The sequence below is a fragment of the Malania oleifera genome, chromosome 11 (assembly GCF_029873635.1).
Source record: "Malania oleifera isolate guangnan ecotype guangnan chromosome 11, ASM2987363v1, whole genome shotgun sequence".
Classification (NCBI taxonomy): Eukaryota; Viridiplantae; Streptophyta; class Magnoliopsida; order Santalales; family Ximeniaceae; genus Malania; species Malania oleifera.
In genome coordinates, this window is record NC_080427.1 from 52,834,684 (window position 1) to 52,978,862 (window position 144,179).

The 144,179-nt window shown below is 36.1% G+C and overlaps 2 protein-coding genes and 1 long non-coding RNA gene across 4 annotated transcripts; all 3 read left to right on the forward strand.

The window, feature by feature from the left end:
• The first annotated feature begins 16,627 nt into the window (after positions 1 to 16,627).
• Positions 16,628 to 103,577, forward strand: LOC131143518 (protein RST1). Of its 2 annotated transcripts, none has more exons than XM_058091878.1 (26): positions 16,628 to 17,136; positions 17,235 to 17,522; positions 17,650 to 17,736; positions 17,915 to 18,194; positions 31,140 to 31,387; positions 38,503 to 38,686; positions 38,830 to 39,017; positions 39,158 to 39,258; positions 54,649 to 54,724; positions 56,034 to 56,165; positions 56,354 to 56,435; positions 67,081 to 67,153; positions 82,950 to 83,118; positions 83,293 to 83,423; positions 83,527 to 83,618; positions 84,059 to 84,150; positions 84,223 to 84,438; positions 84,543 to 84,620; positions 90,240 to 90,422; positions 97,176 to 98,069; positions 98,168 to 98,458; positions 100,040 to 100,702; positions 101,416 to 101,557; positions 101,709 to 101,827; positions 102,551 to 102,951; positions 103,161 to 103,577. In XM_058091878.1, the coding sequence occupies exons 1-25, from the start codon at positions 16,744 to 16,746 to the stop codon at positions 102,911 to 102,913; spliced, it is 5,565 nt and encodes a 1,854-aa protein (XP_057947861.1). In that variant the 5' UTR covers positions 16,628 to 16,743; the 3' UTR covers positions 102,914 to 102,951; positions 103,161 to 103,577. The 2 variants fall into 2 exon arrangements, with proteins under 2 accessions (XP_057947861.1, XP_057947860.1); XM_058091877.1 differs by having other exon boundaries at positions 84,059 to 84,126.
• Positions 103,578 to 112,600: 9,023 nt separating this feature from the next.
• LOC131143521 (uncharacterized) lies at positions 112,601 to 127,610 on the forward strand. Its single transcript, XR_009133520.1, has 3 exons — positions 112,601 to 112,665; positions 115,458 to 115,501; positions 127,279 to 127,610. It is a non-coding gene; the product is annotated as an uncharacterized LOC131143521 (long non-coding RNA).
• Positions 112,633 to 115,194, forward strand: LOC131143520 (pentatricopeptide repeat-containing protein At5g40400). The gene has a single exon (XM_058091879.1). The coding sequence runs from the start codon at positions 112,703 to 112,705 to the stop codon at positions 114,641 to 114,643; it is 1,941 nt and encodes a 646-aa protein (XP_057947862.1). The 5' UTR covers positions 112,633 to 112,702; the 3' UTR covers positions 114,644 to 115,194.
• Positions 127,611 to 144,179: the final 16,569 nt, after the last annotated feature.

The following is a 144,179-nucleotide window of genomic DNA, read 5'->3' on the forward strand; positions in this document are numbered from 1 at the left end:
TTTCAAAATCTTAGTTAAAGGTACTCCAATTCATTGTTACAATACTAGTACCATCAACATCTCAAAAAACATGTGCCTACACTCTAGAACCAAATATATTGAGATAAGGCATCATTTTATTCGAGATCATGTCAAAAAATGAGATGTTGAGTTAGTTTACGTTCCTATTGAAAATCAACTAGCTGGCATCTTGACTAAGCCTCTCAATGAAGAAAGATTTAATAAGATTCGGCATGCCCTGGGCATGTGTACTCCCTTAGATCTATCTTAGAATCTTCTTATTGTCTCCTCCTTCATTCTAAAGCTGAACACAAGTAAAACTCTGTTTTTCTTCTTGCCCTCGTCAACGAACATAGGATATCTATCGCCGAGGAATCCATCATATTCGTCGATGAACACAGGGGCTTCGTCACCAAATTTTCCTTAATTTCATTGACGAACACAGGGTCCTCATCAATGAAATCTGTCGGGATACCTCATATTCTCGCTCACACACCTCGCTCATTTTCAAATCCTAACCCTCACACCTCGACTCCTCTCCTTCCTCTCCACCCTCTGAAGCTATCTTACCTACTTCCCTTGTCCCACATTCTCTTGTGCACCTCAAAACCCTTTCACCCTCCAAGCTTCCTTCCCTCATCTTACCCGAACATCCTCCAAGCTTCCTTTCCTCATCCTACCCGAACATCCTCCAAGCTTCCTTCCCTCTCTCCCAACCGCACGCACCCTCCAAGCTCCTGAAGCTTGCCCCTCTGCTGGTGGCTGCGACTGCAATCGCCAACCCCCCATCTCCTCTCTACCTTCCCACTCACACGCTTGCCTCCAACCATTAATGGCTCCTCGACCTAAGCGACGGATCCTTCAAATTGAGGCCGACGAGGGATCGTCTCATCGTCCTACCACTGCTCCACCTCAGCCGACCCCCACCGACTCTGATCCCTACTTCGTCTCCGCAGAAGCTTCTTATCGATATCACAACGATATCATAAAACGGCACATTGTTCACAGGATGATTATGCCATCCGACTTTTTCTAGCTCCATTTTCCCACATTGCTCTCTAAGATCAAGGCAGTCAGGTGGGATGCTCTCTTCGACCTAGGAGAGCTTGTATATGAGGACCTTGTTCGAGAATTCTATGCCAACTTTGCTCCATCGCATCGCGGCATTGCCGCCTACTCCACGGTCCATGGCCCCATCATTTGTCTCTCCAAGGATACCTTCTCTGCGGTGCTCGGATGCAGCCTCTATCTGATCCAAGGCCTCTTGGCCCATGTGCTTCGAGTGGTTCAACTCTCACACGGCGCTCAAGTTGATCATTGGTAACCCTCGTATCCCTTCCATCGCCCGCGCTAAATCCAAGGACCTCACGGTTGAATTTCGGGTCCTCCACCATATGATTACTTATAATCTTTGCCCTCGGACTGGTGGACGGGATTGGGTGACTCTGGGTGACATCTTCAATATGTACTGTCTCTGGGTTGGGCATGGTATATTCTTTCCCTCTATGATAGTTCAAAACATGGAAGAAAGCCTAAAACGGCAGTGGGGTTGCCTTCCCTATGGTCATCTCCTCACGACCTTTTTTTATCATTTCGAGCTTATCCATGCAGGGATGCCCTGCATTTGACCTATGCCTTAGGACGCGTACACCAAAGCCACCCTTCGTCACATGCATTTTGAGAAGGACGATGACACCAACACGTGGGTCAAAGCCCCCGAGCAAGGTCAGGCCCCAGTTGATGAAGTCGAGGCCACCATGGAGGAGGATGAAGACGCTGAGGATCCCTCCACTAACCATATAGTGGAGTGCCTCGACGGCATCCAACATGCTATGACGCAGAATGATATGCGTAAACGTGCTCGCTTTGACTTTATCGATGCAGCACTTGCACTTCAGGAAAATAATAATCGTGCTCGCTTCGACTCTCTTGACGCTTCCTTATCTGCTCTTTTCGACAGACTCGGTTGCCCGCGGGAGTAATTCACCATAGCTTTTTTCCCCCCAATTTTGATAATGGCAAAGGGGGAGAAATAGATAGATATAGATATAGGCCTTCAGATGTAATTGGTTTGAATTTTTTTTGTATAACAGTACTGTTAGATATAGGCCTTCAAATGTTATAGTTTCAGATGTAGTAGTTTATCTATAAGATAATAGTAGTCCTAGTGATAACTCTGCATGTACTTGCGATTAATGTACTGATTACTTTGCATGTATTTTGATTGATGAACATGATTGAGGAACATGAATGAACTGATGTTGACTGCAAAGTATTGATATGCTTGAATACTGAAATGTTAATATACTGAACTGTTAAGAATAAGTTTCATGCAGGATTGAAAAAACATGGAAAATGTCTTATTTATAGACGGCATGCTACCGAAAATTTAAATAAAATATCCATTCAAATAATGCATACATTAAGGGGGAGGAAATGTTAAAATTGCAAACATTTACATATAGTAAGGGAGAGCATATTTTCAAAAAGAACACTAATGGATTGTCATCATAAAAAAAGGGGAGAATGTTAGACCAAGTGGTTAAGGGTCTTTCATTTAAACTGAAATTTGATAACAACAACCCATTAGCAGTTCTTTAAGGTTACTAACCTTTTTCTCTAGTCCAACTCAGTTGCCCAGAATGGCTCTAAAGCAAGCAAGTTTCAAACCCGCCAAAAGCAACATGTGACATGACCAGAACTCGGCCACTCCACCCAAAGCACTCATAGGCTCTACATAGAAAGCACATGTTCTAAGTTGAGTGTGAGAGTTAGAGAGAATGTTTCTGTAATCCTTTGTGTATGGTGTGACTCAAAATAACAAGCAAGAAAGAGGCATATCATATACATATCACTAGAACACAGGCATAGTCCCACACACATACAACTAGTCAAATAAAATTGCATAAGATGTCTAAAAACCCTCAAACATGTTTTGTTTAACCTAAGACATCTTAAAGTAGATCAGAGATCACTTCTCAAAATAAGGACCTTTTTACTTCAAACATAAACCTAGTTAAAGTATATTTTCTAAAATAGTGAAAGGGGCCTCGTCGATGAACACAGGGCTTCGTCGACAAGAACAACACAGCCCCTCATCGATGTACATAGGGTACTCATCGACGAGAATATACCGAGAGTACCTAAAAAGTTTAGAGCACCTTCATCGACGAATACAGGGGATTCTATAACATCCTCAAAAATCCTTATCATTTTTTTTTATATATCCATATCCATACCTAAGCAGCGGAACACAAATCAAATGACCATATATACATGTAAATACTATATAATGCTAGAAACCAGTGTATATTAACCATAGGCATACAAAACTAACCCCTTCAGCATCTTCTACCCAAAAATATACATAACTCTATCAAAAACTCACCCTGTAACCCAGGTAATCAAAATACTCTCTATCCGCGAGCCTGATCTGCTCGCCTAACTGGCTCATCTCAAAAATGTTAAAGTAATGGGGTGAGTCGACGCTCAGTAAGTGGAAATATGCTATTACTAGTGTGTAGCAACTAAGTTAAGAATACTTAAAAATAGCAATTGAACTATAATGTAATAAATAATCTGTAAAACATATCTTTCTTTTCAAAATTTAAAATATAACTGTATCATTTGTATTTTCTACTTTTCATACTGCTAATATCATACTATACTCATCATATACCATAAAACTATATGCATATACATAACTGTGCTTATCCTTGGGACTCTGTATTGATTTGACCCCTCATAACAGGGTTGTGCGGCCCGTAGGCGGGACTTCATCTGGTCGGTCCTCCAGATAAGTCAATATACTCTACACTACCTTAGCCCAACCAAACTGCATCCACTCCTAGGCTCGGGACTGGCAACTACCTTGTCAAATCAGTCCCCTCCACCCAGTGAACTAGGGAGCTGCAAACTCTCTGAGCACGGCTGACGGTACCCACACACTATCTGAGATATGTGGTTGCATTTTATCTGTATATAGCAACGGTACCGTGCTCTGTAATCTATACCTGTATTGTATCTGTCTGTAATCTTTCCACAGGGATCTGATACTATATATATACAGATATACTATTTTACTGTTTTCATCATGTTTCCAAAATTACCACAACTCTATCTTTCTGTACTGTAAATTCTGTAATCTCTGTATACTGTATCTGTAGCATCTTGATGCTACCTCTGTATATCTGTTTGTATACTCTGTCTATATACTTTGTCTGTATGCTCTGTATGGTATGGTAATAGGAAACATGGCATGCTATAACATTATACATACTGTTCTGTATAAAGCTGTAATATATATATATATATATATATATACTAATCTGAATAAAACTATATATATATGTATCTGTTTTATGAAACTATTCGTATAAAAGCTGTATATATATGTATATTTCTCTGTATAATCTCTATAAATATATATTTATGTCTGTATATTCTGTATAACTCCATATACTGGGAAAAACTATATAAACTGTATATACTGTCTTTATCTGTGTATTCAGTATAGTATGATATATGATAAAAGCTGTATAAATTCTTCATCACATGAAAATCTACTCAGGCCACACAAGCATTTAAACTCATATTCTATAAAAACTGTATAATAAACTAGTATAAATATGTGTCTATGAAATCTCTGTTAACATTATTAAAACTCCTAACATAGCATATTTCCCTTACCTTATTCTGAAAAGCCCCTACAAAATTCTAGCTTTATACCCGCAGAGTTCTCTACTCAACACCCTGAAAATTAAATCCCTCAGAACAAAACATCAGTATTTCTTCATGTATTGTATTTCTTATAACTGAGGGAAAGACAAATACTGAATAAAAGACCTTACCCTGAGATTGGGACGAGATCTAAGCCAACTCCACCAACAATCAGCTCCAGTAGACTTGCAGAGAACTTTGCCAGGAGCATCGTGGTGGCTTCAGATCATCGATTCGACATAAAACGGGCCCGAAATCAAAGAAAGTAGGGGAGGGAGTCGTAAGAGAGAGAGAGAAAGGAGAGTTCTGTGCTGAGTTTTCCATCAAAATCCAGGTTTTGACAATTTATAGCCCTGGGTTCATCGATGAGACACGTCATCTCGTCGATGAGTCTTTAAGGATTTCACCGACGAACTTCCTCCCTCGTCGATGAATTTTAGGTTGCCCCAAAACATCTCTCGGTATTTTCTTGTCGATGAAGACGGAACCTCGTCGATGAGGCCTAGGGAAATTTCTTGAAAATTTTACCTCCTAAATGCAATGTCGTCGACGAAGTCGGCTGCCTCCTTCTGTTATTGATTCCATTTCTCTCCCTCTTATTATTTAAATACTATTATTTTTCGGGTCATCACAAATTTAGTGACGAAGTTTGTGCATATTTCGTCGACGTACACAGGGTATTCGTCGACGAAAAGAAACCAAAACCTACCTAAATTCAGAACCAGTAATTCGTTGACGAACACAGAACTTCATCGACGAATTAACTGAAAAGCTCGTCGACAAAGGCGCCTCGTCTACAAATGTCGGGCTGTAGACCTCATTTAATGTGCCAGAACGACTAGTTCTCACCTTGTCTCATGTCAATAAATGCCCAACGGCTTTCCAGCGCTCAACTTGCCCCTTTGGTGTTTAAAATAGGTCTTTTGCATTCATTAGTGGTTGAAATCATTCATTGTGCATTTACTTTAGGGTTTCATTATGCAACCACTTGCCCACTTGCTCTTGCTTTTGTTTATACTCCATTGAAAAAGAGGATATAGTGTGAGGATTACATTGTGATATTCAGATCAAGAGAAGCATTCAAGATTCTATCTACCTCTCTTCAACTACTTGTATTGTGAGGCTCTTTGTGAGCTATTGTAAGGTGCCTCTAGGAGAGTATCATTGTAAAAGCTCTTTGTGAGCAGCTGTTTGTATAGGCTTCTCTGCTGAAAGGAGGATTGTATAGTGGATTTAGGGAATCCTTGAGTTGGTCTCAAGGCGTGGACATAGGCGGGGTGCCGAACCATGTCAACATCGCTGTGTTAAGCTTCTCTTCTCTTTTCTGTTTTGTGTTGCTCATCCATTGCCATTTGTTTTATTTTTATACTGTGATATAATACTCTTGTTCTTGGCAAGATTTTTTGTGTTTGTAGAAAATTTGCATATCCGCGAAAAACATCTATTCACCCCCCATTTTGATGCTTATCCGGGCCAATAGTACCCAGTACCAATATCGCGTTTGTAACTCATGGCTACCCTGAGGTTCTATTTTCCACACCATGCTTTCCCCTATGGTCAGGGTTGTGCAACCCGAAGGCTGGATCTAACTGCGATTGGCTGACCTAGTTAGATCAAAATATCATATCACAAATCACACGTCTGTAGTACGATTGGCCGACCTATAGCCCTGATCCAAACTTAGGGGGATCAACAAGTCTACTAAACAGCTAAGTCGACTGCCACGCCACGCACTCCAAGAGTTTGTGTGGTTGCACTATCACCACTAGCAACGGTATCGTGCTCAATATTGCAACTCATCATTAGGGTTTCCATAAGCATCTATCAGGGTTATCATTACCACATACCTGCAATCATTATGTAGTATTGGTATTTCATCAATCACATTTCAATATTAATATTTCAATATACAAATTTTAGAATTTCACATTTCAATTCTCACAATTCAATATTCATATTGCAAAATTTTACATTGCAATATTTCCCATTTCCGTATTCACAATTCAGAACTCATTGTTCAGTATTCCCCTTTCATTGTTCTCATTTCAACATTCATTTCATTCTCATGCTAGCATATAACTCATTTCACGTTTTTCAGTACTTCTCAACATGATCAAATCAGTATTCATACTTTTCCGTTTTCATAGAAATCATTCTTCTCATATATATACATCACATTTTATCATTTCTTAGTACACATACCAATACTTTCATATTTCATCATTTCTCAAAAAAATACACAACATCATATAATACATTTCAATATTTGTCATATGCCACACAATTTCATCAGTTACTCATAGCATACTAGTTTTTAGGGGAAAATACCATAACTTCAATTTTCACATAATTATTCAATCAATAATCACAAATTATTGCTATAATTTATTTCCCTTACCTGACTTACGGAGATGTTGCTAAAATACCTAAATTCTACACCCCGTGGCGTTCGACGCTCAAAACCCTAAAATTCACATTTGTCATAGACCAATCAATTCAACTCCCCAGAATAATAATTATTTTAATATTTCTTAAGCCCACACACTTCCAATACTAATTAATCTTTAAAAATAATTAACGAACCTATTTCCACTATCCTACCCTAGTTTTGGAGTGGTGCCTAGGAAATCCAAATTAAAAATATGCTCCAGCTAACATGATGTGGATCAAACCTGGACCCTGTGGTGGTGTTCGATTGTCGATTTGGATGGAGGTTTAAGGAAAAATTAAGGAAAGAGAGTGAGTATACCTTACCCCAAGAGTGGTGCCTACGTCGTTCCTATGACAAATCCACTATGATGAAAATATTGGTGGCAAAGATAGAATCCCAGTGGTATTTTCTATTTTTCGATCGGTGCCCGTTTGGCCTAGATAATCAAGGAGAGAGGGAGAGAGAACAAAGAGAGAGAGATGCTGAATGGGGGGCATTCTGGCTCCCTTCTCAGTTTCAATTTCTTCCTGATTTTTCAGGAAGGAAATTATATTATATTAATATATTATTATATTATATTATTTAATTAATAATAATAATTTAATAAATAAATAAATTTTATTTATTTATTTATTGAAATCACTTCATCCTCTTGTAATAATTATTTTTGGGGCGTTATAGATCAGCTCAAAACAAAGTCAAAATATCCCTTTGCAAGTCCGTCCACAGGCGTCCTGTAACAACCTGCCTAATTTACTACATAATCAACCATATTAATTAACATTAACTCAAAACATAACAAAGTCAACCTGAACCCGTGGGTAACAGGGACATACCTGTCAGACATAGCAAAAACCTAAAGAGCAGTAAATTTAAATTTCATTCACCTAACCATAAAACACAATATACCATAGTTATCTACATTCCACCATATATTGTATAAATATACAATCCTCAAATCATCCAAAAGATGGAACTAGGATCTAATACCAAAAACCAGCTGATCCTAGCTCAAAACTTACCCTCCTAGCGGGGTAGTAAAAACTGCCTCAACGGCGGGCTCGGTCCGCCTATCTTTATGGAGTCCTTGAAATGGTTTAAGCTGGGGTGAGAGACCTCTCAGTAAGGGAAATAAATTAAATACAATTGTGTGGTAACATGAATATTTGCGTGCTATAATAAATATACAGTACATGTCACATGTTCGAAAACATTGACAATAACATAATTGAGTAAACATACAATTTCATGGTATTACTGAAACATACTATATTTCACTGTTCATTAAATTATCTGATATAACTAGTAATTTTGAAATTTACCCAGATGAATAGCTAGCTGATGTCATGTATTACCCCTTATGATGGGTTGTGCATCTCGAAGGCGGGACCCGACAATGGATGGCCGATCACTGCTGAGTAAAAAATGTCTGTAGGGACGATGGGGCCGCCACACACTGGTCCGGACTGCCAAGCGGACGTCTACAACTCTACATTAAAAGCCACATTGACTATCCATCTCCCACCCCCTTTACTGGTAGGGGCAGTTAACACAAGTCTAAACTGAACTGAACTGAATTGTATAGTTACGGTACCGTGCTCCTCATAACTGTTATAAACTATCATCCGGGTTATGATAACATATAGTAACTGATAATATAATGTTTTAACATAATAGATTGATAACATTTTCTAAATTCTATAATAACATAAATAATTACGACCTTTACGAATACATTCATACGACAACCTTGCGCCGAAAACATGCATAACTGCGGCCTTGCGCCGACTATCAATCACGGCCTTGCACCGAACATATCATACATACTGATCTAAATAAATGTACTAACTATTTATCATGTATTCTGAAATCATAGTTTATTGTATTGTCATGTTATTTCCGAAAATAACTGAAACATGCTTTTTTGTAAAATTGACTTAACATAATACAATATGCGTAAAATAATATTCATGTCACACAATACTGAATAAAATCATGAATTCTATTCTAAAATCATGTTTCGTGACATTTCATACTAAAAATTCATATTCCTGTATGACAACAGTATTTCCCCAAATATACATTTTCACAAACATGCTTATATATTATACATGCTTTATGAACATAAACCTACTATTAAATAATAATAATTTTCATGAAAAATTACTACTTTAGTTTACTCCCTTACCTGACTACTGAAAAGCCCCTACAGTATCTAGTCCTATACCCGCAGGGTTCCCTGTTCAACACTCTGAAAACAATATCTCCCTGAACAAAACTTCAGTATTTCTTCGAGTACTACATTTCCTACAACTGTAGGAACCTACAACTGTAGGAAAGTCAAATACTAAATAAAAAGTCTTACCCTGAATTTGGGATGGAGTTCAAGTTAGTCCCACCAACGATCCACTCCAGCAGACTTGAAGAGAACTTTCCCAGGAGTGTCGTGGCGGCCTCGAATCGTCAAACCAGTAAGAAACTGGCCCAAAATCTTAAAGAGAAGGGAGAGGGGGCGAACAGGAGAGAGAGAGAGAGAGAGAGAGAGAGAGAGAGAGAGAGAGAGAGAGAGAGAGAGATAGGGAGGTTTTCGCGTGATTTCTGCAGATAAAATTAAGTTTAGGCTATTTATACACCAGCATTTGTCGACGAGTCACATCACTTCGTCAATAAGGCTACGAAGAAAGTTCGTCGACGAGTGCTTATTCCTCGTTGACGAAATTCAGAGCTGAAAATAGTCTCTCGGAAACTTCTTGTCGGCAAGACACGTGTCCCCGTCGATGATCTTAGCAAGTATGTTCGTCGACGAACGTGCTATGTTCGTCGACGAGACCCTGTTTAAATTCCAAATTCAATTTCCTTTTCTCTCCTCCTTCTACTATTTAATAATTCACTGGGTCTCTACACATCCACAACCAAGTTGTAGGCCTGATGCCCTTATTTCATCCTCACGCAGGCTATCGGCTAAGACCACTCTACACTTCTATCTAGAATAGTGTGGGCGCACATGGTCTAATAATCAATCACTAGCAACAATACCGTGCTTACAAAACAACTGGTCCTTAGGGTTCCTAAAGTATATCATACAATTTAACTAATTAAAAGTTGTAGTTCAAATCATTTCATATCAAACTGACTGCTATTAAATAAAAACCCGGCTCACAGCCGTCAAATATAACCTGGCCCCCGACCATCATATAAAACTTGGCTCACAACCATCATATCAAATCCCTAAATTATTCACAAGCAGTTCTAGTATGTTTCACAAACAGTTCCAATATATTTCACAATCATTCCCAAATTCGGTTTCACGATAAACCATAAAATCATTCACCTATCACACATTTCTAGTATTTGAATACACTCTAAGAGATAACCAAAGATGCATAGTATTTTTAGTTAATTGACTCACTCGAAAAATGAGCAGCTCGGCTGCTATCCCAAGTATAGGAGTTCAGTCGTGTAATAATTAGTTCAAGGGTCAGATCATCTCCTCAAGTAATGTAGTTTAGTTCCAAAATTTGTGTAATTTCAAAAGAAATTAAGAAAAAACAAATTACTGAATACGGTTCAAATTCAGTTCCTAAAATTTTTGAGATTTTTGCAATGAAACTTAAAACAACGTAAATCCTAACTAAAAATTTATCATGCATAAAAATAAGTAAATAAATGGAAGATTCAATACCAGAATAATGAAAGAAACAAACCCTACAATCATTCTATTAAATAAAAATACTAACTTTAAACATAAACCCAAATAAAAAAAATCTTTAACTAAATAAAAACACTAACTTTAATGTAAAAATACCAAAAAAAATATTTAAATGCTAACAAAGACTCCAAATAAGAGAAACAAACAAAATAATGACCTAAACAAATATTAAAGATTCAACAAGAGACTTTAAAAAAAATATATATATAAACTAAATAATTCAAATTAAAATAAAATTTCCACCACAACTTTTTATTCAACAAATAAACTAAAGAAAGGGAGTAGAAGAGAGAGAAAGATTCAATCTAAAACTAATTAACATTATTTAAATAACAAGAAAATCAAACTAACTTTTTAATAATAAAAATAGATCCAGCAAGTCCTAGCCTACTCTCCTAAAGAAATAATAAATTAAAGAGCCCCCTTTGTTGACTTTTCAAAAGCCATCAAAAGCCTTTTTTTTTTTTCTTGAAATTTCGGCTGCCCGCACACACACCTTACATGGCCGGGTCACATCAGCCATGGGCCTCTAAGTTTTTTTTTCTTTTGCTAACACATGACCAGTTCTTCACTTTCAAGTCCGATTTTGACCTTCCTACAGCCTGTAACTCTCAAAACTCAAAACACAGAAGTTGTAGAGTATTTCTTGACTTTCCACAGCATTTTGAATCATCTCGATCGAAACTCGTATGAGAGAGTTATGCCCAGATTACAAAATAATGTCAGCTTTAATGTCCATAAATTACCCTTCAATAATAAAATACAAAAAATTCATAAATTATTGAATAAAAATCCAAATATTATAAATTGAGCGTAATGTTAAAATACTGAAGATAATTAGGCATTTAATTAAAATTATAATATTTAATGCATGAATTTAAACGCCTAATTACGCAACTTTGACGTGTAATCACATAAAATAAATCAGATTTTCCATTGTTCATGTTATTCAAAATACTGTATCATATATCTTAGATTTGTAAAGTCCCAGTTGGACGGTTGGTTTTCAAAATAATCTTTGAACTCATAATAAATAAATATAACAGTTTAATCAGTTCATATTTGATAAAAATCTTGACTTAACTTAATCCTCTTACCTGTTTACTGAGAGACTTCCTACAACGCTCCTAAGGCCCACCCTATGGCGATATGGAGTCCAAAACCCTAAAAACACATTTCTCCAAAATAATAACTATTAAGCATCCCTAGACCCATACACCCCATTTAATCAATTAAATGCTAGACAAATAGTTCATTTCTACCATTACTTCAATTTTGGGGTGATGCTTGGAAGACCCCATTCAAAAATTCACTCCGCTAGACTTGTAGAGAAACTCCCCTAGATCCTTGTGGTAACTTTCGATCGTTGATACAGGCAACGAACGACGAGATATCGTAGAGAGAGAGAGAGAGAAATTTTAGTTTCTTACTAAAAAAGTAAAGTTCAAACCTATTTATAGACCATTGACCCGGTCATCTTTGTCGACGAAACGGTGACTTCATCGACGAATTGCACAAGGACGTTCGTCGACGAAAGGAAAGGTTCGTCGACGAACCTTAAGTCTGAAATTCCTGTCATTCGGGATCTCTTCGTCAACGACGCCCGAACTTCGTCAATGAACCACAAAAGGACATTCGTCGATGAAAGCAAGGATTCATCGACAAACCCTATTGCTTTGCCCTTTTTAAATTTCCTTTCTTCGTTTCTTATTTATTTATTTTATTTTCTGAGTTCAAGTTTTAACTAGAGATGAGATAAAAGTTTACGTGGTTTGGCTATGCCTGCTCCATAGGCGGATGGGATAAAAATTCACTATCATAGGCAAAATTACAAGGTGATTTGGAATCGACTTTGTACAAAATATCAAAATCGGCCTTGTACAAGATATCTCTCTTCTCTTTATCTCTTATCTTCTTTCTATATACCCTACTTACTTCAAACATGCAAAAGAGTATATAAGCATGCAATGTGTATACAAGCAAGCAAAGATGTGTGTTCTAAATGTGAGGGGTAGGGTGTCCTTTTACAGGGTAATATGGATAACAAGACATTTATTGGGGTGGAAAAATCGAAGTGGGGGAAGATGAGGTGGTGAAAGATGGGGTGACATATACATTTTTCATAACACTCCCCTGTGGATGTCACCAATATATTAACTTTTTCTGTTAAGATATTTAAGATGTATCATTTCGATGAGATAAATTAATTTCTTGAATATTGTAGTAGGCAAAGCTTTGGCGAACAAATCTGCTAGATTATCACTTGATCGGATTTGCTGAACATCTATATCACCATTCTTCTGGAGTTCATGTGTATAGAATAATTTTTTTGTTTATCACCCTTTATGTATCCTCCTCTCAGTTGAGCTATACATGTAACATTGTCTTCATATAAAATTGTTAGAATATTCTTGATTGATTGAATATCACAATTTACTTGAATATGAGAAATCAATTATCTGAGTCACACGCATTCTCTACTAGCTTCATGAATAGTTAGTATTTCATAATGATTAGATGATGTTGTTGTAATCATTTGCTTTTCTTATGTCGGGTCTTGTACAATTGGCCAGATACATTAGAAAGTCGATAGCACTTAAATATGGTACTTCAGGACCAAGTAATTCCTCCCCCTCATTATGAGGTTAAAATGGATCCTTTTTAACATCAAGTAATCACACCATTATTGGAGATCCCAAATGATGAACTTTGTCCATATAGAATTGCCTTAATACCGCCATTTACATGTTTAATATGTAGGCAAAGACAATATTTTATCTTTCCTAAATCTTTCATATAAAATTCCATGATTAAATAATTAGTAGCTTTAGTGAGCTCTTCAAGTGTAGAGACCTGGAAAATAGAAATGATAAGAAAAATAAAAGAAAATAGGAAAATGACTTGGTGAGGAGAAAATTTGTGACAATTTTTTGAAGTGTTAAGAAAATCGTCAACATTTATATAGTTTTATCTCAGTCGGGTAAAAGAACTCCTTTTATTAATATAAGTCTATTAAATGTAAAAGGTTAATATTATCTCCTTGATTATTTGATATGCTCAAAAGCACCGTTAAATCATATGCCAAGGCAGCAGTAAGGGATGACATGTTATCGATTGTCTTATCATATTTAGATAATCTACCTATTATGTTGCCAAGAAAGAAGCACATAGTAGCTGAGATGCTTGAATACATGTTTGATGTAGTCAAATGTCGACATAATTGAAGTTTTGGTCTTTGATAATATTTAAATATTGACAATATTTAACTATCATTGGTTTAGGCTAGCATAGGGGATGGTTAGCTCCATTGTATGTCAAATGCTCCAATGCATGTGAGATACACTCTTATGTGAGAAGTTGTCATTGTTGAGAGGAAATAGTGCATAACATGAAGGTTAGACATATTGTGCCATGTGCAGAGTCAATTTCCTTATCTCGTAGCCTCGAGCCCATTTGTCGACGAATAAGGTCAATTCGTCGACAATTAGAGTCCATTCGTCGGCGAATTAGGCCTATTCATCGACAACTTCTAAATGCCTGAATCTTATCTGCTTTCGGTATCTCTATTCGTTGATGAATGAGGTCTACTCGTTGACAAATACCTATTGCATTGTACCAATGACTTCACGTATATTTTTCTTCCTTTGTTTATACACTCCACCAAGTATAAGAACCACAAAAACACAACAGAAACAACATTCACCTCCCTCACTTTTATTTGGATTCTTGAATTACTACAAATACATGTAGCAAAGTTATTGAAGATTGCATCCAACTTAGCCTTGTCACTTTCATATAGGTCGTGAGTCTAGAGCTTTGAGAGAATAAACAATAAAACATTTATATTCCAAAACCAAATTGGAACAAAAAGAAATTTTGTTATAGGGGGACTTAAGGGACCTTAATGATTGGGCAGTATTACTTATCTATAAGAAATCAATTACAACACTTACATTGCTCACTGCATGTGGAGAAGACAAGCTGCCAATTTGAATTTGCATGAGAGAACTAGAAATCTGGTGGATACGATAGAGGATGCACAAACTTACAAACTAAGTGAAGCTATCTAGCAAGTTAAATTGGAAATAAAGAATAAAAAGCCTAAACCCCAATTGAACAAAACAACAAAATACAAAGTTTGCACAAAAATTCTCTGCATCTTGTAATGTGTTGACAATGTGGATGGATCCATGCATCAAGGTCACAGATGCATCACTAATTAAGTCTAATTTTGTTCATTGCGATCTCAAGGTATTGTAAGGGTAAGAGATTTTGGGATTTATTCCTAAGAAAAAAATTTCCAATGTTGTTATGTACCATCGCTTTAATTAATGGAAATTATGAAGAAGAAGAAAATGAAGAAGTTGTTTATTACTTGAACAATGAACCATTGCACTTCAAAAAATACAAATCATGAAAGGTTGCTTGAGTCGTTGTCGGTGGAGGCAGCTTTGTCACTAGAGAGTGGAGGCCATTGGTTTCAGAGCGTTGTGAGTGGCTGATGGTGCTGGGTGTGGGTGGTGGGCGGCTTAGCAAAGGCGAACAAAGCTCATGACTTGTGAGTTGGAAGTTTGGAACTCTAAAAATGTAAATCCCTAGCAATCTAGCATAGCAGCTTAGTTACGACCATACCCCTTCCTTTACCTTTATTTCCTTTTTTTTTCCTTTAAGTTAAAAATATAATGTATAATATATTAATATAATATTATTATTTTATCTATTTAAAGGCTCAATCAAGCTCGTGAACTCACGAGTTGAGCATATAAAGACTTGAATTGGACTCAACATTCAAGTTCGTTCGAACTCGAATCCCTAGATGAGTCAAGACAAGTTATATGGATCGAGCTGAGATCAAGTGGTTTGCGAGTAAGTTTGGCTCGCTTACACCTCGAGTCAAAGTATAGTGTAACAACCTTCACTAAATGTAGGTTGAAATATTACCTTTAATTGTTTTTGAATAAACTCATGAAGATCTAACAAAAGTCTTGTGAGAGGATGATTCTCGGAACATCTTGAACAAAATTAAATCTTACATTGAATAAAATTTTGAAAAAATAATTTGAAAAAGAAATTTACGTGAGAAAAGAAGATCTCTTTTTTCATCAGAGAAGATTTGAATAAATTTATGTTGGTTTTACTCGAATTTAAATGAAGTTCATTACTACAAAAAAATCACAAAATTTAATTATGAGAATATTTTATTAATTTATTTAAAATTATCTAAAAGATATTGAAATATAATAAATTACATTTCAAGTTGCTAGAGCTTTACTCAATTGCATTTTCCTCAAAAAATTTTAACTGTAAAACTTTATTTATATTTTTTTAAAATATTGATTTCAATTTCAATGAAATTTTGAATGTCCTACTTGAATCAACACAAACACAAAACTTAATAATTAAAATTTTTTAAAAATAAAATGGAAATTTGTAAAACATTGGAAACTTATAGCACAATATATCCATACGTATATTACTTAAAATTATAAATTTACAGTCATGCATAATTACATAATTTTGCCTATAATTATATTTTAAGACATTTTAAAAATAAAATAATATTAAAAAAGCAAAATATATAAATATTTTTCAAAATTTTAAATTTTCACAAATTTTTTGAGCTTTCATTTTCTAATTTTTTTTTATTTAAAAAAAAACAGACCTATTTCGTCTTTTACCCGCATAAATATGACATAATAATCGATAAAATTTTTTCTCAAATGCCAAAAAAATGAAACCTAAAAAAGTAACGTAATAAAAAATAAAATGTTGCAACGCAAAATTGTGATCGCCGAAGGCCATTTCTTCTCCTAGCTTTCGCCTGCGAGTTTTCCCTCCTCACAGCTTTGTCAGTTCTCTCTCTCTCTCTCTCTCTCTCTCTTCAATGGACTCCTACAGTTCCCTTCTCGACAGACTTCGAGTTCCTCAACCGTCACTTCAGAGGCTGGCAGTAATTTCAGTTTTCGAGAAGCTCAGGTCGTCTCCTTCCCACCTCAACGCCGACTCTAATCCCGGAGGAGAAGCCATCTCCCAGTGCCTTCTCTCCTCCTCTCCTTCCGTCGTCGACCAATCAGTTCGCGAGCTCTGTCGCCTCGTGACGGATTCTAAAATGGACATCTCCCGCGGGTTATTGGAGCTTCAATCTGCTCTCGAAGGCTCCGACTCGCGCTTTGTCCAGCTCTTCGTTAAAGCGCTTGGATTTCTCGTTCGCTTTGGCTTTCAAAACAACAATTCTGCATTTCGGTTCAATTCCACAGAAACTCATCCTTTCGTTAAGGTAACAGTTCTGAGTGGGTTCAAATTCAATTCCGCAATTCTCATTCTTCTACTGAGGAATTCGAAATTTTCATGCAATGTGGAATCTTGAGTGGCCAGGTTCTTGCGTGTCGGCCGGAGGTTCAGTCCGAGCTAGTACACCAAGTTTTGCTGTTTATTACGGAGAATAAGCGGTTCGGAATGACGGAAGTTTGTGAATATTTGAGGCCTTTTTTGAATTTTTCGATTTTAAGGATACCATTTTCTTCAGAGTCGTCATCTTCTTTTTTTGTGAGGACTTTAATAGCGTCAATGGCGTCGCTTTGCTGTTCTCTTACTTCGGACGCAATGCCCATCTTCAAGCTATTAATCGGATGCTCAAGATATTATCCATGCAGGAGTGCTGAGGTGAGTATCAACTTCGTTTTGCTTTTGCAATGTGATGGTCATGACTATTGTTGTTGTTGCTGAAATAAAACCCATTTCAGGGTGGGCAACTTCAGAACTAATTATTTCACTTTTAAAAAAATTTCAGGTTTTTAGGAATTTTATCTATCTGGAGGAAAATATGGTGGACTCATATATTGTAGTTTTGAGGCAAGTGGTAGTAAATGAACCTTCGGTAAGTATTTGAAACTTCTGTGGGCCTTGACCTTTGCCATAGGAGTACTTTTTGCTTGATTGGTGCCATCTCATAAGTGCTGTTATTGGAATTAATACTTCAAATATGCACACCCTTTATTAGTTTGATTTTTGTTGCCAGGAGTTGTTTATTGCATTTAATATTTCATCTGTGTTAGGAACTGATTAAGGAGGCTCAAAGATGTGGCATGGAACTGCTGGAGATTATTCTATCGCCATATACAGATCTTTGCAGGCAGACTGATGGGAGGGAGGCTGCTGTTGAACTATCAAAACGCTTATTGGTTGCTCAGAAAGATCTTGGCTTGCCATATTTGCCCAAAATGTTATCAGCTGTACAGTCCTTGTTTGTTACTGTCATTCAATCTGAGTTAGAACATGAACAACTTTCTATCATAAAACTTCTTATCTTTCTTTTGAAGTGGAAAACCGAAACTGGTATGTTTCTTGATGGTTCTATTCCTGACTTGCTTATGTTGGAATAATACTTTTTAGTATAGTAGAATTCATCATTTTGAAGTTTAAATCCCTACAGTCCCAATGTGCAAACAGTTGAGCTATTATGTGTTTTGCTTTATATGTCAATGTGAAGAATCTAGATTTTCTTGTGACTGTTGTTGGTTGGGAGATGTTCTAAGCTGATAAAGGTGCTTCTACCATAAAGAAGCCCTTAATTTAGCCCCGTTTCTTTCTTGTTAGTTTTTTTAGATAAGAAAAATGTATTAACAGCTGTCCAAATGGGTATAATAAGGGGAGGGAAAGAAGTCCCCCAAAATGATAAAAAAGAGAAAAGAAAAGAAAGGAGAACAAAGCAAAAATGAAAGATTACGTTAATGCTGTCTTCCAATTGCTAATCAAGTTGGGCAACGACATCCTTGAAAAAATACAAAGGAATGGGCCCAACAAGAGTCAAAGCACACCGTCCTATCCCACAACAAATAAAGAGAAGGAGTTTGACAGGAGGAAGATTCTTGCATTTCTTTCTAGTCATATAGTCCACGTAATAGCAAAAATCACGTTATGCCAAAGAACTCATCCCATCCTACTCTTGCTTGAACCGAATATCTCTCCAAAAGGAAATCATTCGCCTCGCAAAGACACCCAAGTTTCAACAAACCCAGAAAACAAAGCGTTCTAGAGATGAGAAGCCATCATGCAACAAAGGGAGGGGTGAGCATTTGTTTCATTGGATTCACGAAACATTGCGTATATGTCAAGATTGAGGATCGTGAAGGGTCCTTCTGTCTGTAACAAATCGTGTGTGCTAATCCTATTCAACGTCATTGGCTAGGTGAAAATCTGAACTAATCCTATTCAGCCTCATTGGCTAGGTGCAAGTCTGAACCTTGAAAGGAACTTAGCTTGCCAAATGATGTGGCTCCAAGGGGAAAGGCTTGGTGAAGGAGATTTCAAGAGATGAAGGAAGAAAGGTTTAATGGAAAACAGTCTTGAAGAATCACCCTCCCAAACCCTTTTATCTCCCTTGTTGATCGGAGAATTTGGAACAAAAGTGGTCTAAAGAGGTAAGTAAGTTGGAAAGCTCATTAACCTTTATTTCATTGAGGCTCTTGAGAAAATGGAATCAAGAAAGAAAGCCCTCCTCGAAAGAGAAAAGCATCGATGGATGCATTCTGAAGAGTGGCCTGTTTAGCTTCAAAGATTGCTTACTCACCCACACATCCTTCTGGAATCGAATCTTGCTGTCATTCCCCACTTTGAAATAGGTAAGGGAGAAGAAAAGATAAGAAACTTTGGACACAAACTTCTAGGAGTGAGAGAATCTCCTACCAAGGTCTCCTACTGGGTTGCAACCCCAATTTAGTAGCATTATGGGATCCTGTGATTGAGATGGTCGGTAGGAAGTTGAAGGGGCGGCCGGGGGGGGGGGGGGGGAGATGTATTTATCCTTTTGAGGGCATACAACGCTCATTAGTGTAGCCTTTTTCAATGCTTTTATTTACTTTCTATGCTTTCTAAAAGTGCCTATGTGTGTTGCTAGGACCCTTGTGAGTTAAGAGAATGTGCGTGACTTTCTTTGGGTTTGGCTCTAGGGAGAATAAGTTGGGAGGTAGTGAGTAGGACAAAGAGAGAAGGAGGCTGGGGCTAGGTAATGTGGCTTCCAAGAACATCACCTTGAGAGGAAAATGGTTGTGGAGGTTCCATTAGAGGTTAACTCTTTATGCCATAAAGTGATCAAAAGTAAGCAGAGGGCTCATCGAAATGTGCGGGACTGCTAGAAGCAACAATCTTTCTTTTTAGGTTTGACCTTCTTTTCTCTAATGACCAATGCCAATCTAATTGTATTGGTGTTGTTCCTTTTTATTTTGTGGGCAATAACTTTTTCTTTATTGATGACCATTTTTTTGACTGCTATGTACCGTCAATCAAGGAGTAACTATTCAATATTGATTTTTATTCCTTTTTGCACAAGGTAGAGCGGGGTATGTGAAATATATTGTGGATTTATCCTTTTCTAGTCCATACATATGGATGGAGACACCATGGACATTGTATGTCTTAGTTCTCTTTTGTTAAGTTGAGCGTGGCTGCGTTTGTGTGATTTTTCAGGTTAACATGAACATTGTTTGACAACCACTTTACCCAAAAGCATAAACTGTTAGGTTGTGGGCCAACAATGTATATCAAGCTTTAACAACCCCCCACACGTACAACTTGATAGTTCGTTGAAGATAGACACATGATAAATAATATCCATTATAGGGAGTGCAACAATTTTTTAAACGCCACATAATAAATGTGGGAAATAGGACTAGAACCCAGGATCACCTGGTAATTAGTTTTGATACCATATTAGACAACCACTTTACCTAAAAGCTTATGTTAGGTTGTGGGTCAACAATGTATATCAAACTTTAACAAACATTATTTTGATAGTAACAATTCCATTTGAGCCGAATTACTGTCACAACCAAAGTCTCTCAACTTTCCGGCAAAGAGCTAAGAAGCATTAGGGCCCGCAACTCATCATCAAAAACTATTTTCATAGTAGCAAGTTGATTGATAATATTTTTCATCTCATTCAAATGCTCAGTAATGAGACTACCATCTTTATATTTCAAGTTCACCAATTTTCAAAAAAGAAAAACTTTATTTGTAGCCGATTTTCTATCATAAAGACCCTCCAATTTTTTTCACAATTCATGTGCCGAAGTTTCGGTAGAAACATGATGAAAAACACTATCATCAATCCATTGACGGATGACACCAACGATTTTTCTATTAAGCCTATTCCACTCATCATCACTCGTGTTTTTAGGCTTTCGGCTATCACCCTCAATAGGTCCATCCAAATCTTTGCAAAAATAAAAGATCTTGCATTTTTGTTTTCCAAGTTACCCAATTGCTTCCATTGAAGCTAATCATACGATCAACATTACCATCCATGATTTACACAAACCTAATGAGTCCAAAGAACACGACTCTGAAACCACTTGTTGGGAAAAAATATGAATGATTCCCACAAATATATCAATGGTGTAATGCAAATAATAAATTAAATGAGACACAAGAAATTTAACGCGGTTCCCTTTGATATTGAGGTATGTCCATGGGACATGATGATATTTGAAAACTTCATTTAACAAGATGATATTTGAAAACCTCACCTGTGTACCCCCAAAGAAAAAATCTTCTTTGGAGACCCTCTAATCTCTTGGACACTGCACCTAGGGATAAGGAAAAAAGGCATGAAGTAAACCGGCAGATTGGACAGAGTACCTTTAATGACAGCAAGTCTGCCACCTTTTGACAAAAAAATCCCTTTCCAACTAACGAGTTTCTTTTCGAACATGTCAACAATGAGATCCCAAATACCCTTGTCCTTAAACTTTGCTCCCAAAGGCAGGCCAAGATAGGTGATAGGAAAGGCACCGACTTTATAACGAAGAATACCTGCAAGTAAAAGACCATGATTGCCAGGCCCCAATGGAATGACTTCATTTTTGCATTCACTTTTAAGCTTGGAACTGCTTCGAAACCAAGTAGGATGCATCTAAGATTAAGAATTTGCTCTGGTTCATCCTCACTAAAGATGATAGCGTTATCTGCAGAAATTGTTCCTTCCAATGTTAAGACCCTTTAGAAGGCCGCCTTCATTTGCATTTGTTATCATAAGACTCAGACTTCCATGGCCATGGTAAACAGAAGGGGAAAGGGGGTCACCCTTGCCTTGGACCAAGAGACGGTCTGAAGAAATCAGTAGGGCAGCCATTAAACAGAACCAAAAAAATGATGTTGAGATACACTGCTGGATCCATCTGCATCAATATTCCCCAAAACCCATTCTTCTAAGAATGTACAGCGGAAAACTCCAGTTGACGTGGTCAGAAGCCTTCTCCATATCCAGCTTACACATCGCTCACCTAACATCTTTATGGTGTGTTGGTTTTGGTTGCATTAAGGGAGTTAGTTTTCAAAGGTTCAGCGAGAATGGAGGAATCTTCTTCTCTGCATATTATTTTTATTTTTCTAGTTTTTTGTTTTATTAGTTTATTTTTTGGGATTAATCCAGAATTTTGCTGGGAGAAGTCTTTTACTTCTTTTTGTAAATTCTCCTCTTAATGGCTAGGGCTGCAAAAGGGGCCGATAAGGCTATGAAGTCTAAGCCTGTTCGCCTGGTACTCATCCTTGATTTGGGCCAGGTTTGTGAGAAAGGTTGTGCTTCTTTTTTATCAAAGTTGGGCCATTTAATAGAACAGGCCCAGTGTTTTGACAAGAATGCTGTGGGCCTTTCTCTGGATTCAAAAGAAGTCACTTATAAACGGGGGCTTTCATAGATTGGCCTCGTATCTAAAAAGGCCCAGGGCAAGGATACCGATGTTCAGGTCCCCCTTGCACTACCCTTTTCTGAACAAGCACATTTTCCTAGCCAAAATTTACATACAGGAGATGTGTGCATTCAGCAAGATGTTAACAAAACACAAGATATTTCTCCAGCTCTCCAAACTAAGCATAGAATGGATCAACATTCAGAGTGTAATCTGGATCATTTTAATTTGGTTCTGAAATCAGTCTGTGAGGGAAATGATGATAATAATTGAAGTGTCAGATTGGCAGTTGATTCTGGTTTTACCGGGGGAGTAGTGGCTGGTGTTGGCAGGATTAATAAAAAAGAAGCTTGATTGGATGGGAAAGCTGGCGTTTCAGGATTTAATTCTGACAAATCTAAGGGTCCCAAGGTGTATGCTCACAGGAAGGCTGCAATGATGGGTGCAGAAATGAAGTTTCAGGATTTAATTCTGAAACATCTAAGGGTCCTAAGGTGTATGCTCATAGGAAGTCTGCAAAGATGGGTGCAGAAGTGAAGAAACTAAATGAAGCAAAAAAAGAGCATTCTGGTTTGGTGAGATAAGGCCAAAGATCTTAAGGAGAGATTCTGAAGGATAGTTGAACATTGTGGAAGATACACTTGCTAAGATCAAGAATATAGTAAGTGATGAGTTAGCAAAGGAAAGGAGGCTAATAAATGGGGAGATTTTTTAAATAACGATAGTGATGAAATCAACGAGTTTGACTGTGATGGTGGTTTGCTGTTGGATGAGATCGTTGAGATTCGGGAACAATATGGATCTCTTTTTGATTCCTGTGATGTTCTTGGAGACCTATAATATGTACATGTTGTCTCGTTGGAAGGATTGGAGGTGGTTCCTATTTTTGAGAATGATGGGTTGGATAATAAGCTGCAGTGCAAAGATGGAATTTTGCCTAAGCTAGTGGAGGTGATTTCTAGGAAGGACTTAGAAACCCAATATATAATGGATAAATTGTATTTAAAAAAGTGCGATGCTGGTGGATTTGAAGTGAACTTTGATGTGGGGTAAGTACAAAGCAAAGAAGGGCTAGAGGGGGCTTGTGAATTTGAAGTTCTCGGTGAGTTATGATGGGAAGGAATTGAAAAGGTGTTTTCTTGTTTAAGAGTACTTTTTTGGTTTTTATTTTTATTTTTTATTTTTAATTTTCATCTTTATTATTATTATTATTATTATTATTTGTTTGTTTCTGTTTTTTATTTTTTCAGGTGGACCAGTTGTTCCATTAGGTTGTAACTTCTCTTTCTCAATCAAATATACCTTCTTTTATTATCTAAAAAAAAAGAAGAATATTTTTTTGTTATAAAAAAAAAATTCCTCGAGTGCTGCACATCAACAAATTAAAAGGTGAGATTTTTGGACAAAAAACTATCACCAAAAACTCAATAACATGCTTATAGAGGGTTCAGACAGTGCAGGAGCAACTCAGGCCAGAAGCAAGCCTGTAAGAAGCTTCATGTGTCGATGCATGGGTTTGGCTTTTGCCTTTAACCTGCATGTCAGAGCAGCTCTGGCGATGAGATTTCAGTTGTGGGAAGATCAGCAATGTCTGTGGGTGGCTATGGTGTTGTTTTGCCAAACCTAAAGGGGTTTATCTCCTTGACTTGGCAGTGTTGTCCAGGAAATTTTCGGTAGCTGCTTACACTGGAAAAGAGAAACATAAAAGTAGGGTGGGACTTATTGTAGAAAAAGAACTAAAAGATAATGTAGTAGATGTTGAAATAATAGTGGATAAGATCATTAAAATTAGGATAGCTCTAGGCCTGGACATAGTAAATGTCATTAGTGCATATGATCCCCAAATAAGCTTAGCAGAAAATCTTAAAAGACAAATTTGGGAAAATATGGATAGTATTTTACAAGGGATACCAATGTCTGAAAAGACATTCATAGGAGCTGATTTAAATGGACATATTGGAAAGGATAATATAGGCTATGAGAGGATACATGGAGGCCATGGAATATATGGAGATTAAAATGAGGCTGATGATACAATCTTAAGATTTTGCCATGTCTTATGATTTGGTTATCTTGAATATTTGCTTATAAAAAGAGAAGAACACTTAATAATTTTCAAGAGTGGGTTTGATAAAAGCCAAATAGATTTCTTCTTAACTAGGAAGGGGGATCATTTATCTTGTAAGGATTGTAAAGTTATCCCAAGTGAAAGTTTGACTATACAACATAGAGTCCTCATTTATATATACATACTAAAAAATAAGAAGAGAAAAAGTAACATAAAGCAGCACAAGAGTACTAGATGGTGGAGCTTGAAGGGAGATGATATAGTAAAATTCAAAGATAGAATAATCAATGAGTGATTGGACTGTAGGGGGTAAGGCTGATGCAAATATTGTTTGGAATAAAATGGGTAACTCAGTTGGAAGGATATCAAAAGAGATTTTAAGTGAATCCAAAGATAGATACTCATGTAGTAAAGAAAGTTAGTGATGGGATCAAGAAATCAAAAAAGTCGTTAAGACAAAAAGAAATTGGTATAAAATATGGAAAAATGGTAGAAATATAAAAAATATTGAAAAATATAAAGAGGCTAGAATAAATACAAAAAAGACTATTGGTGAACATAGAGCTTATGATACTTTCTATACTAGACTAGATACAAAAGAAGGCAAAAAAGACATTTATAAACTTGCTAGACTGAGAGAAAGAAAATGTAAAGATTTAGGTGATGTAAAATGTATAAAGGATGAGAATGATAATGTCTTAACTAGAAGAAGACATAAAGAGATGTTGCAAAGATACTTTGATAAGTTGTTTAATGAAAACCAAAATGAAAATTAAACTTGGAAGTGACAAATGAGGAGAAGACTAAAAATAGGAGATTTATTTGCAAAATTAGAGGCCTTAAAGTTAAGATGACATTAAAAAGATGAAAAGTGGGAAATCTATAAGACTAGATGAAATGCCAATTGAAGTTTGGAAATGTTTAGGAGAGAAAGGAAATATTTGTTTAATTAATCTATTAAACATTATTATAAAAACCGAGAAAATGCCACAAGATTGGAGGAAAAGTATGTTAATACCTTTATACAAAAAATAAAGGCAATATTCAAAACTGTAATAATTATTGTGGAATTAAGATTATGAGTCATGATAAAATTATGGGAAAGGGTAATTGAACAAAGAATAGGACTAGAAACAAGGATTTCAAAAAATTAATTTGGTTTTATGCCTTTGGGATCAACAACAGAAGCTATTTATCTTTTAAGAAGTTTAATGAAAAATTTTAGGGAAAAGAAAAGGGACCTGCATATGGTTTTTATTGACTTAGAGAAAGCATATGATAGAGTACCTAAGGTAGTTCTTTGAAAAGAATGGGTGATGTAGGACAAGAAGCAAGACCTTCAAAAGATCTTTGTTGGAGAATAATTAAGAAGAGAGTAGGGTTAAGGAATTGTTGGATTAAGTTAGTAGTTTATGATGTGTTTAGTTTAATTAGTATAATATTATGTGTAGTATTTATGTATTCTAGAGATATGGTTGTAATACAATATAGTTTTAGGGGTATGTGTGTAATTCTATGTGTTTAGAGGCTTTTTCAGGTTTTATTGCTGCATTTTGTGAATTTTAAGCGAATTTTTTTTCAATGCAGCACTAGAATCAATACTACATCTGAATAGAAGAAGGTTCTTGATCAATAAATTTGTGGTTTTGCATGATTAGATTGAGAACTAAGGGCACATTGTGTTAAAGTGCTGTTGGTGATATTAAGCTGCAGTATGTATATGTATAAATTCAGCATCATGGTGACAAATTATACTTTGGGCTCAATTTCAAGATTTTCAACACCTTTCTCAAATGTGGAGAAGAGGTTTGCAAAATCATCATTGATGGAAATGTCTAATGAATGCGGTTTGCATAAATGGACTTTGGGCTCACTTGAATGCGGCTTCATTCGGAATCTTATCCACAGCCTTACGTGGTATCTTGGGTTGATAACTTTACATATTTGCGAGAGAGGTTTGGTTCCTATCCAAATAGGTGAATATTTGACTAATGTTTGGTGTGATATCATATTTATGAAGATTTGCCATGTACCCCTTGGTTCTCCTTGGTGGATGATTCGGATGTGACTTAAGGACATGAGAACATATGTCTTCCACTATAATTGAAAGAAAATCATTTTGAAGCCTGCTTTACCAACCAACATGGACAAAGAATTTGAGATTATTGATCATGTCAATTTTACTCAAGACACTACAAGGACGACAATGAATGTGTTTGAAGACATCCAAAGTCCTTCAAACATTCCTATTGTAGAGTTTATAATCCCTGATGAGTTCATTGATGCTAATTCTCAAGTCAAGTCTATGATGCTGTCAATGGAACGTGGTTTCTTGTCTCATTCAAGCACTAGCTTTTGAAGAGTCCAAGTTTGCTTCTCCTTTTTGATCCTCCAAAATTTCAAAATTTGAAGCCAAATTTTTCCTTCTAGGGGAGAGTTGATGTAGGACAAGAAGCAAGACCTTGGGAAGATCCTTGTTGGATAATAATTAAGAAGAGTAGGTTAAGGAATTGTTGGGTTAAGTTAGTAGTTTATTATGTGTTTAGTTTAATTAGTAGAGTATTATGTGTATTTGGGGCTTGTTTTGTATTGTAATGCAATGTAGTTTTAGGGTTATGTGTGTAATTTCATGAGTTTAGAGGCTTTCTTATAAATAGCGTCTGAAAGCCATGATGTAGGTAGTTGTTGATGAATTTGAATTGAATTGAACGTGAATTTTCCCCCTGGTATCTCCTCTATCCTCCCTTCCCCTTCCTTCCTCCCTTCTAATTTCTCCATGGCTGCAGAACCTTGATGCTGCCCCTGCGTCAAGGGGGTATGCAATAGATATACCGACGTCATTAAGGATATGTATGATAAAGTAGTGACTAGTGTTAGGACTGTGGGGGGGGGGGGGGATCTAGGTATTCTCCAATCACAATAGGTGTATGTCAATGTTCTACTTTGGGTCCTTATCATTTTACTTTAGTGATTGATGAACTTACTAGGAATATCCAAAATGAGATCCCTTGGTGTATGTTGTTTGCAAATGATGTTTTATTGATTGATGATAGTAGGAGAGGAGCGAGGTGGAATCTAAAGCTAGAACTTTGGAAAAGCGCATTAGAGTCTAAAGGTTTTATGATAAGTATGAATAAAGACATAATATGTGAAATGTAATTTCAGTAATGTAAGGAGCAGTAATGAAGAAAAGATTATACTTGATAATCAAGAAATTAATAGCACTAATAGATTTAGATATCTTGGATCTATTATGCAAACAAAAGGGGAAGTTGAAGAAGATGTAGTACATAGAATTAAAACAAGTTGGGTAAAATGGAGGAGTGCGTCAAGTGTGTTGTGTGATCGTAGAATACCCTTAAAATTAAAAGGAAAGTTTTATATCACGACTATAAGGCTGGCTAAGCTTTATGGTTCAGAATGTTGGGCAACTAAGAAACATATACAAAAATTAAAAGTTGTTGAAATGTGAATGTTAAGGTGGATGAGTGGTGTAACATTAAAAGATAAAATAAGAAATGAGCATATACGTAATAATTTTGGCATAGCACTGGCCGAAGACAAGATAAGAGAGGGGCAGCTTAGATGGTTTGGGCATTTGAAATGCAGGCCTAGTAGAGCACTTGTGAGGAGGAGTGAGTTAGTTATCGTTTCTAGCATGAAAAAGGATAGGGGTAGGCCTAAAATAACTTGAAATAAGGTAGTGAGGAAGGATTTTATATCCCTTAATCTAATAGAAGAAAACATTCTTGATCGGGGGAATTGGCAAAAAGGGATTCATGTGGCCGACCCCACCTAGTGGGACTTAAGGCTTGTTATTGTTGTTGTTGCTGTGGCTTTCAGAAGCTGCTGGCTGTTTTTAAGGCCTATGGTGATGCTGGCAATTCTCTTAGGATGGTAAACATGTAGTGGATTTAGAGTTTTAGGGGTTGGTTTGACAGTGACTGCAATTAGGGTTTAGGTGTCAGAATTGGCTTTGATACCATGTTGAAGAACTGGGTAAAATGGAAGACCTAATCACAATGATGTGTCTGTCCCCTTCTTTATATTATGTGCCATGCACATAACTGTATTACATTTACTAACTCACCTTTACTAACATAGCTGTAACACAGCAGTAGCACTAAATAACCACAGTAACTAGTAACAAGATGCAAAAGTAGAGGGAGCAAATGATAATTCTCTAGGTCCTAGTAGGTTTGAAGCCTGAGTTTGAACCAGTCCAACCTAAGATTCTTGGTAGTGCAGAGTTGCCTCTTTTGCTGATGTTTACTCTCATGTACTTTGTGCCTCCTCTAGCACTCATTCCTGAATGGTGTCTTCTAGTTCAGAGAAGTTTGCTTGGTTCTGGAAATTGAGTAGTAGGAAGGTTCTTGGGGGATTTTGAGTAACTGTGGAGGAAGGGAGAGGCATAGTAGAATTACCTAACGCAAATGTACTTATTTGGACAGCTAGGAGAGGGGGGGGGGGTGTCTTGATTAAACAATGTTGTGACTTGTGAGCCCTTTGTGGTTTTTCATCTGCAAATGACATACAACATGAAACCTCAAATTGGGTACTCCTAGTAAATTTATCCATCACTAATGCAAAAGATAAGGGCTTAAAGTAGATCCTTGATGTACACCTACTACGAATGTTAGTTATTACTCTATCGTACATATCCTTACTAACATCTGTATACCTAAGGTGTACTCGTTTTTTTTCTAGAACCCTCCAATGAACTTCCCCACATGCCATATCCTAGGCTTTCTCTAAATTGATAAAAACCATGTGCAAGTTCATCTTCTTTTTTGTAAACTTTTCCATCAATCTTTGTTATATTACTACTTTAGCTAAAAGCTTAAGCTGATAGGTTGTGGGCCAACAATGTATATTAAGCTTTAACACTCCTCTGCACGTGTAGCCCAACAACATGTGGAGAGATAAACATACGATAGATAACACCCATTACAGGGAATGCAATCATTTTTTAAAATTTCCACACAATAAACTCGGGCAACAAGACTAGAACCCCTTGGTAACCAGCTTTAATAGCATGTTAAATTACCGCTTTATGTAAAAGCTTAAGCTGGTAGGTTGTGGGCCAACAGTGTATATCAAGCTTTAACAATCTTCTTAAAAGATATTTATGTTCTCTAGTCGATCTTGTAGGCATAAAACCAAACCTATTTTGTGAAACCCTCATTTCTAATCTCAGTTTTTGTTCAATTACTTTCCGAAGTTTCATTGTGTGACTTATAAGTTTAATTTTGTGATAGTTGTTACAATATTGAATATCTCCTTTTTGTATATAGGTGTTAAAGTGGCTTATCCTTGACCTTCCTAAAACCTCTAAAATAAATTGTACAGTGCTTATACAAAGAAGGAAGGCAAACCCAATTGTCACCAAAAACTCCAAACTATTTATTCCACATGTTTCTTTGAAAAAGGACAATGCAGGAACAGATGTAAACAAGTCTTTTCTCCCCTAAAACAGGAGGCATATACATTCGGTGATGGTACCTTATTTGATTTTCTCCTCTCAAGAAAGTCATTAGTATTGATTTCACTAAATTGAATATTATACGTGTAATTGTAAGTTTTGGAAAACATTTTGTATTCTATTGCCCTTTTATGGTTGATTTCTTTTGCAATAACGTTTTATCATGCAACACATGTGCATTTTGAGTTCTGTGTGCGCTCATGCGTGTATTTTTTTAATTATAAATTATCACTAAACTCACCATTGTTGTTGGCGGTAGTGCTGATGAACGTTTTGAAAGGCATTGGCGTAAGACAAGGTGTTTTCACCCTTAAGAGGTGGGCCATAAGCCTTAAGGTGTTGAGGCATAGGCCTTTTAAGAATTTTATATTGTAGATAAAAGTATGTAAATGAATGACATATATTTTAAAAATAAAGAAAATTAAAATAAATTGTTAAAAATATATGTAATTTGTAAATTACTTGTTGTCCATTCAAAAAATATATAAAAAGAAAACTTGAATTCATTAATTAAACTATGGCAAGAGATAGGTATGACATAACAAAGTTCAAATTATTTTCAATGTCTAGAAGCAACTCCTAATTATTTTTGGAAGGTTCAGGTAACTTCGATATAAACACGTGGTTCAAATATTCTAGCCAATTCTAACTTGAGATTTGGACACTCAAAATGCATATGCCTCAACTAAAAAAGCACACAAGGCATGCTTTTTGTACCCGTGTAAGTCTTACTGTGTCATGTATATGCCTTATTGGATTTGGTGTTTTAGATTGAGCCTCAAAGAGTTTTGGTTGAGCCTTTTAAAATATTGATTGTTGCTGTTGTTGGTGATAGAGATGGAAGAACCGCTTTTATGAAGTTAATAATGATTTGCTTCTATAGAAATGTGCACTGACAATGATCTTACTTGTCCTCTTGCTTGTTTTTATTGAGACTTTGTTTTCCATACTTATCTGAATGATTACTAATTTTTTACTTGATATTATTTTCTTTCCTTTCAGTGCTATCCTACTTAGAATATATAGTTTTGTATTTCCTTTTGCAGAATATGTTGTTAGAGATGGATGTGAACTGAATGAAGAGTTTTTACTTATTTTTCCTGTTATCAACCTTATGTCATCCCCTTCAAAATGTGTTAAAGGAGCAGCAACTGATTTGCTTTTTATATTGGAAAAGCTCTTGAGAAATTTGTTGATAACACCAAAAAAAGAGATGGCCCTGCAAGGGGGATTGTCAGCTATCAGCAGACCAGAGTCAATTGTGTTTCGTCTTTTGCAACATCTGTGGTTTCAGGTTCATTTTTTATAATCTCTCATAGGAACATTGTTTTCCTTCAAAATTTTCATGGCTATCTTGTATTCCTGGCATGATTAATAGATAATCTCATTATTTTAGTGATGGTGTTGAACAAGAAGGTTCATGTTGATTGTTGTCCATGAACAACTTGAAGTTGTTCTTTACGAGATTTGAAGTGCATAAAATGTGAAATATGGAAACTTGTTTTCTTGTAATGCTCAACTTTGACCCTATCCACCTCCAACCCCATCCCTTTTCTTTTTTGGCACAGGAATGTAGTGTGTAAAATGGCATTTTGAACTTGTGGAGTGCTTCATTTAATTGTAATAGATTATTAGCATTTGGCACATAACAACAAATAGCAGCAGCAGCAGCAAGCTTTAAGTCCCCCTATGTGGGGTTGACTTTATGAATTCCTTTGCCAATTCACACAATTGAGGGCATTTCCCTTGACTAACTTTAAGAGCTGTTAAATCCTTATTTACTACCTTATTTCAAGTTATTTTAGGTCTACCCCTACCTATTCTAGCACCATTAACACTAATTAGCTTGCTCCTCCTCATTGGTGCACTACTTGGCTTGCGTTTCAAATGCTCAAACCATCTAAGCCACCTCTCCCTTTTCTTATCTTGTATCAGTGCTATGCCTAGTCTATTACAAAAATGTTTATTCCTTAGTATATCCTTTAATGTTTTATATCACTCATTCACCTTAGCATTTCCATTTTTACAACTTTTACTTTATGAATATGTTATTTCTCAGTTGCCTAGAATTCTAATCCATATAGCATGGTTGGTTTTATGGCCATCCTAAAGAACTTTCCTTTTAATTTTAATGGTATTCTACTATCACACAACACATTGGAAGCATTACTCCATTTTATCTAACCTGCATTGACTCTTTGTGTTACATCCTCTTCAATTTCTCCTTCTACCTGCATTATAGATCCAAGATATCAAAATCTACTGCTGCTGTTGATTTCTTGATTATCAAGCTTAATATTATCTTTAATAGTCCTCCTTACATGGCCGAAATTACATTTCTTATATTATGTCTTATTTATACTTATCCTAAAACCTCTCAATAATTCTAACTTATGTTCTATCCTGCTCCTACTTTCATCAATTAAAACAATATCATCTGCAAGTAGTGTACACCATGGGATCTCGTTTTGTATGTTCTTAGAAAGTTCATCCATCACCGAAGTAAATAGATAGAGGCTCAAAGTAGAACCTTGATGAACACCTATTGTGAGTGGAAATTATATAGACTCTCCTCCTGTAGGCCTAATGCTGGTTACTCCCATACATATCCTTAATGATATAAGTATCCACTAGATAGTCCCTTCTTTTCTAAAACCCACTATAGAATTTCCCTAGGTACTTTATCATATGCTTCTCCAAGTTAATAAAAACTATATTCAAATCCCTCTTCTTTTCTCTGAACTTTTCCATTAATCTTCTTGTAAGATACATAGCTTCTATTGACCCTCTCCCATACATGAAACCAAATTGATTCTTTGAGATCCTCATTTCTGTTCTTATTCTTTGTTCAATTACCCATTCCTACAATTTCTTCGTATGACTCATAAATTTAATATCGTGATAGATATTGCAATTTTGAATATCACCTTTCTTTTTTTATGTAGATATTAACGTGCTCCTCCTCCATTCCTTAGTCATTTTCTTGGTTTTTGTGAATAGATTAGTTAACCATATACTTCCTTTATCTCTTAGGCATTTTTGGGCTTCATCTGGTATGTTATTTGTTCCTATAGGTTTCTCAATTTTAATATTTTCTAAAGCCATTTTAACTTTAGAGACTTTAATTTTGCAAATAAATCTCATATTTTTAGTCTTTTCCTCGTTTGTCACTTCTAGGTTTAAGCTTTCAATTTGGTTTTCATTAAACAACTTATTAATTTTTTTTTTATGTTTTCTTCTTTTGCCAAGACATTATTTTGCACATCCTTTGTATTTTTTTACATTACTTAAATCTTTGTACTCTCTCTAACTCTAGCTAGTTTGTATATGCCTCCTTCCCCTTCTTTTGTATCTAGTCTACCATATAAGTTATCTAACTCTCTATGTTTAGCTTTAGTAATGTCTTTTTTTTTGCCTCTTTATACTTTTCAAAGTTTTTTATATTTCTACAATTTTGCCATGATTTATACCAAATTATTTTTGTCTTTACAGCTTTTTGAACATCTTAATCTCACCACCAATTTTTTTTGTTGCCCAAAAATCTTCCCCTGGATTCACGTTAGACCTATTTTTCAATCTTTTAACAGAGCTAGCCTTTCTATTCCACGAAGTTTTTGCATCTACTTTATCCCCTATTGTCTACTCACCCTCTTTAATAATTTTATCTTCAAATTTTACTATATTTTTGCCCTTGTGACTCTACCACCTAGACCTCTTGCATTGATTTAAGTAATGTAAAATGTATAAAGGACGAGAATGTTAATGCCTTGACTAGAAAACAAGACATAATAGAGAGGTGGCGGAGATACTTTGATAAGCTGTTTAATGAAAATCAAAATGATAGATTGAACTTGGAAGTGACAAATGAGGAGAAGACGAAAAATAGGAGATTTATTCTCACAATTAGAGTCATTGAAGTTAAGATGGCTTTAAAAAGGATGAAAAGTGGGAAATATATAGGACTAGATAACACATCAATTGAAGTTTGGAACTGTTTAAGGGATAAAGGAAGTATATGGTTAAGTACTATTCATTATCCTAAAAACCAAGAAAATGATGGAGGAATGGAGGAAAAGCACACTAATACCTTTATACAAAAACAAATGTGATATTCAAGAAGAATAATGGAAAAGTTTAGGGAAAACAAAACAGACTTGCATAGTTGTATATGGCTATGACAGAGTACCTAAGGAAGTTCTTTGGTGGGTTTTAGAAAAGAAGGGGGTATGCAATAGATATACTGATATCATTAAGTATATGTATGATAGAGTAAAGACTAGTGCTACGGCTGTAGGAGGGGAATCTAGAGACTTTCCAATCACAATAAGTGTACATCAAGGTTCTATTTTGAGTCTTTATCCTTTTATTTTAGTAATTGTTGAACTAAATAGGAATATCAGGAACAAGATCTTTGGTGTATGTTGTTTGTAGTTGATATTGTCTTGATTGATGAAAGTAGGAGGGGAGCGGAATCTAAGTTAAAACTTTGGAGAACAACTTTAGAATCTAAAGATTTTAGGATAAGTAGGAATAATTCTAAATATACGAAATGTAATTTTAGTAACGTAAACAAGTATAGGAGAGAAGATTAAACTTGATGGTCAATAAATTAATAAAACTTATAGATTTTGATATCTTAGATCAATTATGGAAGTGGAAGGGGAAATTGAAGAGGATGTAATGTGTAGATAAAGAGGGTTGGATACAATGATGGAGTGCATTAGGCATTTTTTGCAACCGTAGAATACCCTTAAAATTAGAAGGGAAGTTCTAGAAATTGTCTATAAGGAGGTTCATAATGTTGGGCGACTAAGAAACAATAGGTACAAAATGTTACAGTTTCTGAAAGATGAGGAGGGGCTGCTTTGATGGTTTGGGCATTTGGAACGCAAACCTAGTAGCTCGCTTGTGAGAATAAGTAAGTTATTGTTCTGGCATGAAATGGAGTAGAGGTAAGTCAAAATAACTTGGAAGGTGGTAGTGAGTAAGAATTTAATAGTTCTTAGTCTAGTAGACAAAAATTCTCTCGATCAGGTGAATTGGCGGAAAAGGATTCATGTAGCCAACCCCAACTAGTGGGACTTAGGCTTCTTCTTGTTGTTTTCTCTTCTAGTTCTTTGTACAAATATCTAATACTATGACTTTACGTTGTCTAGTCAAGCTTGCCCCTGAGATAAATTTCCAGTCTTTACAAGATAAGCCATCTCCCCTTCTAGTTAAGGAAAAAATATATTTGACTTTTTTTTTTATTCACTCTTGAAGGTTATTAAGCGTTCTCTTTTCTTAAAGTAGGTATTCATCATAACATGATCGTATGACATGGTAAAATCTAAATTCATATCATTGGGCTCATTTTATCTCCATATCCATGGTCTCCATGTATCTTTTCATAACCTTTATTATCCTTTCCAATGTATTCATTCAAATTAGCTCCTATGAATGTTTTCTCAAATCCTTGTATCCCTTGTACAATACTATCCATATCTTTTCAAAATTGTCTTTTAAGGTTTTTTGTTAAGTCTAGTTGGGGAGCACACACACACTAATGACATTTATTATCTCTTGCCCTAAGTTATCTTGATTTTTATGATCCTATCCCGTATTCTTTTAACGTCTACCACATTATCTTTTAGGTCATTGTCTATAATAATTCTCACCCCATTTTTATGTTTTTCTTTTCCAGTGTACCAGAGTTTAAATCTTATTTTTCTAATTTCTCTAGCTTTCTTCCCTGCCCTCATTGGAGGTAGACTACATTAATTTTTCTCCTACTCATTGCATCAACTGACTCCATGCTTTTTCTTATAAGTGCCCCTATGTTCCAAGTTGCTAATCTAATCCTATTTATCTATACTACCTTCTTGACCCTCTCCTGTCTAGAATGGCCCGACCTAGCCCACCCTTTCCATTTTTCTCGAAAGTTGGGTGGTATAGGCGCAGCTTGTCGCTCATAGGGTACGCCCTTGTGAACATTTGGCAAGGATTCATATCATAAGATCTGACAAGTTTTATGCTGGTTGTTAGCTTCCTAACACAGCCCTCTTCCTTTATTTGGGCTTGGGATTGGCTGTGTGTAGGGATATTTAGGGCATGTAGGCATTTAGTGCTACACAGGAGGAGTTCAAGTATCTACCAAATAAAGGAGGATAAAATTTAGTAAATAAATGTTGTAGCCCTGTACTGAAAATTAGTCGCAAAGCTCATGCTTATACTTCTGTTTTCAGAAAGTCCAGGGCGTAAAAAAGGCGAGTGCATTAACTGAAAAACATAGTTCCTAAAAAGATAACTTTTGCTCTTATGTAGTCCCTAGAAAACAATGACAGTGATGGATTTTTAATTTTTAAAATTTTTGTTTGATTTGTGCCAAGGCATTGATTACACATTACTCATAAATGATATGATTTATCATAGGGGATGCAGTATGGTTTAGAATCTTAAGCAAAGACCAGCTGCTACTGTATTGTGATGGGGTTGCAAGCCAAGAAGTAGAGAAGGGGTTAGGGTTTGGAAGGTATAAAAAAGGAACTTTGATTTGATTTGCTCAGCTAGAAAAATGTACTCTGCCATCAATGTGTTTCCATGGAGAGAAGAAACCGCTAAGATGTATATCTTGCATGTTCTTGAAGACTATTGATGCATAGGAGTAATCCATAAAATTGTCTGCAACATCCATTTGTTAAATCTGGCCAGAGGTGTTGTGATCAACTCCAAAGACTTCAGGCTTATTAGTCAAATAGAAATCAATTCCATAGTATATAGGGAAAACCTTCCGGGAAACAGTATGCTGCAGTACACAATGGGCCTGTGGAAAAATGGTGGACAAAGTTGATCTGAGTTTTTTTTTTTTGTTGCGAATATGTATAAAAAAGAAGCTCAAATTGTGTGGCCTAATCTTGAAACTGGATAATCATGTCAACACTATTTTTCTTGATAGTGCATGTAAATTTTAACAAATGGAGCTTCATTTAATGAGGAGAATCTGATGAAAGGCTGCATTGCTGTGATCACCATTAGGACTGGGACCCACAAGCCTGCTCAAAATAAACTGCTTTTGGTTGGTCTTTGTGGAGACAAGGATAATTAGGTCTATCTAATTCTGATGTGCTCACTTTCGTGTGGGCTTCTTAGCTCCCTACTCCATATCTGATTAACACTTAATTATTCTATTTATATTTGCAATAACATCGTTAATATTATTTTCTGGCTTTTATAATATTCGACAATCGTTTACTTCTAAATATTTTGAAGTTCAAGTTGTTTGGTTGGCCCAAACTGCAATATATTGGATAAAATTTTTACTTTTCCAACCTGACTATGATTGATTGGCCCCAATTTGTGTGCTTTTGACCTTACCAGGGCATGGCCTGACTTGAGTGTCTTCACCAAAATGTCCGTTCTACCTCCTGTTTTATTTTTGTCATGCTTGTTTCATTTTTATTCAACTTATGTTGCATCTAGAGCGACTTTACAAGATGATTGCTCTCCCCCCCCCTCTCTCACACATACGCACACACATGTGTGTGCACACATCTTTTACTATGATATTGGCCCATTATTTTGTTGTTTGATATTTGGGTTTGATTCCCCAAATGTTTGGACTTTCATGAGCTGTTGATCTTGGGATTGCTGAGATGAAGTCCTTATGATTTGGGATGAAATAAATATGAAAAAATTTAGGAAAAGTTTGTGGAACTGGGAGACTTGGTATCACCTTATCAGTTTTTATCAGCTGCAGATATCAATGGAATCTGATTGTATGAATTTTGGTAGATGTTAGAGGGCCTTTGGTGTAAACTTACTCAGTTGGGAGATTTCCATGTTAGTACCGTAATACTGTATCATTTAGCAGTTGTCAATCCCATTTATGGGTGAAAGTTAATAATGCCTTTGGTAATCCGAAACATTTGAGGATTTCATCTGGCTTTATAGAGTTACTTTGGTGATTGTGCCTTTGCTTTGTTTGGCCTGTAGATTAAGGAATATGGAAACTTAATGTCTATCAAAACTCAAAAGGGAGAGAAGCCCCAGGTAGGGCTATCAGGTATAGCTGTGCCTTCATTTATTACCTAGGTTATTGTCTCTGTTTTCATTTGGATGAATAAGGACTAGAGTTCTTGGTAATTTGGCGCCTCAGTGTGAAACTACCTTCTGGGCTGCTGAATATATGCACCTTCACTGGTGTGATGTTGGCTTCAAGTTTATAGTGTGATTAATTAGTCATTGCATGTGTACTGGATGAGAACTAGTTGGAACACGAATTCATGTTCTGATTAACTCAACTTAGTTATCTTCCATGATTAAAACTGCTGTTTGGTGAATAGCTGCACAGTGCAGCTGCACTTGCTTTATCATGTTATTTGCAGCTCTAATATTTTGCAATATATTTTTTTCCTTTTGTGTTTTTTTCAGGATCAATTTCCCTCATGCAGGTATTTCTTTGTTAATTTTGTTTCTTTGGGTAGAACTGACAACAATGAAATGTACAATGGGCCAAAATCATGGGTTTACAAATTGAGGGAATACTCGCTATGGATTGCTGAAAGACGAAAATCTTCTCTACCTATCTCTTGCTCTCAAGAAGTTTTTCTAGCTGGTAATTGCCTATATGCTATTCATTTGATAGAGTTTTGTAGTATGCTAGCGTTATGATTGATATGGTTGAGCATAATTGTTTTAATAATAAATTTCAATTAAAATGCATATGATCAACACCTTCCCCACCATTTGTCCTTGTAGAAATGCCATTCTTACTAGGTGCGATTGCTGGTGTTTTGGTCATGCATCATACACTGGGGACTATTGTTGTAGATTCTTTGGCTGCTATTGGTGTCCTGGAACCTAAGCTGGGAGTTTCATTGTTGTTAGCTATTCTGTTCTATAACAATATATTCTCCAATAAGAATATTATGTACCATGATATGTCAGTAAGTTTTCTGTTTTGTTCTCTCAACTCATTTCTCATGTAGTTACTGCTGGCATGTTAGTTTTCTCTCTCTCTCTCTCTCTGGGGTTTCTGTCATTAGCATTGTTATCATGGTAAAGTATATGGCATCAATTTTTGCAGCTAAAACTTTTGGGATTGCTGCCATCACTCGCTTCTCATTCTGTGATGATTCCACTTGTAGTTCAGACTATCATGCCAATGCTTCAGAAGGATGCAAAACCGTATGTTTTTTTCTATTCTTCATTTCTATGTGTGGACATGCATGTGTTGCGGTAGGGGAGCAGTATGGGTGTCAAGCATTAGTTTAATGGTTTATCTCTATCGTATCCCTTTCTGAGCAGTGTGCATATTATCATTTTCTGGATAGTTTTGCATTAGCACTTATTTTATTTTGAAGTATTCCTATTTTTTTTCAGTCTGTTGGGCCCATTAACCCTTACTTATAAAATGAGAGATAGCCCATCACCCCCAACACAACTGGCCAATCCCTTCTTCATCTGAAGTTTCAAGCTAGAGACCTCCAACCTGGTTGCCCCATGGTCAAACCATTGAGATGTCCTTTAACTGAACGTGTTCCTATTGCTTCTCTGCGGGCTTAGTGGAGTTTACAGAGAATATGGGTATTCGCTTTTGTGTATTTATCATTGTTTTTTTAGAAATAAATGTCCCAAAAATATGAGTTTACTATAGACGAGGGTAGTTTTCTTTGTTCGGATATAGTGTTGGTGTTTTTAAAGGCAAAAGCATAACACATTGCATTCTATCCCTCTTTGGTAAGGTACTGGTAGGTAAGTGTGTTAGGTTCTGGATTTTATTTTAAAAATATAACAGAAAAAATATTTTTGGAGAACTGTTTACATCCAATGTTAAATGGTCTTGGAAGACAAAGAAGTGTGATGAAGACGAATCCAAGTATAATAATATAAATAAAAGATCTATTATTCCATCAAATTCGTTATTCTAGGATTTTTCCTTTCTTCAATAGAATCTTTAATTAAAATAGGAAAAAAAGATTATTAATTCCCCCACTAAGAAGGTGGTATTTTGTTTTATTTTTTTATTTTTTAGTAATATCCTCTTTCCTTGAATTAGTACTGGGACACATCCATCAAAAGTTCAGTGTGCAATTTTGATTGTGTCAAATTCAAATTAGTAATTTGGGAAAGATAGACACATAAAGCTAATCTTTATTGAGGTGTAGAGAAACATGCATACGCAACTACACACAAGGAAATACACAGATGACTGACAGCAGCCAGCCATCTGTTGTTTTGCATAGAATAATTAGGGCTGGGAAGAAAAGAGGATAAGAAGATGGAGAAAAGTAATGCTGGGAGTAAATAACACAGAAATAAAGTTAAAAATGGGAAAAATTCAATTTTTTTTGGGCACAAATAGAATAAAATTAAATGATTTTAGCCAAAGTATATCCTATGCACATTAGAGAATGCTCCATTTGTTTTTCGTAAGTCAATTAATGCTTTTTGAAATTTTTTTTATACAAAAAAAGAAATTCCTTGAGGAAGTATGAACTACAAGAGGAAGAGGAATCCTTAGAAAAAAAAAAAAAAATGCAAAAGGTAGTTAGCAAAAGGAAAAAAAAACTAAGGGGCCCTTTGGTATCAGTATAAAAAATTAATAAAAAAATTAAAAAAACAAAAAACGAAAACTAAAAACAAAAGGGAATCAAAGTTTATAATTATTTTAAAAGAAAAAAAAAATTTTTTTTTGAAATGGGCCTGATTTAATCCATAAAAAATGTGGGTTTTTGGCAACCAAAATCACTGAAAACCATAAAATCTATTTTTTAGTTTTATTGCAAGAAAACGAACTAACAGAAACAAAAAACTTGTGATGTAAAGGAACGCATTTTCATAATCTGTTTCTTCATTGTACAAGAATGGGAAAAAAATCAGAAATGATATCAACCAGATGCTAAGCTAAAAGGGCCAAGCGATCATGCTTAGAGAATGCCATGCTACCAAAACAGCTAGAAGTGAACACTCACGGAGGGGCCAGAGAAACTATCATGTCCCAAATTAGATATATAGGTGAATCATATCATAAAAAATCTGAGCATTCCCCTCTAACCAAATTACCTAAATAAATATGGAGATTGCAAATTGCCACAAACCTTAACATTCTTTTTGCCTCCCAATGCCAACAAAATAAATCAACAAGAACCTTTCCAAAGACAGACAAATCCAACTCTCCCATCAAACAAAAAAGCTTACTTGCACCAATCCTCAAAAAATGAAGAAGAAAGTATGCATAATCCTCACTGCTACCATAATGCATGGGACACATATGAGGGGAGAGAGCCATGTAGGGTCTTTGAAGCTACAACATGTTGTTGGTGTTAACCCTATTATGAATGGAGACCCACACAAAAGCTTTTACATTGAAGGTGGCTCTCCATTGATGAATAGCAAAAAAGAAACAATAGAAACATAGATTTAGATGAGAATAAACTGATTTATAGGGAAAACATATTTTCTATTGTGAAATGTAATTTTATGAATAGAAAAAGAAATGCATTTGCCTTCTACCCAATACAAAAAAAGGAAAAAAAAAAAATGCCTCAGTGCATGAGCAAGATTTTGTGTCATAAAATGAAAAGCCTCTGGCTCTACCTTGAGCATAGTCTTAAACTTCAAAAATTTTGCTTGAATATTTTGAGAGGGTTTGGAAGGAAATTGAATTTCAATTTTCATTCTGTGATGTTTCAGCCACATCTTCGAGTATTTAAAAGAAAAATTGAAAAAAATAGAAAATTTGGGGGCCTTTTCATTTTATTTCTAAATTAGTCACAATCATCTGTTTTAGGGCATGTTGAGTTGTAAAAAATAGTTTTTTTTTGTTTTCCAAAGAAAATAAAAAATCCAATTTAATTTTCTAGTTTCCAACATTTGTGTCGGATTTCTAGGGAATAAATTAGAAAATTCTATTTTTTTAAATTTGAAAATACTATTTCAGTTTCTAGAAGTTTCAGTTTCCTGTTTTCTAGCCTAGAGATCTGCTGATTTGATTTGCTGATTTTGTGGTGATTTGATTTGCTGATTTTGTGGCCTTCCTAATTTGGTGGCTTTTCTCTACTATTTATCTTGTAATCATGTCTCTTGAAATTAAATAAGAATGGTTATTCTTCTTCTAAAAAATCCTTCATGGTATCAGAGCCTCGTGCTCTTTTCTTCTAATGATGTTGTATAAGTCGGCAATGACCGGTGCCCAAAGAAATTCTACTGGCTCTTTTGGTACTTCCAAAACCATTCCACCCAATCACACTATTTCTCCCAAGTCTGTATCTATCGATTACTATTCCCAGAATTCAGCCCTTTATCTCACGGTTACAAAACTCAATGGGCGAAAGAAACCATGGTGCGAGCTTTGCAAAAAACAGTGGCATATGAAGGAGATGTGTTGGAAGCTTCATGGTAAACCAGCAAATTGGAAGCCAAAATCCAAACCTGACAGTCACGCCTACCAAGCTACTGCTGAAGAGACTCAGGGGCCTTCTACCAACTCGGATGCAGTCCCTTTTACCAAGGAGCAATTAGAGCACCTGTACAAATTGTTTCAATATCCAAAACTGTCCTTAACACCGTCTTGTTCTTTGGTATAGAAGGGTAACTCTCTTGCTACTGCATTTTTAGGTGTTATTCATAATTCTGTTCATTCTTGGATAATTGATTCTGGCGCAACTGATCATATGACTGGTTGCTCTAAATTGTTCTCATCCTATAGTCCGTGTGCAGGCAATAAAAAGGTAAAAATTGCAGATGGTTCGCTCTCAGTAATTGCCGGGATAGGAACTATCAAACTCACATTGTTGTTAACTCTCCATGATGTGCTCCATGTTCCAAATTTGTCTTGTAATTTGTTGTCCATCAGTAAAATTACCTCTGATCATCATTGTCAAGCTAATTTCTACTCTTCTTGTTGTGAGTTTTAGGAATTGACTACGGGAAGGATGATTGGTAGTGCTAAGGAAAAATATGGACTCTATTATTTTGACGATGGACCTAACTCGAGTAGCCAATGTCAAAGTACTTGCTTAAATACTGTTTCTGTTTTCAAAGATAATGATATCATGTTATGGCTTTATAGGTTAGGCCATCCTAGTTTTCAATATTTAAAATACTTGTTTCCCAGTTTATTTCGGAATAAAAGTCCATCTTTCTTTCAATGTAAAAGATAAATTAAGGAATGATTGGTAGAAGACAAGATAAGGAGGGGCAGTTTAGATGGTTTAGGCATATTTGAAATGTAGGCCAAGAGTGCACCTGTGAGGAGGAGTGAGTTTGTTATTCTTTTTGGAATTAAAAGTTGTAGGGTTAGACCTAAAGTAACTTGGAATGAGGTAGTGAGGAAAGACTTAATAGCTCTTAAGCTAGAGGAGGAAAATGACCTTGATTAGGTGAATTGGCGAAAAGGATTCATGTAACCAACCCTCCTAGTGGGATTTAAGGCTGCATGTTATTATTTCCAGTTTTCCTTTACAATTGTTGGTGTTATTGGTTATTATTTATTTTGTATTGTTATCTTTGTTAGTCACTTTTAGTAAGGGTGTTATGGTCATTGTGGTGTACTTGACATATGCTATAAATACTTAAAATAGAGAGGGAGACCTATTGCTGAGCCTGTGATTAGGTATTCCAATTTACACAAATTGTTAAGGTGGTATTGGGGCCAGTTTCTGAGACTTAACCCCAAGTACCGTGGTCACTGCCAATCAGATCCCTGAAACCCACAATCCTCTGCATGTCTACCTCCATAGCAAAGCTTCTAGCACCACTGCAGGCCTGAAAACCAGCTCAGCAGCTGCCAGAAGATACAGCAGTTGCCGAAATTTCCTGGATGATGCTGCATGTTCAGGGACCAAGAAACCCTCTTGAGGTCTTGCAAAACTAACACCATAGCCATCCACAGACACTGCCAGTCTGCCAAGTCCTGAAATCCTGTTGTTGGAGCTGTCCAAGGTTGGCAGCATTGACTCCATGCATCAGTTTACGAGGCTTCATACAACCATGTTTTGGTCTTAACTGGTACTATATTGTTAATCCCTCTATAAACCATGTTACCAAGTTTTTGGTGATGGAAAATTTTGTCCAAAGATCCAAACTTTTTGTTGTTCATGCTTGACATGTTGATAGTGATTGCATGGTACTGTTGGAGGCTGGGTGTCAGTGGTAGCTAACTTCATTGGTGCCTGAAACAGTGTTATGTTGCTGTTTGTGATTTGTTCCTGTTGTTTGTCTTGTTTGTTGGTGGTCTTGGTTGTGTGTGTGTGTTGGGATATGTTTCCTTCTTTGTTGCCATGGATTACAACCAAGAAGTTGAATGGAAGCAACCTTGTGCAATAGTCTAAGGCTGTCAAAATCTACTTGACAAGGCTTTGGCAAGTTAGAGCACTTGTTTCAGTCTGGACCCGGTGTTTATTTTTTTGATAAACAAAGAATTATATTAAAGGAAGAAGAAAGACTACAATCAAGAGACAGAAAAGGAAACAAAGGAAAAAAGAAAAGAACAGGGGGACAAGATGTCCACCTGTTACCCTAAGGAACCAACTAAACAGGAAGCAAATACAGACTGTAGAAACAAAGCAATTCAAGAAAGTAGAGCCAACCAATCCTGCTGCATGTATTCAAGAGAAACATGCTAGAAGAATCCATTAGGCGAACACAATTACTGGAAGTGGCAACCCCTTTAAATGATCTGGCATTTCTTTCCATCTAAATGCACCAAATAATAGCGAGAACAACTCACCTCCATAGAACTTTCCTCTTCTTTCTCTTACCAAAGCCCCCAAGCATAGTAATTCAAAAATGATTTTTTCCAAATATCCTGAATAATTTTTTTCGAAGTCCCGAGGAGAAGGGGCAATGTAGAAACAAGTAAGAGCAGTTTTCCCCAGAGAACAAAAATATTGATAGATAGGATCTTGTTGGGTCTTTGCTTTTGAAGCAGATTGTTCATATTGGTTCTCTCAATAACATGGCAGTTTGGGAAACGACCTTGATCTTTGGAGGAACTTTAGCTTTATAGACTAGGGAGATGAGGCCAAAGTATCTGACATTTAGGGTCATGGATCAAATGAAAGAAAAAAGTTTTGCACAATAAATTCCTGGAAGAATCAAGATTCCAAGCATGTTTATCACCCGGTTACTTTAAGGGAATTAGTTTTTTAGATATTCAGCAAGATTGGAGGAATCTTCTGCTTTGAACTGTGTGGTTTTTTTTTTTTCCCTATTTTTCTGTTTATATTAGTTTTTTTTTTGATTTCTCCAGAATTTTGATGGGAGAAGTCTTTTTCTCTTTTTTGTAAATTCTCCACTTACCAATGAAATCACATATTTTGTTATCAAATATATATACATATATATATATATAATAAGGGTTGTAGGCAATATGAATAGCAGCTTGATTATCTCACATAAATTCCATAGGCCAAGAATGTGGGAAACCAAGTTCTTCTAAGATGTTCTTTGGCCACATATGCTCACATTAGTGTGGGCCATGACCCGATAATATGACTTAGCACTCAATCGGGCCACCATAGTTTGTTTCTTACTTTTCCTTGATACTAAGTAACCAACAAAAACATAATATCCTGTTGTGGATTTTTGTTGGAAGGTCACCACGGCCAACAACCCAATCTGCATCTGTACATCCTTGAACATAAGTGTGACCCTGATTTTTATATAAGAGACCTCTTCCAGGTGAGGTATTTCAAGATACAAATGATTGCATCCTAGTGACTTACTCTTAAGGGATCGAGGAATTGGCTTAGAACACTTGTTGCAAAATTGCAATTAAAAAAAAAAACACTTGTTGCAAAAGATGCATTGAGTCGAGTGACTATGAGATAGCTAACTTTCCAATTGGTCTTTGTATCTTTCAGGGTTAGCCAATAATCACCCACATTTGGCAGTAACTTGCTATTAGGATCTGTAGGTGTGTCAAGAAATTTGGATCCCAACAACTTGGGCTCATAAAAGATTTAGCACACACTTCCTTTATGACAAGACAATTATTGTTGAGATTTGGATACTTCTATTCCTAAGAAGTATTTCAACAACCTAAATCCTTGCTTTGATTAGTTTGTAGAAAATGATTCAAGTAAAACTCGATTATGATCACCAATAATTGCAATATCCACAAACACGATTAGTAGAATCCTAGCAAAATTAGTATGATGATAAAATACAAAGCGATCTACTGCACACCCCTAAAGACAAAACTCATCGATCAAACCATGCTTTGGGGACTGCATTATATGATTAATACAAGGATTTCTTGAGTTGATTCACTAGTCGTGAGTCTCATGACTTCTCCTAAGTGACTAACCTTGGTGGCGATTTGCTTCATATAGACCTTCTCCTAACCTGTGTTGGAAAGCATTCTTTACATCTAATTGATGCAAAGATCAATGACACATGGTTAAGGAGATGAATAAATGAATTGAGGCAAGTGTTGCAACCAAGGAGGATGAGATAGAATAATCCAAACCATACTTGTAAGTGTATTCCTAGCAACAAATCTTACCTTCAAATGAGCCATGGAACCATCTGGATTGGATTTTATGGTATACACGTAGCAACAACCAATCATAGACTTATCAAGAGGAAGAGGTACGAATTTACGAAGTATCGTTGTTCCTTAATGCATGCATCTCTTCAACCATTGCAATCCTCTACCCAGAACGGGATGGGGCTTTAGAAATATATTTTGGAAGAGCAGTAGAAGATAAAGCATTAGCAAAACAATAATATGAGGGTGACAAGAAATCATAACGGACAAAATTAGAGATTGTTGAAACTTGAAATGAGAATGCTAAAGTGGATGTGTGGTATGACGTTAAAAGGGAAAAAAAAAAAAAACGAAGGAATGAACATATTTGTGGTTAATTAGGCATAGTGTCACGGACCCCCAAAAATGGGACTCAAGTAAGGGCCGTGTGGCACTCGTTGAGAGCTCTCCCTCGACAAGTCAGCCAAGTCTCACACGTTCAAGCCTGCAAGCACGAGCACTAGGTGAGTCTCAGTACTCAAGGAAAACAAGGAACAATAGGATATCACACGAGCAATATATTCTCATACACAGAATAAGACTATAACAATCAGGGATATCACAATCCAAGGCAACAAAACACCATAATGAAAAGGACTACTTGTATTATTCAAATCCAAGAGAAGAACCATACAAACGTTAACACAGATAATTATATAGTCATTCTAAATCCCTGGAGAATACAATTATAGCAGTGTCTCTCTCCCCCTTTTCCCTATTACATTGTCACTCCCTAACATCCTCCCCCATTCATTTTATCGACGTCCTCGTCAATGTGTTATAGAAGGCCTTCTCACTCTGCTAATGTTGAAGCTGATGTTGTTGTCTTCGAATTTCTGAAATCTTCAATCTTCTGTATGGCATGCTGAAGGTTTTCTGCTTTTTCCCAACTATTCTCTTCTTCCCCCAGCCTTAGCCACTGAACCAGATATTGTTGTTGTTGACGACCTTCTGCATTGACGACTCTGTCTGCAATGATCTCCTGGACATCTTTGTTTACAGGCTGCCTTCTCGAAATTGTTGATCTCCTTACCTTTTGTTGGTGCGGATTTGTTTCATCTATGTGGAATGATTTTAAATTGCTTACATGAAACGCGAGATGGACTGGACGTCTGTGGCTTTTCATCCACTCGGGTTGTTCAAGCCGATAAGATGCATGTCCCACCTTCTCGATCACTATGATTGGACCTTCGTAACGACGTAAAAGCCTTTTATCCTTGCCGCGAAGAAATCGAAATGTCTCTGGCGGCATTTTTACAAGAACCAGATCTCCAATTTCAAATTGTTGTGGTCGTCTCCCTTTGTCAGCCCATTTCTTCATGCGCTTTGATGCTTTTTCTAACTGAGCTTGAGTAACTTCGATGTTTTGCAACCAATTTTTCGTGAATTGGTATGCTTTCAGGCAATTTCCTTTGTATGGACCATCTAGAGTGTACGGGAGAGTCGGTTGTTGACCTGTCACAATCTCAAAAGGGCTTTTATTAGTCGCAGAAGATTTCATAGAGTTAAAACAAAATTGTGCTGTGTCCAGTAAAGTAACCCAATTCTTCTGATTTGAGTTAACAAAATGTCGTAAGTATTCTTTCAGCATCCCATTAAAACGTTCGGTTTGACCATCTGTCTGTGGGTGGTAGCTGGTGGACAGATTAAGGTTTGAACTTAGCAAGTGAAAGAGTTCACCCCAAAATCCCCCAGTGAATCTGACATCCCTATCGCTGATTAGGCTTTCTGGAACACCCCAATATTTCACCACATGCTTGAAGAATAGTTGAGCTGTCTTCTCTGCTGAACATGGCTTTGAGACTGGTACAAAAGTTGCATACTTTGAGAACCGGTCAATCACCACCAAAATTGTGTCATACTCCTCTACTTTTGGCAACGAGGAAATGAAGTCCAAGGAGACACTCTCCTATGGCTTGGCAGGAACTAGCAATGGCTCCAATAAACTTGAGGTCTTCTTCCTTTCTACCTTGTCTTGTTGACAGATCAAGCAAGTTTTGGTATAACTCATCACATCATCTTGCATATTCGGCCAATAGTACCCCTGTGTAATCAAGGCATGAGTTATTCGCCATCCTGGATGACCAGCCCACAATGTGTCATGGCACTCTTTTAGTAAGGTTTTCCTCAAGTTTCCAGCTTTGGGTACATAGACTTTCCTGCCTTTAGTGATTATTAGTCCATCTTCGACCTAGAATTGTCGTGTCTTCCCTTCTGTTATTAGTTTGCTCAGTGTCTGCGCCTACTGGTCTGTATTTAAATGTTCCCTAATAAGATTCTTCAAAGGTAACGCCACCCTACTAGTTGATAGATGACTGATGAGTTTCAATGTTGCCAATTTGGTTTTTCTACGTAAAGCATCGAACACTTCATTCGTTTTCCTTACTTTATATTCAAAATCAAAAATAAATTCAGTTAGCTTCTCTTGCCAATGGGCTTGTTTTGATGTTAGTCCAGGTTGTGACAAGAAGTGAGTAACTGCCACATTATCGGTTGTTATCACAAATTTGGACCCCAAGAGATAGTGCCTCCACACCCGGAGATAGTGTACCACCGCGAGAAGTACCTTTTCCTGTGCTGTATAGTTCCGTTCGGCACCCGTTAATTTTCTACTTTCTAAAGCAACTGGATGCCCTTCTTGCAAAAGAACTCCCCCTAATGTAAAGTCTGAGGCATCTGCTTGTACTTCAAACGACTTTGTCACATCAGGAAGGATTAGCACAGGATCTCCTACAATCTTTTCCTTTAATTCAACAAATTCTGATTGACACTCTTTTGACCACCCCTATGGTACCCCCTTCTTCAGTAAATTTGTTAACGATACAACTTTTGTGGAGTACCCCTCTATAAACTTTCGATAGTAGTTGGCTAGGCTCAAAAAAGATCGCAGTTCTCTAACGGATGTAGGTGCTCACCATTCACCGATGGTTTGTAGTAGCTGAATCCATTTGTATCTGGCCCTCTTCAATGATATGCCCCAAGAATTTAATACGCTTTTGAGCGAAAACACACTTCTCCCCTTTTACATATAGCTAATTTTCCCGAAATTTTTGAAAAACCTTCCGAAGGTGATCTTTATGTTCTTCTAAGGATGCGCTGAAAACTATTATGTCATCAAGGTAAACGACCACAAATTGATCAAGGTAGTCCCGAAAAACCTGATTCATTAAAGAACAAAAGGTAGCATGTGCATTTGTTAGCCCAAAAGGCATGACAAGGAATTCAAATGCTCCATACCGGGTGAGTCTTCGGTTCATCTCCCTCTACAATGCGCACTTGATGATATCCCGATCTCAAGTCTAGTTTAATGAAATATTTAGCTGTACTTAACTGATCAAAAATATCGGCGATCAGTGGAATGGGATACTTGTTGCGAACCGTCACCTTATTAAGAGCTCAATAATCTACACACAAACGCAAACTACCATCTTGTTTCTTTTGGAATAACACTAGGGCCCCAAAAGGTGCTTTTGAAGGGCGGATGAATTCTGCTGCAATTAGATCATTCAGTTGCCTTCTAAGTTCAGCTAACTCAGGCGGCGCCATTCGATAAGGGGCGTGTGTTGGCGGCTTTACCCCCGGCAAAAGCTCAATTTCATGGTCAATCTGTCGTCGAGGTGGTAAAACCCTGGGTAGCTGTTCTGGTATCACCTCCTTGAAGTCTTCTAAAACTTCCTTAATTTCAACTAGATATTTCCCTATCTCTTCATCTTCTGAAACTACCGGTTGAACCATGAAAGAAGATTCTCCCCTCTTTACTCCCTTCTTGAATTGAAGGGCTGAAAGCAACTTCCTCTCATCGAAATTGTTGTCGGCTGCGGGGACCGAACAAAGTGTATTTCCCATTATCACAAGACAATCCGTAGCTGGGATCAGCATTGAGCGTGTCACTTTAAGAAAATCCATTCCCAATACCACATCAAAGTCATCAAGGGGTGCCACGGTGAAATCAACTGTTCCAGACCATGACCCCATTTGGCAGGCTACTTTAGGTGCCACTCCCACCGTGGTTAACGCTTGAGAATTCACTGCTTTTAACTTCCCCACATCATTATCTAATTGTAACTCGGGCTGCTGAATCAGCAATGAAATTATGGGTGGCCCCTATATCAATCATGGCCTTGATTTTCTTTCCATTCAAAAGTAGATCAACGTACATTAATCCCTTCTCCCGAGACTTGTTGGTAACTACTTGACGCTTTAATGCCCCCAAAAATCTCAATGCTCCCACCATATTCTATTGTTCTTTTGGGGTAGTTGTCGGTGTTTTGGTTTCCCCTCGAAGGGCCTTTAAAGCATTCAAAACCTTTCGTTCAGGGCACTCCGCCACTCGATGCCGTCCCATGCAAAGAAAACATGAGATCGGTACTCGACGCTCTCCACCACTTGTTCGTCCGCTCCTCCACTCCCTATTCATGGGCGCTCTTTTATCTTTCCAAGAACTATCTGTCTCCCTGTCCCTTCCCCCATTTGTGGGCTTATACACTTTATTGGGCCTAGAATCATTATTGGCGGACGTAGGGAAACTTCGCGTCCCATAATTGTTTGAAAAATCATCCAACCGTTCAGTAGCAGCGAGGGCAGAAGAGAGATCACCAGCATCTTGCCGGTGCAGTTCATTCTTTGGCCATGTTTAGATGTCCCTAAACCCTGGAGAAAATGAAACAGTCTATCTGATTCGGTCATGTCTATGATGTCCAACATCAAGGCCTGGTATTCCCGTACATAGCTCCTTATTGGGCCGGTTTTTTACAATTTCATTACTTTGCACCTTGCTATGTACTCCACATTTTCTGGATAGAATTGGGTCTTCAACGTCTGTTTCAACCCCTCCCTCGTGTTAATGACACACTTATTGTGCTAAATATCATTCCATTTAGTTCTCTACCACAATTTTGCATCCTCAACTAGGTATACGGTTGCCATATTTACCCGGTCCACTTCTAGATCCACTCGTGAGCACATGAAGTAGTGCTCCATATCAAAGAAAAAATTATCCAGTTCCTTTGCATCTCGCGTACCTCCAAAATTTTTAGGTTCCGGTACCTTTAATCGAAAACCCTCACTTGGATCTGCAACCGGCCTTCGAGCTATTTGTGCCACTGCATTTACTTTCACCGTCATCTCTTGTAAATCCCTCTGAACCTGGTCCACAACACTTTGGACATTGCCCATCTCCTTCAAATCTTCCTTCAAAGTAGTAATGGACTCTTTAACATTTTCTGCAAGGAAATCAAAATTATCAATTAGCTCCCGTAAGGAGGCCTCAAGCTCTATTGGCTTTCCCTGTTGGGACGAAAGAAATGACAATATGCCCTCAATATGTTCCAGCCTATTCTCAAAGGCTTCCAACTACTCGATACTCTTCTGGAAGGCCTCAAGCTCTCTTGGCCTTTTCTCCAGTGATTTCACATGTGGAATGATTTCAAGTTCCTCAAGTCTCTCTACAACTTTTGATATCCCATAGAGATTTTCTTTGGGGTTTTCTTCAGCGACCTCAAGCTCTGTTGGCATGCCTTTCTCCTTTATCAATGTTGCCACCAACCCTTGGAGTTCACAGCACGTTGTCTCCAGGGTTACAAGTTTTGTCTCAAGTGCCTCAATGCGCTCCACTTTTCCTGACTTGTTTCTCATATTACCCCTCATGGTGCTCGCACACATTGTGCTCTGATACCAACTGTCACGGACCCCCAAAAATGGGACTCAATTAAGGGTCGTGTGGCACTCGTGGTGAGCTCTCCCTCGACAAGTCAGCCAAGTCTCACACGTTCAAGCTTGCAAGCACGAGCACCAGGTGAGTCTCAGTACTCAAGAAAAACAAGGAACAATAGGATATCACACGAGCAATATATTCTCATACACAGAGTAAGACTATAACAATCAGGGATATCACAATCCAAGGCAACAAAATACCATAATGAAAAGGACTACTTGTATTATTCAAATCCAAGAGAATAACCATACAAACGTTAACACAGATAATTATATATTCATTTTAAATCCCTAGAGAATACAATTATAGCAGTATCTCTCTCCCCCTTTTCCCCATTACATTGTCACTCCCTAACACATAGCACCTACAAAAGATTAGATAAGGGAGGGGTGGCTAAGATGGTTTGGGCTCTTGCAACAAAGGCCAAATAAGACACTAGGAGGAGTGAGCGAGCTAGTTTTTTTAAATGCATTTGAAGGGTAGAGGTAGACTCAAAATAACTTGGAATGGGATAGGTAAGGATTTAACAGTCCTTAAATTGTTAGGATATTGCCCAAGATCATGTAAAATTGGTGGAAAATGGTTGTGTAGCCAACCCCACCTATTGGGATTTAAGGGTTGGCTGTTGTTGTTGTTTTATGGATGAGCTTCGTTTGAATATTCAAAATGAGATTACATGGTATATGATTTTTTCAGATGAGATTGTTTTTATTGATGTTACTAGAGTTGAAGTTGAGTCTAACTTAGAATTATAATTAGGTAGAAAAGCTTTAGAATTTAGAGGTTTTAAGTTTTAGCATTAGTTGATTTGAGACAAATGCATGTTTAAGAAGAATATTGGACAAAATATTAAACTTGATGGTCAACAAATTCTTAGCACTTCTAGGTTTTGGTACCTTGGATAAGCCAAAGGAGAAATTGAAGATGTAATATGTAGAGTTCAAGTAGGTTGGGTAAACTGGAGAAGTGCTTCGTACGTGTTGTGTGAGTATAAAATATCGTTAACTTAAAATGAAAGTTGTATAAGAAAGCTAAGACCAGCTGTGCTATATGGATCAAAATGTTGGGCAAGTTGGAAGCAACATATCCAAAAAGTAAAAATACTATTAAGGATGCTAAAATGAAAAAGTGGTATATCTCTAAAAGATAAATTAAGGAATGAATTCTTGTGGTAAGCTATGTACAACACTCATAAAAAAATAGGACAACAGGTAGTTAAGACAGTATGGAGCTTGCTATGCAGGTCAAAATAATGCACCGTTGAGGTGGAGTGAGTTAGTTTTTAGATGTAGTAGGAGAGGGAGAGTGGACTTATATATATAATTTTTGTTTTTGTTTTTTGTTTTTTTTTTTTGTTTTGGTTTTTTGAATGGAAAAAGATTGAATTCATTGAAAGGCACCACAATGGGTGCCACCCCATTACTAGAAGAGCTGAAAGAAAAAGACTCACCTGTGCACTTGGTGTCTAAAAACATAAAGTATTGAGCAAGTTTCTAACATGTCCAATCCACTAAACCGTTTGGTAAGGGTGGTAAGCCCATAAGCCATCGATCTTTCAGACTAGTGTGTGACATGATTCATCCTTTGAAAGCTCAATAACTTGGATTGATTAAGGATTTGATGGAACTTGAATGTTCAAAGGATTTTTGCCTAGATCCTGTAAAACGGTGGAAGAGGATCCATGAAGCTCACCTCACTTAGTGGGACTTAATGCTTCGTTGTTGTTGTAGTGTACATCACTAGGTTCCTGTCTGAGGTCTTTTTAGTGAGTTGAATTTCACACTCATTTGATCCCATCTTTGGAATTTCATTTTATTGTTTATATGGGCATTTTGGATATCAAAATTATACAGTGCACATTTTAGATTATTATTTTTCTTTGTCGCATGATTATGCATCTAGATTGTAGTAAGAAATTCCTTTCTTCTTTATTTCTTTGTGATTTTTTTTTTTTGGAACCTACACCAGATGGTAGTTTTTAAGTCTCCTCTATCCTGTATGAGTACAAATGGATCTCAAATTGATAAGGAAGTTCTTGCTAAGTTTGTTTGGCTACTTGTGGAAAAGAAAAGAAAAAAAACTCTCATTTCCTATGGGATGAGATCTTCAGAAGCTTATGGTACATCAAAAGTTGCCATTCACCTTAAATGTGGAAACCTCAATTTGGAATGAAGGGTTGAAAATTTGAAAGACATAAAGCTCTTCAATGCTAGAAATAGGTTCTATCCCTGTATCATTTATCTCTGATGTTGTGTTATCATTTACACTGTTCTTTTGCTTCAAGGAACTGATTAAGCAAGAATTTGATATTTATTTGTTTCATTTTCAGAGTGTTATATGCGACAGCCACTCGCTTGCTTTGTAAGACGTGGGAGATAAATGATCGTGCCTTTGGGAGTTTGCAAGTAAGATTTTTCTTGTGCTTCTTTTCTTGCCTTGTGCTTATTCTAGGAGAGTTAATCTGCTTGCATAAAATGTGCACTGAATAAGTTGTAGCAAATGAAGATGTTTTATACTCACCCCAGAGGGAAAAAAAAAAAAAAAAACACTGAAGAAACATGAATAAGCTATTTTTTTTTCCTCCTTCTCATGGCATAGTTACTTGCCCAAGAGTAACTGATGGGGAGTAATACATATAAACACAACTGAATACATAGAAATATATGTACACAGTTGGATGTAAACGTAAATGCATGCACGTATGCGTCATTACATGCTTCTTGGTTGGTTTTTTGTGCCCGTTAGTGTGCGCATATGCACAGATTCTTGATTGATTTTTCTTCTAAGAGTTGATATTTCCTTTTCTGGTTAGCTTTGAAAACTAAACACCGCTGACTGTGGGCACAATTTTGTTTTTTGTTGAATGTTTGTGAACTGGAAACAGCGCCTCCAAAATATAGAGGTAAGGATGCATACATCATGCCTTCCCCCAGTGCCCTCCTGATGCTCTGAGTGCCACGTGGGTTCCTTGTGCATTGGGTGGCATAGTTGTTTTTGTTGTGAAATTATTTGACCCATTGGACTTTAAATTGAAAAATGTATGTGCGTTGTAATTTTCCATGCACACGCCTAGGCATGACAAGCCTCTTCTTTTATTGTATATGGGCACATAAAATATGCACCAGGTCTAGTCCATTATATAGTAAACTTTTTTGTTGCTGTTATGACTATTTCATTATTCTAAGAGGAATGACTATTTCATTATTCTAAGAGGATCAATCAAAATTCTACTGTTTCTTATAAAAACAATACTACTGTTAGGGTAGGATGGATGCTATTGTGAACCTAATATAAAGTGGCATGTAAATTTAAACCTGCCTAAAATTGCCACATTATTAGAGATTATTGTAATATATGTGCAAGTGAAGCAATTATGTGAAATTTTTTAGTTCTTGGAGGGTTACTCAATAATACAATGTACTGAAGTTGATGTCAGAGCAGCATTCTAGTTGAAAGTTGCCTTGATGTCTTTATATACTAAATGATCTAGACCTTGGTTTTTGTTCCAATGTCAACTTGTTGGCGTACAAATGCATTTTCATGCTATTTATTTGTTTTCCATAATGGCATTCTCAATATACAACATTAATTCACTACTGAAACCTACAACATGGCTTCATTTATTGCTTTATAGTTGTTTTTTCTTCTGTTCCTCTTGCTGACCTGTTTTTTATTTCTGAATTTTAAAATTTCTTTTTTCATCTTTGATTGTAGGGAGTATTGCTTCCAAAATGGTTCACTGAATTCATGTCTGAGAGAAACATCTGTATTAGTATTGCTGCTTCAATTCGGGATGTTTGTAGAAATAACCCTGATAGGGGTGTGGACCTTATCTTGTCTGTTTCGGTATGATTTCATGTCTAAGAGAAACACCTGTATTAGTATTGCTGTGTCAATTAGGGATGTTTGCAGAAATAACCCTGATAGGGGTGTGGAGCTTATCTTGTCTGTTTCGGTATGGGTTCAAAAATGTTTTGGTTTTGTTTTATTTGATGCATGCTGTTCTAAGGTCTGTTATTCCTTTGAATCGACAGGCTTGCATTGAAAACTATGATTGTGTTATTCAAGCTCTTGGTTTTCAAAGTCTTGCGCATCTTTGTGAGGCTGATCTAATTGGTACGCTTGATTGTGCTGTATGCTCAAATTATTTCCTGCTTCCACATATAACTCCAGTAGTGCTTAATTTTTGAAGTCCTTGCACAATCTTCAGAAAATACTGAAATAATATAATGTTGAATATTAGTTCCTTTCTTGACTTTGTTTTAGGAAGTTAAATTTTATATTTCTTTGTTGATAATTTTTAAAATATTTTTTAAATCGAGCAGCAACAACCAATGAACCAAACCTTAAGTAACATCAGCTGGGATAGGCTTTATGAATCTTTCCCATTTTTGTGTACTATCTTGGCCAATATTTTCAGAAAGTACCCAAATCCTTCTTTACTACCTCAGTCCAAGATATTTTAGGTCTATCCCTGGTCCCCCTCCTCCTTATGACCTCTAAGATCAACTAATTCACTCTCTCACTAGAGCATTATTTGCTCTGCATTGCAAGTGCCAAAACCATCTTTGCACCCTTCACTGACCCTATCTTCTACACTTTCTGTGCCTAACATACCTTGGCTGTGTTCATTGCTTAGTTTATCCTCTGGATATGCTAGCTTCTTGGTTTTCCAACATTCTAATCCACATAATGCTCTCATTTCTACCACATTGGCACTTCTTCCCTAATAAACATTTTAAAAAAAATATTATCGATGGGATTTTTTTAGTTATGTTTGGAGGGTTTTAAGGCATGCCACTTGCTTGGTGGAAAGAGGTTTGTTGTATGACGTTGCATAGTGATTGGCATCCTTGTTATTGGTAATTTGGATCTTAACTTAAAGAGTCCTCGTCATACTAATTAAATGAGTATGGAGACATCCTAGGGAACCTAGCAGAAGGTAATTTGTGGTAAACATGGTTTGCATGAGAATGATGGAACTTTACCTTGTGCTCTTGGAAGGCTTATTTAGTCCTTGGAATATTTTTTGTTGATGTCACATCAGCATTTCTCCCTCCATCAGATATAAAATTGTCCATTGCCTCTTTATGGGATTGTGGTTCGGCAGAAATACCCTGTCCCTATTTGTTTCATTTGTATTTTCCTTCCATCTTACATGGTGCTCAAGGCTTGATCTTGTAAAGTTTTCTGTGGATGGATTTCCTTCAAATAAAAATCTTTTAAGGATTTGCAGTGATGTTGAGGAGGAAGAAAATATAGATCTCGCAATGAGCAGTTAGGGTGCTTAAATCTTCACAAATGAGAGAGTGCGTGTGCTAGACTCATAGAAGTCGTTTGCTTATTTCCTATCAATTATAGTCATCATTTCAAAATTTTTGGTGAGAAAATTCTAAGTTTTTTGTCTTTTACCTCATCTGTTCTATTTTATGGGATTAATACATGTGATATGGTGCAATATGTCTTGGAGAAGAATAAAATTGTGTCCTTTTTCCCTGACATCCATCATACGTGTAGTTTGGCAGATCAGAAAATTGTACTTGCGCTGCCTTTTGGTGAGGGAGGCTTGTTCCCATTCTTTAGTATAAGTTTAACCATTGTCAGTTAGGCCTCCTATTTATAGTTTCATCTTCCATGTTCATGTTCTGCTTGGGTTCAGGGTAGTTAAAAGGAATGCCATTGGGGAATGGTATCTCTATGGCCATTTAAGCTATTGGCAAGGCAGAACATGTAGGCTTTGGAGTGTAGATACTTTCATACTCAGCTCATTAATGAAAAGATCAATTCCTTCACATTTTTGTACGATTCTGTGCAGTTGGACTTCACGACTTAGTGATTCTATTTGCTATTAATTTGCCACTTGGTCTTGTCCTACTGTACCTTGCATTCCCCCAGGATTCCGACTCTGAACCTTAATGTGTAGATGTTCGGTTCCTTATTGAGATTCTCTTTTGTGATTGTAGCTCTGTTTCATCTAGGCCTGCTGGTTTGAGGATTTTTTGCCTTGTTAACCTCTGGCTTGAGAGGGAGTGTTGTGAATGGGGGGTACCACAGTAATTTCGTTCATTTAGTGTATACTCTCTGTGGGCATCCATTACATAATCCTCTTTTTTGGAAAGAGTATAAGTTATGCATATTACGTGGGTGTTAATGGAGTTAATGAGGCAATGGGGATGTAGGACAAAAGCAAGTATTTTGATGGACCATTTCAACCCAATTTGGAGGCTTAGGTCGAAGAATATGGCCAATGGATTATTGGGTCCTAGTCCAAATCTGCTTAGGTAATTAATTGTTTATTATGTGTACATAGTTCGCTTGTTATAGGATTATGTATTTTGGGGGCCTGTTTGTAATGTTTGTGTATTTTGGTGTATGTGCAATTTCATGAATTAGAGGCTTTCTTATAAATAGTGCGTGAAAGCCATGTAGAACTTGGTTGTTGAATTTGAATTTGAAAATGAATGTGCAATTTCCCTCTTGTATTTCCTCTCTTCTCTCTTCGGTTCCTTTGTCTCTTCAGTTTCTTCTAATTTCTCCCCACGGCTGCAGATCCTTGATGCTGTCCTACATCAATGGGATAGTTATAAAAATATCTTAAATTGAAGTTGTCTTACTAAATTACTTATGTATTCACAGTTTATAATTATTGTAATTAAATGATAACTTGCAACGTTGAGAGTGTTTTAGGAATAACAAGGAGGAAAAATGTTGATGAAAAATACCTCCCTTTCCTTTAATTAATAATAGAGATGTATGTTTGTGGTGAGAGAGAAAATCATTAATTTCATCCCTTCTATCACATGCACAGATAACCCCTCTTTTCTACCAGTACTGATATGAAGTGGCTTATCTAATACGAGAATGAGTCTCTTAATGTTGTAGGGCAACTCTTGCGTTGTGATTTGTTGGATAATCCAAGACCTCCTCGATCCTTAGCAATATTCCTGTTCGCTTTTTTTTTCCCCCCCTTATTTTAGAGTTTGGGCATTTGGGCATCACAATTTCTTTGATCCAAGATTGGCTGATTTTCAACAGATAACTTAGCTAAAAGGTGAGCCGCCTCAATATTCTTACCTCCCATTGGTTTTTGGAAGAATTGAAGTTGGAAAGGAGTTGGGTATGAACGGAATCAAGGCAAGAATAGAATAATGGAATCAAAGCAAGAGTAGAATTGCGGTTTGAATATGATTAATACGCTCAGTAACAAAAACTGGTTGTAGGAATCGTAGTTTTGATTCCTTCGAATGTTTGGTATTTGAATGGTGGCTATAATGGAATGAAAAATAAGTTATTCCAAAATTGCCCCGAATACAAACTAATTTAATTTTTAATCTTTCAAACACATGACTTCAATGCCACATTGTTTTTTATTGAAAATTTCAGCCTTTTTAGATCATAATATTTTTACTTTATTTTTTAATAATAATAATAATAATTATAATAATAATAATAATTCTTTGGATTGGAAATGATATTATTATTATTATTATTATTACTATTATATATTTTTGAAATTTTCTTGTTGTCTTTCGAAACTTATTTAAAACTTAGTTAGTTGAAGGTTGGCTCCACACTTGGTGGATCTGGATGAGGGTTTGGGTGGTTTTGGGCCAGCTTATTCCATATTTTGTGTTTGTATTTGACAATTTGTCCTTTCCTCCAATTTGAGTTTTCTATTTCTTTGAAAATGTTGAAGCAAACATCATGCCATCTACTATATTTGCAGCGGGCACTTTTTTTCCTAGTTATTATTATTGTTCTTGTTATTGCTATTTTAATTTTTTTTTTGTAATAATAATAATTTTTATAATTATTTTATTATTATTATTATTATTAAGTTATAATAATAGTAAAAAATGATATTTTTATTTGGGTTTTGTTGTCATCTTTGAGAAATAATAATATATAATTATTGTAATTATTTTTTGTTATTATTTTAAAATTATTTTATAATAATAATTATTGTTATAATAATTTTAATGTTATTGTGATTATTATTGTTGTTGTTTTTGTTTAATTTTTATAATAATAAATATTCTTATAGTAATGACAATTACTGTTATTATTATTATTGATAGTTACACGGATGATGGATGATCAACTTGTGTTTTTTGTGTGAATGTTATAATCTTCTTTCTGAAAAAACAAAAATCAAGAAAGATATATTGGGTTGTGTAACTATGAGTTTGTCCAATTGTTTAACAAGTCTTCGGTATCTTCTAGGATCAGTCAACAAATCATCCACATTTTGCACTAATTTATTAGGATCCATGGGTGTACCTAGGTCTAGATCCCAACAGCCCAATTTTATCTAAAAGGTCTAGAACGTGCTTCCTTTGTGACAAGACTCTCCCTTGATATTTCTATACCAAAGAAGTATTTCAATGGCCCTAAATCCTTGGTTTGAAATTTAGGTTTTATAAAATTCTTTAGGTGCTGGATACCTCGATCATCATCCTTAGTAATCACGATACCATGCACATACGTAATGGGTAGAATCCTACTAGAAACATTATGATGATAAACTACATAAGGGTGATCAATTGCACATTAAACTGGGCAACAAGAGTAGAAACCAAGAACTCCTGGAAACCATGGCTTTAATACCATATCAAATTACCACTTTACCGAAAGGGCAAAAGACATTTGCCTCCCTTGAGAGTTGACAAATAGACGCAGACCTCCCTTGTGGTGTCAATATTCCACGAACCTCCCTTGAGGTTTCATGAAAAGACGCTCCCCTAAGGTTTCAAAAATCCCACAAACCTCTCTTGAGGTTTGGTAAAAAGACATTATCTCCCTTTATGTTTGGCAGAATGACAAGCATGGGGAGGGGGTACAAGTGTCCCAAAATCAAATACCAAGGAGGGTTTGTGAAATTTTTGAAACCTCAGGTGAGGTTTGCATCTTTTTGCCAAAACTCAGAGGAGGTTCATCTGATTTTTGAAATATCAAGGAGGCACTTGTCTTTCTCTCAACCTCAGGGGAGGTTAGTGTCTTTTACTTACCTAAAAGCTTAAGCTGTTGGGTTTTGGGCCAACAATTTATTTCAAGCCTTAAAAATAATTATGAAGAAAAGCTTGAGCTAAAAGTTGATTATATCTTGGATAGACCTTCCCTTCATATAATCTGTTTGGTTTTGGGCTTATAAAAGAATCCAAGCAAGAATTTTAGTGGTACACTTATAAATGAGATTGCAGTTGGCCACTGATCTGAAATCAGAGGGGGAAGTTGGATTGCTACACTTTGGGACCAGGGTTAAACCATTAAACAATAGTATTTACCTGCTTTAGAAGCTTAACAATTAAAAAAATGAAGATCTGGCCTCAAGAAAACTGTTTCTATTATGCTCCCGCTAGATTTAAAAAATCCAGCGTTGAATCTGAAAAGTAAGGTGTAGTCCCAAGAGAAAGGTGGGGGGGGGGGGGGTGAATTGGATTTTAAAAATTTCTTTAAGACTTTTTTTATAAATCCTTTCCCAACTTATTTTATACTTAGCAATTACACAAGGATGGTTTACCTGCTGAGAATCAAATTCACTTTTAAATCTTTATGAATGAGTATATCAATTTGATCTTGCAGCAATTTTAAATTAACACCCTATCAATAAGCCAACTCAATCCGCAAGTTAATCTATTAAACAATGTATGAATTGCAGCAGTGCTTCCAAGATTCAGACTTTATAATCAATTAAGTTTCTTGAATTTAAGTATGAAGCAAATCAGTAAGTTAATGGGCTTTTATATTTATCAACCAATGCACTTACTTTAATCAAGGTTTCCGCAATTGATTAATCAACGTACTCCCTTTAAGGTTTCCACAAAAAGATCAATCAACGTACTCCCTTTAATTAAAGTTTCCACAATCTCAATAACAAATTAATTTTCAGCACTTAAATAAACATTCACACAATTTATATATGCAGAAAATTAAAGAGTAAGGAAGAGAGTGAGACCGAGATTTTTACGAGGTTCGGCTATACCTGCCTACATCCTCGCCTTAGGCAACACACCTAAGGATTCCACTATACCACTCCTTTACGGGCGGAGCAAACCTTTACATTACTCCTTCAATAGGATAGAGCCCTCCTCTCCAAGCGATACCCCACCCTCGGTACAATGATTCAGCAGCCCTAAATCGTCAAGAAAACAAGAAAATCTTCTTGTGTACAAGAATCACTCTCAAAAGAGCAGATTAGTACAAGTTATAGCACAACTACAAATACTTCAATTTAAATATCAATGAAGAATAAAATTGAAGCTCAGAGAATATATCACTGGGATCTTTTCTTTGGATTGATCAAACTTAGAATTTATGCTCAAAGATCAGTGAGAAACAACTTAGCAAGTCTCAGAAAAACTCCAACAAGTATGTGAGCAAGAAGGCTTTTGGAAGAGTTTGAGAATTATAAGCTTGATTGCTGTTTTCAATTCTTGGTATAATTTGATTTGTGAAATCATGTATTTATAGAGTTAAAAAGTCATATTTTCGTGTTGCCCAAGTTACTTGGAGTGTTTCCCAAGTTTTGACAAAGTTTGGGGCACAAGCAACATAATTTGGAAACTTTTAAACGCTGTTTTAAAATAGCCGTTACAAGGTTTAGGCGCCTGGTGTAACGACCTGCCTATTTTACTGTAATTTTTTTTTTTCATAATATCATTTAATATAATAATTCTGTTATCCTGTTCAGCTGATAAAACATAATCAACCTAAACCCATAGGTACCGGGGATATACCTGAAATGCAACTCTGATACCTAAGCAGCGGAAAACATAAAATCATATACATATCAAGTCATCCAACCAATACAATACCAGAGTTTTACTAAACCTGTCAAAAACATATACACATCCCGAAAAGACCAAAAATGTGCCCTAGGGTCATAACGCAAAAATCCATCAGACCCTAACATAACGACTTACCCTTTTGACAGGGTAGGATAGTCGACCTCTAACGCTGTGAAGCTCTATCTGCTCTTCTATCTGGTGCTCCTGAAATGTTTATATAGCTGGGGTGAGACACCTCTCAGTAAGGGAAATAAACTAACATCAGTGTGTGGCAACATGAGTATTTTCATGTTATATATATAACGGTACATAAATCATATTTGGCAAAACCATCTGTATCATAACTAGATAAAACATAATTTATCATAACATGGTATAACATACTAAGTTTCTATACATGAAATCATCTTATATAACTGTACATGAAATAACACCCTGGATGGATAGCTGGTTGGTGTCATGTCTTACCCCCACATGACTAAGTTGTGCGGCCCGAAGGTGGGACCTAGCAATGGCTGGCCGACCATGTTAGATCAACATAAGTCTATAAGTACGATGGGTCTGCCCCTCTTGGTCCGGACTACCAGAGGGACGCCTGCATTATCATAAAACTACATCGACTGCCGTTCTCCCATAGTCCCTTATGATGTGTGGTAGTACTAACATATACATGATCGTGAACATATAGCTACGGTACCGTGCTTCGTGAAAGCCTAAACCAAGCCATGTAGGTTCTGATAACATATAGTAAGTTTCAAATAATGATACATAACCGTTTCATAATAATATCTGTCATAATAATATTTTCATAAATTTTGCATAACATATCATATAAAACATGGCCCTTGCGCCGGCATATTATAACATGTGAAACCAAGACCCTTACGTCGGCATAGTATATCATGCAAAATCATGGCCCATACGCTGGCTTATTTAAACATACATAGCTTTGAAATCCCTATACAGTTTTAATATCAAACTTTAAACATAATTCCTGTATCGTTTTCATGGTTTTCCTGAAAACTAGGTAAAAATGCTTATTCTGGGAAAAATCCCAATATTCTAATATAATACAATTTCATGAAAATTATACTCATGCCACACAAATACGAATAATGTTTTTAAACATAAAAACCTGATCTAAAATCATACTTCCTGATAAATAACATTAAATTCATTTTCCTGTTCATCAGTAGTATTTCCAAACACTATGCTAATACATACATTATTTCTGAAAATAAATACTGTAATATGGTAAACAATTTCATGAAAATTTATGACTTAGTTTATCCCCTTACCTGACCTACAAAAGAACCCACCAATCACTCCAAAATTACACCCGTGATGTTCCCCAGCTCAACATCCTGAAATTACATTTCTCCCAACAAAATTTCAGTATAAACCCATCCAATACCTTTCCTTAGTCCAGAAATACCAAATTCCTTAATAAATATTAAAATAATTAACTTACCCAAATTTTGAGATGGTGCTCAAGTTAGCCTAACCAACAAATCACTCTAGCAGATTTGTAGAAAATCTTCCTAGGAGTAATGTGGCGGCTTCGGATTGTCGAACCGGTGAAGAACGGGGCCAGATTTCTAGAGAGAAGGGGGAGGGGACGAAGTTAGAGAGAGAAACACAGTTCCTGCATGATTCTCTGGCCAAAAAATGATTCCTAGCCTTTTATAGAATTGCTTGTCCACATGGCCTCATCGACGAGCCATAACTCCTCGTCGACGAGTTAATGAAGGGAGCTCGTTGACGAACACCTTCTCCTCTTCGATGAGCTTCAGAGTCTGGAAATAGTCCTCTCGGTAAGTTCTCGTCAACGAGACGCATGTCCTCATCGATGAGCCCAGGAATCTTGCTCATCAACGAGCATTTCTTCACTCGTCGACGAGACCCTGCTGAAATCCCTTAAGAAAATTTAATTTTCTCTTCTTCTTTTTATTATTTAATTGTTATAGTTCTTTGGGTCTCTACACCTAGACTCATCGGGGTCAGTCGCCTGGACTTTGAAATTCAGCGTAATATCAAGGTCAGAATAGGGTCAGGGGCATGGATTCACAAGGGTTAGTTGCTTGGGCCTATACTGTCTTCCAAATTTTAATTCAGCAAAAATGTCAGTCGCCTGACCAGTCAAGGGTCAATCGCCTGGGTAGTTAAAATCCTGTTTTTAAAACTTGTTTCCAAAAACTCTTGCCAACTTGTTTTGATACCTTTGAAAGTATTTTCCGAGGTTTTCAAAATATGGTCTCTAAGTCCATGATTAACCCTAATGAGCTTCAAAGCATTCATATTGATTTTAATTGAAGTACTTACACAAGACTTCCTTAAGACTTTAAACTTTTCTAAACTTGAAGTCTTCATATCTTGCTTTAAGTCCATCTTGTCTCGAGCTTCAATTTTTTTTAAGCTTTCATAGGATTCGTCTGTTTTTGACATTTTGAGCTTCCTTTTGATCACTTCTTGTTGGAATATGAGCTTTTAATAACACTTGTGATCTTGAACTCATAATACTTAAACTTTTGAACTTCATATGCTTAATTTCCTGAAATATCATCACTTAAACCACAACATGTTAAATTACCTTGATTTTTTATCATCAAAATAAGATTCGAAAGCCATGTTAGGCCAACAGAATCCACCTGGACTTGGAGATTTATCATCAGAGAAGAAGAAGACCACGCTTCTATTTTTTCTTTCTCCAAGTGGCTTAGAAAGGGTAGCTTGGTCCTCAGACCAACTGAAATTAAGTAACTTTCTCAGATTAGAAGACTGACAAGGGAGAGCCTCCTGATTCTTTTCCCCAACAAGCTAGAATAGAAATACACCAGTTCATGATTTCTTTAAACAAGACAACCTTAGAGCTTTCAGATTATATTGAAGATTTAATTTGAATTTTGGCTTATTTTTCCTTAACAGCATCTGAGAAGAACCTGTTATTCCTATCATCCAGTTTAAGCCAATTTTCCTTAGCTTCCTGCTCTAGATTCTTACTTCATCTTGATGCAGCTTGGTGTAAAGGTCCTGACTTTTCTTGGCTTGGTTTAGAATTAGAGGATCAGAAACTGTGAGTTTTTGCAGCTGTAAAATCTCCATTCTCTCCCTGGATTGTTTTCTACAGGTTTGCCAATAAAAAAACCAATTTATAGCTGCCTAAACGGCTAATCATTAAGTAATGCTTGTGATTAAAAGCCATGGGCGTGACTGCTAGAGTGCTGTGTAGGGACACTGAAATTACAAAATTTGATAGTGAACTCTTGGATACCTTGGACAACCTGGCTACGTGGGATGTGCTGTTCGCTATAAGGGCCTATGATTGGGAGCTTGATATGTTCTATAGATTTTTTTTATTGTTTGTGCAGGTCTTCTGTTAATGGACAGGGGAAGGATGGGGTTCACGCGAAAAAAAAAAAGAAGTAATTTTGAGCTGAGATATTGATTGAGGTACTTATTTCCCAGTTGAAAACATGTTGTTACCGTAGAAGACCTTATGGAACTAGAGCTCACCAAAGGTTGCTTTCATTGCCTGGAAAGTGGTAATAAGAAGATTTTTGATACTTGGTGATTTGCAGGAAAGAGGTATGTACTAATGATAATGAAGGCAGCAGCAGGCTCTGTTTTGAGAGGGTTGTGGGCTTGGAGGGATATCTTGACTGATTGAGAGATTAAAAAGATGATTGATTTGATTCCGTTTACCTTTTTTTTCCTATGTTTAATGTGGAGGGAGAGAAACCATAGGGCTGTTGAAGGTGTTCATATTTCTCTCAATACTGTGAAGAATAATTGGCTGAAAACTGGGCAACAATTGGTAAAATTGTATATCTGTCATCAATTTTGTAAATTTATTGTCTTTGTGAGTTCTTTTGTCTTTGGCATGCACCTCCTTGATGCTTCTAATATATATTTCTCTTTGTTTATAAAAACAAAATTTGGAACATATATTCATTTTATTTTATTTTTGGGTCCAGACTTCTATACTGCCTGGGATGTTATTGCAAAGCATGTGCTAAACTACTCTGCAGATCCAGTTGTTGCCCACAGGTAAGCATGTTTATTCACTTAGTTCTTTATGCTCTTTGGAATTTCTTTTAGTTTTGAGATATTAAGTTAACTTATTCATGCACTCAGGAATAGTGACAAAAAGAGCTACATCGCCCCCAAGTAATGCGCTGAGAAATAATAACTTAAAAAAGCTGGAGTGTTTCCTAAGAAAGGAGATATGTGGGGGATGGGGAAGGCTGTTGGGTTCTTATAAGCCTTTATCTGTTTTCCTGAGCCTGCTGCTTTGCATGTTGATATTGAACATGCAGGAGAGAGAGGAGGGGCGTGTGTGTCTGTGTGTTTATTGTTTAATGAAAATTTACCCTCTTCATTGGTTTCCACCTCAAAAATGATTATCAGGTTACTTTTTCCCCATAGAAGAACCACATGCTCCAGGGTACACACGTGCGCACATGCACATATTCTTTAAATTATGCACCTTTGGAACACCAAGCATATAATACCAACATGCAAAGACATTTGCTAAGCTCTTGGGGATGTTTTGTTGCTTACCAAAGAAATTTTTCTCATAAACTGGTCATTTCAGATTGTCAAGCTCAAGCTCCTGAGTTCAATTAGTCCAAATCCGTTAATTCAGGGGAGTTTATTATATTTTCATTGGGAAGGAGCTTTTTTCACATCCTCGAATGGGAGCTTCCAAGAGGGAAGTGGCCCAATGAGGTTCGGACTTGCTCTACAATGATATCCTTTATAATTAACTTTTGAAACAGTACTTTATCATACTTGCAAATTAAGTTTTTGTGAGTCGCCTCAGAGCTGTAAAAGAGGCTTGGTCTTTTGGTAGCTTTTTTAACAAATAAACAAAGGTTGAGCTAGGTTAAGCTTAGTTTGCAAGCTGTGTTTTTACAGACTCGTGTGGTGGCTTGTTTGGAAGTGTTCTGGCTTAGTAGGCTCGTGAGTAGGGTGATTAGGCTTATTTATTGGCTCTTGAGTAAGCTCCTGTAGGAAAAAACTGGTCATAGCTTGGGGTTTGGGTGTGTGTGTGTGTATATATAGAACAACAACAGCAGCAATAACAAGCCTTAAGTCCCACGAAGTGGGCTTGGCTAAGTGAATTCTTTTCTGCCAATTCACTCGATTCAGAGCATCTTCTTCAACTAAGTCAATAACTGTTGAATCTTTTCTCACTACCTTATTCCAAGTTATTTTAGGTCTATCCCTCCCTCGTCTAGTACCATTAACAGTAATTTGCTCACACATCCTCACTGGTGCCTTCCTTGGTCTACTTTTCAAATGCCCAAACCGTCTAAGCTGTCCCACTTTTATCTTATCTTCTACTGGTGCTATGCTTAACTTATTGTGAATATGTTCGTTCTTTAATTTTGTCCTTTAATGTTACACCACTCATCCACCTTAGCATGTGCATTTCGACCGCTTTTACCTTTTGAATATGTTGGTTCTTAGTTGCACAATATTTTGATCCATATAACATGGCTGGTCTTATTGCGATCCTATAGAACTTTCCTTTTAATTTTAGTGGTATTCTGTGATCACTTAGAACACCTGAAGCACTTATCCATTTTACCCGACCTTCTTTGACTTTGTGTACTACATCCTCTTTAATTTCTCTTTCATAATATACCCAAACACGGAAAACTATTAGTGGTATTGATTTCTTGTTCATCATGCTTAATCTTATCTTCACTATTCCTCCTTACCTTGCTGAAATTATATTTCATATATCTTATCTTTTTTCAACTTAATCTTAAAACCTTTAGACACTAACAGTGTTCTCTAAAGTTCTAGTTTAGATTCCACCCCATTCCCATTTTCATCAATCAAAATCAACAAACAACATACACCTTGAGATCTCATTTTGGATATTCTTCGTGAGTTCATCAATCACTAAAGAAAACAGATTGGGGCTCAAAGTAAAGCCTTGATGTCCACATATTGTGATTGGAAATTCTCTAGACTTTCCTCTTACAGTCCTAATGCTAGTCGTTATTCTATCATACATATTCTTAATATATATTGCATGCTCCCTTTTCTAAAACGCAGCAAAGAACTTCCTCTAAGTGCTTTATTATTATAAGATTTCTCTAGGTCAATAAAAACCATATGCAAGTCCCTCTTCGTTTCCTTGAACAATTCCATTAATATTCTTAGTAGATAGATAGCTTATGTTGTCGATCTCTCAGGCATTAAACCGAATTGATTCTCTTAGATCCTTGTTTCTATTCTTAATCTTTGTTCAATCACGCTTTCCCACAATTTCATCGTATGATTCATAAGTTTAATTCCGTGATAGTTATTGCAATTTTGAATATCACATTTGTTTTTGTATATAGGTATTTAATGTGTTTATCCTCCATTCCTTTGACATTTTCTTGGTTTTTATGATAGTGTTAAATAAATTAGTTAATTATATGATTCCTTTATCCCTTAGACATTTCAAAACTTCAATTGGGATATTATTTGGTTGACTGGTCCTACAAATTTCGCGCTTTTCTTCTTTTTTAAAGCCATCTTAACTTCAATGACTCTAATTCTGCAAATAAATCTCGTATTTTTAGTCTTTTCCTCATTTGTCATTTCAAGGTTTAAACTTACAGTTTGGTTTTCATTAACAGCCTATGAACATATCTTCGCCACCTCTCTTTTATGTCTTCTTCTTTTACAAAAACATTAACATTCTCATCCTTTATACATTTTACATTATCTACATCTTTGCACTTCCTTTCTCTTACTCTAACTAGTTTATATATATTTCTTTCCCCTTCTTTTGTGTCTAGTCTAGCATATAAATTATCATTTTTTTGATAGTGAAAGGAATTCATTAGCCAACCCCACTTAGTGGGACTACGGCTTGATTTTGTTGTTGTTGTTGAAAGGAATTCATTAATACAAAGAGAATTTACAAGGGGGGAGAAAGGCATCTCTCAAAAAAATCTGGAACAAACCAAAAAACTAAAGCACCAAAAAAAAGAAATCAATCCAACCAATTCTTCCAATCCTTATTTAAATCTTGAAAGCTAGCACCTCTGAAAATTCCAAAACCAATACAGCATAAAGAAATCAAGAATTCAATCTTTTACAACACCAAATGCGAGTTCAACTTCTTCTTGAAAAAAATCCACGCATTACGTTCCAAGCAAATACCCCATAAAACTGCATACTTGCTACACTTCCGTAAAACTGCCGTATCCTTTCTTATGTCAAAGCTTGCAAAAGAAGTGATTAATAATTCTTCCACTAGATAGGGGCAGGCCCAACTCTCTTCCATAAAACCAAACAAGTTATTCCAAATACTCCATGCAAAATCACAATGCAAAAAGAGGTGAGTGGCATTTTTGGAATTCCAATAACAGAAGACGCCAACATCTGGAGAGAGAGCCTTTAAAGGTCTCCTAATCTACAGCAAGTTATTGGTATGAATTTTGTGAAGGACAACTAACCAAATAAATGCTTTAATTTTTCAGGGATCTTTAACCTTCCAAATTACTGAATAAAGAGGAAAGGGATAATTTGAGTAGAAAAAACTAAAGAATGACTTTTTGTATTATGTTGTGTAAAATGTCATTACATACTGCTGCTTTTATACTTAAAGTCAGGTGCCTATAAATTGAAAGAAATCAAATCACACTCTATACAATTAATTCTAGGAAATTATAGCTAATAAGGCAAGGCTAATTTAGGACACACTAATTGCGATTTTCGGTACACTTTATATTTAGAGTTGCCGAGAATGGTAGCTTTCCATACGCGGCAGATCTTCAACACTCCTCCTCAAGCTGGCAAATAGATGTCAATCATTCCAAGCTTGTTCACCAGAGCTTCATAAGTCTTCCTTTCTAACCCTTTAGAAACGAATCTGCTACTTGTTGAGCTGTAGGGATATATGGCATACACGCTTCTCTAGACTCATTTTTCTCTCTAATGAAGTGTCTATCAATATCAATATGTTTAGTTCTTTCATGTAGTACCAGATTGTGAGCTAATGAGATTGCTGACTTCTTGTCACAATAGAGCTTCATGGTTCCATTGATGTTCATTCGAAGGTCCTTGAGGATTAGTTTAATCCACAGTATCTCATCTAATCCTTTAGCTAGTGCTTGGAATTCTTCTTCTGTAGTGGATCTAGCAACATCATATTGCTTCTTACTCTTCCATGTAACTAAGTTTCCCGCCATATACGTATAGTATCCTGTAGTTGATCTTCTATCATTCAGACATCCTGCCCAATCTGAGTCGGGACTCCTACATTCAGTGTATCATGTTTTTTTGTATAGGATGCCCTTTCTTGGGCATGACTTCAAATACCTTAGGATTCGATTCACATCTTCCACATGTTCTTTAGCAGTACACTGCATGAACCTGCTCACATAACTTACAGCAAAAGCAATATCAGGTTTGTATGTGATAGGTAAATTAATCTACCAACTAACCGCTGATATCTTCCCTTATCAACTGCTTCACCCCCTTCATTCACTCTTAGCTTGGCATTTGCTTCAATTGGAGTTCCTGCTGGTCTACTTCCTTCCATCCCAACTTCTTTTAATAGATCAAGAGCATATTTCCTTTGAGTGATAAAAGTACCCCGTTTAGATCTGGCAACTTCTATTCCCAGAAAACACTTTAGATTTCTGAGGTCTTTGATCTCAAATTCTCAGGCCATCCTCAGTTTCAGATTCTCCATTTTTTCTTTATCATTCCCTGTAACAATATTATAATCTACATACACAATCAGGAGAACAATCTTGTTACCTGTAGAGTGTTTGATGAATAAAGTATGATCACCTTGACTCTGCCTATAACCCATTCCTCTCATGAACCTTGTAAATCTTCCAAACCATGTTCTAGGTGACTGCTTTAGTCCATAAAAGGATTTCTGAAGGTGACATACTTTCCCTTTTACATCTTCTCCTGTTAGCCTTGGTGGAATTTCCATGTAGACCTCTTCCTCAAGTTCTCCATGAAGAAATGCACTCTTAACATCATACTGTTTCAGTTCCCAATCTTGCTGCTACATACAGTAGGATTCTAACTGTATTAACCTTAGCCATTGGAGAAAAATTCAAAGTAATCAACACCTGGAGTTTGAGTATATCCTTTAGCTACTAGGTGTGCTTTGAACCTTTCAACACTTCCATTTGGTTTATACTTTACTGCAAATACCCATCTGCAACTAACTGCCTTTTTCCCTCTTGGTAGTGTGCACAACTTCCACATCTAATTCTTTTCTAAGACTCCCAACTGTTCAAGTACTGGTTTCCACCAATTGTCCTGTTGAATTGCCTCTGTGACATTCTTTGGAATGGAAAGACTTGTTAGGCTGGTAGTGAAAGTTTTAAACACTGGTCCAAGTCTATGATAGAATACATAATTTGATAGTGGGTGTTTAGTGCATGTTCGAACCCCCTTCCTAATAGCAATAGGCATATCAAGTTCACTGTGTAAATCTAAAGCTGAGTTTGTACCTTCAGATATACTTTCCTCTATTGCATCCAAGGGATCTTGTGAGGAATGAATGGGTGGGTTGTGCTTGGTTCTTTGTCTGGTATCGGTAGTGTCTTTCTCCTTCTCTGGTATGTCAAAAACTCTGCTGTTTTTGGCAATTTAGAAGAGTCAGTCTGCTGCAGGCTGTCTGTGGGTCAGGTTCAGGCTGGAAAGTGTATGGTGGTAGGATGTCTCCAGGTGCATGTTCAGGTTGTAGGAGATCAGGCTGCAGGTCAGGGTGCAGGTCAAGGTGTTTAGGCTGCAGGTGGTCAGGCTGTTCAGGCCGCAGGTCAGGGTGTTCAGTGATAGTTTCATATTCCTGCACGTCAGTAGGCATAGCAATTGGCATAGAGACTTGATCTAGACCTGGATTAGGATTCCAGAACTGCTTGAGATTGACCCTATTCTTCCCCTGCCAAGCAGTAGGGAGGTAAAATGGGACCAATTCGTGGAAGGTGACTTCTCTACTAATGAACAGCTTACGAGTTTGTGGACAATAAAACCTGTACCCTTTGTGGAACATCAAGTGTCCAAGGAAAATATACTTTGTTGCACGAGGTTCTAACTTACTGATATTGCTCGACACATTCTGAACAAAGGCAACACACCTGAAAAAACGTAGTGGGAGATCGGAATAGAATTTTACCGTGGGGTAAATAGCTTTGAGTTTGCCCAGTGGAGATTCAAAGTCTAAAAATCTTGAAGTTATCCTGTTAGCAAGAAACATAGCAGTTAAGAGCGCATCACCCCAAAAATTTATAGGAACATTATGATTAAAGAGTAAGCTGTGATTGATGTCTAGAAGGTGATGGTTTTTTTTTTTTTTTACTGCCATACCATTCTGAGGAGAGGTGTGTGCACACGACATATGGTGAATAATGCCTTTTTTTGGTAAAGAATGTTTAGAAGTCGTTATTGACATATTCTCTAACTTGGTCACTTTGAAGTATTATGATTTTTGTGTCAGAGATTTTGGATCATGTCTTAAAAAATAACAAACATTGAAAAGACCTCAGATTTGTCACGCATCAGATACACCCACAAATGTCTAGTGTGCTCATCTATGAATGTTACAAACCAACGATGACCAAAAACAGAAGATATGCGACAAGGTCCCCACACATATGAATGAATAACTGAAAATGGAGTAGATGCTTTATTAGTACTTGAAGGGTAAGGCACTCTATGTTGTTTAGCTAATTCACAAGTAGAAAAATGAAATTGGGATACATCAGAGGGCTTTATTAGACTAGGAAACATTTTACTAAGAACAAGAAAAGATGGATGACCAAGTCTCATATGCCACAGCCAAGCTTCAGGAGGAGCACCAGGTCGTTGCATTCCATGAAAACTTGTGGATCGTATCTGCTGTTGGTGCCCGTTGTGCATCTTCACTAGGTACAACCCATATTCTTCCTCACCCAGACCACTCTTCTGCATTGAGGTCAGATCCTGAAGAAAACAACCAGATTCAGAAAAACACGCTAAACAGTTTAGTTGCCTACATAACTTTTGAACAGAGATTAGGTTTACTGATAGTCGAGGCACATGCAGAACATTAGGTAATGTCAGTTTCCCTCCAAGATGAATTGTTCCTTTTCCTTCAACTAGTTCAGCAATTTCAACTTTATGGTTATCATTGCTAGGTTTGTATGAGATAAACACAGAGCTATTTCCTGTCATATGATCTGAAGCATCTGAATCAACAATCCATGCATTACAGTTATTTGAAGTAGTAGAGAAAGCATAGGAAGTTTTACTACCCCCTGTGGAGTTAGAAGTCTCAGCACGGATTTCTAGTAACTTCATTAGCTCTGCAAGCTGCTGCTTGGTAAAAGCTGACTTAGTCTCCTCCTGTTGGTGAGCACCTTCAACTATATGTGCTTTATTCACCTTTTTACCTTTATCTCTTTTAGTTCATCGTCTTCCATGCATCTCCCAACAAGTTTCAATAGTATGCCTCCATGTATGGCATCACACCAAATATTGTTCTTGTCGTCCCCTTTCTTCTTCTTATTTGGAGGTCAACGATCTCTGTTGACTGCCATAGCCACAGATTCTCCACTCCGATCCTTAGTCATGGCCTTTCTTCTGCTCTCTTCACTTCGTACCATCGAGAAAGCTTCAGTAAGGGAAGGAAAAGGAGTTCTACTAATCACCATGGAGCACACATTATCAAATTCAGATCGTAAACCAACCAAGAATTAAACGTCCAACCCTTCTCCATAAGGCGAGTAACTCTAATTGGCACATGAGTATTCTCAAGTTTTAAATTTTGATAATAATCCAACTCTATCTATAATCCTTTTAGAGTACTGAAATAGGAGTTGACGTCAAAATTACCTTGTTTAGTGTCTCGGATATGATTCTCCAACTCATACATTGATCCATCATTACCTCCACTTGAAAATTCCTCTTCACAGCTGCCCATAGATATCTTGTGTTCTCCATGAATAGGTAGTTATGCCCAATGTTTGGCTGCATAGTGTTGACCAGCCAAGCCAACACCTGTGTGTTCTCATCTTCCCATCTCTCTGCTGCAGCTTCATCTTCTTCTGGCTGCTTCTTAGAGCCATCTAGATATCCCAACTTGCTCTTCCCTCTGATGGTCATCTTGACTGATTGTGCCCAATTGACATAATGGTGGAATTCAGCTTCCCAAACGCCATTGGGAGGTTGGATTGATCATGCTAGCTGTTGAATTGCATAGCTGACACGAGATGTTTACTGTCAACAGACATGGTGATTTGTGAGGTTTTTGGTTGCAGGTGGGTAGGGACGTGCGGCAGCTTGGGTTTTGCTTGAGAAGGGGGTGGCGGCTGAATTTCTTTCTTAGCCTGAGAGGGTGGCAGCTGAACCTCGTGGTTGGACTTCTTTCTCAGCCTGAGTCTGTGTGCTCAAGAAGCTGATGGTGGCTAGGGTTTTCCTAGGGATGGGATGTGCAGCTAGGGTTTTTTTTAGGACTGTGAGGCTAGGGTGTTAAGAATCTTAGGCTTTGATACCAAGTAAAAAAAAACTAATGAATGGCTTTTTTTATTATGTTGTGTATAATGTCATGACATACTGCTGCTTTTATACATAAATTCAGGTGCCTATAAATAGAAAGATATCAACTCACACTCTATACAATTAATTCTAGGAAATTATAGCTAACAAGGCAAGTCTAATTTAGGACACACTAATTGTGATTCTCGGCACACTATATTTAGAGTTGCTGAGAATGGTAGTTTCCCTTATGCGGAAGATCCAACAATTTGAATAGGCAAAGAACTCAAAGAATGATTTACAGGAAAACACCTCCGACACCAAGAATGAAAATCCCTACCCAAGGATAATTTACAATTGTTCAATATGGACAACAAGGAAGACAAATCCCCTATCTCCTTGTCATTTAGAGGTCTCGTCAAATGATTCCAAGAGATTGGAAAACCACTCCCAATATCCACAAAGAAATAAATAACTCTGTTTAGCTCAGAGCACAATCTAAAAAGATGAGGAAAAGGAATGGAAATATCCTGAATCCCTTCCCTGCTACAAATTTAGTGGAAATAGAGTAAATATGGGAAGCAGACCTCCACGGACTCCCTAAAGAAGATCTCAAGCTAGCATCGATATCCCAACCATTCTCATCCAACCCAAACTTACTGCAAATAACTCTACGCTGTAGGTAATTATCTTTTGAGGGGAAGCACCGCCACCATTTAGCTAAAAGTGCGGTGTTTTTAGACACCAAATTACAAGACCCAACCCCACTCCTTTTTTAGATTTACTAACGTCCACTCACTTTACTAAATGGTCCCTACGACCCTCCAAACCAGACCACATTTCTCAACCTTTGGGTCGAGAGTGACTCATGACTTCATTCTCAGTCGTCCATGGGGCTCCCAATCTTACATGGAAACCTCGAGGATGTCAAGAGCCTACCTTGAGCTCTCCTTAGGGTGCTTAGTTAGTGCTTAAAAGGACATTAGGAGAGGTAAGCTGCTCACCTGAGGTTTTTCCTCTAAAATAAAGTCATTCCATCACATTCTCGTTTATGTATGAGTAATCTGTGGGTCTAATGCTCATACTTCACAATTGAGAATGCCACTATTGATAATTGTACAGGTCCACCACGACGTCATACTGACATTTAGAACGCGCTGTATGACATCTCCATCATTGAATCCATGATAATCGGAGTTTTTCCATAACCTATCCAACATTAACATCGTAACTGGCCCAACTAGCCATCTAGTAGCTGTCACAGACACAAAAAACGTAATACCATGACATCTTCACCCACACCCACCTTATCAATGTCCTCATTGATTAAATCACACATTTGTCTTTTGTTGGAACTCCCATAGATCCCAAGTAGGAATTATTGGAACAATCGAGCTCTTGCAACTTGTCTTTACTCGACACACTGATTCATCCCCATTTCTGAAGTAAATGAAATTGTCCCATGCAATAATATTGCTTAAGCTCATTAGTCATCAACGGTTTTTATTATGAAAAGTTCCAAAGGTACGAACTAGTCCTCCTAAAACTCCACCTCACTCATCCTTGACATGTATATATTTTTCATCCTTCTTGCTTAAAAATCCAAGCTCCCTCGCAGTAGCGCAAAAGGCTCATCATCTGATTCATCGAAGCGAACTCCTTTTTTCAAATTGACCTTAGCTTAAGAAGTCACTTGAGACTCACACTAGTTCAACACAAGGAAGCTTGATACTCTAAATGTCATACTAATCGTGATTCCTTTCACAAAATCTATCTTTGAGAGTTTTTCCATATACACCCCACTTGGCGGTTGTTATCGATTCTCTCAATGGAGTTCATACTTTGTCCCTTTTTCCCAAGAGTTTATTGTACCAAAGGCTTCACTGTGTTACTTCCCACATTTCCATTATGGGTGGACAAGCTTCTGATACCTTATATGGTGTCCAAGGCCTTAAATTTCGATTTCGACAATTTTGAAGCTCCAAAATTACAAAATTTTGATGGAAATTTTGATTTCGATATCAATTTGAAAAAAAATAACAAAAATCAATAGTAAAACATGGAATTCTTTTATGAAACTTTAGAAATGGTTAATAAAAATAATAATGTTAGTTTTAAGAATAATATATTACAAGTTAAATACATCTATGTTGTGTATGAGGTGGAAAATTTTTAATATAATATGTGTATCAAACATATATATATATATATTTGTAAGATAATGTGCATTAAACTATTTAGTTAATACAAATGAAATTCATAAATCGTTTAAAGATTATTTATTATACAAATAATGATAATTTCGACGTGAATGATTAAATAAAATGTTATTGTAAGTTTATTTTTTCATAAAATTTCCAAAGCCCTTGTAATAATCTTTTGATTCAATAAAAATAAATAAATTAAGAGAGAAATTTCACTTCACTCCTAAATCTCTCATTTGAATTCCAAGGAAATTTCATTCTATAGTTAAAATTTTGACAAGTTTCGCTAAAATTTTGAGATTTTCATAAATTTTGGACGATTCATTGAGATTTCAAAAGAAATTATGTAAGACTGAAATTGATTGCCATTTTGATTTTGAGGGTGACAGAAACCGAAAATTTTGATGAAATTTTGAACAATTTTTTGGAAATTTAAGACCATGACCAGGACATTGTCAATGTTGATTTTCAACATTACTTCCAAGATAACTATAGTTTTAAAAAATTAGTGCGTAATGGCTGTTAGGCTGTTATATTTAAGCTGTAACGGCTGTTATGTAATGGCAACAGAGGCTTTTGAGGATGCTATGGGGTGATTACTCGGAGTTCCTCCAATTAACAACCATAATGTTGTGGCTGTTATGGTCTGTTATGGTGCTGTAATGACCCTTACGGTCTGCTACGATACCATAATAGCCATTATGGACCAATGTTTTAAAATGCGAAGGCGTAAGGCGAGGCGCTCTAACCCTTACGAGGTGAGGCGTAAGCCTTAAGGCATCGGGGCGTAAGCCTTTTGAGATTTTATTTTTTGATAAAAATATGTAAATATATTATGTATTTTAAAAATAAATAGAAAATTAAGAAAATCACAAATATAATGTAAAAAAAAATTCAAATATAATTTGCAAACAACTTGTTGGCCTTTCAAAAAAATTTCTAACTTAAATTCATTATGTAAATTATGACAAGAGATAGCTAACATTACAAAGATCAAATTATTTTTGAAGATCTAAGATACAACTAAATTGTTTTGGAAAGGTTGAGTTTTAGGAATCAACTCATATTATCACATTCCTTTTATATAAACATGGAGATTTTCTAGCCAAATCTTACTTGAGAATCACACACCCAAAATGCGTAAGCCTCAAGTAAAAAGGCGCAAAAGGCGTGTCTTTTGTACAAATGTGTAGCCTCAGTGTGTAATGCATTAGCCTTTTTGGGATTTGATATTTTAGATTAAGCCTCAAGGCGTTTTAGGCATGCCTTGCCTTGAGGCAGGCCTTGATTAAGTCTTTTAAAACATTGTTATGGACCAATAAGGGCCCGTTAGACTGGCTGTGGATGGCTAAACAGTTTTTTGAGTCCCCTTTATTTTGACATCATTTCCTCTTTTTTTCCTTTATTGAATCTTAAAAACTCAAATTTAAGTTGGTTTATTTCAGTTAGTAATTTTATTATATAAAAAATTCATTTTGGGTTTTTATTTTCCTTGACATTTAGTATGTATTTTTTTAATAACTGCCTTCTAGACAAACCCGATTTTTTTTCTCATTAAATTACCTATGTTTGTATTCTTAGTTCATTTTTTTTGTTTTGTGTTTTTTTTTTCAACACCTTGGTTGGGGACAAAAGTATGTTCTATTGCTATGCATTTTTGTTCTTGTATAACTTATGAACATTCTATATTTTATTTTTTGGATAATAGGAATTCCACTAAACCTAAGAGTACAAAAGATGGCATCTATGTTTTATATTTATTAATATGTATGATTTCTTAGTTTAAATTTCACTTATACTCAAGAAAGTAGTGAAAAATAGCAAATGTATGCTTCTTCTCACCAATAGCAACTAAAGCAACCAATATGACATCCAATATTTGAAGTATATGTTATATTTAAATTGATTATAATTTACTAAGAGTCATTTAAAGCATTAGTGTATAGGATTTTGGGATTAAATATGTTAGATTACTACTTACCTAAAAGCTTAAGTTGTTAGGTTGTGTGCCAACAATGTATGTTAAGCATTAACACTCCTTCGCACGTGCAACTCGATTGCATTTGGAGAGATAAAGATGATAAACAATACCCATTGCAGGGAATACGATAATTCTTAACAAATGAGCAATAAATGCGGACTACAAGACTAGAACCCAAGACCTCCTGGCAACCATGGCTTTGATACCATGTAGGATCACTGCTAGCTTAAGCTGTTAGGTTGTGGGCCAACAATGTCTATCAAGCCCTAACAAAAACATGTGAATTTATATGTTAAGAAATTTGCTAACGCAAAAAATGAAGTCACTGCTGCAGTGTCTATTACATGTTATGTAATGTTGCAACAGTTGGAACCATTACACTGCAACTGCATTATGTGTACCACTACTGTTATTTGAAACCATGAATTTAGAATCTTGAGATTCCCCAAATTTAATAATTTCACAGATTTAGGGTTAGCATCTCCATGTTTAATGTACTTGATACTCATACAACCCACCTAGTACAGGAGTGGATTGTTTGATCTACACATATTTGCTCAAATTCCATTTGCGAATTCTTAAGACTCCATAGTTTAGCTCCTGCTTGGAGTACCAGCACTCATTATTGTTCCTGGCCTTCCAAAACCTTGGACATTCATGCTTGAAACCCCGGTAGTTACTTGTAATTCAATCTTTGATTGTCCTTTCACAACCAAGTCTAGACCACTATTCGCATGGCTAACTTTTGGATATCACTGCATTTTGGCTTTCCCATACTCAAAACTAAAATTTTCCATCACTTTGAAGGATATTCCCTCTAGCCAACTTGCTTTACAAGTTACTTGCAGAACAACAACAAACACAAAAGGTATTGCGGCCAACAAGATACATGTGCCACTGGCTACATGGTTCAAATGCCCTCTGCGAAACCAAATCCTAATGTCCTGGGTAAAAGTAAGGCTTGTTGGCAACGATGCACAAGCACTCAACATTTGATTCCACAAATGCACAAATACGGTCTCCAGCTGCATTCACATTGGAACTCAAGTCATAAGGACCTTTTTGGGTCCTAGCGAAGTCCTTTGAGCAACATTTATGGTTTCCTTTTGAGTCCACATTCACTTGCTTTTCATCACTACTATGACCAACACAAAGCTGTAGTCATGTGGCTTGGGGATTATCTTCCCTTGGGCTTTCACATCTCTTTCTTTCCCATATATCCAACAATCTCATCTCTTTCTTTGATGTTTGAACTTCCCAGGTTTAGTGAAAGACACCTTTGGCAAAACTCTTGCATTCGTCCCCTTTCATTATAACAAAAAATATCCCCTTTGCCTATGGAACAAGGACACCACAAAGTCTCAAGGAATTGTAATCTGACCTCGAGTTCCAACCAAAATAGGAGAAATCTTATTGTGTGGCCTCAATATCCACCTCAAGGGCACATAGTATTCTCCTCATTTTAGCCACCACAAATTGAATCGTTGTCCCCTCATTCGAGGTATAAGATTCAATCAAGCATCCCAATCTTCAAAAGATAGTTTATTGGAGGCCAACGTTAGCCCATTAACTTAATAGGCCACACGACAAGAGGTGAGAGAGCGACCAAAAATCACAAAACGGTATATTTTTCCTTCCCCCACTCAATGTCACATATTGAATTGCCATAAGAGAGATGATGCCCACGTCAATTCTTAAAGGAGAGATATACTCTGATACCAACTATCATAGGGCGACATAATTGCAAGACTCAAGGAACCACCCTTGCCTTAATTTGCCTATATGTGGCAAAATCACGCCCTTTTGTTTAGCCATATTCATGCTTATCCATAGAAACACTTCAATGGTCCAATTGAGTTTGTTATTGAGGAACCATGACTTGAACAATGAGGTTGTTGAACTCACATTCCACGACACTAAGGATAACTCTCATCCTCATAGGATGATCCTTGTGCAAGGCCATCTATCACTTACCATCCACTGGTCGGAGCCGAGTGAAGTGACACTATACACTACTCAAGTTAGACTTGCGAAGGATCAACATCCCTTGATAGTCCAATTGGGTATGAGACGACACCACCCACACATAATTGTATGTTTCAATCTTTAAATCTAGAGTGACGCGCAACTTCATTCTTGAATGAGTTGTCCATAGGGCTCTCAATCCTACATGTAATCCCAAGACACACCTCGAGGATGTCAAGAGCTCGCCCCTGAGAATTCCTCAAGGTAATCATTTAGTGCCCTAAAGGACACTGGGGGAGGTATGCTGCTCACCTAGGTTACCTTTAAACTAAAGTCTTTTTGTTACATTCTCGTTCATGTACTATTAATCATCCGTACATCTAATGATCATACATCAAAGCGCAATAAAGCGACTGTGATAATTGTGCAGATCCACCAAGACATCATTATGACATTCAAAATGTGTCCTATGACATCTCCATAATTGAATCCATGATAAGTAGAGTTCCTTGCAGAACCCATCTAACATGAAAATCGTAACCATCCAAGGTTGTCCAACTAGCCCTCTAGGTGGTGTCATGAACATAAAAACATAGTACTGCGACACAAGTATGCCAAAGCTTAGCCTTGGCTGTGTCCACTTCCTGTCTTGATTCAGCTAGCAGGAGTTTGGTTGCAACTATTTCGAGGTGAGCTTAGGCAGTCAAACATCACTGAATGAGCACCTAGTGATTCTAGTCTAAGACATCGCGGTGTCCAATTTTTTAATGCTGATCACTGGACAAATGCTAGGCCATGATTGCTACTTTGCTAGAAACACCTAGTTTTGCTTCAAACTGCAGAAAAATGTCGTAGTTCAGAGTCTTTTGCAGCTTAGACAGGAAATTGATGAATTTTGGAAGCTGCTGAGGACTATTTGCAATTTCAACTAGTTGCCAGTGATACTAAAGGTCTTCATTGCAAGTCTTGTTTTCCCTCCATGAAAATACCAAGTCATGGTGTTGCATATTTTGATCTTGCCTAAAAAATTCTGCTAAAGATTTTCAAGTTTTGTTTAGAACATGGATTTTGCTGCTTGTATTTTATTATGCATTCTATCTTCTGCATGTGTATGCATGGTTGTTCAGATTTTTCTTCTTCAACTGTTATCGAATAATTTCTTCTAATCCAAATTTACAAAACAATAAATGTCCATTGGCAGTGTATGCCTTCTTTTAAGATGGGGTGCAATGGATGCTGAAGCATATTCCGAAGCTTCAAGGAATGTTTTGCAAATTTTGTGGGAAGTTTGTACTGCTGGACACCTTGGTCGTGCTTCTCTATGGATAAAGGCACGGGCCTCAGCCTTTGAGGCATTAAGTCATTATGAGGTAAGTTTTATTAAATGTTTAATCATACTTACTGGCAGTGGTTTTTTCTGTCTTGTATTCCTTATATCTCTCATGATTATGCTAGAGCAACCTTCTTTAACATATTCTATGTTTGCTGCTAGTCAAGTAATTATGTATGACTTTATCTTTAAAATTTATGCCAATTTTCCCCAGGTATTCCATATTGAAAAATGCATTCCAGATTTTAGGAGAAGGAACATCGAGTTACTTATTTCTGAGACTAATACTGAAATACTTGGGGCCATGGAAGGATTTGAAGTCAAGATTCTGATGCATGAGCACCTGTTATGAATACTTCCCCTTCATTTTGTTTCCTTGGTTCACATGCTTAAAAAAATATTTGAATTTCCAATACTGATGTGATGTTGTCTTAACAACTTACTCCAGAACTCGGCGGAGACTGGTAAAGGAGAAAAGGGTAACTGGACACAAGATTGAGAAGTTGCTGAATGTGTTACCCCAGGTTATTTTCTCTTCAGGTATCAAGAAATTTTTAGCCTGTTCCCTATATCTGCAGCCTTCAAAGAAATGCTGGTTCTATGAATGTTTTCTTTGTCAAATATTCAAATAGAAAATAAATTTTATAATGTGAGTGCTTAATTGTTTTGGTGGTCTCATAACAATTTCACTCAAGCATGTCGCATTTCTTGATCACTTCAACTTATGCAATACACAAACAAATTATCAGCAGCATTCCATATTGGCTGAAAATTTAACGAATAGTAAGTACAAAAAGGATTATGGAGTGCAAAAGGAAACAATCAATTTGATTTAGAAGAGGTGTTAGATTTTTCTATTCTGTTTAAAGGAAATTTGCAGACTGAGTTGGATGGTGAAATATGAAAATTGTTATTTTAGCATTTTTTTTTTCTTATATTTGTCTTGCACAGATTGGCATTATTAGCATTTTTATTCACAGGGAAAAACAGAAATGCTAGAGACCTACCTGGTGCAGCTCTGTTATGCTTTCCCTTCACTCCTAAAGATGTGAGCAAACAGGGCGTTTCAAAGGCATGATATTGATAATTGCTGAAATTTAATTTTTTGTGTTCTATCATGCTCTAAGTCTTGCTTACTGTTTAGGGATTTCGAGATGTGCTTACTGCTTATGAGAGTGCCCTAGTGGATATTGCAGCATCTCTTCAGCTCTCAAGAAATATTTTGGTTGCACTTTTTTCTCTGCAATCCTGGAAACCGTTCATGCAACGCTGGATGAGAGCTAGTATATTATTTCTAAATGCTAAAGCACCGTCTGCTGCATTGGATAGGACTTCTAAAGCCGCTGATGATATTATGAAGGTTCATTATTTCTGAATTTGCAGTATAGGCATAAATTTTGTCTCAGATTTGAAATATATTTTCTATCAAAAGTGATACTATTGTTTGTTATATATGCTATGCAGAGTATGAGACGGATTGCTGAGGATTCCATCCCTAGATCTGCTGAAAACATTGCACTAGCAATGGGTGCACTTTGCAGTGTAAGCTCCAGTGGCAGATTTGCTCCTTTTGTTTTTTGTTATTCATTTAATTATTTTATGTCCAGATGCCAACTCCCTGAATGTGAGAGCATTCTGCATTATTTGTTTTGAAACAAAGCGTGAATGTGTTCATGCACTGATCTTTTGATTTTTCTCACACAACCTGTTACTGGTTATATTGGTGATTTAGCATTATTAATATGTGCTATTGATATGTTATCAAGCGAGTTAGTAAGGTATTATGGTCATTATTATGTACTTAACATGTATTATAAATAAATGGAGAGACCTATTGTTGTGAATAGATTTTCCAATTTACCCAATACTTCAACATGGTATAAGAGAAAGATCTAACCTAAACCCTAAGTGCACAGCCATTGCCAAACCAAAACCTAAACCTAATAATCTTATGCAAACCTGCCACTATAGGAGGATCATCCACACCATTAGAGATCAGAAACAACTCCAAGAGTTTCCACAAACACAGAAGTTGCTGGAAAATTTCCTGGATGTTGGTGCGCTTTCAAAATCTCAAGAAGCCTCCCAGATTTTGCGAAATCAACCCCATATATAGCCATAGAATCTGCTGCTCTATAGTGCTATGAAATTTCATTGCTGGAGGAGGCACCATGCCCACCCATGCACTGGCCCACAGTCAGCACCTCCGACCCCACTGACCAGCTTGTGAGAGGTTGTTCCAGGGATTTTTTGCTCCAATTTCTTCTTGAATGTCTTAAAAACTTCCATAATCCATAATATATAGTTATTGGTCATGTACTTCGTTCAAAAGATCTGACCTTTTTTAGTCTTTTGATAATGGTTGTTTGGTGTCATTAGGGTTGTCTGTTAGTTTCTTGTGGTGGTAGTGTTCATGTGTTAGCTTCTTGGGGCTGTGGCAGTGTTGTTCTAGTTTGTTTGTGATTCATTTGTGGTTGTTCTAGTTCTAGTTATTGACCTTGTTTGTGGTTGGTTTAGTTGTTCTGGATGATCACCTTTTTTATTGTTGGTCTCGTTTGTGAGTTTTGGGATGGAGTCCATGAATCTCAAAAATATGTTTCCTTCATCATAGTCGCATATAACAACCAAAAAGTTGGATGCAAAGAATTATGTGCAATTGTCTTAGGTAAATCTAACACTTGTTCTAGTCTAGGCTTAGGGACGACAAAAGGAAAGAAGTATTTATGCAAGGAGATTTGGGATTCTGCCAAGCTCATATATTTGAGTAACATTACATAATTTATCCTTGGAAGCTACAATATGGAGACATGAGTGTCACATAGTACTTTACGGAGATGAAGCCATGAGGAAGGAACCCAAAACTGTGATGTTTGTGAGATGAAAAAATAGAGAGAGCAAATGATAGTTTTCAGGTCCTAGCGGGTTTGAAACCTGAATTTAAAGTTTGGGGTAATCTGGTCTTAGTTCCTTTGTAATGCAGAGCTGCCATACTCTCGGATGTTTATTCTCGTGACACATTCCATAACTCCTGCATCTAGTGTTTCAAATATCTAGCTTTGAGAAGACTGCTTTCGTTACAAGGTGATTATGGTTTTCCACCAAGAAATTGTAGAAATTCTTTGGGTGGTTCGAGTGGTTGCGTTGGAAGGGATGGACATGGTAGAGGCTCCCCCCTGCAAGTACGCATATTGTGGATGAGGAGGTCATATGATTAAGCAGTGATGGGATTTTTGCAGTTAACTGTCACACATTGCCAGTGCAGCCACCATGATTCCCCACTTACGGGTTCAAGTGGGAGCAACACATATTGTTGGAGGAAGGGTATTCCAAGTTCTTGTAGTATCAAGCATCCTAGCAAACTATTGCATATCTTGTTTAGGTAACTCCACTGCTTGTCATCCAGTATTTCTTGCGCTAGTTCTTGGGTTATAGATTCCGCTGCTATTAATTTCTTTTCCACCCTCCACTATCTTGAAAGCTTACTCCATGTTATACTTGTTGTGGGTCCAATACTATCTTTAAGGGAATAGGGGTAGTAAATCTCACTTTTTCTGTCTCTCTGTCCTTCTCTTTGTATGTTCTCCTTCAATCTTATGTTTATTAGCAAGATTAAAAAATCCATGACTTGTTTAGCAACATTCTTTCTTGGTTCTTTTGTCATTCAGGATTTGAAGACGGGGAGGATGATTGATGGAGGATGTGAAGTTGGTGGACTTTACCATTTTGAGTTTCTATCTCCTTCTATCGCCTACACTACTGGTGCTACAACACTCCAAATCCATTGTTGCCATAAAATTTTGACTTCCGTGTCTAGTCTTGAGTGCGACTCTTGTAATTTGGGAAAGCATCATTGTGTTCCATACTTCCATTTGCTTCCTAAGCTAATAAACAAGCATCAAGTTGTTTCATGTGAGTCCATTATAATGTTTGGGTCTTAGTTGGGTTGTGTCAAAATTGGGTCTTCAATATTTTGTAACATCCGTTGATGATTATTCAAGGATGACTTGGCTTTGTTTAATATAAGATCATTTTGAGTTATTTCATATCTTCTGTGCCTTTTGTTTTGAAATTTGAAATAAAATTCAATTTGATTCTTTTCAAATGCTTCGTAATGATAATGCTAAGGAGTACTTAAGTGCTCAATTCACTAGTTATATGACCAAGTCTCGTATTGTTACTTGAGCTCACACTCCACACCAAAAATGGGGGTGCAAAGAGGAAAAATTGAAATCCTTGAAGTCTCTTGTACCTTAATTTATTAGGTGCTTGTCCCTAAAGTGTTTTGGAGTGATATTGTGCTTATTGTCATCCTTTGTTCTTTGTTGTAAAATTCCCTACATCATTCTCTTCTTGAATGCTTTTTTGCGCTATTTACCTCATCACATATTTGGGTGTGTGTCCTTGGTTATCCTGGGGTGGATTATTTGGATCCTCGTGCTATAAAATATATATTTGTCTAGGCTACCCATCTATTCAAAAGGGAGATTGCTGTAATAGTTGTCCCTATATGTTACCTTCTTTGAGTCTACTCTACACTATTTTGAGTCTTGAGTGCTTCTGACCTTCATGAGTCCCTTTTCCTAATCTCCTTGATTGTGGCTTATTATCTCTACCCAGTCATCCACCTACTTCTTCATGTAGTTTGAATCCTCATTGCCTTGATCATCCTATTTTGCAAATGTATGCATGACAGTGACTCAAGGGAAGAGCGTTTCCTTTAGTTTTTACTATTGCACGCGATTTCCTTGTTTGATCTCGTGTCCCAAGATGTTGGTCTCCCCTTGCTACTTGGAAAGTAAAATGTGCTTGTACACAACATCCATTCTTAAACTTTGTGAGGATTTATTGCCATCCTAATATTATTGTGTTGTTAGTATTCTATCTTCTGTTGCTCTTTCTAAATCTAGTTTTGAAGCCTTAATCAATTCGAGAATTGCAATGGTTGAAAAGATGCATGCATTATAGGATAATGATATTTGGCTATCGGTACCTCTTCCTCCTAATAAGTCTTTGCTTGGTTGTTGCTAGGTATATAATATGAAAATCAATCCTAATGGTTATGTGGATCATTTAAAAGATCCCTTGTTGCTAAGGGACATAATCAAGTGTATGGTTTGGATTATTTAGACACAAATTCTCCTTGTTTGCCAAACTTGCCTTTTGTTCATCTCCTTAGCCACCACCTATCGCCTCTCATAGGTTAGATGTGAAGAATGCCTTCCTACATGGTGATCTTCAGGTTGAGGTCTATATGGAGCTACCAATTGTTATAAAAAAAAAAATGGAGCAACCACTTGGGTTTTTTTGGTCGGGGGAGTCAAGCTTAATGTATCATCTGCTAGGATTCTATTCATTGTGTATGTGGATGATATTGTCATTACCTAATGATCAAGGTATTCATGGCCTAAAGTATTTTCTATAGATTAAGTTTTAGACCAAAATTTGGGACCATTGAAATACTTCTTGGGTATAGAAGTATCTAAATCTCATATAGAATCTCTTTATCACGAAGGAAGTATGTTTGTGATCTTTTAGATGAGACTGGGTTGTTGGGATCTAAATATACACTTGTCGATCATAGTGGTAAGTTAGTGCCAGATATGGGTGACTTGTCACTCTAACTTGGATGGTACTAGAGACTTGTTTGAAAGTTCACTATCTCACAATCATCACAACAAGTGTTTTAAGCTAGTTTCTTGACTCCTTGAGAAAAAGTCTTTGTATGTAGTAATTCGCATATTGTGATACCTCAAAGGTTTACGTGTGATTTACTTGCGAGAGATCTTTTATATTAGGATTGAGGTGACACTTTTATTCAAGGTTATATAGATGTGGTTTGAGCTGGGTCACCTTCTCAGGTATTGTATTTTTGTTGGTCATAACTTGGTTTCTAGAAGAGTAAGAAACAAACTGTGGTGGTTAGGTCAAGGGCTAGAGTCAGAGTATATGGCCTAGCTCACACTACATATGTACTTGTTCAGTTGAAGAACATGTTGGAAGAGCTTGGTTTTCCACATTCCTTAATTTATGGGGTTCATGTGTGACAGTTGAGCTGCTGTTCATATTGCCTCCAACCTAGTATTATGAGTGGACAAAATACATTGAAGTTGATTGTCACTTTGTTTGGGAGAAACTTGCATGGAAGCTCATGACAACCACTCATGTTATGTCTCAATTTGAACTTGTTGATTTATTTTCTAAAGCCTTGGGGGGGTGCTCTTGTTAAATTCATTTGTAACAAGCTAAAATTCAGAAGCATAGGATACCTATGCTCCATCTTGAGGAGTGTTATTGCTTGTTTTGGTCATTTAGCATTATTTATATGTGCCATTGATACTTTAGTAGGCGTGAGTTAGTAAGGGTATTATGGTCATTTTTATGTACTTTAGGTAGGCCCTGAGTTAGTAAGGGTATTATAGTCAGTTATGTACTTTATGTCTTTGACAAAGAATTAATTTTCTGATGGTAACATTGATCTTCTGCATTTCCTTTGACACAGTTGATTTAGTATCCAGAATAAGAGATCTAGAGACTGGTTACAGTTATGACTGTATTGTAACATTAATACTTGATTTTATAACTTTCTTATATGGGATATGGTTTTGCTTATTTTGTTCTTTTATATTTGTTGTTTGTAACTTTGTGTGGTGGTTTAGGGGCCAGGGAGATGAAAATGCATTCTTTCTACTAGTACTCATTGTTGGCTTGGGATCCGTTGTCTATATTTTTGTGTTGTTGGTTTGGAATGCAATATTTTTTGTCTGTTGTTTAGATGACTGTATCATATTTACTAGCATCTTTAAATTTGAATGTGGAGTTACGTAATGTAGTTTACAAGATCAGCTTGTGCATCAGTCAACTATGTTCCATTCTACTTATTGAGTTATAGTGAGTACCTTGGAACATATAGTCTATCAAATTAAATGAGCTTTATTCATCTGGTTACTGGCTACAATGTTGCGTGGCCTCATTTAACTGAGTTTGATGTCATGAGTATGTGTCCTTCCTTCATTATAGTCCATTACCAGCGAGGCAGTCAATCTTGTTGATTTACTGTGTTGTGGGTGTAGGTTCCATTCAATAAGCGATGTGCTTTGCTGGATTTAGGTTTTCCAACTAGTCTCCATTGTTCAGTCTAATCCTTCTGTTTGCCATTGTCAGGTCTTGCCTCCATCTGCCCATGCAGTTAAATCAGCTGCTTCAAAGTTTCTGCTGAATTGGTTGTTCCAGTATGAACATGAGCATCGCCAGTGGTCGGCTGCTATTTCTCTCGGAGTGATTTCAAGTTGCCTACATGTAACTGATCATAAGCAGAAACATGAAAACATCACTGCACTTGTCAAGGTGCGCAAAATGTTAGTTGACAGTTGATTTAATTTTGAATCTTTCCAGGAGGATCATTTTCTAATTATGTTGGGTTGCAATCACATGAGAATTAGTATGAATTGATTAAAGCACCAAGCATTTGAATTTGCACAGTTTCTTAATGGAGATATTGCACAGTACCTTAGTGAAGGTTTTACATGTATTGGGCAATTTAGTGATGCTTCTTGTGTTGATATGTTAGTTTTGTTCCACTGTGTGTTCCATGCTAGTTGCACTGTCACAACCTACAGTCCATAAAGATTAGACTCATTGTAGCATATCCAATTTTAACTGTCATTAGTTTTCTACTGGGATGCAAATATAGTAAATTAAGTATGTCTGCAATTAAATTTGTGTTTTTCTTCTTTAACTGCACAAAATAGCTAAACAAGTTGCTAATCTAGTATATCCAGACCATAATATTTGTTTCAGCTTTCATGCTTCTGTCTTCTATGTGTTGTAGCTTTGTTCTTTCATGGTTGTATTCATAGAAATATGGCACTCTTTGACATATCTCTATGATTGAATATTTTGATTTGAATTTATGTTTATTTCCATAAATAACTCCATCTTGTACGTGATTGAAGTTTTATTACTCCATCCTTTCAACTTTTATTCTGCTTTTGCGTTTCATTTTCTCTCCGTGTGAGCACTAGTGCAGTTGTATCAGGGGGGAGGGACAAGAATCCCGTGATTTCGTGGATGAACAAAATTATCATCAATTGTAATTACAATTCAAACGATTGAAAAAGCGATATATGTTAATACATGTTCTAGATATGAGTTAATATATGTTCTAAAGTGGAAAATATTAATGTTGTAAAAGGTTTAATTGAGGCTCGCCTTGAGCCTCGCCTCAAGGCAAGGCATGCCTAAAATGCCTTGAGGCTTAATATAAAATACCAAATTCCATTGAGGTTTAAGAAAATGACATGGACTTCCCTAGAAGTTTCAAAAATTCCACAGAACTCCAAACAGACAAAGACCTTGAAAAAAAAAAAAAAGACAAGCCCAAGAAGGGGTGTAAGTGTCTCAAAAAAACAAATGTTAGGGGAGGTCCGTATCTTTTTGCCAAACCTTGAGAGAGGTTTGTGGAATTTTAGTTTGTGTCTTTTTGTCAAAACCTTTGGGGAGGTCAGTGTCTTTTACCCTTTTTTTGGGAGGGTGGGCGTGGGGGGTGGAGGTATGGTATTGCTATGCTGCACCAATTTGGTGTGTTCGGATGAAATATTATGGTGCTTCAAAGTTCGATTTCTCCAATTTCATCTTTTATGGAAAAAAGTAGTAATTTCAGCCTCCTTTGCTTCTATAATTCTTCAAGGAAAATCATTCCTAGATATGTGGAGGGATTGGAATGCTATATGCAATTGCTACTTTTTTTTTTTGCTTTTCCCTCTTAGGAGGATATCATGTCCTTTGAACCTAAATTTTCTACCCCTCAATGAAATTCTTATTTTATTTAAAATATAGATGTTGTGATGTTTACAAACTGAGGAGTTTTTATTGTTGATTTTTTTTCCCATTCATTATAAGGACTTGAGCATTTGGTCTTCTACATTTTCTTTGTTATGTCGTTGACTAGTTCCTGTAAGTATAAGGGATTCTTAGAAGGTTGGCAAAATTCAGTTTTTTTAGATCTTGAGGGAAGATTCTATAAACTCACTATTTTTAATTTTAGTTTCATTTAGTTATTTATTTATTTTTGTAATTTCATTGAGGGATTGTAATGTTATTCCATATGAAAGTTTAGCTGCACAATATTGAATTCTAATGTTAGATATATGAATTAAAAAATGGAAGAGAAAGTGTGACATAATCAATGCAAGAGAAATAGGCGATGGAACCTATGGGAGGAAAATATAATAAAATTCGAATATAAAATGATCAAAAGATTGTAATTGAACAACGGGGCTAGCATAATACAACTATATAGAGTAGGATAGCTAGTTAACTCTATTAAAAAGATGGCAATAGAATTTTTAGGTATATCAAGAGGAAGAGTCTCAACTAGTAAAGAGAGTTTGGTGATGGGATCAAGATATCCAAAACACCACAAAGACAAAAGGAATTTTTTTTAGAACATAAGAAAAAATATAGAAATATGGAAAACTTTGAAAAGTATAAAGAGGCAAGAAAAGATGCAAAAGATGAGCTAAACTTAAAAAAAAAAGAAAAAAAAGGGCAGCCCGGTGCACAAAGCTCCCGTGTATGTGGGGTCCGGGGAAGGGGCGGACCACAATGGGTCTATAGTATGCAACCTTACCTTGCATTTTTGCAAGAGGCTGTTTCCATGCCTCGAACCCGTGACCTCCAAGTCACACGACGACAACCTTATAAACATAGAGTATATAATAATTTATATACTAGACTAGATACAAAAGAAGGGGAAATAGACATTTAAATTTGCAAGAGCTAGAGAAAGAATAAGACTTTAGGTAATATGAAATGTACGAAAATACAGATGATACTGTCTTGGTTAAAGAAGAAGGTATAAAAGAAAGGTGGCGAAGTTACTTCAATAAGCTATTTAGTGAAACAAGTAGAAGGCTTAAACTTAGAATGGACAAATGAGGAAAAGGATAAAAAATTGAGATTATTCTAAAAATAGAGTTAATGAAGTTAATTTTGCATTAAAAAATATGAAAAATGAAAAATCTATAGAATTGGATGACATTCTAATTGAAGTTTGAAAATAGCTAGGTAATAATGAAATTATTGGTTAACTAATTTATTTGAACCAGTCAAGAATTAAAAAAATGCTAGACAAATGGAGAAAAAATGCTTTAATACCTATCTACAAAATTAAAGGAGATATTCAAAATTGAATTCCTAGTCTCACGATGTTTTTTCCTCGCTTGCAAAAAGCCCTCTCTTCACACTTATCTCTGTTGCTCGAAGTCATGTTGCTAGTACAAACTGATGGTGGAGGTTTGTTCAATACAAATCGAAGGGAAGACCTTTGATCTGAGATTGGATAAGATAGGAAGGTTGGAGCTCTGTTTGTCCTATAGAAGAACCGTAAGTGCAATCAGTGGGTACTTTTATCTTTAGCTGCAGCTTTTCTCAGGGATTATCATCTTGCATAGGTAGGTTGTGCAAATGGTTTTCGAAGAGTCCGAGTGGTATATGGCGATTATTGGATGGGGGGATTCATGTGATTAGGGTAGGGAAGTTAATGGAAATAGGGCATGGATTGAGGGGTAAAAGGTATTTCATTTTTGTTCTTGAAGGGCAAAAAGGGGATGATGGTCTTGATTAAGAGATGCTTTCGTTGCTTGGGAGATGTAATGCAGCAAATAACAAGAAGAATGATAATCGTTCATGGTGTCAGATTGTTTCAGGCAGTGCAAGTGATAATGGAGGTTATTCGATCCCTAAGAATGTGTAGGAGGGGGTCTGCGCTTGCTGTGGGGGAAGAATGCATGAGAAGTTCATTTCGTCAGCTTCACACGATCAATTGACAGCTGCAAGGGCATTGCTTCTGGCTGAGCAGCCTAGATCAGAGGCAGCTAGGGTTGATGGGTTGATGAAGATGGAGTGGGCTGGGCATGGTCTGACAATTAATATAGACTTGGGCCGGCTGTTAGACAATAATAAATATCTTTTAAACTCTTTGCTAGCCTTGCTGATTAAGGAGGCCCAAGAGCAATCTTATGATTTAACACTGGGCTTGGGCAGTGATAAAATACAGATGGTTCAATTATATGCCCAAAGTCCTTATAAGTCCCTAACCAAAAGTAAGTCCTTCAGCCCAAATTTGGGGTGGCTACGGGGGTTCAGAGTTTTGCAATGCGTAAGTGAGATGATCAGAGTTCATCTCTGGACGAGGCACAAGACGATAAGAAAGATCTTGCCATGTGCTCCTATTTGAACAACATCTATGGCGGGCATTAGGAGGGATGTTCCGGTAACAGCAAAGAGCAGGCGATGGAAGTAGGAAATCAAATTGCTTCTCCTTGGCAGGAGAAGAATGATAATAGGGGAAGTTTCAAGGATTAAAAGGGGGATTTTGGTTCTAACAATCTTAATTTTTGAGAGTTTGAAAACCGGGACTTAAAGTTTTGGTCAGTTGGAAATCTTGATGATAAGGGAGTCAGTTCGGCTAATTTGAAAAGTGGAAAGGTTTACACCCGTGGTAAGGAATTGCAAACTGGTGTTGAAGGAGGAAACTTAATGGAGCTATGTGAGATCTGTAAGGTGAGAAAACACATAAAATTATTAAGAGAGATTCCAAAGGTGTTCTAAGTATATTGTGGAGGAGTCAATTGGTGAGAGGACCAAATGGTGTAAGGATAGTAAGAGATGGGGAGATGTTACAGATGAGGACAGTGTAAGGAGTAGTGATTTTGAATGTGAAAAAGGGTTACTTCTAGATCATATTCGTGATCAATATGGATATTCCTTTGATTCTTCTATTGATCGCCTCAGGGATTTATCTTATATGCTGCCTCCTCCTTTAGAAGGCTTAGAGGGAATTAATATGTTTGATGGTGAGGTTACAAAAGTTGAAAATGAGGGGTTAAGGATGGAATTCTGCCTATTCCAGTCTACGAAATCTCTGGAAAGGCAGTGAAACTCAGTGTTTGTTGGATGAATTGGGCCTTAAGTTGTCTAATCAAGGAGGAAACGAAGTTAGGCTTGATGGGGGAAAATCAAAGGTGAAGAAGGGTCAAAGGGAACTAGCTAATTTGAAGTGTTCAATGAACTATGATGAGAAGGGGTTAAAGAGGGGATTCTTGGGTTGGGAATAGTGTTTCTATAGTTTTGCTTTCATTTTTTCTTTTTCTTTTCTTGAATTTTATTTTTTTCCTTTTTTTTTTTGAGGATTTAGTATCTTCGTTATTATTGTGCATTCTCTTTCTTAATATATTTTCTTTTGTTATAAAAAAAGGAGATATTCAAAATTGTAATAACGTTCGTGCAATCAAGTTTATGAGTCATACAATGAAACTTTGGGAAAAAGTGATTGAACAAAGATTAAGGTTAGAAATGTCAGAAAATCAATTTGGTTTTATGTTTAGGAGATCAACTCCAAAATCTATATATCTATTAAGAAGATTAATGGAAAAGTTTGGGGAAAGGAAGAGTGACTTGCACATGGTTTTTATGGGCTTAGAGAAAAAAGATAAAGAGTACTTAGGGAAGTCTTGGAGATTTCTAGAAAAAGGGACTATGTGGTAGGTTATCGATGTCACTAAGGATATGTAAAATATAGTAATGACTAGCGTTAGGACTACACATGGAGAGTTTAGGGAATTTTCAATCACAATAGGTGCACATCAAAGGTGGTTTTGAGCTCTTTATCTTTTTGCATTAGTGACAGATGAACTTACTGGGAGTATCCAAAAGAGGTTTTATGTGTTTTTTGTAGACAATATTGCCTTCATTGATGAAACTAAGGATGGAATAGAATTATGGAGAGAAACTTTAGAATCTACAGTTTTTAAGATAAGTAGAAATAAGATAGAATATATGAAATGTAATTTTAGTCATGGTAGGAGGAATATTGAGGAGAAGATTAATAGAAATTATAACATTAGTAGATTTCAATACCTTGTATCTATTATGCAAGTTGGAGAAATTGAAGATGTAATACATAGAGAAAAAATAGGTTGTGATTGTAAAATTCCCTTACAATTAAAAGGAAAGTTCTACATGAGACCTATGTGTTTCAAAATGTAGTCATGGTAGGAGGAATATTGAGGAGAAGATTAACAGAAATTAATATCATTAGTAGATTTCAATACCTTGTATCTATTGTGCAAGTTGGAGAAATTGAAGATGTAATACATAGAGAAAAAATAGGTCGTGATTGTAAAATTCCCTTACAATTAAAATGAAAGTTCTACATGAGACCTATATGGTTCAAAATGTTGGCAACTTAGAAATAACCTATTCAAAGAATAAATGTTGCAGATTATAATGCTAAAGTCAATGTTTGGTATAACATTGAAAAGATAAATTAAGAAATGACAAATTTGTTGTAAGTTAAGAGTAGCATTTGTAGAAGATAAGATAAAGGAGCGGTGGTTGAGATGGTTTGGGCACCTATAAAATAGGCCAAATAGTGGACCAATTAGGAGGAGTGAGCTAGTCACAGGTAGTCGCAGTAAAAAGGGTATGGGTAGACCAAAAATAACTTAGTGAGCTAGTTACAAGTGGTGGCAGTAAAAGTAGGAGTAGACCTAAAATAACTTAGAATGAAATAGTAAATAAGCATTTATCAGCCCTCAAATGGTCAGAGGAAATTACGCAAGATCGTGTAAATTGGTGAAAAAGGATTCATGTGGTTGACCAGATCTAGTGGGACTTAAGGCATGGTTTGTTATTACTATTTCTCCATATTTTCTACTAGTGATCCATGAGATTGATTGCAAGAGTGAGTGTACAAGAGGAATAGTTTCAGATTTTTCTAATATTATCAACCAGCCAATTTGCTTATTTTTTCTTTGATTTTTCACTTCTCTTGTCTTCGAGTAAAGGAGGCGAGCTTGTAAAATGTGTGTCATGTTTTGTTTATGGTATATCATTATGCCCTTACTAAGACTTCTTGTCCCCTTACTCTTGCTCTCTTTAATCAAAATTTGCACTCGTGAAAAGGAAAAACTAGCTCCGAAATCATGTAATTAAGATGAAAAATTGTGGAAGAAATTTTTTTAATCAAAAGGATGATAACTTATATGTATCAAAGTTCGTTAATTGATATTATTTCATTTTATTTTTTATATTCAGGTTGTGTGTGATAGCAAAAGCACCTTTGTCAAAGGAGCCTGTGGAGTTGGCTTGGGTTTTTCATGCCAAGATCTTCTTAGGAGAGTTGAAACTGTGGATGACTTTGACTTGGACCAAGAAACCCACAAGGTGCAGGAAATGGACTTGCTAGGAAAGATAGTTAGGACCTTATCTCTGATGATATGCCAGCTTACTCAATCGTCAACTGATCATTTACGTAGTGTTGCTGCATATTTCCCACCATCTGCATATGATGTAGGTACTGATACTATCTTTGAGTCATCAAGTAAAAAATGTGATGACTTGGAGGATGATATATGGGGTGTTGCAGGACTTGTCCTGGGTTTGGGGAGCTCTGTTAGTGCGGTATTTAGAGCAGGAGCACGTGATGCTGTGCTTAAGATAAAGGCTTTAATTATAGCATGGTTTTTGCATGTAAATCATTCTGTTTCTGATTCTTGTAATGAAAGGAATGGGAGTGTTTTATCTGTAGGATCCTGTCTTGTGCTTCCCATTGTGGTGGCTTTCTGCCAGAGAGTTGAACTGATGGATGACAATGAGATAGGGCATATACTCAATGGCTTTAGAGAGCTCATTTCTGAACTACTTTCTATTAAAAAGTCTGGTATCTTCCATCAGAGCTTGTTGATGGCATCTTGCGTTGGGGCTGGAAGCCTGCTTGCCTGCATTTTGAATGAAGGGGTGCACTCTGTTGAAGTCGAAGATGTGAAAAGTTTAATGGATTTGTTTAGAAAATGTTACTCTAATTTTTACCCTCCTTCCATTCATTTGGGTGGGATGCTTGGAGTTGTTAATGCATTTGGAGCAGGTGCCGGGACTTTGGTTCATTTTTATCCTTTGACCTCCTTTTTGATGACCAGCTATGCACAAAGGGTAATTGTATCTATTGAATACCAGATTTAATGCTTTTTTTTTTTTTAATGTTTTTTTTTCCCAAAAAAATAAATAAATTATTTTTCTGTGTTCATCAGGATTCTTCTCATATTATGGGTCCCCTACTTTCAAACCCTGCATGTGAGCCGCATTTGACATCATTAATACAAGAGATATTTCTTGTTGCACAAAATTCTGAGGACCATCAACTGCAACAATATGCGGCATGGGCAGTTTCGTTTCTTAGACACTGTTTCTGGGTCAAAGAATCTCCAATTGATGATGGCAGTTTTCAAACTGATGCTGTGGGTTCTAAGCCTGTTTCTCAAGGGATTTCTGATGACAGTTCAGTCATGAAGCTCAGTTTATGGCTAACGAATCATTCAGGGGTAGGTTCCTAACTAACATTGTTGTGTCAGAAGAAATGCTTATCTGTAGCAATATTTCCACTTATGGACCCCGGCATAGTGTAATCTTGCATACCTTCAATGCTGGCTTGTGGCGTCATTCATCTTGATGTTGTTGACATGATGTCTATGCCACTGAATAGAAAATAGAGGTGAACTCTGAAATGAATTGTATGGCTGATTCCAAATTTGCTTTTGAGTACCTTTGTCTTTATGTGCTAGCATTTGAATTATGAGTGCTATTACTAATGCAAATAATATTTATTTCACTTTTTGTCAAGCTAGTTTTGGAGTAGTGTGATAAGTAGGGGTGTGATCGTTTCTTTGCAGTTTGGTTTCATGCCAAACTGAAGACTGAACCAAAATGGTTGGTTTCTCATTTAACAAACTGACACCGAACTGATAACTGCAGTTCAGTTCAATATGTGGATACTGGATTTTCAGTACAGTTCAGTTATTTAACCGATTATTTAAAATTTTAATTTATAACATAACAGCTCAAACATGGACCATGTTGTAGTAAATACTATAAATTATACTCCAACAGCCGGTCAATTTGTGCATTTGATACACAAGGTCCAGCCCAGGTCCACAAATATTTTAAAATGGTTGTGCAAGGTGGGTTTTTTATTGGGAGGAGAGGGCTCTTAAAATTCTCTGGTAACTGATGTGGGACAAGGGAGTCCTCTCGGACTCTCAGCGCTGTGCTGCAATTACCTTCTACATTCTCATTTTTACTCTAACTGCTTGCTGAGCTTCAAGTTTAATTCCTTCTCTCATCTTCTTTTTTTACAAAATTCATCACATTTCTTCTTCTTCTTCTTTTTCAAATTTTGGTTATTTCAGTTTGGTTTTTACTTGAACAACTGAAACTGAATCAGAACACCGGTTTTTAAGAAGATGAAAACCAGAACTGAAAACTGTAACCAAAAAACGAACCGAAATGTGAAATGTTTCGGTTTTGGTCCTGTTTTTGATTTTTCAGCAATTTTTGTATGCCCCCAGTGATAAGTAAACTCCTTGTTCATGAATACCTTCTTCTTTGGCATATGTTCCAAAGCAATTTTACAATTCAAACATTTTGTCCTTTAGAAAGGTTTCTTGAACAAAAATCTTTTGACAAGTAGGAATGGACTCCACAATTTTAGTTTAAAGAATTCCATTTTTTCCCATTACACTGGAATTGTCAGATTGGAAGTACTAGGCTTTATGTTATATATTTTTTTATTTTTTATATTATTTTGGGAAACAGTTAGACAGGTGCAAGTCAATTTCTGACAACAATACTACTGGCATTGAGTCCTTAAAAAAAAATCTCAAATTTATGTATTTATTTCATCCTAATAACTACCTGCTCTTTTTACTTTATTCTTGTTTGAGAAAATCTCATCTCATCTCATTCATCTCTCTCTCTCTCTCTCTCTCTCTCTCTCACACACACACGCGCGCGCGCGCGCGCACACACACATGCAGCACACGTGCACATGAACACCTATAGAATTATATTCTATGTGAAAACTCCCTTGGATTGATCTTTTCATTTCTTGAATTCATGATTTTCAGGAGGGTGCTTTCTCAAATGTTAACACAGTGGTAACTGTCTTAAGGTGCCTTTCACGAGCTCCCAGGCTGCCAGTCTTGGACTGGGGAGCAACTATGAGACGCTGCATGAGGTATGGTGCTCAATTTGCTGAGATGCTGTCGTCAGAGTCCGCTCTTAAGAAAGTGACACTGTGGGAAGAATGTCTAAACTTCTCAATAGCTCATGCCAGCCAATTTGATGCACTCTTAAGCTTCCTTGACGAGCTATCTGACCTGTACCGGTTCTGTTCACTTGAACTGAATCTGCAGTCATGCATCCTATCTCATCTTGCAGACCTGATGAAAACATTTTCAAGTTCCAGGCTTGAGAAACTATTTAGCGACACAGCTGACTACTTATGTACTTCAGTTTCTTCTTTCCATGGGCATGATCCTAATCAGAAAAGCCTGCTGCGAGTTTCTTGCTGGAAAGGTCTCTGCCAGTGTCTGGATGATGTTTCTCTTGACTCTACTGATTACAGACCATACATTGAAAAGTGCTTGGAGGTTCTCTTTTTCTCATTGCCTGCATTGCAATGTACTGCCGTCTTAGGGGTGCATCAGGTGAATTCTGTTGAGGAGTGGTCCGAGGCAGTTAGATGTTTAGGGAAGGCTCGGGGGGAATGGTTATCAAAATTTCTGCAGGTATTTTTATTTCCCTTGCATCTTTAGCTAGTTTTCCTCAGGTGTCCTTTTTTGACTTGTGAAGAAGGAAAGAAAAGTAGAGGAGCACGGTAGTCTACTTAGTTATGTATTTTTGTAAACTTTTTATTCTCAAAACATTTTTTGAACCTGAGAAGATGATTTTTGGAGAGAAAATAGATATGGGAAATAAGGCAATATATTTCCTGCAGAAAATGAATTATTCAAGTCCTCATCCTTACAAATTGTGGGCCTTTTGCAATGAGACCACTGGCTTGTGTGAGTAGGGGTGCCAATTGAAGGCTGAGCATTTCCGATCCAGGAGAATGCAAATTGTGCTAAGGGAAGCCCTGAACACAGTTTGGCCTCCTGCCTGCTCTGCATTATTCCACCAAAATTTCTCAGCTTTTCATTCCTGCTCTGGACAAATGGATTGTATGGCCCCATTATTTTCTTGAAGGTTATTTTCTAAATAAAATTCATTTTTCAGTTTTCTCTCTCACAAATATGCTTATATGGAGGGGTGACTGACCGTGAACTTTCTTATGGTGAAATTAACAAATGATCAAATCTTCCATCATTTCCTTGGGTGAAAGTTGTCTCAGGGACTAATTTTTTTATTGAGGCCAAGTAATATGCAAATTAGAGCATTTGAACCTGTTTCCTGTTTGATGCTTAGTAACAGCATCTTCCTTTTGCACACTTGAGTATTGTAGGTGGATCTATTGCATGGAGATGGCCAGATTATTGAAGTCGTAAAGAAGATCCAAGCAAAAGCCAAGCTTGTTATGATGGGTTCCATCCCACCAACTGATCTGGGACAACTGAAAGCTTGTATATTGAACATTGAATCACATGGTTAGTTTTCCCTGCAGAATGGTAATCAATCTGGGTTTTGGGAGGATATCGTGAATAAATTCAAAGAACTTGACATTTGGATGTGTGATTGTAAGCATCCAAAACTGAGAACATTGTTTTTTGGCCGATCCTAAACTTCTTATGACTGCAGTTATTTGGGATGCGCATGTTGAAGTTGTAGCAGCTTTGCAACATGCAGAAGGAAGTGTCAAGAGGCATTGGCTGGTTGATGCTGTAGAGATTAGCTGCATTACAAATTACCCTTCCACGGTAAGCACCTATTTGTTATGGTCTAGTAGAACATGACATATAACATTGCTGCCTGTCATGGTGAGATGGTAAAAGAAAATTCATGTTGTTGCCACTGTTGAATAGCTGAAATGAGACGTGGGTAATTGTGATGAATTCTTGTTACTTAGTTTGCCTAAAGCAGAATGTCAGATACAGAAATCTTGTTATTTTGTTTCCCTAAGGTGCAATATCAAACTAATTTTTGGGCTACTTGATGTATTTAATGCATCCATATTGGTCCCGTGTGTAACATATGCTGAGCAATTGCTTCTTGTGGTATGATGGCCATGATTTTCTTTTGTTTTTAAATTGTTTTTTAGTCCAGTTTTTTCTGAGCTCTAAATCCATTTTCCTGAAGGCTATTTGGATGAAAAGCTATGGATATGTTTAGTTGTCAAAACAATTTTCATCTTCTATTTCTAATTTTCCAATGAACTACAAAAATTCCACCTTATTTTTTAGGTTGTCTAATTTATAGAGAATATATATATATATATATATTCCAAGTTTCTTATACCAATGTTGGATATATTGGAAAACAAGACGGTATCCTTTTAAACAAAGACAAATAATGAAACCTTCACCTATGCAATAGAATAAATATTAAAAATCTTCAACCATCACTTTGCTGGATCCATTAGCCTTCATGAACCAAGTCCTCCAAGATTATAATTTTAACTAAAATTTTCTGATCTCATGCAGGCACTGCAATTCCTTGGTTTACTAGCTGGTAGCTTGTGTAAATATATGCCCCTTCTGATTCTGGACCGACGTGCAGTGTTAAGTGATCTGCCTGTCACCCTTCCTTCTCTTTTTTCAGACCCCAGTTGGGAGGTTATTGCAGAGCCTGTGGTTTCCCATCTTTTCGAATCAACGAAGCGCGTTTACCGTTGGGCTGGACTCGCTGATTCCAGTGATGACGTGCCTGGCCTGCACCCCATACATGACTCTGAGAAGGAGATGGCTGTATTTCTGATGCATGTGTTGCATCATACCTGTGTTTTATTGAAAGACTACTTGCCTCTTGAGAAGCAGCTTCGGCTTGCCAACATGGTACTGGCCTGAGATTTGAGCACTCCTTGAAAATGTGCCTTTCGCCTCATGTGAGAACATTTTTTTTTTTTTTTCTCTCTCTTTCTTTTTGGTATATATTTATTCGAATAAAATTCATCATCATTTTTTTCCCCTTGGGGTATACAGATGTCATATGTTGGATTTTAAAGGACTGAATTGGCCCAATTTTGTTTTTGTATTTTTTGTTATTCCAAGTTTAAGAGGATAGGCCCTACTTACATTCTTCTGCTTATTGAAGGGTCGCCGACTCGGTGAAGTCATTGGATCAATTGGACTGTTGGTTGGCTTGGTCAATTGGCGATCTCCCACCCCACGCGCACAGGCACATGATCAGATAACTAGTCTATACTTTCAGGTCTTCATGAAAATCGCAATTAATAAGCTAGAAATTGTGAACGTGGGCTTACACCTTGAGCATTTTTCTTGTAATTCATATACTGTACAAAAAAAGGGACAAATGATGGAATATTGCCTCAAGATTGTACAACTGGAGTTAAAATCCAAGACTACACGTTAAATTAGAAGAGGTGAAGATGAGTTAGTTAGTGTAGTTATAATTAGTAAGTTAGTTAGCTTCTTGATTCTTGTATTGTATAAATACAATCATGTACTCTGTATTTGTGATATAGAAAAATATTTTTCAGTCCATGTAAAACTTGAGAGCAATACTTGCCTTCTGCATTTTTTTTATTTTTATTTTTTTCAGTTCCATGAAAACCATGGGAGCTTTGTTTTCTTTTCTTTAGCAATCTCTCCATAGCCTTTGCATTAGCCTTGCCTGCGACTCCAAATTATGTTCAGTGCGAATATCCACATAGGTCTGAAGCTGAACAGAGAAGATGATGGTTTAGCATTCAATTTTTTTGCAAAATGAAAGACACTTCTCGGCATTGTTCTTATATCGAGTTGCAAGCCCCAAGTGAATATTGAATTGGCCTTTTCTCTGGTCTTTGCAAGGAAAGATTTTGTTATGCTAATTTTATTTTCTTGCATTTCTTGGAGAAATTCTAGAAATGACTTCTGCTGAAAATTCTACCTGGTCTCATAGTTCTCATCGCATGATCAACCCTTCGAATTATTCATCCAGTCCATATCACTTGCATCCAAGTGATAATCCTGGTGCATTACTCGTTTCTGAGATCTTTAATGGTGATAATTATATCGCATGGAGTCGATCAATCACCATTGTTCTAACAGTAAAAAATAAAGCAACCTTCATTGAAGGTTCGATTCTTGCTCCTCCTGTAGATCAGTGTCCTCTCCATACTGCATGGCTGCGTGCAAATAATCTAGTTCTCTCATGGTTAATGAATTCCATTTCCAAGGAAATAAGGAATAGTTTTCTTTATGTTACATCTGTTGTTGATCTTTGGAACGAGCTGAAAACAAGATACTTAAGAAGCGATGGTCCGAGAGTTTTCCATCTTGAAAAATCTCTAAGTTCTTTTGCTCAAGGCTTTTTATCAATTACTAAGTATTTTAATTCCTTCAAATCATTATGGGACAAGTATGTTAACTACCGGCCATTCCTAACCTGTAGCTGTGGCAAGATGACAACTTGTACCTGCAACATGTTTGATTTTTTGCTGGTTAGACAGCAATCTGATTATGTGTTAAAGTTTTTGATTGGCCTGAATGATTTCTATGCTCTAATTCGAAGCCAATTGCTTATGGTTTCACCATTACCAAGTATGACCAAAGTATTTTCTTTACTACTTCAAGATGAAAGTCAGAGACAATTAAATAATGTTTTCAGCAATGAAACTCATGCTTTGATTGCCAAACAAAACATTTAGCCATCTGTTCCTTCGAAATTTTCAAAAGATAAATAGAAGAGATCTTCTCTATACTGCACACACTGTGGATACAATGGACATACAATAGAAAAATGTTTTCATCTTCATGGTTACCTTCCTGGCTGGACTGGACCAAAAGGAAAAAGGAAACCACCCACTGCACATGCTGCTATGTCAACTTTCGAGGTCTCTATTCAATAGAGTAACGAGGATCAAAAGTTTTCTTTTACTTTTAAGGAATTCAATAAATTGCTAGCACTTGCAAACTCTACTTCATCTCTAATATCTACCCAAAGTTACTTCTCAATTTTATGGTAACCCTTCAAATCTTTGCTATTATGCTTCTTCATCCCTACAAAATGTATACTAATGGATTTTGGATACAGGTACAACATACCACATGATATGTTCACCACTATTATATTCTTCTCCACCTACACCAATCAACACTTACATAAATTTGCCAAATGGAAACTCTGTTCCAACTTCACACATTGGCAGTATTTGTATTTTAAACATACTATCTTTACATGATGTGTTATGTGTTCCTAGTTTTTTCAATTTACTATCTGTTTCTAAATTGACAAAGCAATCTAACATTTGTGTTTCTTTCTTGGACTCCTACTACCTTCTACAGGACCAATCAACAAAGAAGATGATTGAGATTGCATTTGAGAAACATGGACTGTACCACCTATCTCAAGTTCCTTCAAAGGCTGCTACTCACAGTCAAACCAAGTTTCATTCTTCATCCCTAGCTTAAGCTATTACCCAAACTCAATTAGATATTGGCCATGTTTCTAACTCAAGGTTACCTTATCTTAAACAGCTGGAGTCATCCATATCTTTCAATACCACACATGTTTGTGATGTATGTCATTTAGCAAAACAAAGAAAGCTTTCATTTCCTGTATCTCAGTTCAGTTCAAATAACAAGTTTGATTTGATCCATTGTGATATATGGGGACCATTCAATGTTGTTTCCTATTCTGATTTTAAGTATTTTCTTACTATAGTTGATGACTATACATGTTATACTTGGGTATACATGCTCAAGATGAAAGTTGAAGTTCCTTCTGTCCTTAAAAATTTTTGCACAATGGCGGTAACTCAGTTCAGTGTTCTTGTTAAAATAGTGAGATCAGATAATGGTCCTGAATTTATTTTAACTCAATTCTATAATGACCATGACATCATACATCAAAGAAGTTGTGTGGAAACTCCACACCAAAATGGAGTTATGGAAAGAAAATACCAACATTTTTTAAACATTGCTAGGGCCTTACCGTTTCAAACAAATGTGCCTTTAACCTTTTGGAGTGATTGTGTATTACTGCAGCTCACATCATAAACAGAATTCCAACTCCTCTTCTTAACAACAAAACACCATTAGAAATGCTTTTTGATAAGCCTCCTAATCTTTTTCACCTCAAAGTGTTTGTTGTCTTTGTTTTGCATCAACACTCACAACTCAGACATAAATTTGATCCAAGATCTACCAAATGTTTATTCTTGGGTTATCCTTTTGACATAAAATGCTACAAATTAATGGACCTTGATACCAATAAGGTTTTCATCTCGAGAAATGTAGTCTTTTCGGAAAATATATTTCCTTTCAAGGCTTTTCCATCTAATCCTAAAACACATACCTTCTTATTCCCTCCAACAACTTCTACCTCATACTTCTATTTTCATTCTTCTGATATTTCTTCTAATCAACCTCCTCCATCATCTCCACAATCAACCATCAATCATCAAACATCTTTGAACAATGATCCCATACCTAATATTGTTTTATCACAACTCAAAAAATCTTCAAGAATTACACGAAAACCAAGCTACTTGCAGGATTTTTATTGTGGTACTACTTCCTAGGTTCCACTTGCAACTCTCTCATCTGCTATTGCTGATTGTTCTCCTAATAAAGGTATTTTATATCCCATATTTGATTTTCTTTTTGAAAAATGATTGTCTCCTTCTCATAAAGCTTTTCTAGTCTTTATTTCAGCCTCCACAGAACCCAAAACTTACAAATTGGCTGCTCAAATACCTGAATGGCAAGCTGCAATGCAAAATGAAATAAATGCTTTAGAATTAAATAAGACTTGGGAACTTGTTACTCTTCCTAAAAATAAACAGACCATTGGTTGTAAGTGGGTATTTCAAATCAAGTATAAGGCAGATGGAACTATTGAGAGGTACAAAACTAGATTAGTAGCTAAAGGCTACACTCAACAAGAAGGGTTAGATTTCTTTGACACTTTTTCTCCTGTAGCAAAAATAACTTCTATTCGGTTATTGCTTGCTATAGCTGCTATTAAAAATTGACATCTTCACTAGTTGGATATTAACAATGCATTCTTACATGGTGACTTGCATGAAGAAGTTTATATGGACTTGCCCCCTAGTTTGGTTGTCAAAGGAGAAAATAAAGTTTGTAAACTTTTGAAGAGTTTATATGGTTTGAAGCAAGCATCTAGGCAATGGTTTGCTAAATTGTCCACATCATTGCTTGCTTATGGTTTTACTCAAGGTACCTCTGATTGTTCTTTGTTTATCAAGAAATCTAAATCATCTTTCATAGCTTTACTAGTCTATGTAGATGATATTCTTTTGGCCAATGACAGTTTAATTGAAATACAATTGCTTAAATCTTTTCTCCATGACAAACTTACAATTAAGGATTTTAGGGAACTCAAATACTTTCTCGGTTTGGAGATCGCTAGAACTAAAACTGGTATATTTGTTTGTCAAAGGAAATTTGTTTTGACATACTTGAACAAACAAGAGTTCTTGGTGCAAAACCAATAGCTTTTCCCATGGATTCAAATTTAAAACTCACTGCTTCAGATTTTGATTCATATGAGGATCCTTCCGCCTATAGAAGATTGGTTGGGCAGTTGTTATATTTAACTTTAATTCGACCTGATCTTTAAACAGGAATAAATTCATGGTTACAAATTTTTGAAAAATCTCTATAAAAAAAGACTCGCAACTTGATCTTTTGTTGTAGGGTGGATCTCGAAAGATATGCAAGATTTCCCTCGAAGCCATATATACGACTTATGTCTAATGCAACTTTCTACAGAATTTTATATGTATCTATGAGATCGAGTATTTTTCATAGAAAAAGTATTCTTGTTTATTTTGATGATTCTTGTTACAACTGAAGAAAAAGTTCAGGAATTACTAAATATAGGACTATAGAGGCGCATTTAAATGTGAAAAACCAAATAAGAGGATTAGATTGAGTATCAAGGAGTCAAAAAATTTAGGTCCAAATACCAAAACTAAATGATCCAAATGAAAGTAGATTTATTTTTTTGAAAAGATTTTGTGACAGCACAATTCAGCCTTATAATTCTTAGCAACATATGAATTTTAGCTATTTTCAATGTTAAATTCTATTATTTTTTTTAATTTTTAAAAATCTATAAAATGAAAATGTAGTACTTGGTAGGGGAGAGAGAGAGAGAGAGAGAGAGAGAGAGAGAGAGAGAGAGAGAGAGAGGAGCCAATGTGGTGCAAGTTCAAGGTTTCGCTAATAAATCACCATTGGAAACTATTTTAAAAATGTTTTGAGGGGGGATGTTAAATGCTAAATTGGGAATTATCATACTTTCTAAATTTTATTTTATTTAAGACAATAGCAAACGATTCCTTGCAAATAAAATTTAATAGTGAATAAATAAAACAAACTCCGCCCGTGATGCACTTAATGTCTTAATTTTTTTTTTACACACAGTTGGTCCTAAGCTTGAGTAAGGGAGGAGGGTTGCATTAGGTAGCTGACAGCCAACGTAAAATTTGTCATATTATTATAATATGAATCCTTACCGAATATTTGCTAGGGCATCCCCTACGAGCGACGCGTTGCACTTGTACCACCTGGGTGTAGTGAAGAGTTGGTGAGGGTGGGCTAGGTTGTTGTCCTGAAGCGACACGCCATGTCAGCGCCTGGGTACGGTGTCAAATATGCGAGGGCTACTACATCATTCTGGATGTGGGCAGGGAAAGATGTTAGTTTAATAAACTAAGATTAGGTTAGCAACTTGGAATATATTGACATTTATGGGTAAAAGTATGGAAATTGTTGACACAATGATTAGAAGAAGAATTAATATAATTTGCCTTCAAGAAACTATGTGGATGAGGGAGAAAGCTAGAAAAATTAATAAATCAGGATTTAAACTTTGGTACACTAGAAAAGAAAAACATAAGAATGAAGTAAGAATTATTATAAACAAAAACTTAAAAGATAGCTTTGTTGATGTAAATAGAGTAGGTGATAGAATTATAAAAAATCAAGATGGTATTAAGACAAGAGATAATAAATATCTTTAGTGCTTATACTTCTCAAGTTGGCTTCGTAGAAAATCTTAAGAGACAATTTTTGGAAGATATCGATTGAGAAAATATTTATAGGAGGAGATTTGAATGGACACTTTGGAAGGGATAATAAAAATTATGAGAGAATACATAGAGTATATGAACATGGAGACAAAAATGAGTTTGGGGAGATGATCTTGGACTTCACAATGTCATATGATTTTAGTATAATGAATACTTGTTTTAAGAAGAGAGAAGAATATTTAATAACCTTTAAAAGTGAACAAAATAGAAGTCAAATAGATTTTTTTTAACTAGGATGGTAGATCGTTTATCATCTAAGGATTGTAAAGCTATTTCAGATGAAAGCCTAACCCCACAATATAGAGTCTCAATGTTAGGTCTATGTATTAAAAAATGAACGAAAAATGATAAAATAAACTAGTGTAAGAGAACAAGGTGGTGGAACTTAAATGGAGAAAATATAATAAAATTTAAAGATAAAATGATCAAAGATGGGGATTGGACTTTAGAGGATGTGATGAATACAGATACTCTTTGGAGTAGATTAGCTAGTTCTATTAAAAAGATAGCAAAAGAGATTTTAAGTGAATCAAGGGAAAAATATTTCGAATAGCAAAGAAAGTTGCTGGTAAGATAAAGATGTACAAAATGCTGTAAAGACAAAAAGAATTTGATATAATACGTGGCAAAAATATAGAAATAGGGATAACTTTAAAAAGTATAAGGAGGTAAGAAAAAATGCAAAAAATGCCGTTAGTGAAGCTAAAATACAGATCATTTAATAGTTTGTATGATAGGTTAGATACAAAAGAAAGAGAAGGAGATATATTTAAACTTGCTAAGACTAGAGAAAGGAAGAGTAAGGACTTAGGAAATGTAAAATGTATAAAAAGTGAGGATGATATTGTCTTGGTTAAGAACGAAAACATTAAAGAAAGTTGTCGAAGTTACTTTAGTAAGTTGTTAAATGAAAACCAAATTGAAGGCTTAAACTTAGAATTGTCAAATGAGGAAAAGACTAAAAATATGAGATTTATTCACAAAATTAGAGTTAACGAAGTTAAATTTGTACGAAAAAAGATGAAAAATGGGAAAACTATAGGACGAGATAACATCCCAATTCAAGTTTGGATTGCTTAGGTGATAACGAAATTATATGGTTAACTAATTTATTTAATACAATTATAAAATCTAAGAAAATGTCAGATGAATAGAGGAGAAACACTTTAATACCTATATACAAAAATAAAGGAGATATTCAAAATTTTAATAAATATTGTGGAATTAAACATATGAGTCATATGATAAAGCTATGGGAAATGGTAGTTGAACAAAGATTAAGATTAGAAACGAAGGTCTTAGAAAATCAATTTGGTTTTATACTTGGGAGATATGCTACAGAAGCTATATATCTTTTAAGAAGATTAATGGGAGAATTTAGGGAAAAAAAGAAGAACATGCATATGATATTTATTGACTTAGAGAAAACATATGATAGGATATCTAGGGAAGTTCTATGATAGGTTTTAGAAAAAAATGGTGTATGTAGTAGGTATACTGATGTCATTAGGAATATGTATGATGAAGTAATGACTAGTGTAAGGACTATAAATGGAGAAACTAGAGAATTTCCAATCACCATAGTTGTACATCAAGGATGTTGAGAATTCCATTTGTAAAGTTTGTGCCACATTGGAAAAAGTGAGTGTTTGATGGGTGCTTATATACATGGTGTAGCCTAAGAGCCAATGAGCTTAAGCTTTTGGGTCAAGTTGGTGCTCACCCATGTGTATCAAACACACCTTTGGACACCTCCGGTGTTAACAAGTGATATCAGAGCAGACGGTTCATAATGTTGGGTATGAGAGTGTGTGACTGAGGCTAAGAAGGATCATCTAAGCTGCCAAGATGAATCCAAATTGGGTCAAGACGTGGGAGGTAGGATTGGTTTGGAGGTGCCATTTGGAATACAATCCGAGACACGTAAGACGACCCACTTGAACAAATTGTTGGAGAATTTGTCCTATAAGGGAGATGGTTTCCGTTCAAGGGGGAGCAGTTGAAACTCACATGTGGTGGAACTTCTGTTCAAGGGGGAGCAATTGGAACTCACAAGTGAGGGGAAAATTGTTAAGAATTTCACTTGTGAAGTTTGTCCCACATTTGAAAAAATGAGTGTTTGATGGGTGCTTATATACATGGTGTTGCCCAAGACTCAATGAGCTTAAACTTTTGGGTCAAGTTGGTGCTCACCCATGTGTATCAAGTACACCTTTGGACTCCTCCAGTTCTAAGAAAGGATCTGCTTTGAGCCCTTATCTTTTTACTTTAGTGATGGACCAACTGATTAAGAGTATTCAAAAAGAGGTTCCATGGTGTATCTTGTTTGCATATGATATTTTATTAATTGATGAAACTAGGGATGGAGTACAGACCGAGTTAGAATTAGGGAGAGAAGTTTTGGAATCTAAAGGCTTTAGGATAAGTAAAAATAAGACAAAATATATGAAATGTAATTTTAGTAATGGTAGGAGGAATATTGGAAACAAAGTTAAACTTGATGATGAAGAAATAAATAACATTTGCAGATTTATACCTTATATCTATTATGCAAGCAGAAGGAGAAATAAAATATGATGTAATGCATAGAGTTAAAGTAGGTTGGGTAAAATGGAGCAGTGTTTCAAGTGTGTTTTGTGATCGTAGAATACCCTTAAAATTTTAAAAAAAGTTTTATAAGACAGTTATAAGAACAATTTTGCTATATGGATCAGAATATTGGGCAACGAAGGAAAAGAATAACCAAAAGGTAAAATTTATCGAGATGAGAATGTTTAGATCAATGAGTGGTATGTCATTGAAATATAAGTTAAGGAATAAACATATTCACAGTAATTTAGATGTAACTCTTATAAAAGATAAGATAAGGGAGAGACGACTCAGATGGTATGGACACTTGCAATGTAGGCCACATAATACGACAATGAGGAAGAGTGAGTCAAAACCGTGAGGGATAGTAGAAGGGATAGAGGTAGACCTAAAATAACTTAAAAGGAGATAGTAAGTAAAGATTTAATATCTTTGAATCTGTTAAAAGAAATGGTCTATGATCACTTAAATTGACGGAAAATGATTCATATTACTGATCCCACCTAGTGAAACTTAAGATTTGGTTTTGTTGTCGTTATTGTTGCAGTGAATAAATAAAGAGAAATCAAAAAGTAACAAATGCGGGAGGTGTAAATTAATTTTTAAATATTTTTTCATGACATTTTATTAACGTAAAGGAATTAAAAAATGAAAAAAATCTTAAAATGATGCCTTTTTTTTTTTTTTTTCTTAGTGGATTTCGGGCTACTTTTAGTTTTGTTGTAATTTCTAACGAGAGAGATAATTGTTAATAAATGAAAAAAAATTAAAGTGTTACTTAGAGTTAAAATAAGAGGCTAAAATAATTTTAAAGGAAAAATGTCAAAAACATTAATAAAAGAAAAAACACAATTAAGGAAAAAGGTCAAAAGACAGCATCCTCAAAATATGTTTCCGTTGATATTAGCAGAGGTTTCCCTTCCGCTCAAGCGCCCAAGGAAACTGGTATACTCTCTCTCTCTCTCCCTGGGGCTCGCTCCTGATGAATGGAGCATGGACGTATTCTGTAAGGTCAGTCCTCTTAAAATCAACCAAACTTGCGATTCCGACTTACCTTACAAAGCTATCTTGGGCATCTTTCTTTGTCGTAAATTATGTACTGAAAGCAACTTTCTCTTCTTTTGCTTCTGCTTCTTCTTCTTCTTCTTCTTCTTCTCCTCTCCAAACCATTGGAGATCATCAAACCAAATCGCTCACGAATCCATTTTACCATTTTCTCCCTCACAATCACAATCCCAACAACCTAGTCAGCATCATCTGCTCAAACCTCAAACAACACAATTCCCAGCTTAGCCTTCTTCGCAGAGATATAGAGGGTCTTCTTCCTCATCTGGGTCCGCCTGAAATTTCTAGGGTTTTGTTGAGGTGCCAATCTGATCACTCCTCAGCTTTGGCTTTCTTCAGTTGGGTAAAAAATGATTTGGGTCTCAGGCACACCACCCGGAACTACTGCATCGTTGTTCATATCTTGACTTGGTCTCGGAAGTTATCCGAAGCAATGAAATTGTTGTCTGAATTGATAGAATTAGTTCAAGATGCTTCCCCTAGTGAAGATATTTTCCAAGTTTTGGTTTTGTGTTCTGAAGAGTGTAATTGGGATCCAGTTGTCTTTGATATGCTTATTAAGGCTTATGTTAAGGAGGGCATGGTTGGAGAAGGTTTGCGAGCTTTTAGGAGGATGGTCGAGCTTGGGTTTGCCCCCAATGTTGTTGCCTTTAATCGAATTTTGAATGGGCTGTTGAAATTGAACTGTATTCATCTGTGTTGGGAAGTTTACGAAAAAATGGGTAAAGTTGGGATTACCCCTAATACTCACACATTTAATATCTTGACTCATGCTTTCTGCAAAAATGGAGGTGTGGATAAAATGAATGAATTTTTGGAGAAGATGGAAGAAGAAGGATTTGAGCCTGATGTGGTGACATACAATACACTGATTAATAGCTTTTGTAGAAAAGGAAGGTTGGATGATGCATTTTATTTATATAAGATCATGTACAGAAGGGGTGTGGCACCGGACCTGGTGACCTATACGTCATTAATGAATGGCCTTTGTAAGGAAGGGAAGGTGAGAGAGGCTCATCAGTTCTTCCATCAAATGGTTCACAGAGGGTTTAGTCCAGATATTTTGTGTTACAACACACTTATTTTTGGGTACTGTGAAGAAGGAAATGTGCAAGAATCAAGGTCATTGTGTCATCACATGATACAAAATGGGATTTTGCCCGACTATTTCACTTGTCGGGTGCTTGTAGAAGCATATGCCAAGGAGGGTAGATTGCTTTCATCTTTGAATTTCATTGTGGAACTCAGGAGATTTGGAGTTTCAATCTCTCGGGATATTTATGATTATTTAATAGTTGCTCTCTGTCAAGAGAATCGGCCATTTGCTGCCAGGAATCTTCTGCGAAGAATGTCTGAAGATTGCTATGAACCTACGGAGGAGAACTATAATGGATTGATAGAATCTCTCTGTAAATGCGATTTTGTGCCAGATGCGTTACTCTTGAAAGCTGAGATGGCCGCTAAGAATATAAATCCCAGTTTATTTGTATATAGAGCTCTTATAAGTTGCTTGTGTAGATTAAGTAGAAGTATGGAGGGTGAATTTTTTATGCGAGAAATGGTTGAATCTGGTATGCTTCCTGACTTGGAAATTTGCAGGGCTTTGATTAATGGTTACTGCCAAGAACGGAATATTGATAAAGCAGAATCATTGTTGATATTCTTTGCTCATGAATTTCAAATTTATGATACTGAAAGTTACAATATACTTGTTGGGTTTTTCTGTGAGGAGGGTGATATAGCTAAATCGATGGAGCTGCAGGATAGAATGTTGAAAGTGGGCTTTGTGCCAAATAGCCTAACATGCAGGAATATGATTAATGGATTATGGAACACAATAAGAATGGAGAAGCATTAGCCCCTTGAGGAATGATGATATGTAGGAGGTACATGAGAGACATTTATGGGGGAATACTGTGTGTTGGCAGCTGTTCACACTCTGGGATGGCTAGTGCCTGCTTGTTGCTTCTTGGGCCTGATCTGAGTTGGAGTTCAGAATTGCAGGATATGGATTGCCTGCCTGTGAACTTATGAGAGAAGATAAGGACTTCAGGTTGGCAAAGACAAGAGGGACAAGGAATCTGTAGGAGATGTGTTATAAAAAATTGCTCAGCGACCATATGTTTATAACCTCTACTCTAATGCACGTTGGAGCATGGTCAATGGCAAGTTTAGTCATCCCCAATGTTGTCTGCCCTAAAATTCTTCTCATAGCAAGAGCACAGGGACATCATTTTTTTTTTTTTTTTTTTCTTTTTGCTTTTTGTTTTCTATCCTCTGATCTCTAGTCAAGTCTTCAGGGTCTAATCCTATTCAGAAAATTTTTTTGGGTTTGGAGGGGGTCTCTCTCAGTGTCTGGATGAAGCTTGTCTGGACCACTATTAAATACATATCAAACATTCAAATTTCACGGAGTTCCTCTTTTCCTTTATGCTTGCATTTTGTTCTATCCATTTTTTGGACTTGAGATAGATATTCATTGGCTCATGTTTCAACCCCAAAGCTTCATAGGCTCCATTATTTGTTGTTTCTGTTTCGGAAATTTCTTTAAATCTGAAGTTTGGTTTTGATGTCTTTAATTTTATTGTTTTCATTATGCTGGAATGCTACTAACTTGAGTTGTCTATCAGCAAGTTGTGGGATTAATGCTATTATCTACCTTTAAATTACAGGATATTTTGAAGATTTTGTTGTCTTAACGGCATTTGCAACATAGGTATGTCTGTGTTCTTGATTTTGTCTTTTTCTTTTAATTCAATGTTGATTATTACTCTCTGGATTCATTGAATATTTGTTCTTTCTTTATGTTTTTGAATGCAACAGTAATGATTTGCTCTTAAATGATATGTATTTTGTGCGTACCTTGCTTGTGCTTGACATAAAATCTCTGATTGGTGATTTTGCAAAATTTTTTTTGGGTGTTACTGTAGTAGTATTGAGTCACTGTCCATAAGCAAATTGTCCATATGGATGCAGGGAACTATTTGAATTATGGTGTGTTTTAAGCTGCCTGCAGGCTTCAAACTTCAGCATCTCCTTCTCTGGTTTAGAGAGAGGAAAAAAAAAACTAGGCCAAATATCCATGTTCAAGTTTATAAATAATATATACATGTGTATAATATTATGGATTAGCCATAAAATATAGTTGAACTTGACATGGAAAGATAATAAAATTTGATCAAATTAGCCCTATTTTGTAAAAAGAAGAAAAGGGGAAAAAAAAATAAATTTAAGCATGACTTTTTATAAAACTTTAATTGTTGCATTTATAATAAAAAATATTATTATTTTAAATAATTAGCATGCACAGTGGACCATTGTATGCAGAGTGAACACTTGACCCTAGTCGCATATGGATTTAATGAGATAGGCATCATGTGCATGCTTCGCTTGAGTCACATGTTCGTCGTGAAAGTCCAAAGCAGAGGAAGATGTTACATGAGCGTATACTGATAATATATTGATTTGAATTTTTGTTTATATTAAAGTATACTTAAAGAATGTTTACAACACTTCTCTTTTTTCAATTTTTTATGCAAATGTCATTCGAATGGTGTTTATATGAAGCCCATGTAAAGTAAATAAGAATTTCGATATAAAGGAATATAGGTTTCCCATGCAACACTAAGAAAATGGGAGATTAAACTAAACAACATCCTTTCAATACGGTCACACACATTGTGTAGTCCTTTTCATAATCTTGCCATCTAGGTCAAAGTTTTATTGTAATGTCATATAACTAGTTGGCATTTATCTTTCTTTGTTAAGGGATTGCTACTTGTATTATGGTCATTTAATTCAATGTATAGGTAATCTGTGAACAAAAATGTCAATGAACTAAAACAAGTAAAAGGTTAGTCACAATGGCGGGTCATAGTTGTTTGTTAGCCATCAGGATGACCTGGTAGATTAAACAACTACTATTTTGTTAAAAAATAGAAATTTATTATATTTAAATGCAACGAGATTCGATCACCAAACCGCTTCCTAGATTTTCTTACCTGTTTGGAAAGATTCATTAGAGGCTAGCCAAGAAGAGGCATTGGGGGCATTATGGTAGGTTATCTTGTGGTATTATGAATTGACACTCTATGTTGTCAAGAAGAGGACACATATATAGATACTAAGTTGTTTGAGAAAATACTCGACATAGTCGAAGACGGACGTTGTTAGGGCCATGCATGGTCTTTGATAGAGTTACTATAATAGCTGGTTTTGATTAGTATTGTCGAATGGTTAACCTAGATATATGCCAAGTGTCTCAGTGTCATATGGTGTTTGAGCACATATGGGGTATGTTATGGTTAAAGGGGAATCAAGAAGTTGAGTACATGTTGTATACAATGTTAATGCCAAAGCATGTTGTATATAGTGCCAATGACAAAGGCAGGAGTGTTGACATGTTGACGAGAAAGATCGGTTAATGCAAGGGAGGAGAGGTAACCAATGTGAGTTTCAAACCAATCAAAGTTTAGTTTGGAGGAAAAAAAAAAAAAAAAAAAAAAATCCCAACAAAAACCCATAAATCAATATTTTTTTTAAAAGAGAACATTTAAACAACCAATTTTTTTTTTTTAAAAAGTTAAAACTAGTCAGTTTTTAATTTTTTTTAAAAATATGTACAAAAATTAGGATTGGGAGTTTGTAGCTTCTTAGCATATATATATATATATATATATATATATATTTTTTTTTTTTTTCATCTTTATATAATAGTATAGATTCCTTGAAAAATGATTGAGAGGACTTTGAGAACATTTTATCACCATATTTCACTAGTTTTTATGAAATTGATCAACCTCATATTATTATTTTTTTCATTAATTAAAATTAAAATTATTCTAAGTTTTTGTTCATAAACCCACACACATGTGCTTTATATCTTGGAACTTGAAGTTGTGATGAATTTGAATTTATGGAGATCGGTGTTGGAAATGGTGTGATCCCAAGAGAAGAAAGGGGGGGGGGGGTGAATTGAGTTTTAAAAACTTTTTGGCTAATTAAGCATTTTTCCGATTCACCACAAATCATATCTCATTTATAATGCAAACATGTATGTAAAATAATTGAACTGTGAGTGCAGACATACACGTGTGTAATATATCTCATTTAAAATAAAGGTCTGCACGCAAATAATATAACAATAAATAAATAGGCATATACATATTGAATTTAAAGTACAGTAATTTAAATGAAATAAGGAGAGAGCGACACAAAATATTTGTTGTCGAGGTTCGGTCAAATTAGCCTACGTCTCTGCCTTAGGTATACCCCCCAAGCACTAGCACTGCTCACTTAAACGGGCGGAACAGAAGCCGTTTACATCTTCTCCTTACAGGTGAGGAAAACCTCAGTTCAATTTTTGAGCTGAACTGAACCGGTCTCACTTATGGGGTTGAGTCTACCCAACTCAATTCTGGGTTGAACCCAACCGATCTCACTTAAGGGATTGAGACTCCTCAATTCAATTCCGGGTTAAATCCAACCAGTATATGAAGAATATTTTTGTACATGTTAAAATGCTTCTAAATACAAGTAGAGATGTACAACATTTAAGCTCATAAAATGCATTCTCTAATGATATGAAATGTGCTCAGTAGAGTAAGGGTGCTTTTCTCAAAAACATATTTTCAACCTTTGAAAAATAATGTATATGATATGCACAACAAAAATTTAAACCCCAATAAAAATTTCTCCACAAAAATATTTATCAAAGCAAAAACAATGTGAAGAACCTTTAATCTTATTCTCAAAGATTGTTTATTAAAAGTGTAGGCTTGAGAGAAAGTGATTTTGAAACACAAAATGCCTAAACAAAATAATGCCCTCTTTCAAAAGATTTTCTAAAGAATAATAAAGAGAGTTTGGAGAGTATAAAATTTTATCCCAATAATGATTTTGTAATAAAAATATAAGTGGGAGAACTTTGATTAGCAAGAGAATAAAAATATTTGAGAGAAAATTATTTGCTAATCGAAGTTACTAATCAAAGCAAATGAGGAAGTATTTATAATTTTTCAACAAAATATGACTGTTGGGGACATAATGAGAATTTTTGGAATTGTTTAATTATGTTTAATAAAAACTAACCCTGTTTAACCCTTAATAACTCGCGGTAAAAATACGCCAACCTGAGAGACAGACACATGAGAAAAAGGTAATTTTGAACTTTAGGTGCTTGAAAAATGGTTCGGGTGGTTAAACAAGTTGATTTTCAAAATGTCCAAGATTCGGTCGCCTAAACCTAAGTTCGGTCGCTCGAGGACATTGGAAAAAGTCAGGATTTGAGTTCGGTCGACCGAGGACATTCAGTTCATTTTGATTCGATCGCCCAAAATCAAGTCAACTTTTTTACTTTTCTTATGTTCGGTCGATCGATGCATTTTCAACGCTAATGTTCGATCGTCCAAATCTCTATCATTTTAACATCTAAGTCTTGTCTTTAAAAAAAATGATTTCCCCTAAAAGCATATATGAAAATGGGGACTTTCCTAAGTCATAGTATAAGGACATAGGGTCTTTTCTAAGGCCTTTTCAAGTACGCCTAAAAAATCTAAAGTCGGTCGACTTCGGTTGATCGAAGGATGCCCTAAGGTCATTCGGTTCCCTATGATCAATCTAAAGTATCCCGAGCATACAAATCATATTATGTAGATGCATGCATTTATTACAAATCAAAATATAAAAATAAATGCAATACAAATAAAGCATTATGTTTTCTTCTTTCTCCTTTACTCTTTGACTTCATGAAATATGCCATATTTGAGCTTTAAGTCCTGTATTAGCTCTTATGTCCTCTTGATCTTATGTGTGACATGAATTATATCTGTTCAGCACTTAAACATACATATAAGAAACACTTGTGTTTGTCAACATCAAAACAGATATCGGACTTAAAAAATCAACAATTGATATAACTTTAAATTTTAAATTTCAAAATACATGCATGATCAACATTTTGGCATCTTAGGGATCAAGTGACAACTTAATGTTATGCTAAGGTCAATTAGATCAAGAAACATGTGTTCAATACCCCCAGGGTGTGGTTCAGGTGGTAGTGCGGGCTGTGAGAGTGCCTTTCACGAGGTCAGGTGTTCAAACCCTCTCGGGCTCATTTTCGCCATTGGACTCCTGAATTTACCCTCCCTTGGGAGTTATGGGGTCAACTTCAAGGGGCGCAGGATTAGTCATGTGGACTGTAAAACGGACGCGTGGATACCCGGTACGTAATCTAAAAAAAAAAAGAAAAAGAAACATGGGTTCAATGATACAACTTAAAGTATTTTTAGATTTTTTGAAACTTGAAATTACATTTTCAATTAATTTAACCCATCATGCTCTTGCTTAATAGCTTCCATTTAAGTTTCGCCTACCACCCAATTTGACATTTTATTTGAGTTAAAACTTGTAATTATAACCTTTAGATCTGAACATATGATCACCTTCATTTGACATAAAAAATTAGGTGGCAATTAGTAGACACAGGACACAGAAATCAAGTCTACGTGCCTGTACATCTAAAGTTGCCCAAATCAATCAATTAAGGTGGTTTTGGAAGTCGAGTCTACATGAATATTTTATCAAAATTAACACGACTGCCCCCCCTGGAGATTTATAAATGAACCTACACTACTATTATATAATTTTTTATTTCAAATGTCAGTTTCATTTATAAACGTTCTTGGACGGGGGCCTTGGTAGGTGTTCGACAGTTTGCCCCAGAAGAATCCGCAAGGCATTGGCAGTCTACTTGGGCTCTGCATCAAGTCAAAAAAATTATCTGGGTTTGTTTCAAATTCAATAAAGCATTGTCTGAAATTTTCGTGTTTCCTTGGATTGTGCTAGGCTCGGTTGGGTCCCTTGCCCTGGATTTTTAATTGGGTTGATGGTGTTTTCTCTCTATGATGTTTTCAAATACTATTTGTATGGGAAGATGGGAAGAAACTCCTTCCCCCATTGTCTGTCACCTTAATGAAAGTTCTGCTGATCTATATATTCTTTTTGTGCACAATGATATCCCAAACTCTTTGGACACTCGATTGGTTCACGGGATAATGGATCTGCCCCTTACTTTTTTTCACTTAAATATTAATATATTATCTCAAATGAAAAGTGTTAAAATTCAGTAGACTTGAATCTTAATAATTTTGTGGGATATGTGGTTCATATTGAGTGAAATGCATGTAACGAAAAAGCATGGTAAAGCAAAGAATAAGGAAGCTGGGCTGCAGGAAGAAAGCGTCGACTGTTTGGTCGATGGTATGATTGACGGTTTTGGTCTCGAGAGATAACCGTCGACGATTTTAGTCTGCAGGGGAACAACTCTCGGTACTAAACTATTGACAGCTTTGTTCAGCGCAGATCATAGATTTTGAATCGGGAAATCAGTAGATTGAGAGATTTGGAGGATTTTCCTTTGAGATTTGCTACAGAAGTGTTTTAGATGTATAATAAGTCTTCTGTACGCATAGGGTTAGAATATAAACATTATTTTGTAACCCTTGATGTATGCTTTTGACGATTTGATAGTGAAAATCAGCCGCTTGATCCCATGGACGTAGGCACATTGTCGAACCACATAATTTCTTGTATCATGTGTTCTTATTGCTTTATTTCATTCTCTTTGTGATTGATTGTTTCCGTATATTCATCGTTGGTTGCTTGCATTGCTTGTTTTGAATTTGATTTGTTGGTTTTCACTGCGCATTGACATTCAGGCTACTCTGCACAAAAAATTTAATCACGAGTCTTGAATTTACTATCTAAAACGCCCTCAAGGACCATAATCTAGATTCCACTGAAGTAATGTACTCTTCCTAGCCTATTGGTTACCTGGTCTTAAAAATGGTCTGGCATATATACGATCTCAACAACCCTAATTTGTCCTTGCTTACAAACTAATGGGGCTATGTCCATGGGTCGCATGGCCGTCCCCCAATCTCGGAGCAAAATATTATACTTAATCTGAAGCTCCTAGCGGCCAGTAGCACTTAAGCAGGAACTATACACGTAGTGGATGTGTGTGTGTGTGTGTGTATTATTCAGGATTCCCTGCTATATAAGCAAAACAACATCCACGAACTATATCCCACACCACAGTTCAATAGATGTTGTTGAAGATGTCGCCATTACTATTCTCAACTTTCTTCACTCTCTCCCTACTCTGTTCGTTTGCTTCCCCACGACACCCCATTGCCGATGGCAATAATCAGAAACTCTTGAAACTCGCCATTTCTTGGCCAATCTCACTCTGCAACGGTAAAACCAAGTGCAAGCACAACACTCCTCCGAATTGATTCTCCGTCCATGGCACCTGACCCCTTTATCGGGACTCTCCCTAGACCTGCTTTTGTGGACTGGAATACCTTCCTGACCGAGACAGAGAACAAGACGAAGGACGACTAGGCAAGCTACGGAACCAAAACAAATCGAAAGCTCTGGGACCACGAGTGAACCGACCACGGCAGGGACTTAGGGCTGTCGCCACTGGCATTCTTCGACCTTGGACTCATTCTCTTCTACAAAGTGGATCTGAGAAATCATCTGAACGCGGAGAAAATGTACCCGACTGGGCAGACAGTGGATAATAAAGATTTTGCGACGGCGGTTTCGAAGGTGGCATGTGGGAATAGTGTAATTTTACTTAAATTTGTGGTGACCATTGCTTTGGAAATTAGTATTACTCAATGTTTGGGTCAAATCTTTGATTAAGATTCATGTAAAAATGAATAAAATGCAATATAAAATTGTATTTAGAAAATTTATCAAAATCCACACAATCTAAATCACTAAAAAAAGAAGATTTTTTTGTGGCGATTTTAAACCATCATTAATAATCCCTATTAATTATTAGTGACGACTTAGTGACGCTTATGGATTGGTGACTATAACGACAGTCTCAATTGACAATTAGTGACGATTTTAGAAATCATCATTACTAATGGACTATTAGTGACAAAAACAGACCGTTAGTAAAAAATGTAATACCGTCGCTATAGCTAATACTATTTTTGGGCTGAAAATCGTCACTAAAGATATGCTATTAGTGACGGTTATGAAACCGTCACTATTGTCAACTTATAGTGACGGTTCGCAACTATCACTATTGTCCTTCTTTCAGCGATGGTTTGCAACCGTCTTTTTTGCCATACTTTTAGTGACAATTAGCTATCGTCCCTATTGGGACACTTTTAGTGATGGTTCTAGAGCAATCACTATTGCCTAACTTTTACTAACGATTTTACAGTGGCGGCTGTAAAATCGTCATTAAAAGTTTCTAATAATTTAATTATTTTTCACAAAAATCACATATAGATAATTTATTTGATCAGCTTCAGGGTATACGGGTATATTCTAAAATCGACCTCAGATCAAGCTACCATCAAATGAAGGTAAAGGCAGAAGACGTCTCGAAAACAGCTTTTAGGACTTGATATGGACATTATGAATTCCTTGTTATGTCGTTTGGTCCGACGAATGATCTAACAATATTCATGGATTTGATGAATAGAATCTTCCACCAATATTTAGATAATTTTGTTGTTATTTTTATTGATGATGTACTGGTTTATTCAAGGAGCTATGACGAGCATGAGATGCATTTGAGGCAGGTTTTAGAGACGCTCAGGAAAAAGAAGTTATACGCCAAGTTCAGCAAATGTGAGTTTTGACTCGAGAAGGTTGTGTTTTTGGGACACGTAATCTCAGGAGATGAAATTTTTGTGAATCCTAGTAAAATTGGTACGGTAATGAATTGGACTAGACCGAGGAACGTCTAAGAGATCAGGAGTTTCTTGGGGCTAGCTGGGTATTACTGTCGTTTTGTTGAGGGATTCTCAGCATTATCAAGGCCTCTGACGTGACTGACTAGAAAGAACGTCAGATTTGAATGGAATGACAGCTATGAGTAGAATTTTCAGGAATTGAAGTAAAGGCTAGTTATAGCACCAATGCTGATCATCCCATCAGGGGGTGAGGGTTATGTTATCTACAGTGACGCGTCCTTGAAGGGACTTGATTGTGTATTGATGCAGTATGGTAGGGTGGTAGCGTATGCTTCTAGGTGGCTGAAAGAGTATGAGAAGAACTACCCTACCCATGATCTTGAATTGACTACAGTAGTACATGCATTGAAGATTTGAAGGCATTACTTGTATGGCGGGCAATGTGAAATCTTCTCTGACCATAAGAGTTTAAAGTACTTCTTCACTCAGAAGGAATTGAATATGAGGCAGAGAAGATGGTTGAAGCTTATTAAAGATTTTGATTATACTATCAGTTATCACCCAGGAAAAGAAAACGTGGTAGCTGATGCACTAAGCAGGAAGTCTGTGGGATCAGCGTTAGTAGCTATGGAGATTTAGTATCCGATTATGATGGATCTGGAGAGACTTGACATTAAATTGTTAAAAGTGACCCTCAGACATGTATTGCCAGTTTAGTGGTGCAACCTACTCTGCAGGAAAGGATTAAAGTTGCCCAGAAGGAAGATCCAAAATTAGCAGAACAATGGTCAGAGTACAAAGTGCTTAGGAAGAGAAATTTTGTATTACAGATGACGGAGCTTTGCGGTTCTATTCTAGATTATGTGTTTCTACTGATGCTGATATCAGGAATTCCATTCTAGAGGAGGCTCACAGATCTTTGTACATAGTTCATCCTAACAATACGAAAATGTATAGGGATCTGCGAGAGTCGTATTGGTGGAGTGGTATGAAGAAAGAGATTGCCGAATATGTAGCACAGTGTTTGACGTGCCAGTAGGTAAAAGTTGAGCACCAGACGTCGGTAGGTCAGTTGCAGCCACTTTATATCCCATAATGGAAATGAGATCACATATCTATGGATTTTGTTTCAGGGCTGCTGTCGGCATTGCATTAGGGGTAACTGGATTTAGTTCATGCCGCTAGTGGAGTTTGTGTATAATAACAGTTATCAGGTTAGCATTGACATGACACTATTTGAGGTACTTTACGGTAGGAGATGTCGTTCTTCTTTATATTGAGACGAAATCAGTGAGCGGCGAGTTGTGGGACCTAAATTAGTGTAGCAAGCGTGTAATAAGGTTCAGCTCATCAGAGATAGAATCAATGCAATTCAGAGCCGACATAAGAGTTATGCCGATATTTGCCGCAGGAAATTGGAGTTTGACATCGGTACTCATATGTTTTTGAAATAGCTCCATTAAAAGGGGTTATGAGATTTGGGAGGAAAGGTAAACTTAGCCCTAGGTTTATTGGTCCATTTGAGATTTTAGAGAAAGTAGGGCTAGTTGCCTACAAGTTAGCTTTACTACCGGTGTTATTCAGGATACACGACGTATTCCATGTCTCCATGTTGAAGAAATACGTATCAGACCCTTCTCATGTAATTAGTTATGGTGAATTAGAGTTTAGTGATTCACTAGTTAATGAGGAGGTACTAGTACCGATTCTGGATAGAAGAGAACATGAATTGCGTAATAAGAAGATTCCTCTGGTAAAAGTTTTGTAGAGAAATCACGCAATAGAAGAAACTTCTTAAAAACTCGAAGAATAGATGAGACAGAAATACCCACAATTATTCCAAGAGATTCAGTTATAACCGGGTAAAATATAAATAGTTATGCAATGTTTGTAGTAATTTAGTTAGTAAGAAATATTTTAGTTTTGGGGAAATTTTATTTTATATATGTAATCTCCCAAGACTTGGAATGTAATCACGGTATTCCTCCGCCATAAGTGAGGGTAAGTAATAAAATAAGAAGACCATTTATCTTTAAGGGATGATGAATCATATTAATAGTAAATTTCAAGGACGAAATTTTTATAAAGATGGGAGAATATAGAGACCCGAATAATTATCATAATTTAATAATAGAAGGAGGAAAGAAAAAGGAGTTAAATTTACAAATTTAAATAGGATCTCGTCCACGGGAACACGTGTCTTGTTGATGAGAAGATACCGAGAGGTTATATTTCAGTTCTGAATTTCGTCGACGAAAAGTAAGCATTCGTCGACAAACTTCCTTCTTAACCTCGTCGACGAAGGCCAGTGTATAAATAGCCTAAACTTGATTTTTTTCTGCAGAAACCACACACAAACCCTGTTCATCCCTCTTCCCTTCTCTCTAAGATTTCGGGTTGGATTCTTGCCGGTTCGACGATCTAAAGCCACCACGACACTCTTGGGAAAGTTCTCTTCAAATCTGCTAGAGTGGATCGTCGGTGGGGTTGCCTTGGATTTCATCTCAAATTCAAGGTAAGATTTTTTATTCAATATTTGACTTTTCCATAGTTATAAGAAATGTTGTACACGGAGAAATACTAAAGTTTTGTTTAGGGAGATATCGTTTTTGGGCTATTGAATAGGGAACAATGCGGGTGTAGGACTAGTCACAGTAGGGACTTTTCAGTTGTCAGGTAAGGGGATAAACTAAAGCAGTTATTTGTCATGAAAATTATTATTACTTATTAGCAAATTAATTTTCAAGAAGCATGTATTATTTATGAGCATAATGGGAAAATGTATATTTGGGAAAATACTACTGTTATACAGGAAATATGATTTCAAAATGGAATTTATGGTTTTATTCAGCATTGTGTGGCATGAATATTATTTTACTTAAATTGTTTTATGATAAATCAAGTTTACAGGAAAAACATGTTTGTAATTATTTCAGGAATAACAGTATAATACAGTACATTATGATTTTAGAATACATGATAAATAAAATATTTATTCAGATCAGTATCTATGAAATGTTCGGCACAAAGCCATGGATTATATATGTTTCGGCACAAGGCCGCAATTATGAATGTTTTTGGTGCAAGGTCGCAGTTATGAATGTTTTCGGTGCAAGGCCGCAGTTATAAATGTAATCGGCGCAAGATCGCATTTATTTATGTTATTATAGAAATCAGAAAATGCTATCAATCTATTTACGTTAAATAGTATATTATCATGTATTATATGTTATTGATATCCGGATGATAGTTCAGATCAGTTTTAGGAGCACAGTACCGTAGCTATACAGTTCAGTTCAGTTTAGTTCAGACTTGTGCTAACTGCTCTTACAAGTAGAAGGGGTGGGAGATGGATAGTCGATGTGACTTTCAGTATAGAGTTGTAGACGTTCATCTAGTACTCTGGACTAGGGTGTGGCGGACGCATTGTACTTTTAGACGTTTTTGACTCGACAGTGGTCGGTCAGCCATTGTCGAGTCTCGCCTTCGAGTTAGACAACCCGTTATGGGAGGTAATACATGACATCAGCTGACTATACATCCTGGGTAAATTTCAGATTTACTAGTTATATCAGACAATTTATGAACAGTACGATCTAGTAGAATTATGAAATTATATGTTTACTCAGCTATGATATGATCAGTGTTTTCAAGTATGTGATATGTACTGTACATTTACTAGAGCACTAAATATTTATGTTGCCATATAGCTGTATTTAGTTTATTTTCCTTACTGAGAGGTGTCTCACCCTAGCTTAAATCATTTCAGGGAACCCAAAAAGACCAGTGGACCGAGGCCGCCGTTGAGATAGTTCTGCTACCCCGCTAGGTGGGTAATTTTTTGAACTAGGATCAACAGATTTTGTTGTAAGATCTAATGTATATCTTTTGATGTTTTGGGGATTGTATATAAACACAGTATTATGATGAAAGTAGGTAACTATGGTATAGTGTATTTTGTGGTTTGGTGATTGTAATTTATACTTATTGCTGCTTAGGTTTCCGCTGTGTATGACAGGTGTGTTCCTGTTTCCCATGGGTTCAAGTTGACTTTATTATATGTTGAGTTAATGGTATCAGAATATTAAATGTGATTAATTATATGGTAAGTTAAGCAGGTCATTACACATTTTGTTGGGGTGCAGGAGCCTGTTCAAGTTCTGGAGCTTGTTTGCATCCTCTATCACCCTTGGGCAACCATCCATGTCCTTCATATTTAATGTAACCCATTTGTTTAGTAGAAGAAAACATATCGTAATGGGTTCTTTTGATGAATAAGGTAGATGGTGTAGTAAGGCATAGATTATAAAAAAATTGATTAAGTCTTCCTCTATATGGAATAATGACTCCTCTAGCCTTTTCTCATGAAATCGTCCATTTCAACATCAAACTGAGCAAATCAAGCTTCTTGCCCTTTAACAGACACCACATCACAAAACAATCCAGGTAGAAAATGTGGTTATGTGACCCTACCCTAGGCAATATATTATATGTGATGAGTGTCTGTAGAATTTGAGCTTAAAGGTTCAGTTGATGATACAGTGGAGGATGACCAAAATACATAGGAGTTTCAGACATAATCAACAGTAAAAATTCCTTAGGAGTAAATCCTTGTTCCATTATCCAAGATGAACTAATCAATGTACATTCAAAATCTCCGTTTTGGATTCTAAATCTGGTAGGTAAAGTTTGTGGAGTTTGAGCAATTGATTTATCTATAATCTAAGTAGAAATCAAAGTTTCTCCCTTTATCATATTGGCATAAAATAATTTCACAAGATTTGGATATAAGCCCCTTGCTTGATAAGTAATGAATCTTTCCCAACCAAAAGCAGTAAATAACAGCCAAATATCGGGAAATTCATCTCTAAAGAACTCAAGATCCAAAACCTTACCGTAAATGGGTTTGGCAGAGCGAAGATGTTTCCAATAGACTTCCTTAGCGTGGGGCATCATCAACCAACGCTCAATATTGTTGGAATCATCTCGTCTAGAGGAGGGGCTTTGATTTGCCGCATGCTTGGTTCTAAGCATGTTCTTGAAGAAACTAACCGATGAAATCCTTGAAAACGAAAGTGAAAATGAAAGATTGAAGGATATTTTAAGGTTTAAATGATTTAATCTTCGAGAAATATGACTTGAAGAGTTTGGGAAAGTGGAGGTATACAGTCAGTTGAGTGAGATGTGAAAAATTAGGGTTTTTATGAACAATAATTATATATACTGTTGTGGGTCAGTCAACTATGCTCGAAGAGTCAGTCGCCTGACATGTGTATTTCTTCAAATTTCACAAGTTAGTATAGATGCAGTCAACTTATGAAGATTAGTCAGTCGCTTGACCTTTAGCACTTTTGATTAACAAGTATACTTAGCTCAACCACTCATTCACATTAATGTCTCTTTCTCAAATCACCTCTCTATCATGTAATAAACCTAATTCTCATCATATTGAGATGAACCTATCCTCTGAAAAGGTTTAGTAAAGATGTCAGCCCATTGTTTATCTGTTTTTACAAATTCAAGAACTATATCTTCCTTTTGAATATGATCTCTCACAAAATGATGTCAAATGTCAAAGTGCTTAGTTCTAGAGTGAGAGATAGGGTTCTTTGAAATATTTATGGCACTCATGTTATCACATTTAATTGATACTGTTGAATATTCCAAATTGAAATCCTTGAGTTGTTGTTTCATGTATAGAACTTATGCACAACAAATACCAGCTACAACATATTCAGCCTCAACAGTGGATAATGCCACAAAATTTTGTTTTCTTTCTTGGAGAAGCAAGATACAAGAGATCATCCTAAAAAGTGAAAAGTACCACTAGTACTCTTTCTATCTATCTTACATCCGGTATAATCTGCATCCGAATAGCTAATCATTTCAAATTCTGTGTCTTTAGGATACCAAAGACCTAAGTCAATAGTACCTATCAAATGTCTCAATATCCACTTTGTAGCTATTTGGTGAGATTCTTTAGGATCTGCTTGGAAGTGAGTGCATATGCAGACGCTGGACATGATGTTAGGTCTACTAGTAGTAAGATAGAGCAGGCTCCCTATCATGCCTCGTTAGTATTTCACATCTACCGACTTTCCTTTCTCATCTCTATCAGACTCATGGAAGTGCTCGTTAGAGTTCCCAATGGCTTTCCACCTTTTATGTCAAATTTCTTAAGCAAGTTTCTAATATATTTGGATTGGTTTATGAATGTACCATTCTTAACTTGCGTGATTTGAAGACCAAGGAAGTATGTCAACTCGCCCATCATGCTCATCTCAAATTCTTCTTGCATGCATTTAGTGAAGTCTTTACATAAATCCTCATTAGTAGTATCAAAGACAATGTCATCAACATAAATTTGTATGATAAGCATATCATTATCTTTTGACTTTATGAACAGGGTGCTATCCATTTTCCCTCTAGAAAATCCATTGTCTAATAGGAAGCCACTTAATTGTTCACACCAAGCTTTAGGAGTTTGTTTCAATCCATATAAGGCTTTTATTAATCTAAATATATGATAAGGGAAATGAAAGTCTTCAAACCCAGGGGGTTGTGCGACATATACTTCTTCATTTATGAAACCATTTAAAAATGCACTCTTTACATCCACTTAGTAAAATTTGAATTTTTTTTTTGGGATGGATAGACTAGCAACATTATTATCGCTTCCATTCTAGCTACTAGAGCAGATGTCTCATCATAATCTATTCCTTCTCCTGATTGTAATTTTGAGCTACCTGTCTAACCTTGCTACGGACTACAATGTCGTTCTCGTCCTTATTGTTTTTGACTGCCCATTTAGTGCCAATTACAGAGTGATTAGCAAGTCTGGGAACTAGCTCCCAAGCCTTATTCCTTTCAAATTGATTCAACTCTTCCTGCATGATAGCTATCCATGATTCATCATTAATTGCCTCATTTATGTCCTTTGGTTCCTCTTGAGATAGGAACACACAATGATTGCACAGGTTCTTTAATGATGATCTGGTGGAGACTCCTCGTGAAGGTTCACCAATAATTTGATCTTTGGGGTGATTCTTTACGAACTTCCACTCCTTAGGCAATTCAAATTGACTTTGAGAGTTATTATTTAAAGGTGTACTCATTTCATTACTCTCATCTTTTACTTTTTGAATTGTTAGATCTTCTAAACTCTTTCTTAGTTCTACTTCATCAACATCAATAAGTTTATAAGAGAATGAATTAGCCTCATCAAATGCTACATGAATCAATTCAAAAATTGAAAGAGATATTTTATTATAGACTCTAAAGGCTTTGCTGTTCTCTGCATATCCTAGGAAGATTCCTTCATCTGATTTAGCATCAAACTTTCCTAGGTCCTCTTTGTCATTTAAGACAACGCACTTGCATCCAAAAATATGTAAGTAAGATATATTCAGTTTTCTTCCTTTCCAGAGTTCATATGGAGTCTTTTCTAAGCTAGTCCTAAGTGAGACTCTATTCATTACATAACACGCGGTGTTCACCGCTTTAGCCGAAAAATATTTAGACAGGTTATGCCCGTTCAGCATGGTCCTAGCCATCTTTTGAAGTGACCTATTTTTCCTCTCAACAATTCCATTTTGTTGAGGTGTAAAATGTAATGACATGAAGAATAATGGTATTTAAATAATAAAGAGAGAGAGAGAGAGAGAGAGAGAGAGAGAGAGAGAGAGAGAGAGAGAGAAATGGGAATAGAAAAGAGGGCGAAGCAGAGTTCGTCGACGATGTGGTATATTGGGCTTGTTGACAAAGGTGTGCTTCGTCGACGAGAAGACATCGAGATGATGTTTTAAGCAACTATGAATTTAGTCAATGAATGGGAGAGTTCGTCGACGAATTTTCTCTTGACCTCATCGACGAGGTGACGTGACTCGTTGACGAAGTTCATAGTATAAATAATCCAAACCTTAGATTTTTATGCAGAAAAATAGAAAAATCCTCACTCTTTCTCCTCTCTATGGTTTCTCTCTCCTCTCTTTTCGATGTTGGCTCAGACGTTTATCGGATTGACGATCTGAGGCCACCACGACGCTCCTAGGGAAGTTCTCTCCAAATCTGTCTAGGCGGATTGTTGGTGGGACTGAGTTGAAATTCATTACTGGTTTAAGGAAAGACTTTTTATACAAAATTTGGTCTTACCGTAGTTATAAGAAATGTTATTCACGGAAAAATACTGAAATTTAGTTCTGAGAGTTGTCGTTTTCAGGGTATTGAATAGGGAACCCTGCGAGTGCAGGATAAGTGCATTTTAGGGGGTTTCTTTTCAGTTTCTGGTAAGTGAATAAACTAAAGCAGTTATTTTCCATACAAATTATTATTATTTATCAACAAATTAATTTTCAGGAAAACATGTATTATATTTGAATATTATTGAGAAAATGCATATATGGGAAAATATTATTGTTATACAGGAAATATGATTTTAGAATGAAATGTATGATTTTATTCAATATTGTGTGGCATGAATATTATTTTACATGATAAGTATTATGTTATGACAATTTTATGAATTAAGTATGATTTTTAGAAGTTATGAAATATTGCAGTGCATTTTAGTTTCAAAATACATGATAAATGAATTATTTATTCAGAATGATATGTATGAAATATTCAACGCAAGACCGTGATTGATAGTCGGTGCAAGGCCATGTATGATGTATGATTTTGGCACAAGGCCGTATGTATATGTATGATTTTGGCGCAAGGCCACAGATGTGAAAATAATCGATGCAAGGCCGTATGTATTTTGTTATCACAGAAAATGTTATCAATTTATTTACGTTAAACTGTATACATGTATTATATATTATTAGAACCCAGATGTTAGTTTAGTTTAGTTACAGGAGTACGATACCGTAGCTATACATATAAGATATTATGTTCAGACTTGTGCTAGCAGCCCCTGCAAGTAGAGGGGGTGGGAGATGGATAGTCAATGTGGCTTTTAGTGTAGAGTTGTAGATGTCCACCTAACAGTCCGGACCAGGGTGTGGCGGGCCCATCATACTTACAGACATTTTTGACTCGGCAGTGGTTGACCAGCCATAGTCGAGTCTGCCTTTGGGCTGCACAACCTGTCATAAGGGGTAATACATGACATCAGTTAGCTATACATCCTGAGTGAATTTTCAGTATTACCAGTTATATCAGACATTTATGAACTGTATGAATTATTAGAAAATACGATAGTATATGATTATTCAGTATGTTATGATGAATGTTTTCAGGTATATGAAATGTACTGTATATGTATAATTATATCAAATATTTATGTTATCACATAGCTGTATTTAGTTTATTTTTCCTTACTGAGAAATGTCTCACCCCCGAACTTAAATAATTTTCAGGAATCCCAGAAGGACCGGCGGATCGAGGCCGCTGTTGAGTCTGTTGTGCTGCCCTATTAGGAGGGTAAGTTTGAACTAGGATCAGAAAATTTTAATGTGGGATCCGAGAGATATTTTTGTATTTTTGGGAGATTGTATATGAACACCGTGTTTTGGATTATAGTTAACTCTGGTGTTATGTATTTTGTGGTTATGAAAATGTGATTTACATTTATTGCTGCTTAGGTTTCTGTTGTGAATGTCAGATGTGTCCTCGTTACCCACAGGTTCGAGTTGATTTTATTATTAAATATGTTTTATTATATGATTATATAAGCAGGTCGTTACATAAAAAGTGCTGAGAAGTTGTGTGATATTCCATGTTCAGTACAGTAATTTTCAACTTCTTTATTTTTGAACTCTTTACCTCGATCACTCTGAATGTTTTGAACACCATACCCCTTTTCATTTTAAAGCTTCTTGCATAAGTTAATCAACATCTTACATGCTTCATCTTTTGAGGATAAGAAAAACACCTAGGTAAATCTGGAGTAGTCATCAACTCTGACGAATGCATATTGCTTTCCTCCTAGGTTTTGAGTTCTAGTAGGACCAAAGAGATCTAAATGAATAAGTTCTAGTGGCCTACCAGTAGAGATATGCTTTTTCTTCTTAAAGCTTGTCTTGGTTTGCTTCCAAAGTTGACAAGCATCACATACTTTGTCTTTTACGAAATTAGTGATAGGTAAGCCCTTGACTAAATTTTTCTTTACTAGTTTGGATATTAGATCCATATTGGTATGTCCTAATCTCCTATGCCACAACTAACTAGCTTCATTCATGGTTGTGAAGCATTGAACTTCTTGAGATATCAGGTTTTCAAAGTTGATACAATATACATTATCAACCTGATTTGCAATAAACAAGATTTTATGCTTTACTATTTTCAACTATGCATTTGTCTTGTTTAAAAGTTGCTTCCAAACATTTGTCGCTTAGTTGACTAATGATAAGTAGATTATGTTTTAACCCTTCTACCAATAAAACATCATCAATCTCTAAAGAGGGTTTCTTATCGACTTTACCGATGTCGATAATTTTGCCTTTAGCATTGTCTCCAAAGGTGACATATCCACCACCATCCTTTAATGTCAACAAGGTGAACTTGGACTTATCTCTAGTCATATGCCTCAAGCACTCACTGTCCAAGTACCATTTATCTTTTATTAGTATGGACCTAAAGCATACCTACAAAAAGGGATTCAAGGTATTACTTTTGGTACCATACCTTCTTAGGTCTTTTTGAATTTGATTTATTTTCAGTTTTTACTCTCCATACTTTCTTGATTTTGACATTCTTTCTTTTGTATGGACATTTTAATTTTATGTGCACCTTCTCTTTACATAAGAAACACATAGTGTGTTCATATGTATTACTTGAAGATGTATTGACAAAATTATCAGAGGCTTTGACAAAGTAACTCATGTAGAGGTTCTTTTTCTTTATGTTTTATTCCATTGAAACCTATTCCTTCTTTATCCAAGGATATTCATTGAGCTCCAACAAGTTTGTCAAAGTTTTCTTTTCCTCTAATGTTGTATATGATTTTAGTTTGATCCTCAACTTACTTTTAAGACTACAAATTTTTGAGTCTTTTGCACTTTGATGATTTACTTGTAGCTTGACTAGTTCTTGAGATATTTGATTGATTTTACCCATAAGTTCATCAATAGTTGAGTCCTTTACTTTTTCAAATAATCTTGATGACTCTAGTTGATTCACAAGTGTTTCATTTTTTTCTCTTAGAGCTATGTTTCTCTTGGATACTTTTATGAATCATGTAATGAAAATAATTCAGATTGGATTTCCCTATATGAAGGCATACTTTCATTACAAGATTCATAACTAGTTTCATAAGATGAGGTTGAATAGGAACTTACCACATTGTCTCTCCTCGTAAAGCACAGGTTGACAATCTCATGATCACTTGATTCACTCTTTGAGTCACTTGAGCTTGAGTCATCTCAAGTTGCTTTCATTGCTCTCTTTTTCTTCTTCTTGGCGTCTTTCTTGAGCTGTGGACAATCAGGTTTTATGTGTCCTACTTTCTTATAGTTATAACATGTAGGGGGTTCATTCTTTATTTCTCTCTTACTTGTCTCACCCTTATCTGTTTTTAACCCTCTAAATTTTCTAGCAAATCTTTTATTTTTATTAAAGAATTTGCCTAAGCATCTAGTGAATAAAGCTAGATAATCGTCATCTGTCTCATTTTCTTCTTCCTCACTAGAACTCTGAGGTTTTTATGGTTATGGTCTTCTTTTGTTTATTTCCCTCAGCAATTCTTTCATTAATCGTCATCTCTTATGTGAGAAGCGAGCCTATTATTTCATCTAAGGAGGTATTTTTCAGATTTCTACCTTCAGTTATAGCAGTGGCCTTAGGTTCCCAAACATGAGGAAGCCCTCTAAGAACTTTCCTAATCATCTCATAGGTAGAATAATTCTTACAGTGCATTGAGGAATTTATTATATGGGTGAACCTAATGTACATGCTAGACTGCTTTTGATAGATTTATCTAGGTTTATCTTAAAGGCCTCATACTCGCTAGTGAGCATGTCAATCCTATGGTCCTTAACATCTACTATTCCCTCATAGGCAACCTCTAACTTATCCCATATTTCCTTAGTTGACTTACAACCCATGACTCTATTGAATTCATTTGCATCTAAGGCACAATATAGTGCATTCATTGCATTAAAGTTAATTTGGAGTTGTTTCTAGTCTATGTTAGCCATTTCTTTTTCGTCTTGAGGGACTTCTTTGTTATCTATATTTTTGGTGGGAATCAAATCACCATGTGTGACCACCTTCCATACCTTATAATCCATTGTCTGCAAAAATATCATCATTCGTTGTTTCCAAAAGGTGTAATTTACACGGTAGAAAATGAGAGGTCTAGATGATGATTGACATTCACCAAAAGGGGATACTCCTAACTGTACGATAGGGATCTTTATGTAGCTACTTGTTAGGGTACACTACAACCTACGCTCTGATACCAATTGAAATTAGGATGTATTCCCAAGAGGGGGGGGGGGTGAATTGGGTTATTTAAAAATTTATTTTCGGAATTCTTATTTACTTTAACCCTTAACTATTATATCTTCCAATATATATATATATATACATGCAGCAATCAAACTATATCAATAAAGAGTATTTAGATATGAATGTAAAAATCAAAACACAACCTGAATTTACAATATAAGAAACACATTTAGTTAAGCACTTGTTTGGAATATAACTTTCAGCTTGATTCAAGAAGGTTCACAACAATATACTCAAGAAGAAATTCAGTGATTCTATTTGTGCCTCAATAAGATAATCAATATTAAGATCTGATTTTTAGCGAGAAAAATATTTTCTTTCAAAACTGATTATTGTATGTCACTTATTTAACTTCAGCACGTATGCTTAAATATGAAAATCGATTTACAATTATTTACTCCTCAAATTATTTACTTACAAATTCAAAGTTGTAATCTTTTCTGAGTTTTTAAATCAATTCTTTAATCAAGTAATCTAATATATATTTAATCACAAAAATATGTCCAGTAAGTTCACAATTTTCAACAATATTCCCTTTTCAACAGGTTCTTAAATCTTCAACACAATCTCAAATATTCAACAAAGTTGAATATTCAACAAGAGGTAATCTTCAGCAAGTTCTTATGAAAATAAACACATGCACACAGTTAATATCTTGCAGAAATTAAAAAAGAACAAGGAAGAAGAAGCTGAACACCATTGTTTTTACAAGGTTTGGCTATAGCTGACGTCCTTGCCTCACGCAACATGTTGTGAGGATTTCCTTTCCCAACTTCATTGCTAGGTGAAGTTACAACCTCTTTTCCTCAAAGGTGAAGTTTGCCTCTTTAACGAGAATCCCCTCTCGCTAGGCAACGATTAAATACCTGAAGAATCAAATAATACAACAATTAGCAAAAATTGCTTGTACAAGATAAACACTCCTCGAATGAGCAGATTAGTACACGTTAGATTCAAAACAATACTTCAAATAGACAATATCAAAGTTGAAGCACAAGAGTATATCACCGAACTGATTCAACCATGTAGGATTTGAAAGATTAGATCAGTTTTTTGAGTATAATTGCAGAGAACACAACAATAGTATAACTAGAGAGTTTTTCAAAGTATGAACGTGCCGTTCTCTTCTTTTTGAAATTTTTCGTTACCCTAATGTGTGAGAATAATATATTTAAATAGTGCATTAGGGTTTTAAATAGTTTCCTTAAAGTTTTCTCTGGATTTGGAAACCAATTTCGCAAGATATGGAAACAAGATCAGCGTTGTAACTCGTTTAAACATACGCATCAATCGCCTGTCCTCGCATGGTCAGTCACTTGTGCTCTTTTGAAATCAGCGTATTCTAAAATTTAGAGCGGTGTCAGTCGACTGTGTTTGATAGGTCAGTCACCTATGCCTATTTTGTTTGTATATTTTCAAAATTGTAGCACCATAGTCGCCTAATGATACATCATCAATTGTCTGTCCTTTTAGCAAACCTTGTTTTTCCTTATTTTTGGTTTCAAACTTGATTCATGTAATGGAAAACTTAATTTGGACTTTGAGAAAATATTTTCCATGTATAAAATCAGGTATTTAAGTTTAATGACAAATCCTAGGAGCTTCAATCAATCAATATTGAGTTTTGAAGTACTTACATGAGACTTTCATATGATTTTCCTATCTACATTCCTAAGTCTTCACGTTGTAAAGCTTCCAATATGTCTTCTGAGCTTTATACACTGCTTCAATGAGCTTCATGTCTCATATAAATTGAATTCTTCATGATTATCATGTCTCATAGCCTTAAGTGTGTTTTTCCATTCAAACTATTCAAGCACATCCATTTGAAGTCTTAAAATCACTTAAATCCTGAAACTTAAACTCACATAGACATGTTAAGTGACCTTGATTTGTTATTATCAAAATGAGATTAAGCCTTGTTAGGCCAACACATAGTTCTTTAAAGTGGATAAGAACTTGTGCATTTTACATAGTATTTGTGACATCTGCAAATAAAGCAAGAAAATAATGTGAAAATTGTTGCATCATAAAAATTACCTCTCAATTGGATACATCCAATGATATTGCACTGGTCCGGTAATTATGGTCTCCCTTGATAAATGAACGGCTAGGTGGACCATAATATCGACGAATTCTAGTAGAGATATTTTCTTAAGCTTACATAGTATGATTACAATGTCACCTTCTAACCATTCAAGTGCATTTTAAATCATTTTTTTAGCACAATTTTTGAAAAAAAATTCCTAATTAATCAACACTGAGCGAACATCGTCAATCAAGTATTCACTAAGGAAAAGTGGTAGAACCTTTTGAAGAAGGACATGACAGTCATGAGTTTTCATTCCTAACATCTTACCTTCCTTCATACTTATGGATTGAGATATGTTAGATGTATATCTATGAGGGAATTTCACTAATTTCAACCATTTAAAGAAAGTATTTTTTTCATCATTCAACAATGTGTAACATGCTAATGGCATGAGAAGCTTGTCCCTATCACAAACCAAGTGCAACTTACGTCATATTCCCATCTCTTCCATATCCCAGCAAGCATTCGTACTGTCCTTTGTCTTCCCATTTATATCCAATAAGGAACCAATCACATTCTCATAAATGTTCTTCTCAGTGTGCATAACATCCAAGTTGTGGCATAGTAAAAGATATTTCCAGTATGACAATTCAAAAAAAATGTTTCTCTTTGTCCAATTTAACTCAATCTCAGTACATTTCCTTTTTCTACTACTTAGTGCTTTCCCAAATTTCACATTTTTTTATCAACTTCAACTCGTTTAATAACTCTTCATAACTTAATCAATTTGGTTGCAATCTTAGTTTAGATTTTCCATTAAAGCTTATATTAGAATGACTTCTCCAAGGATGTTTAGGTGGTAGAAAACAATGATGATACATAAAGTGTCACGCCCTAAACCCGAAAATGGGACCCGGTGGTGAGTTCAAGTAACCTAACCTGTCTCTGTATCTATTTAAACATACATGATACAATACAAATAAGAGGGTACGACCTCGTGGGATACACGGTTGCCCTATATACATACTCATACCAATTCATACTCATTAGATACGCAGCAGAATACGGTCTTTTATACATAAATAAGATCATATCAGAGTCTATACAAACTAGGACATACATTTCCATAATTACAACACGTATCCCAGGTGTCTACAAACTATCCTGACAACCTGGATACCAAAACTCGTACCTAAAAGGTACTAGTAGTAGCTATGACACCCCTTGCTTCCGGATGCTAGGATGTTACTTACCGCTACCTAAAGGCCCTGAAAAAAATATTGTACGTACGTTCGGGGTGAGACACTTCTCAGTAAGGAAGAAAACAATTTATATCAGTGTGTGGCATACCAGTGTCATTTTACATACTTCATAACACTATACATACTATGCAGTTTGAAACAATTCGTACAGTTTCATACAATTCCATACAGTTCCAGTATTTTCAGAAAACCATTCCAGTTCATATGATACTCAACATACGTACATACATACATACATATATACATACGGTCAGTGTCGTCACATTAGTTCGCAACTACACCAGGTCACCTCGTCTCACAGCGATTACATTGCTACATACGCAACTACGCTGCGACGAACAAGACCCAATAGTGATTACATTGCTCCATACGCAACTACATAAGGTCAACTAGTCTCATAGCGATTACATTACTACACGCGCAACTACGAAGTGATGACTCAGGCCCAATAGTGAATCCCTTACTACATATGCAACTACACAAGGTCACCTAGTCTCACCACGATTACATTGCCACATGCAAAACTATGCTGCGACAACTCAGGCCCACAGTGAATCCATTGCTTCATACGATGTAGCATATAACTCACACCACTTTGGTGACCAACCGGAATTAGACTGGTGATATTTCACACCCTCGGATATAGAGCCGGACACTCTTGCGTATGGTAGTTAACCGATCCATGGCACAGCGTACGGTAATTAGCCGCCACATAGCTGTTTCGGTGTACGATAATTAGCCACCCCTAGCCAATTTCACAAAACCTGGAATCATTTTGGAACTCACGTCCCTATACATTTCAGCGTACGGTAATTAGCCGCCACATAGCTGTTTTACAAATACGTGGAACAAATACATACATCCATACATACCACACTTATTTGGTTTACTGTAAATTATATCAATTACAATTTCAAGTATACAATTTATGCAAATATGGTTCATGGTCACCTCAATAATACAATTTCAACAAAACCAACCGTTTTTCAAACAAAGTAGAGATGATACTCGAAATCACCAATTTTTTCAAAAACTGTAACTCAAAAATTCTACATTTTTACCCGATAGATTTCCTCAAATAAGTATCCAAAACATACATATGATCGTAGCCTACAGGCTTACCTATCCTAATTTCAAAAATGGACTGATATAAACAGAATCCCCTTACTTTAACCCAAATTTCAACTATGAACTCTACGACCCTCAAAACTACGAACCGAGACTTCAAAACCTACAAACCACAGTACAATACATGCTTACAATCCATACTACTACACATATACTAAATCAGAAATGAAAACCGAGTCTTACCTCGATTTTGGCCCGAAACCCGAAAACGCTTGAAATAGACTTTCGATCCACTAGAAACGTAGAGAATCCTTCACTGATCCTCGTAGTAACTTTAGATTTACGATTCCGGCGACAAATAGAGAAGCAATCGAGGAGAGAGAGAGAGAGAGAGAGGAGAAGCCAAAACTTAGCCAAGAAGCAACTAAAAATATCCTTATAAAGACCTTTGACCTGGAGGATTTCGTTGATGAATTGGTGTCCTCGTCGACGAGGTCTTCAGGGATTTCATCGACGAGACAGAAATTTCGTCGACGAACTCTGATATTTAAATTTTCCCAAACCTCTCAGCTTTTCCTCGTTGATGAACCTTTGAATTTCGTCGACGAGAAGCCTTCTACCTTCTTCGATGAATTTTGGCCTCGTCGACGAAATCTGCAGAATTCCATTTTTACCCCTATTTTACATAATTAACCCGTACAACACAATTCAAGTTCTTACATAAAGTATAACTTATGCCCATGCTTCAAGGATATGAACTCAGCATCCTTATTACACACTGGGCATGCAGAGTATTCTTTTGCGCTCCATCTCAGTAGATTGCCGTAAGTGGGGAAATTATTAATTGTCCACAAAAGTGCAACATGCAACTGAAGTGTTTTCCTAGTTTTCACATCAAATGTCTCAACTTCTTTTTCCCATAGTTCTTTTAGCTCATCAATTAACTGCCTCAACTAAACATCCATGTGCCTTTAGTCTAGGAATAAGCAAAGACATGTAAATGAATGATTCTTTCATACATCGTCATAGCGGAAAATTATATGACATCATCATAATTGGCCACATGTTATATAGGTTATTCATGTTTCTAAAAGGATTGAAACCATTTAAAGCGAGACAAAGTCTGATATTGTGAGGATCACTGGAAAATCACAGATACATTTTGTCAAACTCGGCCCAAGCTTATGAGTCCGCTAGATGACTAAGGGTGTTTTCCTCTTGAAAACGTTTCTCTTTATGCCGCCTCATTTCTATAGTAATCTTTCTATATATACAAAATCTTTGAAGCCTTGGTATCAATGGACAATATTGCAACATTTTTTAGATCTTTTTTACACTTCTTGTGATTAGTTTTATCTCTTGGTTCACTACGTTCTGGACACTCGTTTGAATTTTCAATATCACCATAAAAAAGTTTGCAATCATACCTACAAGCATGTATTGGAGTGTAACTGAAACCCAAATCACCCATGTATGTCTTTGGCTCATAAAAAAGAATATGAAAATGTTTCACCATCAGACAATGCCGCCTTCATTAGCCTAAAATTTATGTTGAATGCACTCTGAGTTTGACGATGCATTGTCCTTAAACGAAGCAACTTTATCTGGAACTCCAATTTTGAGAACTTTTTATAGTTTGGACAAAGTGGCACCTGTGCATCCCTTACAAGAATAGAAAATGGTTTACTAAGTTGATTTAACTGGCAAGGATCACAAGGTATGCTACCTACTATACTAGATTCAAGACCAATATGAGACACATTGTCATCTTCCGTGTCCACTGCATTCCCCCTTTACAAGTCACCTAACATTTTGATAAAACCCATCCGAACGTGTATCACCACCTCCTATATTGGTTCCCTCATCTTCATCTTCATCATCATTGCTTAGAATTTTGTAATCTTCATCGTGAAACACTCATCTTGTGTATTTGTTGTCCATTCCATAGTCTAATAAATGTTTCCCAACCAAATCAATGTGTCGAAATGTTATGTTTTGATATTTTTTGTAAAGACACCTTATTCTACTGGATTTGTCAACATGAGGACGCACGAACTCTATGAAATTATGTACCCTTTTGATGTAATCTAGTAGAAACCTACCCCAAGCTTTCATCTAATTCTTATCTATGTCCATTAATTAGCCTATAATATATTCAAGTAAATGACGTTGATTATATTCTCATAATGTTTATGAGGCATCTATTGTGACTCCTCAAATCAATCACCTTTTGTCTAAAGGGTACAAATCCTATCCCATTCAGGAATGATGCATTTACATTGCAATCTATCACTTAAATTCTTTGATCATACTCATTCTAAATTTGGGCTGCATCTCCTTATGGTTTTCCACATACACGAGATGGGGAAAATGAACATATTGTTAGTTTTTCACCACTAACAAATTGTCACAACATCCTACTATGCACCCCGAGAACATAAACAGAAATGCTCTCGAAAAATGTAATGAAAATGAATAAAGCGTGAACGATGACAACAATGTAAATACAAATTTTTAAACTGTTCACATATTGAACAATTCAACGATGGTTGAAATACAAACTATCACTAATCGTAAATGAAACAAATAATAAACATGTTCCATTGATTATTAATCTCAATAGTATGACTAATAATCAATTGAAAATTAATTGATTTGTCTCACATTTACGCTAAGACATGAAAGTATAGTAATGATTCTCGAACGGGTCAAAACTTTAATGAACACATGCATATAATGAATGAAAGTATAAACAAAATATGATTATTTTTTATTGTTTAAATGCATGTTACTATTTGTTTGTTGTATGTATATTAGTATATGCAATTCTCAATTATGCAACAATGCACAGACAACGGTTGCTACTCCCTAGCTTTATTGAACAATGAGTTTTGCATAGTCATTAGACATAGTTAATGAAAATGCAGGGGTCTCCCCAGTTTTTTGGTGCTCTTTATTTTAATTTTATGCTACTTTATCCTAAAATGTCATGTATTTGATGAAATTTTCAGAGAATGTGAGGAAAAATTTAACTACATAACAAGCACGGGAATTATAGTCCTTATTAACAAGTTTGAAGTGACATAAAGATAATTTTTTATGAATGGTCCAAATATCATAAAATAATATAGGTGGCTTCGGTTGGCTAAGGCTACCACTATCTTTTCTGATTTTCCTAACCATGCTGAGTTATGAAGTTAGGTTGATCCAGGTTGATCAATTTGCCTTTTTTTTTTGTAATTCTCATGATCCAGTTGAGAAATAATGCATGCCTATTCTACTCGTTGTTCATATATGTATTGTGGAAATATGGATCAGAGGTATCTATCTCAAGCACAAGTCTAGTTAGATATTGTTCACCATTGACTTCATGATCTTGTCTTTTAAATGACTTCTCACATAGTATTGGAGCACGAACTATCATATAAACATAAGATTATCATATATAATACACATTTGAAGTAGGATTATAACATGTTGTGTTGGATCCATCCACATGATAGTACTCTTAGGGTGACTCTATCAAATTTAATAGTCCCGTTCCAATCTTAATGAGGATCATGACATTTTGTGTAGAATTTATTCTTAAATTTTAAAATAAAAATATTTATCTACTTATATTATTTTACATTGGTTGGAGAAACACGAACTCTTATAAAAGTAAGAAGGAAATTTTTGGGTTTCCTTCCTATATAGTGGATGAAGATTTATTTGGATGTATTTATCAATCCTTGAGTGGAATTTATGCTCAAGTAGAATAGAAAATTTTTATATTTGGTACAAGCCAACTTTTTATTTTGGAATAGAGTGATTCATTTATTAGTTGGTTGGGACTTCCTTAAGAAGAAAAAAGTTCAT

Coding starts and splice junctions, on each gene's coding strand:
- LOC131143518 (XM_058091878.1), top strand. CDS start 16,744: ATGGACTCCTACAGTTCCCTTCTCGACAGACTTCGAGTTCCTCAACCG. Junction 84,439..84,542: donor CCGCTGATGATATTATGAAG/GTTCATTATTTC, acceptor TATGCTATGCAG/AGTATGAGACGGATTGCTGA. Junction 98,459..100,039: donor GGCTAACGAATCATTCAGGG/GTAGGTTCCTAA, acceptor CATGATTTTCAG/GAGGGTGCTTTCTCAAATGT.
- LOC131143520 (XM_058091879.1), top strand. CDS start 112,703: ATGAATGGAGCATGGACGTATTCTGTAAGGTCAGTCCTCTTAAAATCA.